At 36.4% G+C, this 121,896-nt stretch overlaps 3 protein-coding genes across 6 annotated transcripts; all 3 read right to left on the reverse strand.

Annotated features, from left to right (window-relative positions):
- Positions 1 to 3,371: 3,371 nt before the first annotated feature.
- On the reverse strand, positions 3,372 to 16,481 carry LOC128506875 (ribose-phosphate pyrophosphokinase 2). Its single transcript, XM_053477483.1, has 7 exons — positions 16,163 to 16,481; positions 11,667 to 11,850; positions 10,953 to 11,051; positions 10,444 to 10,568; positions 7,972 to 8,145; positions 5,623 to 5,782; positions 3,372 to 3,651 (listed from the first exon to the last, which is right to left on the reverse strand). The coding sequence occupies exons 1-7, from the start codon at positions 16,282 to 16,284 to the stop codon at positions 3,559 to 3,561; spliced, it is 957 nt and encodes a 318-aa protein (XP_053333458.1). The 5' UTR covers positions 16,285 to 16,481; the 3' UTR covers positions 3,372 to 3,558.
- Positions 16,482 to 28,486: 12,005 nt separating this feature from the next.
- Positions 28,487 to 96,139, reverse strand: LOC128506913 (FERM and PDZ domain-containing protein 4-like). 4 transcript variants are annotated; one of them, XM_053477532.1, is made up of 17 exons: positions 96,060 to 96,139; positions 59,289 to 59,408; positions 49,872 to 50,032; positions 48,480 to 48,582; positions 47,382 to 47,427; positions 45,048 to 45,152; positions 43,494 to 43,601; positions 43,186 to 43,317; positions 39,368 to 39,487; positions 38,377 to 38,513; positions 34,847 to 34,973; positions 34,359 to 34,448; positions 34,041 to 34,223; positions 33,769 to 33,907; positions 32,520 to 33,524; positions 31,103 to 32,146; positions 28,487 to 30,493 (listed from the first exon to the last, which is right to left on the reverse strand). In XM_053477532.1, the coding sequence occupies exons 1-17, from the start codon at positions 96,137 to 96,139 to the stop codon at positions 29,187 to 29,189; spliced, it is 5,007 nt and encodes a 1,668-aa protein (XP_053333507.1). In that variant the 3' UTR covers positions 28,487 to 29,186. The 4 variants fall into 4 exon arrangements, with proteins under 4 accessions (XP_053333507.1, XP_053333506.1, XP_053333505.1 ...); XM_053477534.1 differs by lacking the exon at positions 96,060 to 96,139 and adding an exon at positions 72,590 to 72,896 and having other exon boundaries at positions 30,378 to 30,498; XM_053477531.1 differs by having other exon boundaries at positions 28,487 to 32,146; positions 96,060 to 96,104.
- Positions 96,140 to 98,662: 2,523 nt separating this feature from the next.
- Positions 98,663 to 120,707, reverse strand: LOC128506626 (male-specific lethal 3 homolog). The gene is made up of 13 exons (XM_053477162.1): positions 120,470 to 120,707; positions 118,348 to 118,430; positions 117,503 to 117,598; positions 116,607 to 116,704; positions 116,378 to 116,472; positions 115,489 to 115,617; positions 115,150 to 115,310; positions 113,634 to 113,792; positions 113,187 to 113,503; positions 112,799 to 112,908; positions 110,408 to 110,507; positions 109,157 to 109,241; positions 98,663 to 99,962 (listed from the first exon to the last, which is right to left on the reverse strand). The coding sequence occupies exons 1-13, from the start codon at positions 120,566 to 120,568 to the stop codon at positions 99,863 to 99,865; spliced, it is 1,632 nt and encodes a 543-aa protein (XP_053333137.1). The 5' UTR covers positions 120,569 to 120,707; the 3' UTR covers positions 98,663 to 99,862.
- Positions 120,708 to 121,896: the final 1,189 nt, after the last annotated feature.

Genomic DNA, 121,896 nt, shown 5'->3' on the forward strand with positions numbered 1-121,896 from the left:
GTTATACTGAGCTTCCCACCTCTGTGGAAGGTAACTGGTAAACCCCAGTTACCTCCCACAGTGAAAAGACATAGCAGATTAAGCCAAATGGCTTTCTAAAATTGCCCCGAAGTGTGTGTAATTTGTATGTGTGTGCCCTGTGATAGATTGGCACCCTGTCCAGGGTATACCCCGCACAATGCACAAAATGTAACACAATGCACACAATGTTTTTTTAAAAACACTGTCTTTCAATTGAAGTATGGAAAACATATTTTCCTGGGCATCATTTTCATACTTTGTGAAATTAAAGAAAAAGAACCAATTCAGATACAGATATTGTTGTGCCAATTATGTATGTCTGTTTTACCATGGATATCCATACAGTATATCATGGACTTCAGCATATCATGTTTCCCCATCATATGTGGGTGCTAAGGTAGATAGATAGATAGATAGATAGATAGATAGATAGATAGATAGATAGATAGATAGATAGATAGATAGATAGATGGATGGATAGATGGATAGATGTGAATAAGATGAATAACTATGAGTGTGGTGTCCTATAATTCCTGTACCTGTGTGTTTGATATATAACCAGATGGTTTAATAAAACTGAATGTTTGAGTGGGTTAAAAAAAAGAGCATCGTGGGTATTACTAGTATGCACTCTACCCTTGAGTTACATGCTATAATAAATTACAAAGTATAACCTTAAATATATTTAAAACGTCTGAATTATCTTCAAATATACCAAAAAATATATAGGGTATCTGTTTAATTCACAAAGTTCGTAAAATCACTTAAAAACGAGAGAAAACTGTTAAAATCCTCGTTCGCCTTCTCAGCGTTAGGTAGCGAGTGACGTCATGATTTGAATCTAAACATAGGGAAACTGAATTTCCCGAAACACCTGTTGAAAATTTCACACTACTGAAATTAAATATTGAATATTTATTGAAACAAAAACTAACACTATTATAAAAAATACTATTAAAATGTGTATAAATTGAAAATTAATTATTTATTATTAATAATAATAATAATAATAAGAAGAAGAATCGATTAAAGACGTACAGAGAATTTTTTTTTACCAATTTTTTTTACCGATTACCTGCCTATATAATACTAAGGATTTCCTAATTAAATAAAAAAAAATTGTGTCCTATTATTATGATATCGTCCTCGATAACAATCATACTAAATATATAAATTCTTTTTCGTTTTTTTTTTTCACGCTCCAGCGAGATGCAATGACTGATGGGAAAATTTTGATTCCCTTTTCCGGTGAAGTGATTAACATGATTGTCTAGCGCCCTCATGTGGTCATCATCTTTAATTAAATAGAGATGGAGTTAAGTTACTGCTTGGTCCTATTTTAAATGATCTAAACATGAGTAAAAGAGCAGTTTTGTTTAACCATATTTCATGAGTAACATATATTTTGAAGCACAGAATAAAAAACTTTATTGAGATTTTAAAAAGTACACTGATGAAAATTAGAGAACACTTTCAGGGCCCTTATTCACAAAGCTTCTTAAGCCTCAAAGTTGCTCCTAGTGATGAAATTCTAAGAAAATTCTTAGAATTATGACATTTTCTTAAAATTTCCCCATAAATTTAGGACTAAATCTTAGTAAAGATAAAAATGTTTAATTTCCTAAATTCCAAAAAAAAAATCTCTGTGCTACAGTTATTGATGTTCTAATTCTGATCATGTTTTCTACGAAAAAGTTTTTTTTTAAGTGCCTTGGTTATTTTGTAAAGCATTGTTCTATTGGCCACAGTATAGTCACAACAAAAAAAATCCTTAAAATGTTAAGCAATGAAAATTACATTATTCCTGAAAAAAAATTCATTTATGGTTTGCTAATTTTGATCTCAAGTGTATACAGATCATCAGGCACAGTGCAAAGTACTCTTGTAATCATCATTTTCTTTGTGTATATTGATGGCTCGCAAAACAACTAGATGCATACAACCTCCTGTACTCTGGTATTGAACAATATTACTAATGTGAAAGCAGACCACTGTGGAGAGGACACGGGGTGTAATAGTATTCAATTGAATTGAATTGAATTGAATTAATAGTATGCAGGCAGAGTATGAAGCAATTGTGCCTAATGTGAATGCATCGTCATATAGGGGTCACTTTTACACTACAGGCCAAGATCCAAGTACAAATAACTTTAAAGTCTGTGACATTTGTGCAACATGAGCATGCAGTATCATGCCAGGGCATGGATCAATGCAGCATGCATGAAGTTTCTTCTTCTCTTTGTGTTAGTGATAATTTCCGGCACCAAATAAGTGCTTGCTTGATTTAGATTTTCTTCGCTTCGCTGCAATCATTTTCAGTACTGTAATTTTACAGAAAGGTAATGATTATTCAACTTTACTGTGATTTAATGTTATTTAAGCCAGTTGTACACGTGTGTGATCATTGCTTGCAGCTTTGAACCAATGAAAAAAAAAAAAAAAGAAAAAAGACAAAAGTCTGATTTTAAAATTTTTGCTCGTGTTTTTAATGCTGGATATCTCCAGTGCTGGACAATGTGCCATAGTGAAATGATGTGCTTTAAAATGGATGAACAATACAACACAAGCCACAGTGTGAACACAGGTTACAGGGAAATTACAAATGCTATACTAAAAGGCATGCGATCCAGCACTCGAGAACCATACAAAGCTCAACTTTCACAAGTCATTGTGGTCTCAAACAGTCTGTCAGCCGTTTTTAATGAAAGTAGGCAGCTCTTAAAAAGGAGCACTTGCTCTAAAGTGTATTAACTAACCTAATAACCGCTCAGAGATTAGTCCGGTTCACGACATTCATTGTTTAAACAGAGGCTGTACATTAAAATCTAATAATGTTTGTTTGCAATAAACTGTGCTGCATTATAATGGACACAAAGGTGGACTCGAGCCACAAAGCGGTTGATTTCTCTTACATGGCTGTTTAAAGGGTCATCGGGTTTTGAATCATATAATCGGCTTAAATGTTAAATCTGGTCTAAGAATAAAGCATGTCATAAAATCATAAAATGACAGAGCGTAAGAGAGAGAGAGAGAGATAGAGAAAGAATGACTTCTAGTTTGCTAGTTTCTGTTTAACCTTTTATTCCTGCTTCAAAAATTCTTGGGAACCCAGATATGGAACTTTATAAATTTTGTAATGCAAACATTTAAATGTCTGCTTGTAGGGAAAACTATATATATATATATATATATATATATATATATATATATATATATACACACACACACATGCATATCTTGCAAAAAAAAAAAAAAAAAAAAAAAAAAAGATCAGTAAAATGCATTTTCCTTTTTTAAAAAAAGAAGTCCACATACTGGATGATCTAATGGAATGAAATCAGCATGAAATATTTGGTTAACACAAAAGATCCCAAAAAAAAAAAAGAGCCATGGTAAACTGCCACAAAGTTCGTTTTGTGAATGGAATGTTTGCTCCTGGATGTGACCGACTCTCAGGACTCCCGAGTGGTGATGATGGGTACTGGCCGAATGGATATCATTGACGTAGGAGGATGAAGGTCTAACCGCTCTTCTCTTTTACAACGGAACGTGACTGAAAAGGTACGAGACGGATTCGCCGTTGTGGGTTCTCCGGATAGCCTCGGCTAAAATCATGGAGATGTCGATGACCTAGAAAAGATTCACGCAAAAAATAAATAAATATCAACCACATGCAGCCATTGAGCACCAGATACAGCCACTGAACAAACAAACAAAAAAAGTTTAAGAGCAATCCACAAATTAAAAGTGATCTGGAAGCAAATGCCACTCAAGCGTATGAAAAAGTAACTGGAATACCACTATCTGCACTGCAAGCATGAATATAAACAGTCACTAAATATAAATGTGATTTACTTCCTATATATATATATATATATATATATATATATATATATATATATATATATATATATATATATATATATATATATACACACATATACACACACATACAGTGGAACCTCGGATTACGAGTAACGCGGTTTACGAGTGTTTCGCAAGACGAGCAACAATTTTTTTTATAATTTTTGACTTGAAAAACGAGCATTGTCTTAGTTTACGAGCACCGAGTATCATGTTTCACGCATGCGCTTCTTGTTTTAACACTGAGCGTTAGGTCATCACAAGTGAGCCAACGGTTTTTCTCTCTCTCGCAGCGGAATTGTAGGTAATCGTCTCTCATGCTGGGTGAATACACACACACATACACACGTGTGTGTGTGTGTGTGTGTGATGTGCGTGCGTGCGCGCACACACACACACATTAACGGAGAGACCGTTTTTAAAACCGTTTAAAAATTTGCAAGGAACAGGATCACTACTGTAAAGTAAAAGAACCACAACAACAACAAAAATTAAACAGCTCCTTACCTTTGAAAACAGTTGCGACAGAGAAGAGTTTGTGTGTTTGTTTGGCAACCTGAGAGAAGGGGAGCTGTAAAGCCGAGACCTATCGTCTCCCCTGCTGGGTCTTAGTGCTTGCAGTGTTTTTGAGTGTGTGTGTGTATGTGTGTGTGTGTTTGTGTCTGTGTAAGGCAGAGAGTTTGTGTGTTTGTTTGGCAACCTGAGAGAAGGGGGCCGTAAACGTGAGCGAGCCCCCTTCAGCCCCCCTCCTCTCAGGTTGCCAAATAAACGCAGAAACTCCTCTCTGTTGCGATTGTTTTCGAAGGTGAGGAGCTGTTTAATTTGTTTTTTTGTTGTTGTTTTACTTACAGCAGTGATCCTGTTAGTATGCGCTCATGTGAGTGTGACTAGGAATGTTCCGTGCTAATTTTTAAACGGTTTTAAAAAACGGTCTATCTGTTAGTGTGTGTGTGTGTGTGTGTGTGTGTGTGTGTGTGTGTGTGTGTGTGTGTATCTGTCCGGATTTATTTAAAAAAAAAAAATTAAGGTAAAGTACAGGTTAATTTGTTTTATTTTTACTTTATATTTTGTATTAATTATATTTATGTATTTATTTTTTGGGGCTGTAGAACGAATAATTTAAGTTTCCATTATTTCCTATGGGAAAATTTATTAATTCCGAAACGAATTAAGCTCGTAATCCTAGGTTCCACTGTATCTTTTTTTTTTTCTTTCGGGATCAATGAAGTATGAATCAAAAAAATTTTAACGTTAAACGCTCAATTCATGTTCATTGTGGTGATGGTGAATTTTTTCCTTCTACATCCCAATATTTTGTGGCTAGAAAGTGAAAATATAAAAGAAATATCACAACTGACATATCTAGATATCTGTTTTTCTGATCTAAAACATTTTTTTAAACATTATTTAAATGTATTTGTTCATATTCATAATGCATTTATTTCTACTATATTTTATTTTCACTCACATTTCTGTGTATTTATTTGCTCTTTGTGTGGTAGAAGCAAACTATTTTTTAAGCTCATTCAGGAATAATAATTACTGTATGGTGGATGACAATGTACTGCTCAGGAAATATAAGATTTGTTTACAATTATTTAAGTTAAAGGTTAAATGTCGTTAAACATTTCAGTTGTGCATCTATTAATATAAATAAAGCTAATACCGTAGTACTTTTTATTTGATTTTTAAAATTGTGATAAGCAATGATCTAATATTTGAGGAAAATAATGATACCTGAATTTTGGGACATTGCTTCATCTTCTCCTCTTGTGGAATGGTGTTGGTGACAACAACAGCCTCGAAGGGAGCGTTGTTGATCCGTGAAATCGCAGGACCCGAGAAGATGCCATGGGTAAGAATTGCGTAGACCTTTATAGCGCCGGCAGAGATCAGCCTGACAACACGATAAATAAGACAAAGAGGGCAGATGTTAGAGATAAAGCATCAGAATAGGTGGAAAAGATTGAGGGGGGTGAGATAACATCCATTACCCTGAACAAAATGAGTGTGTTGTAAGCAGATCCAACAAAACGCAGACACTAGAGATGTTTTTTCTTGAATAGTGTTTACGGTCTGATTTTGTCTCAAGCAGCTTCATTGCTTGCAGGTTGTGAAATATTAAAAACTACATTAAAGTATCTAATAAGCTTTGAGATTTGTACAATGTAATTGTGTAAATGTGATCTCATGCAATACATAATCTTGTTTTCCCGCCAGTGTTCTGCTCCACACTCCAGTCCAGTAGGTGGCGGTTTTGCACCAACCATCTGTAAACCGACGAAGCACTCCTTTTGCAAAACATGAGTATTAGCAGTTTGTACTGAATAAAAGCTGGGATATATTAAAGGTCTTTGTCAATCGTAAACCATTATAAACTTAAAAAAAAATAAAAAATCATTTAAAAACTGCTAATTAATTTCGAATAAAAAAAAACTATGCCAGAGATTTAACTGCTAAAAAGGTTTTACATAGACGCTATGGGTGTTTTCTTTAATGAATGGTTATCAGGAAAATATCTCCTGGGCATCTAATCTTATTAGGTCTTTTTTTTTATTCATTTCTTTCTTTTTTTTTTTTTTAAATAAAACTGGGCGAAAAAAAATTAATATCGAAGGTTGTTGTCAAAAGATTTTTTTTTGACACAGATGCATTTAGAGTCTTTTTTTTTTTATTATTCAATCCTTTTTTGGAAACAGAATAAATTGTATATTGGTTAGGCTACGCCCAAACCCAGAGCTGTGGAATAAAATCGATTTTGGAACATAATCTTTTAGTGGAATAGATTTGATTTATGGAATTGTTGGGTCAGTTTTTAATTCTATATCGACTCACACTTTTAAAAGTAATCAAAAAAATAATAATTCTTTGCATTGTCTAAAAATTACTCGCAAAATACACTTGTTTTGCAAGATTACTCTATCGTCTTACATTTAGGCATTTGGCAGACGCTCTTATCCAGAGCGACTTACATTTTTATCTCATTACACATCTGAGCAGTTGAGGGTTAAGAGCCTTGCTCAAGGGCCCAACAGTGGCAACTTGGTGGCTGTGGGGTTTGAACCTTCCGAACCGTAGTCCAATGCCTTAACCACTGAGCTACCCCTGGCACGCTTCATCGCACGCACGCACGCCAATCCACCAAACACAGGGAGAACATGCAAACTCCACGCGCACAAAGTCCTGAGGAGGGAATCGAACCCTCGACCGTGGAGGTGCAAGGCCACAGTGCTAACCACTACGCCATCAACAACATAGGCTGAAAATCATTTTTAATGTTTATTAAATATTTTTAGGAGTTTTTTTAACACTTCAAAATCTGATCTGTAAGAAATTAAGCTTTTTATTAGGCACTTAACATCAGTGCTGAAAATCCCAAATATTTACATAAATCCAGTCTAAATATGATTTCCAGCAACCATACTTAACCTTGACAGCTGAATTTAAATTTATATTTCAATTATGTAAAAAAATATATATATTATGACAAGAAAATGCCAAATCCAATCAATTGACTGAAGGAAACCTCATTTAATTCTCAGCAGTTGAAGAAAAGCCATGCTTATTGTTAACCACAACACAAAACACAATTTAAACATTTTCTCCTTAATTCAGTTGTATCCAATTCCCACCTGTTGGGTTAAGACACTCCCACACCAATGACAACTAAAACGTACTTCCTTTGGCGAACGTGAAGCCATAAACTGCATCTTTTGGGACTGCTGCTCAGGGACCGTCAGGAAGCAGCGTAACACACTCGGAGGACAGGAGCGACTGATCCCTTCCGCTTGGCTTATGTTTCTATGATCGAGGCGGTAGTGTGAGAATGCCATCCCTCCCCCAGAGAGAGCACGGCACATCTTCTCGCTCTAGGCTACGGATGGCTGTAGCATCAAACAGGACCCGAACTTGTGATCTCCGCCATTTGGGAGCCCCTTTAATAACTTTACCTTTAAAGCCAGACAGCCCACGACCAACAAGCAACCAACTCCAAGCTACATAAAGGAATTGTTGCTTTTTTAGAAAGGATTTTTTGTCCGTGTTATAATGCATTCAGATTGTGTATTGGATTGTATTTCGACCTACTTATCAGCAGCGTGGCAGATGGTTCCACACGTGTCAGCCATATCGTCCACCAGGATGGCCACTCGGTCCTTCACGTCCCCTACCAGCACCATCCGGTCCACCTCGTTAGCTTTTTTGCGCTCTTTATGAATGAGAGCAAACTCTACGTTCAGCCGGTCGGCGATGGAGGTCACCCTGAGGACACATTTGCAGGCTTTAAACTCACACATGATCGCGTTAAATGAGCAAAGATTACTCTCTGAATCTGATACACATGACATGGTGTCATGGTAACCACATCCTGCCTTCTGAAGAACCCACGGTTTCAGATGACGGAAATACTTGAATACAGCACAGGTTTAGGATTAAGCCCCGATCTTTGGTTGTAAACTTAGCTGATAATGATTTACATATTTTCTTTAAAAGAAAGCGTTTGAATCCTTTAGTCTATTCAGCTCCGTCACCTCCTCATGGTTAATTTTTATGCTAATACCATAAACAACTCTAGTGCGCCTCTTATATATCATAGCTTGTTAATTAGCTAAGCCAAGTCTCTGCCTTAAATTCTCATAAGATATCACTAGGGCTGCAACTAACGGCTATTTTGATAGTCGATTAATCTAATGATTATTGAAACGAATAATCAGATAACAAATGGCACAATTACTTCAGCTATCCGATATTAAATTTAGCTAGGTTGTTTTGGGCGTTACTAATAATCAAGATAATAAATATGAATACATCATTGAAAATTATTCTCATAATGAACTGAGGAAACAATCTAAAACCAAGGACGGCAGTAATAAAATTTAGCTATTAATTAAAGCTTGAAGTTGACAGATGGTGATTACGGGAGTGGATGAAATGTGAAGAAAACCAAGATCAATTCTGTTGTGTAGGTGAGTGGTCAAGTGTGAAGGGCTCATGAGTGAGGTAAGTGGGAAAAGGACACACACCACCTGAGGAGAATAAGGCTAATTAGTTTGAGTGTGTGTGTTGCTATGAGCCGGAAAAAAGCCTGAGAGAGAAACAAAACCGGTCTGCAGAGGCCAAAAGCCAGCAACAAGGCAGGCATGTGTGTTGCTGTGAGCGACAGGTGGAGAGTTCAACAGGATGAGAGAAAATGCGGAGCTCAAACCCCAGCAATAAGGCGTGTCCTTGTGTGAACAACCAGTCACAAAATCTCTACATTCTCCTCAGGTGTGAATTTGCCGGACTCTCACAGCCTTCAAAAAGTGAAATTGAATTGAGATTTTAGCTCGCGAAGGTGTTTGCCGTCACGCTATGTTATGTACGTCATCTCCTGTTAACCTGACACCTACAGTCAGAGTGTCTGCAGTTTGTGCAAGAATTAACCGTGATGACGTCATCAAGTAATTAACAATTAAATCCATTGCTGACTAATTTGATTATCGATTTTGGTTGTCAAAAGTTTAATTAATACTTTAAACTTTAAAAAACTTTAAACATCAATAAAAAAATAATTAAAGAAAAAAAAAAGGGCGCTAAAAATAATTAAGTGCGCTATTCAAGCCATAACTGCTTAAATAGTATCAATTTATAAACAAAATAAAAAGTTATAACAGCTTTCGTTCCCTTCTTTAACGCTTGTTAACTGTGTACTGTCTTGTATATGAAGATATATTAAGGGTAAGTGATACCATAAGTACTTAATGCTTGGATAACGATCATGTTTCTTGTATAAATGATTCATACGAAGGGCGTTGATAATGAATGCTTTAAGCACAGTACAGTGATGAGAATCTATGCCCCAGTCAAATATTTCAGCTGTGCAAACAATTTAAAACAGGCCATACGTCTGTGAATGACGAACCCAGGTAAGGTGGCTGGGAGTCGACTGCACTCATTCTTGTGGACATAAACAATCATATTCACAAACACAACTTAAATAGTCATTGACACATCCTCTGTACAATGCTCACCTCACTCTAAGACATTTCCGCATGTTTGGACCGATAAATGAGTTCTTGGGAGGCCAGGGTTTTTTAATTGAAGCACGCAGTCTTACTGTACTGGAAAATCTTTCTAACTTGATGGTACCCAAGCACTAGCGAAACGCAGGGATAAGTACACTAATGTAGCAGGGGGGATTATAGAGAGAAATAAAGGGTTTTACTCTTGTGTTCGGTTATTCTATAGAATCAAAAGTTTTTTTCAACCAAAGAACGTTTTAAGACTTAAATTACCTTTATTTTTAAAACTAAATTAAACAAACAGCTTGCCATTATCCAAAATATTTTTGAGGCATAATTAAAAGAAAAATTATAATTAATAGTTGAAACACAAAGTTAGCAAAGTTCAAAGCACTAACAGTCACAGTACACTGATTTATTATCCACTCTACTGACCGACAACGTTTAAACTGAACACCAAAGAAACCCTTAGTTAAAGCTGAACCAGTAAACTTCCCCAGGTTACCCTTGAATGCTTGACCCCTGACCCCATCCACGATCAAAACGGCAAAAAGTTTACCTCTTAGCGCCACCGGCGTCAGGCGACACGATAATGCAGTTTTTCCACTCCGGAATGTTTTCTCTGATCCACTGGAGGACCGCGGGTTCTGCGTATAGGTTGTCAACAGCAATGTCAAAAAACCCCTGGAGGGCAAAAGACAGCAAAAGGCAACAATCAGACGACTGAAAATGAACCTGATTCTTAAAATCACTTCGAAAGGTCAGGTCATGTTTCCCGGACGTTATGAGAGAGAGAGACCCCAAGCATTTGTGTGAGATTTAAATGTAAAAAAATATGACATGACATTCTTTAACATGATGGATTTTAGCATGCATAACTACTTCTACACGCCCATTACCATTTTTTTTTCATGTTTTGTATAGGTTTCTTTAGTGTTACATGTTGCATGCAAGTTATAGCGCTTATCCTTGTTGTATTTATTAGCAACTGATAAAGCTCAGTTGTATTAAGCAACATGTTTGAGTGATTTTATAGTTGCTGGTTTGCACTGGCTGTCAAATCATTACCTGAATCTGGGAAGCATGAAGGTCCATAGTGATGATATGATCTGCTCCGGCTACCGACAGCATGTTAGCAACCAGTTTAGCAGAAATCGGTGCACGGCTCTGAAAGGAATTTTTTTCTTTTAGTTCAAACATATTGCTTTTATTCTTAGCTTCACACCATTAAAGCAACTATTATAAACCGAACAATGCACAGCTTAAGCATGAGTTTCAAAATCAATTGAGATAAAAGAATCTTTGGACTTTAGTGACATTTTGCAACATTAAAAGGGATTGGGTGATTAGTTTTTTTTTTTTTAAGCCTGTGACAAGGTTTACTTACTTGGTCGATGTTAAGAGGTCAAGCTCAGGCAAGTCCTGTTTTAAATCTTTAAACCTTGACCTCAGCTTTGGCTGTTAAACTTTTTTTTTTTTAAGTGTAACTGGGAATGCATTCAAGCAAACAAACTGCTATAATGCGAGTATATCTCTCATGGGTAACAAGAGTTAAGAGTCTATTCCCTTAACATCTTTAAAATAATCATTTGGCATCAGATACATTGAAATGTTCTCTAATCTACTGATAAAAAAGGATCGGTCCTTAATTTAAGGCCAAACACGCAGTCTAAAAAGTCTCGTGCTTAGCAAACCTGAGATCAATAAAATCTATTCTGACATATACATATGACAAAATGCAGGTGAAATTAAATTTCAGCATAGTTTTGAAAGGTTTCTGACTTTGTCCTTTTTGTCCTGCCGGGCGTAGGGAAAGCATGGGATGACAGCGGTGACACGTGACGACGAAGCGATCTTGCATGCATTGATCATAATGAGCAGCTCCATGAGATTGTCGTTGATTTCTCCACAGCCGCTCTGTATGATGTAGACATCCTCGCCTCGCACGCTCTCTCCTATTTCCACGCTGCAGCAGACAAAAAAAAAAAACCTGATCACCACTGACATCATTCACTCATTCTTTATATCTTTTATCCTGTACAAGGTCACCAAAGGCTTGGAGCCTATCCCACATTTTAAACCTGTTTTTAAGGCATTCCTGTTTCATATTTAAATAGTGTTTGGCTAAAATAAACAAAACATGACTGGTTAATGTTGTTAGCAAAACAGAACACGTAAGCAATCACGCACCAAAGATCCCACTTAAGTTATTGCCCCATCACCTACACCTACCCATAGAATACATATTCATATGTATATGAGATTCCATATATACATGTAACGTAACGTAACTGTGATATTACTTCAGGCCAATCTTTTGGGGTCACCACCCAATACGATAATCACAACACCTACGCGCTGATTTAATTAAAATTGTGATTCTATATTACATCTTTACAAAAAAAAAGTTTATTAAGTAATTAAATGTAGTCCAATTCTTGTAACATAGATTTTCTCACTTAAAAACCAAGTGCAGCATTTAAACAATACAAACTAACTTACAATCCAAATGTTTAACAACTAACTGAGCGGCACATATCTCTGTTATCTGCCAAAATTATTTCTAAACAATTAGAAAACAAAATAATTCACTCCTACAACACAGGATAAAAATGTGTAAATAGTTTGAAGTGTGCCACCTGTAGGATTATATTATTTAAGCTCAAATAGACATTGAGTGCGCGGCTCAATTAGTCTAATTTGTTGAGTGCAAGAGTGTGTAATGAGTGGATTTGAGTTTGGAGAAGCCAGAATGGAGAATTTTACTGCGGGTGATTTTTGATAATGTAACGCCATAAAACGAGTTACTGTTGCGCCACTCTAACAGTTCTGCACTCGGTACAGAATCGTTTAGATCTGAGGCTGATTGGCCGGCCTCCGGTTACAGCAGATCAAACTAAAAACCAGCTAATTCTGGTCACTGGCCGATCGACCAGTTCATCTCTATTATGAATGTAAAAAATTATTATTATTTTTAAAATCTATTTTGGAGTCAGTGTGGCGACATGAATTGCTGCACAAAAGAATTGCAATTAACTGAATCAACTTTTCCCTCCCATCTCTACTTAGGCAAGTTCCAGTTAATTAAATAAGCTTACTGGGAGAAGGTGTTAATTGTCCCCAAATTGTTCTTTTATTTTGAAGCTTAATTGTTGTTAAAACATTTAAAACACAACTGATCCTATCTTTATTTAAACATTTTGGGGTTGGATTTGCATCACAGCTAGGACTCGCTGCAAATTTCTCTTCAGTCATGGGAGTGTTCTGCATTTTTTTTTCTTTCTTTTATTATTATTACTTCCTTGGGAATGCTCTAGGATCTTGATCTAGAAGGGTGCAGTTCATTTCAGTACACGTTCTCAGCCTGGAAGGACCTTGAAAAATAACCTGCTATCTACACACAAAAGATAGCATTAGTACACATCTGTTTGCTTGCACTGTGAAAATCTGAGATCAAGTCAGCACTTGTGTGAAAAATTCCTTTCAGGAGATTGGCCTCCTGCTGTTTGTCCGTCTCTGACCGTGTCATTTGAGGGAACAAGAAAAAGGGACCATGACGAATCCATTGGGGACAAAACGAAGGCCCTACATGTGAGACAGGGGTGAAAACCCCTATACAATCATAAACAATGCTAAAAGTTCTGACCTGTGGCAAGCGCTAGCAAAGCTAGTAAAGCTAGTTTCCAGGAGTTAGCTTAATGCTAACTTAAGTCTAGTAGCAGGATATCAAGAAATAACGTTTAACTTTGCATTAAAAATCCTAAATTATGATGTTATGTTTACAACAACTATTGTGTAAAAAAGAAGTACACAAGATTAACCACCTGAAGCTTTAGCTAACTAAGGTGTTGCTTAGCTCTCTCTGTATCTGAGGGAAAAACTAGCGATCATAACAGGTCCTCAATTTAATCACTCACCTAGCCTCTTGCTACTCAAGTTTAGTTTTTTTTGTCTAGTAGCAGTAAATCAAGGCTGTAAATCTAAATTTTTTTTAAATAAAAATATAAATTTTTACAAACAAATTTCTTCAGTATATAATGTTTTTATATTATCATGTTGTTAATGTTTCTGCATCACACCGCACAGGGTCCTTAGTGTTTCTGAGGTAAACTGTTTTTAAAATATGGGTAAATTAACTTCAAACAATAATCCTTCACTGGCCAAAAAATAAATAAATAAAATTAAAAATTAAAACGTCAACCTAAAATCTAACATGGCCACATTCATGTTGGACCCACTGACCAGAAGTCCCAAAAATGCTAGTTTACTCAACCACCACATAAATGTATTTGAAGATAACAGCTCTTGCGTCACACTTGGGGCGATAGGTGAATTCACAAAATGTAGTTTAAGCTTTGTAGACAGATCTTGTAGATTTTCAGCACTGTTAGGCTAACCTGTGATAACAAGGATGACCTGTGCAACAATCTCTGTGCAAGCATTTGAGGCTAACTGTCACATTTTATTATCCAGTTATTTAAAGCACAACTGTTTTAACACTGGCAGTGATGAAATGGAGAAACGTGCAGCTACTTGGCCCTTAGGAAAATCTTCAGACTTTCTGTCCTGTACTTTGAGACCTTAAATCTTAAAAACAAGTCCATTTTAACATATCACCAATCCCATGGTGTTCCCAGATGAAAAATATGGCTTTATCAGATCAGGCACACATCACTAAAACAGCCTGAACTTGTAAAACCTCTTCAATTACATCAATTAAAATATTTGTCTTTGTCTAATTCATATTACTTATAACTTGACAACAAATGTTTGTAATATTACAAAATCTACCAATAATAGCAGTGATATAAAAGTTCCAACTTGTGCTGTATCTTGGCTGGTCAGACTAAGCTGGATTTTTGTGTTGTTTTACCAGGAATGTCGACCTTGACATCCTGTCCTGTCTTGTTAGACACTGTTTAAGAGGCTTTCGACATCCATTTTCAATACTGCTTTAAAATACACTATATGGACAAAGGTATTTGGCGACTCTGTTAATTATTGAAATCAGGTGTTTCAATCAGGACCCTTATCCCCAGTAAAGGGTACTGTTAATGCTTCAGCATACCAAGACATCTTGGACTTTATGCTTGGATTCTATACTTCCAACTTTGTGGTAACAGTTTGGGGAAGGCCCTTTTCTATTCCAACATGACTGTGCCTCAGTGGACAAAGCAAGGATTCTAAAGACATCGTTTGATGAGTTCGGTGTGGAAAAACTTGACTGGCCTGCACAGAGCTCTGACCTCAACCCCATCGTGCAACGAAGATTGGGAGCCGGGCCTTCTAATGTACCATCAGGGCTTTGACCCTATAAATGCACTACAGAATAATTAGGCATGAATTCCCACAGAAACACTCCAAAATCTTGTGGACAGGCTTCCCAAAAAAATGGAAGCTCTTAAAGTGGCAAAGGGGGGACCAACTCCATATTGAAGAATATGTATTTGGATACAATTTCAGTGCAGGTTGGCCAAATACCTTACTCCATATAGTGTATTTGAGTATTAATAAACACTTGATACTTATTGAGTTATATTTGATGTACAGTATGTATGTCAAGATGTACATCATATTAGATCTGACAACAATTCATGGTTGTGCTTCATGGTAGAACTAACCCTGATACCAACCATGCAACGGTGCAACCTTTAACATCCATCAAATCTTTCTAATGGAGTTTATGCAATCACATTGTACCCTTCCTTATTGTTGCTGTTATTTAATTTTGTTGCTGTTAGTTTTTCGAGGGGCCGCAGGCTTTACGCTAGATGCCCTTCCTGCGCAATCTTTCCCTCCCCATTTTGGGACTGGGGCTAGGTTTTGGTAATTGAACCTGTGCCTTCTGCATTCCAGGGGAGAAGACTACCAACAAACCATCAACACAAACTGTAACTCCAGCAACCCTGTCACGTGGCAATAAGTAATGGTAATAGAAACTGAAAGGTAAACTGAATTACAGATGTGGAGCCATGATCCTATTGCGCAACATCAGGATTAACAGTTACATTAACAATTAAGCTTGGTGCATGCACATTGCATTACTTTTCAACAGGAAGTTGGTGTTTCCCCAATCAACCTTAAAACATCTGAACTCCGTGGCTGATTTGATGGGTGTGAAAGTGTGTTAATATTTTTTTTATATAGAAAGAACATTCTAAGAAAGGTGACAACAGTACAGTTAGGAGAGATCAGCACGTGAGCCGGTGAACTCCATTATGTCTGCAGTTTAAAGTGCACGTGCTACCTATTACCCTTGCGACTGATTAAAAACTCACCAGGTTTCCTGATTGCTGAATTTCTTGGTGATCACTTTGCCCAGCTCCAGCCCGAGACGGTCGGCCACTTTTTGGGACAGGTCGTGGTGGGAGCTCCCGCTGAACAGCACGATGTTAGGCATGGTGGAAATGCGCGCGCTTATTTTAGGAATATGCACAAATAAAAACCAGGAAAGTTTCCTGAAAAAAAATAAAATAAAAAGGAGATAAAGAAAGTAATCTCCAATGCACGGAGCTGGGCTGGTTAAAGTGAACAAAAACAGCAGCGCTGCATGCTAGATAAGCGCGGTGAGCCCGGGAGCGCGCAATCAGGAAGTGACGCAAGAGAGCGGAAGAAACAAGCGGAAGTGCATCATTTATCCTGACAACATGGTGTTTAGCTCATTTTTGTGGTATAATAAATGTAATCTTTATATTTGCTAAGTTTTTTTTATTCATGAATGTAAATTTAATGACAGCACACGCCTCCTTCTTTTATCCAAAAACTAAATGATTTAAAAATTAAAGAGTTTTAAAAAAACTCTAAGGCTATTAGGATTTTACTTTTACTTAAAAGATTTACTTTAGAGTCATATGGCATAATTTACTTAGTTCTTACTTCAGGTGCTCCTTTACAGTGGATTTACATAGTCCTTTACCTTTATTTACATATTATTTAACAGTCAGTTTGTTTACGTTTGATTAACCAAGGATAAGCAATTTTCCTCTGGGATTAATAAAGTTCTTTAAATCTTGAATATATCTTCTATTTAACTTTAAATAGTTCACTCACTCTCTCACTCATCGTCATTACCGCTTAATCCTGTATTTAGGGTCACGGGGGGGCCTGGAGCCTATCCCAGGAGACTTAGGGCATGAGGCAGGGTACACCCTCGACAGGGCGCCAATCCATCGCAGGGCACACACACATACACACACTCACACACACACACTACGGGCAATTTGAGAACACCAATTAACCTAACCTACATGTCTTTGGACTGTGGGAGAAAGCCACCAAGCACGGGGAGAACATACAAACTCCACACACAGAGAGATGGTAATCGAGTTTGGACGAGAATCAAACCTGGACCCTGGAGGTGCAAGGCGACAGTGATAACCACTACACCACCCAATAGTGCACCACCCCATTTTGCTCTTACATGGGCATGTGGTTAGTCCTGTGGGTCTACGCAAAGGAGGAGATGTACAGGAAAAAGCCTCAAGCACTGGAGGAATTGGAGGCACGGATTTAGGAGGTTCTCAGCAATATCTCAAACAACTTTCTTTAGAAGACTGTTCATGCCATCCCCTGGCCGTTTGCGGAAACTGACTGACCCCACCTGTGCCTATGTTGAAATTTAAAGATGTGCTTTAATATTCCTCTGTAACAAAGTACATGAAGTGCATGACAGCACCTGAGTTTCATCCTGTTAAAAGAACTTTCTGCTAGATGACTATAGAGGATCAGTAAAATTTCTTTTCATAATCAGTAAATGTCCAACTTGAAGTTTTCTCAGTACTAAATGAGTTAAATTTATATAATTTTAATAAGATGGCACCATGTTTTCATGATCCTAAATGTAAATAGATGGTGAACCTAACTAGCTTGTGAGTTGGGGTAAATGTTAAATAAATTGTCTAGCAAGAAATAGGTAAATCTATGTAAATGTCTTGGGTGCGGTTGAAGATGAGTGGACCTGGGAGCAATGTTTTTTCTGCTTTGGAAAAAATATGTGCAGCATAAAGACATTAAAGCCTGAGTTCTAGTATTTATAAGGTGGTATGCTCTTTTAATGCAGTCACTCACTGCGGAGAGAGATTGTGAGAAGAGTGAAAAACATCAATAATTTTTTTAAGGTTTTAAAAGCGAATATAAACTAGTACCAAATTAATGAATTGTAAATGTCTATAATTTTTAAAATATATAAATACTGTATATAAAACACCAAATTTATCCAAAAAACTATTTTCAATGTAATGTACTTGATTATGCGTTATTGCCGGTTTTGCCCATATTGTTGCTTAGTAAGCCTTGGAGTTTTGTTTTTAATGACCTAATTACAGAATTACAGCATCAACAGCAGCATTTTCTTTTTTTTTTTTTTTTTTTTATAAGTGTGAGGTAATTTTACTTTACAGAGGTACTGAATGTCAGTAAATGATGTTCTGTAAATATGTTTTGTCCTTGTAAATCTGACAATATACTTCTGTTCTGATGGACATGGTGGTGACAAGGACATGGTGGTGAAAAGGACAAGGTGGTGCATGCTTTTGTTTGAAAACTACACAGCATGTATGTATACTATAGGACTACTGTAGTGCTATAGTGCCACTGTATAACACCGTATGGACTGTATTTCAATCTAGTATTTTTACATTTTTGTATTTCACCTCAATTTCATAACCACATACTAAAACGTATTGTTATTCATTTTGGAGGCTGGCTTACTGTCACATACTGTAGGACACAGTATGTTGTCCAACAAGTGCCCAATAAAACATTTTAGCCCTCTTCAAATAGAACCACTTCCAATTGCTTCACCCAGGTTTGTACGAGAGTCATTTCTAATAATGTGTTAAATTTGCTCATTGTTCATTTCTCATGTTTTTAACTCTGTGTATATGGTAGACAGAAAGAGAAAAAAAGAGAGAGTGAGAGAGAGAGAGAAAGAGAGAGAGAGAGAGAGAGACCTAAGTAGCTCTCTGGTTAATTCATATGTACACAACTTACTGTACTGTACAACTGTTCACTGTTGTGAAATGCTTATACGACTGCCAGTGACCTTAAAAAATAAAAGCTTATACATAAGAAATAAATATGAATAAAAGAAATATGTTAGAAAATAAAATTAACTAGTAAAATATACTGTACAAAGTAAAATATACTGTTGTGGACTGTTATTTGTTGTGGACACAGTGAAGAAATTCTTCATAACAGAATAGAATAGAGTGTTCTTTTTTACTGTAATTGTAATTTTTCCCCCATATTTCAAATTTGTTTTTATGATTATATTTTATTTTTTTACAGACTAAATTGGAAAATCTACAAGCTATTTATTCAGAAGGAATTTTATGTTTGTTATGGCTTATTGTAAGGCCAGACTTTTAACTAGGCCTTTTTTCTGAAACTGTTATAAAGAGCCATTAATTTACTCCTTCATCTTCTGGGGGCGGGGAGCCTATCCTAGGAGACTTAGGGCACAAGGCAGGTACACTCTGGACAAAGACACAGACACACACACACACACACACACACACACACTACGGGAAATTTGGCACCACCAATTAGCCTAATCTGCAGTTCTTTGGACTGTGGGAGGAAACCCACCAAGCACAGGGAGAACATGGAAACATCATGCACAGATGCAAGGCGCGAATCAAACCCAGACCCTGGGGAGCAAGGCGACAGTGCTAACCACTAAGCCAACATGTCACCACAGAGCTCTTCATTTTTTATTTATTTACAGTTTGTACATTATACAAAGTGAATAAATATGCTGTTTTATATATTTTTTATTATTATAATGCTAAATATTTGCAATGAATTAATTAATTTACTGCATACCTACAATTAAAAATAAACTTACATTTACTTTCTATATAAAAAAAAAGAAGAAGAAAAAAACAGTGCTTGGTCGAAGCTATACAGTATGTGTAGCCCCACCCTGACATGCATGTCAAGGTGGGGCAGAGATACACATGTAGCCCTGCCCTGACATGATTGAAGCGTAGCCTCACCAGCTTATGGGCTGGAGGCCCATGAAATAGCATGATGAGGATAGCAGATTGTATGTTGTGATTATTATCAATGTTGTGGAGTGGGGCTTTTTAAATGGTTTAGGTGCACAAACTTCAATAATTATATTAGAGACAGCTGGGACAATTTGTCTTCATTTAACAAAGTATAACATTATCACTATGGCGTGACTGAGGAAAATTGTCATATTTACATTAAAGAGTCGGTTCACTTGTATTCCCCCCTCTATTTTGGGCAATGATGTTATTTCACACTTACACAATTGGATTTTTTAATGAGCTGATCCTAAACTCTCTGTTTTTGCAACTTGGGTGATAGAATCCATGATTGCTGTGGGTTAAAGATAAGAATGTTTGCATATTGCTGGACATTGAACCAGTGCATCTCACAGGAAACCCCCTCCTATAACTAAATGGTATTCCGTTTCACGGGAAGCTATTAAGGGGATTCGGGCCTATAATTTGGTAAATCGAGGCATTTTGATCAAAGCATGCAATTTCTCCTCTTCCTCTCATAGAGGTAGAGCAGGAAGTGTCCCAAAGACATGTCTCCCAATACACATATTGATTGCATGACCCTAGCACCATTTTTGATGGTATTCCTAGGTCACATTCAGTGCTTCCAGTCACTGATGTGGCTAATGGTAACCTGATGGTACTTTACATCGGGGACATAAAGTCCAGTTGTGATCAACTTGAGCTGCCACTTACCCTGTATGTGCACAAGCATGAGGGGTTTATGACTGCTTGTTTGAGGCAGGCTTATGGTCGCTGACTGCGTTAAGTTCAATATTATACGGTTAAGCTGGATGTGAATGGTGGCAGTTTTGGTCCATGTCTTCTGTTCATGCTACATTTTTTAATTGCCTGGCTTTCAGTAGTGTTAAGGCAACATCATACTGTTCATTGTCCTCATGCTGTTCTCTCTGTCCTTAATGCTCTCACTGCACCAAGCATTACCCTTAAAAAGGCAAAGATCACCAACGCTTCACCACCTTTAAAGATTTTTTAAAAAAATCTCTTGAAAATCCAGATATGATTTTGTTCACAGATGGTTCAGCCCAGTCTGAATGGATGCACGCATGCTGGATGGGCTGTGTGCCCGTCACCTGCTGCTATAGCTTAGGGTCATCTTCCTGATCATCCCTCCGCTCAAGTTACTGAGGTTGTAGCCTTGACTAATGCATGTGTTCTAGCTACAGGATGCCCAGATACAATTTACATAGACGGCCATTACTGTTATGGGACAATACATGAATACAAAAATATAAGTTCTTGTCAACATATTTGGGCCAAAAGCTCCCTTAGACTGATTGATGACCTCTGATGAGTTTGCTGACTTTCGCCCATTCCGAAGGCAGCCTAATGCTCTAGGGCCACATCTGGAATAGTATGAGCAACTCTGGTGTCACTTTGTGTGTGCCTTTTCTTTGACATGGGGAGTTTGGCTAGATGCACTATAAACTGCATTACCAGAAGGCTTAATAATCTTTTCCAGGTTTTTAGTGATATCTGACTTGACCAGTTAAATTCTTAATAGCTGCACAATTGGCTTTAACTTTTCCTTTAACCTTTTTTTTGTGAAAACTCACTAATAAGGTCATTGATTTTATGTGCTTGTTTTGCACTAGCAAACTTAGCTCTTGGCTCTGATTGTGTGCACAACCATTTCTGTATCTCTGTCTCTTTGGCTGCTGCCTTTGTAATCTGCTCTAGAATGACATCATCAGGCACAGTCAATTCAGAAACATATAGCTTAATGTCTCTTGTAATGTCCCTATGTTTATTAGACTCTGGAAGGAGAATGTGAAGAAAAAACACCTTGCCAGGATATATATATATATATATATATATATATATATATATATATATATATATATATATATATATATATATATATATATATATGTGTGTGTGTGTGTGTGTGTAATCAGCTTTGTTCAGTAACAATGAGATATTGTTGTGATGGTAAATATAGCTCAATCTTATCTCAGCACTGCACGTATAAAAGGAGAATGATATTGAGGTGTGTCGAGTAGCCAGCTAGGAGCAGGTTCCCGATGTGCCCAGTACTGTAGTAGATTTGTGATTATCATGTATTAGCTTGTTTGATAATATCCTTTTCCCTATAGTGATGACAGATACCTCAGACGGGAGTCATGAGGACTGTGTGGTCAAGGTGGGAAAGAGAGGCCAGGTGATCGACCAAGGTGAGATTTGTGAGATGAAATGCAGGGTGAGACTGTGACCGGAAGGCCTTGAGGGATGACCACCCTTTTTATGTTTATGAAATACTGTAAAGTGCTTAAAAGAATGTCTGAGGTGTGGTCCTCACCTTAATAGGGAGGACATGCTGTTGTACTGGGACAGTGATGGGTGATGATAAAAAGGGGATAAAACAGGGTTTAAACTTGAAACAATAATTCTCTTTTTCCCCAATATGAGATTAGTGCTGTCTTATCCCCACTGGACAATGGCTTACAGTGGATTAGATGACCACTTTTTTCCAAGTGTTCCTTAGAGTATCTGTTCACAACTGGATGATACCTATTGTTGTCGGTCTGGAAGAGGACATCTGGATATCGTGCTCTTGCTCACCTTGTATCAGGTGACGTGGGGTGTATCTCTGGAAACGTCTGCCTCTGTGTTGAGCACCATGCAAGACTGATAACTGGGGCCTGCCTAGAATTGCCCTGGTAAATGCTAGGTCAGTAGCAAATAAGACTTGTGTCGTTAATGATTTCTTCACATCCCAGGAATTGGACTTTTTATGTACGACAAAGACTTGGTTTTAACACAGTATTGTGCATATTTTATTTCTCCAAGAATTTCTGGACATAGAGGAGGAGTAACCGTTGTGTTGCAGACAAGTTTCAACTGCAACCAGATGGTATTGGATTTCTACTCCAGTTTTGATTGGAATATATTTGAGTTGAAACATTCTTATTCTGTATTATACTATACACCATAATATACAGACTGCCTAAATATAATAAAGACTTTATTAGTAACTTTGCAGCTTTTCTGTCAGGAATTATGCCGAAATATAATAAGGTTTTGATTGTTGGTGATTTTAATATTGACATCTGTTATCGTTACAAAGCTTTAGTTACTAACTTTTAAATATTATTGATTATTTAATCCTAGTACAGTTTGTGACAGGTCCTACACAAGCGCAGTGACACACATTAGCTCATCTTTTTATTATGTGGGCTGTCAGTCATTAATATGTACGTGATGCCCTTTTTTTCTGGCTAACCAGTGTGTACCTGCACAGTGATGTCATTCTTTTATTTCATCTACTGCTATATATGTCTGTGCTGCTTTTAATAATACTCCTGAGCTATTTTTTTATGCTTCTTATTGTTTTAATTTTAAGGAGTTAACAACTTGATTTAATGGTGTTTGCCTTAGTATTTGGGATTTTGGATAGCATTGCACCTTTCAGAACTTGAAAACCTTAAAGTTCTTGAAAGAACTTTTATAACGCCCGAAACCTAAACCTGCACTGGATAAATGACACCACTCGTGCTGCCAGACATGAGTGAAGGCGAGCTGAGTGCAGGTGGAAGTAAGACAAATTACATGTGTCGTTTGAAATTGTAAAGAACAGCCTGAGTGTCTATCAAATTGGTGTAAAAGCTGAGAGGACTGAATATCTCTCAGGAATTATTTTAAACAACTGTACCAGATCTCATGTTCTTATATCACCCCCTTCTCGTGATCCATCCATCAGCGCTACATGCCCTGCTGCTTTTAACCAAGTTGAGCCTGTTTCACTTTCCTTTTTATCGGAGACTATTGGGCATATAAAATGTTTATTCTGTCCTACCGATGTTGTTCCACTGTCTGACCACTGGTGTTGTGCCAGCGACTGCACTGGTGCAACCATTAATCAAAAACCTAACTTAGATCCCTCTATGCTCTCTCATTCTTTAGACCAATTCCTTTCAATTGCCATTTCTTTCTCAAGTACTTGAGAAAATTGTCTCTGTACAGCTTCATTCTTACTTAGATGCACATGGCATTCTTGAGGTGTTTCAGTTTGGTTTTAAGTCTCTCCACAGCACTGAATCCACCATCATAAAAGTTTTTAAAAATCGTTTAATAACGACTAACTTACAGCTGCATTCGGCTCTTTGAGTGATTCCACATTCATCATAAGCAGCACAGTTAGGGAATTACTGGTTTAAATCATACCTGAAGGACAGAAGTTTTTTTCTGTTAGTCTTGGTGACTTTGGATCTTTCTCAGACCTCACATGTGGGATCCCTCAAGGGTCTATTCAAAGACCTTTGTTATTTCTACTTTACTTACTGCCATTGCGAATCCATTATTATGAAGTACTGACTGTATTTTCACTGTCATGCAGATAATATGTAAATTTATCTTCAATACAAATAATTTAACACCACTGTTGAAGTGTCTGGAGAATGTCAAAGTGTGAGAATTATACTGTATGAGAATGAAACTGAAGTGCTATTTTTAGGAAAGCTGGTCCGGTATTTAGCTTTTACTAACAGTACCCAAAACAAGTTTTTTCCCCCATGCCTTTTCAGTAGAAGCCCCTAGCCTTTGCCCCTCTACATCACAGGCCTCTACTCTTCCTACTTTTAAATCTCACCTCAAGATGTTTTTATACTCTTTTCCATTCAATAACTTGTGATGGCATACTTTTCCCTGGTTTTTAATTTATTTAATTTATTATTTTTATTGTTTTGTTTGCATATTTTATGCTTTGATTTCTTATTGTGGTTTAAAGTTTAGCTAATTTAATTTTCTTATTATTGTCTGTTTTTATAATCTCTTTCTATGTCTGCGGCAGGAACAACTGAGCTCAACGCTCTTGAAGTTGGAAGGGTTGATAGATGGTAACCACAAGTGTACTACGGGGGACATTGGATGTCCGCTCTTTCCTAGCTAGCAGCTTGACGCCCCTCAGTGCCCTTCACCATCTATCAATGTCGTGCTAGGACAAGATCCAGGGGTCCTTGCTGTCATCACAGTAACATCTCACAAAGCTAATGATGATTACACACACAATTGTGATCAGGACATTGTCACAATCACTGGGGTTACATCGAACATGTACTGTATGTACAGTATGTACTGTATGCTGCAGCAAAATCTTAAAGTTATTTAGAAGCTTTTAGAAACTCTTCTAAACTTGACCTTTTTCGGTAGTTCATCTTATGCTATAACTATCAGTTCATGTCCTGTATTAAAATATTGAGAAGTAAGGACATATCGGTTGCATCCTAAGATCAAGGCCAGAGTGTTCTTTAACATGTATAAACAATAGATACTGTAGATGAACATCTGGGACACCTGCACTCAGATTTACTTCTCTTATGACATTGTGTTGTCTGGCAAGTTTGTCATGTGCTAATGCTGTTAGGGAAAACATGCTTGTTTACATTAACTTAGAACACATTGTTCCCAGGCCGTGAGGTTTTGCATTCCTCATCCAGTGAGTGTTTTTGCTCTCATCACGTTGTCAGGACACGGTATTTCATTTTGGGACACTCATGCTTTACTGCAAATTAACGCATCAATCATTTGACATACTGTAAATACTAGCCATGATGTCACTCAAACAGTCACCACTCTGTGTTGTTCCCCATGGATGGAAGACTGTAATCAGACTTACAGTATGTTTTCTCTCATAATATAACTGATGTCCTTACTTCAGAAAATCATGTTAGGGACGCTCACTTCATGGGTGAAATCTTATATGCATTGTGCACTGAGCTCAACAAATTCTATTTAGAAAATGTTCAAAGTAAGTCCAAACTAAGTCCACAGCTCATTCTATACCTCTCATGCACCAAGGTCCGTGGATTAACTGGATTTCAATTAATAAATTCAGTTCCATGTCTACCTGCTAGTTCTTTAATCTATCTCCTCCTTGCCATGAGACCTTAATACTACCCTCCTAAGTGTGATTTACAAGTAAACTTGTTTCTTCTCTACTCCACATCATTCTGATATACTAGCTTTCCACAGATCGCTCAAATATAAATCAAAATGTTCCTAGTTCTTCGGACCAGTGAACTGTGAGAAAGCTGAATGCATTTGGTACAAGACGTACACACTGCAATATAGAGAAGAGTCCAAATAGTACCCCTGTTATCAGTCCTTTGTTGACTCAATCAAACAATCCAAATTACCGCCATGTGACAGATCAACTGTTGTTCAACATTGCTTTTTATTCTGAAAGTAATGCTTCATTTACATTTAGCAGTAATGAAAAAATTGCCCTCTGGTTAAACAATTTCATACACACTCTTACTGCACGAATAACCCTTTTAAAGGTATATCATTTAAGTTTTTGTGTTGGATATCTCACACTTACAGTAGATTTTCTAAGCTGTAGATTTCTGGAGTAGTCCTAGTTTGACTACAGAGGTTCTCAGATGGATGGATGGATGGAATCAGTCAGATGCTATATTTCAATGTCCTTTATTTTTTCCGTTTATTTGCCGTTTAAAATCAATTAAATATTTTATTCAAAGTTCAGTCATTTTTCTTCAGATTGCCCGTATACAGAATGCTGTAATCTCATACAAATTTTCCTTATATGCCATTAGTGAACCAACATTCACTATAACCTTAAGATTTGCCTATAGTTTCATATTTGTTAGCTAGCTTATAGTCAAGCTTGCTAATATTAGTTAACATTTATTTTACATTTAAGAATTTTATTGAAAATATTTTTGATAGTTGATTATCGATACTACATATGCATATGTCACATTCCATAAAGTTTGCTCATAAAAAAACAAAAAGGAAAACAGTCTTTCAGTGGAAATTTAGTAACTAAGTTTATCTTAGTTTTACAATAATGGCATGGTGACAAGTCACAGTGATGCAGCAGGTAGTGATGATGCTTCAGAGCTCGTTCAGTGTCCGCAATCTTAAGGTTGAGTCTGTGTGGTGTTTTACACTTTCGCGCTGCGTCCCAACGTTCTTCACCATGTATTCCACTTTCTTCACACGTCTCCAAAACATGCCATTAGATGGATTGCCTACTTCACACTAGTCCCTACAGTATGTGTGAATGAGCTTGTGTGTGTGTGGGTGTTTGTATGTGTGAGGTGCTGCTATTACTGGGATATTCCAAGGTTCTTGTTTTACATACAGTGTTCCCATGATAGGCTCTAAATCTACTGGGAAAAAAGTATTTAATGAAAACGAATAAACTGTAAAAATGTTGTGTTATTATGTAAACAGTTAAAAATCACATAGAACATGGTATGGAACATATTCAAAATCTATTAGTTCTAGTAATTTAGCAAACACAAAATCTTTCTTTAATAATGATAAAAGGGCATCTAGCATCATACCTGGCTAAAATATAGAATAAAATTAAATTACTGCTGGACAAGCTAAATAAGTTTTAACAGTCAATATCTCTGCATCATCACAGTGAGCTTAGGAGATAAACGTGAATAAGAGAATTTTTGCAAACTAGCTAACACTAAAAATGGATTATTCAACAAGATCCAATAAGACTTTTTGTTATGCACACAGTCATACATTTAGGCTGCTATTAGTGTCTCTGGTACAGATTTTGCCATTTTAAAATCACCAGTTAATAAAAAAAAAATAATAATTATAATATAAGTTTGAAAATATCATGCCATAAATGATTTATGATTTAATTGGGTATTGAATGTAGTAATAATAATAATAATAATAATAATAATAATAATAATGATACTTGGTTTATTACATGATATTTTCATACATGCTACTGCAGTACACTTTTAGAACTTAGAAGTTTACAATTAAAAATAAATCTTACCTTTTTGACATCACATTTGCTATGTAATGTGATTATGAAATTATGATATAATCGCTAAGGCTAATTAATCGATGTGTGGGCTGATCTGTCACTGAGAGCTGGCGATGAGATCTGTTTGTCTTGTACATTACTGTGCAAAAAGTCTATAGCCACTCCTTATTTCTTTGTATATTGTTTTCAAAGAACCAGAACTGCTTGTGTTTTTAATGTAGTCTTGAGGAATAGTGCTCCAGCCATCCTTTTTTGGCTCTTATTTTTAACTACACTTTGGCTCTCATTTTTAGTCCAGTCATTTTTGTACCAGACCATTTTGAGATGGGTGTTTTTTTTTTTTTTTTTTGTTAAGGCACACAGTGACTTATGAACCATTTTAGCATAAAGCCATCTAACTTAAGGCATGAACCAGTGAGAAACAGGTGCAGATGATGACAGATGATCAGGCAGGAGCAGATGAGAGGGGAAACGAGGTTGCTGCTGAGGTTGTTCCATAAACAACCATTTTTTAAAATTTATTGTTTCTTTAGGCAGCCTGTTAAAGTAAAACAGTTGTTCCAATTTAAACGTTAGTTAACGTAACTTAATTTAATATGAAGAAATAAGGGGCGGCTCATGACATTTGGACAGTACTGTTCATTGAATGAAGTATCAAGTGAAAGTTTCATCTGCCCAATACTAAATGATTTTTTACAATCTGTGCTCTGCTATGTGGTAAATCTCATATGCAGGTAAAGATTCTTAAATGAAATTCTGAATATTATGACCTACAGTAGTAAATTTACTGCACTGGGAATGAATGAATAAATGAGCAGATCAAATGGCCATTTAATGCGTTAATAAAACATACTGTATAACCCTTCATCCCTTTAAACACTTTATTGTATTCTGGAGATTAAAAATTAAGGATGGCCATAATTATGTATATAATAGTTTAATTATATTGTGTTGACTAATTACTGTGAAATATTTTAACATATAATCTTAAGAAGCATCATGTCAGAAATTACAAGGTAAACAATTAAAAGTCTTGTTAGGAATTATACTGTAGTTTTTAAAAACAGGAAAACATTATATAAGGAAACATTTGCTGACGTTTTCAATAAGATGTTGATGACATTATTTATTTTCGTCAAATATGAAATAAAATTAAATAAAATTAATTTAAAAAAGCAATTTAGTTATTTGAAATATGAAGCCAGTTTAAATACTAAGTATTACAACTCTTTAGCAAAATCATCTACTTTGATACCCTAGGTTTAACTGCAACATTACAGCATTGTATGATATTTAGGATACAGGAATAGTCATTTTAAAGCTTCTTAAAAAGTTCTATAATTTGTTTGTACATACATTCTAACATAAAAAATAAATATGCACACCACAGGAGTATTCATTAGAATAGATTACTTTGGGGTATTTATTCAACCCAGATGTCCATTTATGGCTTTGCAAATAAAAGGTTGATTCAGTGACCGAAGATCCCTACTTGTTGAGCAGTGTTTTCAGAGAGCGGGTGAGAGTGTTAATGATAGCGGACATGGTGCTAGAATGGCGATCAAGTGTTTTAACACTCTGGTCCCCTGGAGCACTTCCTGAGGCTCTCTCAGCTGCCCGGAGCAAGCACATGTAGTTCATGACCACCTCGTCTACCTTAGCCACAACCTCACGCTGCTGCTGGCTGGCTGAAGCACCTAAGCCACGAACCAAGCACATACAGATCTCAGATAAGCAACAAAGCACCTGAAAACTAGAACTAATTGCCAGCAACATCTCTTCTGGGCTTCCATGTGCTAGGGCCATCCTGCGGCATGCCTGCCCAAGTGCTTTAGATTCAATTGCTAGAAGGTGCTTGTACTGTGCCAGCTCCTCTGTCTGCATGGGTGGGGTTCCTCTATCACCTCTGCCCACACTAGAACGCACCACAGCAATCAGCTCACTCGCATCTCTTTGAACATCAGTATAAACAGCGGGGTAAACATACGTGTGGTCTTTTAGGGCATTAATGCGAACGAGTCTGTCCCCAAAGGTCATGTTGTTTAAAACTTCTGCATACAGCTGCTCTCCTGTCGGGTCTAGAACAGTGTCGAGATTGAATTGGGAAGGTCCCGCTTCATCCAAGCCACAAAGCTGCCTCCTTAAACCATCCCCTATATCACCTTCATCCTCCACTGACTGATTTTTCTTTTTGAAGAAACAGTAACTAAATGGACCATTGCATGTCCAGGGATTTACATCCAGCTTCTGCATAGACCTTATCTGCTTTTGTCCTGAAAAACCTGCACTATCTGTTCTGTTGTCTCTACTACTTACAGACCATCCCATGGTCTGGGATGCCATTGAACCGTGGGAGTAGCTTTTTGACAGCTTCTTTGTAGGCCTTCTTTGTAGTTGTGGCTCAGTTGCTTGCAAATGATCTTGCTGAATTCGGCCCTGTAATGGTGCTCTTGAATTCTCAATCAGTGCATCAGTACTTCCAGGACCAGCAGTTATGATACTGGCACTTCTTATCTCTCTCCCATGATTCAGACTATTGGTGTCACACTGATTTAATCCTTGAGAAGTTCCATGGTTTGGTCTAAAAGTGAGGACCGAATCTTTGGTTGGCCCACTGTAACTGGTGCTCTTTGAAAGACTTAAAAGAAGTGGAGGAGGTAATGGTGGTGGTGGTGGAAGTGATATTGGTGGTGGTGGAGGTGGTAGGGAGATGGCACAGGTTTTGATGTGCCTTGGTAAATGAGCAGGTGAGTTTCCTTCTCGTCTCAACAGCATTCCGCGGTCTTCTGTGCAAGCTACACTAGAGAGACAAAAAGAATCATTAAGCGTCTGTTGGACAGCAAGTGTCATCTTGTAGTCAGACATGAGTAAGTCCTCTGTACTTGTATGAAGTATCCCTTCACTGTGGTTCTTATTTAAAGATGGGAATTGATCAAGGTTAAAACTTTGTTCTAACTCATGGGTAAGGCCAAAAAATGACATTTGTTTAGAATGATTACACCTCACTTCATGGTTGCTGATAGGTCTCTGAGCATGCAAATCAGGACTCCTCTTCAATTTATTTGGCAAAGTGGTTGAGTGATATATTTTGGGGATTCTTTGGGAAGCTGCACTGGGCTTTGAGCTGAGGAGGGAGGGAGAAGGTAGCATGCAGGGACACTTGACAATATTGTTCACTTTAGCCATGTCTAAAAAGGGTGTAGAGTTTGTGATATGCTTTCTGCTGTCCTTATTGCACCCCACTATTCCTGCCCTAAACAGTTTGTCTCTCTGGTGCATCTGACTGACTGTAAGATAGTTTATCAACTGCTTATAAGCATCACTCCCCTCCTTTATGTTAATACTTCTTACACTGCCATGTTTTGCATGCAGATCACTTAGAAGGTTGCTCCTTCGAGCTGTACCTGTGGTTTCTTTGATTTTGGATGGTCGGGCGCTGAGGGATGGATTGGATCCTGGAGGATGTACATTTGGCAGCATCTTTCTCAGGAGAGCAGCATCTGCATGAGGGTGAAGGTCCCTTGATGTGAGCAGGAGAGAGGATGAGGATCCAGAGAAAGAGCTCTTGCAGTCAGTGGCACAAAGAGGGGAGTCCACTGGGGTTGCAGAAGCACTACTCCCTGTACTGCCACCTACATCCAGAGACGAGGATTGAGAACCCTGATGGGAACTCCGAGCTTCATTTTGCAAAGAAGAAATCCGCTTGGCTAGGTGGTACTCACACAGTCGTGCCACTCCCTGTCGTAATGGTGGAAGGATCTTTTGATCATCTTTATAGATTTCAGTCTGTTCAGTATCCTGAATCTTCTTTGCTGGGAGACTACTACTACTGCCAGTTAGATCCTCCCTTGAACCAAAAGATCGTGCAACCTGACCCCCTGTAGGCTCATTTTCTACCGGGGACGGTGTCCCTTGAAATCGTTCACAGAATTCTTTTACAACCAGTTGTCTTCTTCTATTGCTTTCTCTACCACTGAAGGTGTTATACTTGCCTGGTACATCTTTATTTTTTTTGGTTCGTCTTCCCTCAGTTGCTATTGCTTTCAGTCGTTTTCCTGTATTTAAAAGGGTGCTTGAGTGAGATTTAACCAGATATTTACCTAAGGATTTATCTGCCTTTGCCTCAGGTTCTGTCTCTGGATTATTGGAAGAAGGTAGATTATGCTTTAAAGGCACTGCTATAGATTGAACTGCCAGGTCTCTGCGTCTTGAGGGACTGCGTGGTGGCTTGGGTATAGTTGCTCTGGTGCTAGGGGAAACAGGGAATTCTGTCTTTTCCTCCTGAAGGGGCTGGTAGCCTTCTGTAGTCGCCACCAGAAGACGCATAGCATTCTCAGATAGCCTATGGGCTGCAGTTTGTTCTGAGCTCTCGGTCATCTCTGAGGAGTTGGTCTCATTTCCTGAATCTGATGAGGACTCGGGACTGAAAGCTCGAGATATGCCAGGACCTGCAGATAAAATGTATGGGCAAGTAAATTTTTGTTGCATTGTTTAGTCTAGTGTTGTCCATATTTAATATGTATTGGGTTAATAATTTTAATAAAGTACTTATACCTTGTTTTAATTTACTGTAACATTTTACACAGTTTTTACCTTGGACTATTACATTAATTCCACATATTTTTGTATAAACTTAAGAAAACAGCAGCACATTTCACAAAATCAACTATCAGTCAGTAAACACCCCCGTCCCATACATTTGTGTTAAGCTAAACAAGGCATGTGTTAACTAAAGTTTATCAATTACAGGAATTCCACAGATATTTTGCTGGCTACCAAAGACAGAGTAAGGTTTTATGAATACAGTAATAATTTAAAGACCTGCAGTTCTGTTAGAACGAGCCTGGGTGGTATCCTCAGATACAGCAAGTGCTTCTAGTGCTTGCAGTGTATCCACAACAGCATAATCCAAGATTCTGGCACTATTGCCCTCAGCATGTGTAGGGACAGCATCAATCAGTGACACAGGAATGCTGTCATCACAGCAACTTTGTTGCCGACCTTTCATCTCTGCACCCTCCTCATCTGAACTGTCCCTGAATCCAGGGGGAGGTGCAGCAATGGCCATGTTGAGGGAAAGAAGAATCGCATCATTTTCATCCTCATCATCATCTCCCTCTGGAGGTGGAAGAGCAGTTAAATCTATAATATCATCACTGGAACCAGAAAGGGTGAGAAATGTTATTTTGCTTGTTGGCAGCCCAACTTCACCCTCTCCATGTATGCCAGGTGTGTCCTCTTCACAGCTAGCTTCATCATCATCCTCCACATCATCAGGCGTGTCAGCATAGCATAAATCACGTAAGAGAGGCTCTTCAATACCTTCAGCACTGTCAAAGATTTTACCCTCACCAATGTTCCTGTAGACTACATAAGGTCTAATTTGAAATGGTGCTCCATCTGGAGTGCTAAAGCCCACTTCACTGCTGGAAATGAAAGCAGGGCTTTCGAGCAACTCGGGACTCTCATCCATGAGGGGCTGATAACCAAGGTTTCGAGGGTTTACAGCATGCAGAAGTGGATCTCTAAATATAAAGGACACCTTAGCACTCCTGGGAGAGTCCTGCGGTTGCTGCCTTGAAGATAGAAGTGGTGGACGTTGAGGACTTTTGTTTCTTACTTGTGACCTCTCTCCACTGTGGCCTGGATATGGTGGTGGCAGGGGCTCTGGAATGTAAGAAGAGCTTATGCTGTCCTCTCGTTCTTGTTCCTGTGGGTAATCTGCTTCTGGTCGATAAGGTATGGCTGAAGGGATGGTCTCTTGATTACTAAACTCTTCACCCAAAGAGGTGCTGTATGGCCACTCAAGTTCTCTAGGATCCTGGCCTGAAATGTATGGAACCATCTTGTCAGTCTCGTATACTGTACAAAGTATGTTGCCAATCTAAAATTTCTGAATATCTAAGTTAACCACAAATTTTTTTAAAACCACAATAATTATTTAAGAAAATAACTAGAAACAAATAAATCTTTCTATTCATGATAAGCACTTTTTATTATTGTATGATTGAATGAAAGCAGTGGAGTCTTTCCACTCTGAGCTTGAAATAAATTAATCTATAGACATTACCACTGTCTATATCTCCGCTGCTGTTACTGTGGGCCATGTTGAAAATGGATCGACGTGAGTCCACCAAAAGACGATAGTATCCAGCTGTTAGGCAAGCAAGGTTCATTGCGTCACTAGACTCCATTATTAACGTGATAGGCTGTTTCAGAAAGAAATTTAGAATGGCATTAAAACCTTTTTTTTCAAATGATCTTGATCATACTGTTCATCAAAAATAAAGTAACATAGAAATAGTGCTTAGAAGATCATATTGTAAAATTTTAATAGCATACCTTGACGTCCAAAACATGAAGTTCTACCCGCACATTGACTTCATCTTCTGTGAGTATCTCAATGCGATTAACATGGCTGAAGTCTGCCAGCAGGGCAACGAGATTTGTCTTGGCGTTGATAACATGACTGATACCATACCTTGGTCCTACAAGTAATGTAACACCTGTTTCCTTTTCTCCTTGCTATGCATGAAAAGGAAGCAAAGAAAGAAAGAAAGAAAGAAACATGCATAACACTGGTCTATGTACAACAGTAAAGTAAGAATGTGTGACAATGTTAAAATATGTTAAGCAGAATAGTAATAAAAAAAAACTTACTAGTAGAAGAGATTTAAATACTCGTCCTCCATATAATCTCAAATCACTTAGATACTTCAAATAGTGAACCTTTGCTTGCAATATGGTTAACTGCAAAAAAAAAAAATTAAGAATACTGCCCTATTCAAGACATCAATGGCTATCATAGTGTTCTTATAGAGAAGATAAAATGAACACTAAATTAGACACCATCTTATAGCATTTTTAACAATTTCTTTGTCAGTCACTGGGCTTGTAACAAATATTTTTACTTTTTGCAATAATGTTTAATAGCATTTTATACATTTGTGTTGCCGTGCTTTCGAACCACTAGATGCCTCTCTTCCGACATATTACCAAAGCTCCCAGAGCATACTGAAGATATCGAAGGCCACTCAAAGAATTCTTGACTTATTGATCTGATGCCAGTTCCTGAAGAGTCTTTTATTTACTGTTGATTGTAGCACCTGGTCCCTGATCATAATAAATGGTTACTTAAAGATACCCACCTTCTTCCCGGGAGCTACTAGATTCTGATTGGTTTTCAAAATATGAGTCAGAGCTTTTTTGATGTTCTTCTCCTTCATGCTGGAGAACACTGAGGGAGGTAGGAAATGTGCCAAACCCCACTGCTTCCTGTGGGACAGCATATGTGCACTGTGAGATAGATGGTAGATTACATATGGCAAAGCTTTTTTGTTGCTTGTTCATGTCCAAATCAGAGTAGTTGAGTGTGATATACTGTATATCCATACATAACAAAATGTTCATGTCTTTGTTATCTGGTAATAAGCTTTTGTTATAATTCGTTCATTTTAAAGTGTAGTTAGTAACATCACAACCATATTTGAAACAAACTTTATGTCAATGTCTATTTTGCACTATAATTTGTTATTATACTCCCAAAATAGGAATGTGTTGAAATACTGATGAAGTATTATTATTGTTTATTATTTCATATTTAAAAAACAATAATGTAGGCAATAATCTATCCTTATCAGATCAGCAATTAGAAAGTTTTACTCCTCTTCCAAAGACTAATTTCACTTCTTTCTTCTGCAAAATCATTATCTTGGGTACTTGATCCTGCACCTACACATTTTTTCAAACACTAGAAATATTTTAACCCTTATACGTAATATATGTAATTCTTTGAACCTAGCAGTTATTTAATCCCGGATTAAGCAACCTGACCTTAAGCTCTGTCAACTTTCCAGTTATAGCCTAATATCAAATCTCTCCTTTATCTCAAAGAATCTACATACAGTAGGTATAACATTTATGAAGTGTATTAGCCAGGAGTTAGGCCTTATCATAGCACGGAGACAGCATTGGTTAAAGCAATAAATGTCCTACTGCCAGCTCCAAATCAGGTTATGTCCCCTCTCTTGTTTTGCTCGACCTTGGTGCAGCTTTTTACACTACTGATCATTATGATTATGATACTGCCTATTTATCTAGATATATTAGAAAATGTTATAGAAACAGCCCTCTCCTGGTTTAGGTCTTATTTGACTGATCAGTATTAGCTGTAGATGTAAATGGTAAATTTTTTCCACAAACGAGAAAACATTTTGGTGTTCCAAAAGGTTCTATTTTAAGCCCATTTCTATTTTGTTTATAAAATGCTTCCTCTGGGTAATATCATTCGTAAACATGGTATTACATTCCATTGTTATGCTGATAGAGCCTAGTTTCTGATCAGATAGTGACTCTGGATGGCCTTTCTGTTTTATCATGTGCCACAGTAGACCTTGGTGTGATTATTGATCCCAGTCTTTTATATAGGCTAAGGTTCATGTAGATATTTTTTTTAATAGCATAGCGTTCTTCCAGCAATATAAACAGTATACCAGAAATATAAGATAAAAAATCCATCGTCACTACATAATGCAGCAAAATAAATCATGCTCATTTTACTACTACTGTAGATTGGATTATTGTAATGGCTTAATTTCTGGAACTTCCACTAGGTGTATTAACAAACTCAAGTTAGTCCAGAATGCAGCAGCAGTCTTTAATATATGACCACATCACCGCTGTCCTGGCTCCTAGTGAAATTCTGCATTATTTGGAATGGGATGTTAAAACAGCAAACACTGTATACCTGTCAGGGTTACTTTTAGTGTATTTATAATTATTTATATTCTGTATTTGTAGTATCTATGTTTAGTGAGTGAGATATATGAAATATATTCTACCTACACACACACACACACACACACACATACTCACACACAATATTAACAATTAATTTTAGCCCAAACTTTTACATACTCCATTACATTTAGCCTTACATTTATACATTTAGCTAAATTGCAGCTATTAATATATATACTGTAAGTATACGATGATAAGTACATCTAGAGCTATTCAGACAGCAAAATATTAGTAATATGTAAGATGCCATTTGGATGTTTATACCACTGTTTGCTATTTTCTCATTCGTGTATTATTTTATTAATCCTTTCATTTTTAAATGATCAATAACGACCAATTTCTTAATTGTATCTTTAGGGACTATTCAGGAATTTATAGTAAATCATTTGTTTCAATTTCATTAATTTAGTCTACAAAACTTGATTAATTTTATATGAAGAAATAAGGATTGGCTTAAGAAGTTTGCACAGTACTATCTTATTATAGTAAACAGGCAAAGAAAAACAGCTCTTTAGTTCTTAAGTCTGTACTTTCTGTCACTAAAGTGTTGTTGTGCTTAAAGAATAGAATAGAATATTCACTTATTTGTCACATGTACTTTACAGCACTGTGAAATGTCTTCTTCGCATATCCCAATTAGGAAACTGGGGTCAGAGCGCAGGGTCAGCCAGCTTACAGCGCCCCTGGAGCAGATAGGATTAAGGGGCCTTGCTCAAGGGCTCAACAGTGGCAACTTGGCGATTCTGGGGCTCGAACCCCCGACCTTCCAATCAATAACCCAGTAACCCACAGCCTTAACCGACTGAGCCACCACTGCCCCTATAAGTGGTCTGGATATTATATTGAAATGAGTGGTCTGGATATTATTGATTAACCAAATTTTGGACAAAACTCTAATTAACTAATTAAGTTCTAAGTTCTAACTAATTAACATCTAATTAATGTTGATAATAAATGATCATTTCTGAATACGACAGAGAAAGTGTTACCATATAGTCAACGGGGTTTAAAATTAATCCAGCTTGCCCAGTCACCATCCCAAACACACAAATATACTGGTGGAGGTTTAGTTCAATTTGTTTAAACTGGCTCCCTTTTATATAACACGGCTTCTATGGTGGGGTGTTTACATACAGTATATTAATCAACTGTACCTGACCACACAATCAAATTTTAGCCTGACATTATGAATAGTTTTAATTATGTTAAGACTAATATAACAATTTTATGATTTTACCACGTTTAAGATCTTTTCTTGCATATTATTAGTGCATGAATTGACATTGTAAATCAGGCACCACACCTTAAATGTGACAATTTGGCTTCTTTTTAGATTCTGTTTTCTTATTGCATTATTGTCTTTCTTATAGTGCAAGACTTCTAAATGGAAAGGCAATCTGCATGACACCAGTAGGAATATTTCATCTGCCCTGACTGGTTTGGTGCTGACAGTCCATTTTATTAGTTTTCTTTCCATTTCTGGACAGCACCACAAAGACCAGAGTTTCTGAGCGGACTTTTATTGATAACTCTGGGAAAGTAAGAAGACCTTATTTATAGAAAGTATTTGTTCACGCCACCTTTAGAAGGCGAGCTGACATTTAAAACTTAACGAAGTATAGTTTTCATGCTAATACTGGTCTGTAGCTCCAAAATCTTTGATTTATGAAAGTTACTCTGATGGAATGTGACAGAGTGCAAATTACAATCTATAAATCACTAGGTCTCTCAGTTACACGGCTTCTGTTGTAAACAGTCCTCCTTTTAATTAAGTCTGAGAATGGAGTGGTAAAGGTAAAGTAATAACAGGATCAAGCTTCAATTAGGCAGTTCACTTCGAGTTCTGAAGTGGGAGGCGGTCAAGTGAAGGATTACTTACTGAATGTATTTCATTGAGAATTTCTGTGTCGGCCGCGTGGTAAGGCTGAGAATGTACATCTGCAGAGCAGCGAGACGAAGAGCTGCGTCATACTTCAGTTCAGGGCCAAAGCGCTCTCGAACTACATCATTACAACACTAAGGAAGAGAGAGGATGATAAAAACATGTTACAACCCAATATCTAATTTTACAAGGACCGTTGAACTAGATCAAGCTAGATTAACATGGTAAGCCGTAACAAAAAGGTAAAGTAATTGCGAAGCCATGCTGGTGTGAGATTTGCCTTTGAATTACCTTCTTTTGTGCCATAGATTTAATTAGGTGATTATTAAAACCCATTTTCTACATGAAATACACGCCTTTTGATTTAAAAAGTGTTAAAAATTTAAAATGTGTATCATATTTTATTGACAGATGCTAAAATATGAAAACTAGAAAATTACGTATTGAATTAAAATATTTCAAGCACATATTTTTTATGCACAAAGTATACCCAAATATCTTGTAATTTTGGGCTGATTTATTTAAACTGTTTTAAAAAAGTAAATAATACTTTTAAATAAAAAAAACCCTAACTAAAATAAATTTAATTATTAAATAATTAATAATAATTAAATAATGTAATTATTATTATTAATAATACTTATTAAATTATTACTACCAATTATTATTACTTAAATTATTGAATTATTATTATAAAAAAAAAAATTAGCTGGTTACAACAGCTTTTTTAGACACATAGCATTGTTTGAGCCACAAGTTTAATGCCTAAAACATTGTCATAACTTAGACATTCAAATACAATAAGCTCATATGTTTTCTTAATTGCTAGTTTTTCATATTTTTTTTTAATATATTTATTTGGTTTTATATTCCTATACTGCTGTACTATTTTCACCTAAGATATTGTCATGTATCCCAAGGTGCTTCATCCCACTGTATACATAATGTAAGCTGATGAAGTCTCATCCCTGTAAAAAGCATCTCTCACCTGGACATAGAGGTATTCAAAAGCCACAGCATCCCTTCTGAGAAGATCGACTGGATCCTTTGGAACGAAGCTGATTCTAAAAAAGCATTTCATTATGTGTGACCCTGGCCTCTGAGTGACCTACAGAGTTTAAGTAAAAATATGGTCAGCAAAAAGACAAATACATACTGGACACATGGCAGGAAAATGAACTCAATAAAATAACTCAAGCACTTTCTTATTTTTAGTTCTCGTCTATACATACAGAGGATTTTATGAATCTTAGGTTAATCATCCATCACAAATGCATTTGCTCGAATTCACTGCAAAACATGATGAATATGTTCTAACAGCTCTGACACAAATGCAAAAAGTAATAAAACTGCTACGGAATACTTTCTTTAGGGTTTCTTGCAGGCATATTAGAGTGAAGTTTGTATGATTTTTCATCAAATCATTTCAGTTTTGTCACAAAAACCTGCAAGTTTTTATATTCAAAGTTTTTTTGTGTATAAACATGATAAGAATCATCTGTTCATAGTGGGTCTTTGTATTAGCCAAGTACAACCTCAGACGAAGAACATGTTTTTTTTTTATACCACGCTATTATTTGTTTAACAAAAATGAAGCCAATTTTACTTGATTAAACTTAACTGATCATTTTTTGTACAGTATGACTTTATCAGTCTCTCACACCGTTGTGGAGGAATTTTTGCCCATTCTTCTTTACAATGTGCTTCAGTTCACTGAGGTTTTTGGGAATTCACATACAGTATGCATAGCTCCCCTAAGGTCCCGCCACAGAATTTCCATTGGGTTGAGGTTTGGATTTGGATTAGACCATTCCACAACCTTGATTCTTTTATTTTTCAGCCATTCTAATATTGATTTACTGGTGTGCTTTGGGTCCTCGTCCTGTTGCATGACACTATTTCGAACCAAGCTTTAGCTGTGATTTAGATGGCCTCACATTTCCCTTTAAAATACTCAAGGAATATACAGAGAAGTTCATGGTCAATTTATTGACTGCAATGTGCCCAGGTCCTGTGGCTGCAAAATAAGCCTAATCATTACCCCTCCACCGCTGTGCTTGACAGTGGGTATGCAGTGTTTGGGCTGGAATGCTGTTTGCTTGTCCCCAAACATGGTGCTGGGCAAAACAACTCCACTTTGGTCTCATACAGTATGTCTGTCTGTATGTAATCTGCATTTCTTTGGACTGTGTGAGGAAACTGGAGTACCCAGAGAAAACCCATGCATGGAGAGAACATGCAAACTCCATGCACACAGAGGCGGGAATCGAACCTGGACCCTGGAGGTGCAAGGTGACAGTATAAATCACTAAGCCACCGTGCGGCCTACTGCTTTAACTCTTTACCTCATGTTTGTTTGTTTATTTTCTTATTCATTATTTTAAAATTACATGAACTGTCCTTGATACAGTTACCTAAGGGTTAGTTTTTACAATAGAAACAATCACATATTGGAATGAGGAATAAATACAGTATAAACCTAAAATTTACCTTAATTCAGATTTTAGCAGTGTTGGATTATAAACATTTTTATAAATACATGTAACAGTAAATGCTTATGAGTTTATGAAGTTGTGGTATAATCAATTATTCTTTATGGAATGCATTTATAGGGAATATCGAATACAAGGTTAACAGAACGAGCTTCCTCTCTTGGCCTCTAACACTTTTCATTTCTGCTTACACGGTGACTCATATCAGACATTTCCAGTGCTTTGTGCATATAAAACAACCCACTCGAGAAGCCTTCAGACCCTCATTAACACACAGAAGGTCTCTCCTATGTATGTGGTTTGGCTCTGCTTGATAAATATCACGATGATGGGTGTTTCATCCTGTGAATACCAATCCATGTAACTGGTTCCTGCAAATACCAACTGATAACAGTCAAACCCTGTGGTTTTTACAGAAACTAATCACTTATATTGTTTATATTAAATACTTGATTAAGCCATTTGATTATCTTGAAATCATATTAGTGGCCTTGGTCTTTTATGGTCCTTTAAATTACTTTAAAGGTGGAAAACAACAAAAAAAAAATCCTACATAAATTATTCTATTACAATATATTTGTTGTAATATTAGAGAACATTTATGTAGAAGCACTTTTATAATAACAGTACAGTGTACAATAACGTTCAGACACTTATCATAGATGCAGGACAAAGTTTTTATATTGAAACATATAGATATTTAGTATAATCAAAAGCAAGAATGGTACTGTAATCTTTTTTTACTGATATTTGTTCCACTCCAGAATTATTTATGTGCTCTACAAACAGTTTTGTAAAGGTAATGTGTGTTCACTATAATATGATATGAAAGTTGCTGAAATTGTTCACATTTTGTGTCTTCTGTTTGTATACATTATGACTTGTAAATCAGTTTGCTCGATTTAAAAATATGATTTTTAAATTGGCTAGGGCCTAAACTAAACAATTAGATGTTTCCTCTTTTGTGACCTCATATAAGAAGATGCTCCTACAATGGCCTGTTGTTCAGATCCCTGTTCTGTGGCAGGGAAGGGGTTTAACAGTAGCTCATTTACATAAACGTTGAATGGCACAGTTGGTCAAGGAGTGAAATAAAGTGAGTTAGAAACAAATTGGACAATTAACAGACACACTTTGTTAAAGCTCTGTGTCAAAGAAATCACAAAATAAAGGACCTTTAGTAGCCTATTAACATGTGTCATATTGGGGCTTCCACATTTTGGCTAGGGCTTAAACTTACTGTACCAATTAATTTCCTCTTTTGTGACCTCATATAAGAAGATAACTTTATGCAGACAAATTTTATATAATTTGTGAACTGGCTGTTGTGACCCACAATTTCTCAAAAGAAACATTACAATGATATAGAAACCAAGTACAAGTAAAAGTACAAGTATAAGGAAGTCCAATGGCACCTGTATCATTATATATTATGTATTTTTGACAGCAGCATGAAACTTATTTGCTAAAATATAATACATGTACCACACTATGGTACAGTATATGCTTTTACCATGATAGGTACTTTGTTACAAAAGTATATGCAGACAATTCTACTATATGCTGTAGTATGTTACTATGGAACTATTACCAGGAGACTGTCAAACTATGTTAATAGTGCATATATTTACAGTATGTACCATAATGGTAATATGCATATTGTATGGTACCATTGCTGGCACATAACATTGATTAAATACAATACCGTATGTTGAAACTCTTGATGTTACATACAATAATATAGTCCTGCCTGTACCATATCATACCAGTAGTATGTATTAGTGCATCTAATATGGCACAGTATGGTATCTAAATTAGCATATTAGCTTTGGTCACCACTGGATGCCATTTTATTCACCAAAGGATTGTGGTACATACCATAGTATTACCGTGTCAAAGTATCTAGCATGGTATTCAATAAAGTACTGTATAGTGGTACATACTGTACCATAGTACTACCACAGTGCAACTGAAGTTCCATAGTACCTACCCTGGCATTCTCCAAAGTCCTATGATGACTACAAAGGTACCATAGTAATACTAAGGTATATTATGATGTTTACTATAGTTACAGTGGTACATACTATATATTATGTATATAGTAATAATAATAATGTCACATTCCAAAGGAGCTTGAAATATTAGATGGACTGGACAAATGTAATTCATTTTCCAAAAGTCGAAGGGATATAAAAATACCTTATAATTGCAAGGTCTAAAAATACGACTGCTGTAGTCTGTAATAAAAAAGAAAAGCCAAGTGGCAGTTTGAGATTCATTGCTAAGTAGTAAAAGCAAAATAATATTGAAGTACCAGAGTTAACATCTCCTGTTCGTGTAGGAGCAGCAGTCTGCTGCCAAAGTCCTCTGTCCTCTGTTCCAGCATGAGCGAGAAATGCTCGATGCACTTGATAGACAGCTTCTCTTGCAGCGTCATGATGACATCCTATATCGCATAATGACAAACATGCATTGAGTTATCAAATACCAACATACAGGCTCAGGAAATGAGACTGTGACTGTGAATTTTAATAAAAGAAGCAGATTTTAGTGCATTTCAGGGAATATTAAATGCAAGAGCTATGACTTTAGGTTGCTTCAGAAGACAAAAAAGAAATTTACCTTGATCGATGTATTGTTGTCGAAGCGAAAGGACTTGGTCTGTCCATTCTCCAAATACACCTTCAGGACATTTGGCATGAAGAGCAGAGAGTTGTCCTTCACAGTGTCCTGCGTGGAACCAGAGCTCTGTTATATTGGACTACAAGAGGTTCGACACAGACATATCATGCTTTCCTGATCCTGAACATGGTAGCACTATGCTTGGCAATATAGTCAGTATGCTATTAGTTGATTGTCAAATAATTGGCAAATAGTTTGTATATTGGATTTTATGTATTTTAAATATGTATTACTAACAGGTTTATACAGCAGTACTATAAAAGTGCTATACTGTATAACTGCACTATATTGTCAAAAGTATGTGAACACCTGACTATCACACCCATACATACTTTATGGACATCGCATTTCAAAGCCAATACAGAGTTGGTCCACTCCAGTTGTTGTGCAGACTTGTGTTCATTTAGCTACAAGAGCATTAGTGAGGTCATGCACTACAGTCAGCATGCATGAAAGTGGTGGTCCAGTTTATCCCAAAAATGTTTAATGGAGTTGTTCAGGATAAGAACTGTAGTTTATATTCACAGCAAACACAATAACAGTGAAAATACCACTGAGGCAGTTAGCTCATTGTGTTATGGCTCCAGTTCCAAATTGGAGGTTGGTAGTTCAAGCTCCAGCTCCACCAAGTGTCCCCTGTTGGCCTCTTGACCTACTGTAATCTTGTCTGCTCTAGGGATCGCTGTATACTGGCTGACCCTGCGCTCTGGCACTAGCTTCTTAACAAAGTTGGGATATGTGAAGAATGAAGAATTTCTTGGTGCAGTAATTTATATATACTACAAATAAAGACTTAATTTACCTTTATTTAAAAATTACTTTAAACATTGCATGGTTGTTGGGGAAAGATGGGACTGGTTTGGGATAAATTTTCCTAATTGCTGATCCCCTGGGATTTCATGTAAATGGTTTATAGAACAGTGGAGAACGGGAAGACTAAAACAATAGTTACAGAAGCTCTAATGGCCACTCTTTATAACCACGGTCACCAGGAAATCGTCTCAGGGCTCACAACATGTAAAACCATCAGACAGAGAGAGATTGTGGTTGAGGTTACAACAGATGAAGACCACATCATAATGCAACACCAGAGGTTGCAGTGGGCACTGGCCCATCAAAACCAGACAGTTAAATATTTGAAGAACATGGTCCTCTCAACCCAGTGTGGCTATTCGTCTCTGACCTCTTATAGAACTGTTGCTTCCTGGAATTTATTTTCCACCATTTTCTAATATAATTGCATGACAATTTGATTGATTGATATGTTGGAAACTTGGGCAAAGGACGTTTTGATACAGGACCAAATAACTGCATTGTGGGAAAGAACTCATGATATTAATGACATCCTGTCTTTAACAAAAATAATCTGTTTTTGGCACTATTTATATAAAGAAAAAAAGAAGAAGTCTATAAAATAATTTTGCTTTATGCAATATTGAACCTTGATCTGTTAATAAATTGATACTTAGGCTACATCAGTACTACAGAACTTACCGGAACCTGCCCATTAACGATGACTTCCTCAGCAAAGCGCACTTTCACCGGGTTTGATTTCAGCTTGGCTTTTTTGGCTGCGCTGATAAAAGCTGATTTGGGAGACTGAGAGTAGAATATAGAGATAAAAAACACTGAATTATTGAATCCGATTGTTCAGAAGTTTAACAGCAGCTGCAACAGCAGTTTTGTTGAAAGGCCGGACCAAAGGTTTATATTAACACTTTATGTTACGCTACGTTTATATATATATAAAAAAAAAACATGATGTTGAAACAAGACTTAATTTTTTATTTAAGATTTTATTATTTTTTTTTTTATGGAAGAAATCTCCAGTGTTAACTTTTTGTCAGTATGTTTTCCATCATGGCAAAAAATTCAGGACTTTGCAGTTTCTTTACATTTTAGCATGCTGAGTAAAATGAAAGGGGAACCACAATAGGCACTAACTTAACTTATGCAATGTTAACTATAAACTGATTTCAGTATTTAATTCGTAAAAATATTTTTTATGAGGTTATAAAAAGATTTTTTTGACACAATAAAAAAAAAAATACAAGAGTGATCCAAGGCCAAAACTTGCATAGGTGCTCGTATTTTAATGGTTTTGCCCTGATAACAAAGGCTTTATATATATTTTCTTCTTTCTTTGTTACAAAAAGGTTGTTATTGCTATTGCAAAATGTGGTGCAATAGGAGAATACAACGCTTAATGCTGTTAGAGAAGAAAATAATCTCAGGATGATAAAAGCTTCACTAATTCTTAAGAGTTAATTCAAAACTCACTTGATTTAACTAACATGCTGGCCCAGACACTGAGAAATCTAGGTGCTATCTTATACATTCCTGTTCCTTCTCTACAGAAACTATCATTGGTAAATCCATTACAAGCCTATACAGTAGCTGAGTGGTAGAGATGTACTTAACAGTGGCTCTGTGGGGTTTAAAAGGCCTTCTAGTCAGTATCACAGAAGCGCTGAGCTAAACACTGACAATGCTGACGTTATGTTGTTTTCCTTCGATCTTTTATGATAACTGGAGAGCTGCCCCAATGTCAGTTTGCTGACATGGTTACAACAATTAATTGCCGTTGTTTTGCTGTGGGTCAAAGAAGCCAAGCTGTCACTCATTCCTAAAATATGCATAATTAAGAGTGAAGCAATGCTAAATGATGCTCATAAGGCTCCCAAATAAAATACCAAGCCATACAGTTGTAGTTGTATATTTGTAAATGAGAGGGAACTCTAAATGGATCAGAAAGCCTATATTTCTTCACTGCTTTGTACTTTATTCAAGCATATACTGTACCAAGCCAAGAGCTTGAAATGCTGATGTTATTTGTGCAATATCTAAATAGCAATTAAATTAGAGGAAGACATGTAGAGACTAGCAAGTAGCTGTGTTTCTTTTTTTTTTTTTTTTATTATGTTTATCATATACAGTGGGTATGCACGCCCCCTTTAAAATAATCACATTTTGTTGCTTTGCAGCCTAAAATGAAAACAGACACAGCATTGTTTACTCAGTGCAACTTTTCAGATCTAAGGAAAATCAGCTGCCCTCTGCTGGAAAGTTGTCAATAGGAAGAAGATTTACCTTCCAACATGACGATGACCCAAAGCACACAGCAAAACTGACCACACATTGGTTGAAGGAGAAAAGGGCGAATGTCCTTGCATAGCCTAGTCCGAGCCCAGACTTAAACCTCATTGGAAATTTGTAGAATGACTTGAAGACTGCAGTCCACAAATGGTCACCATGAAATGAAACTTAACTTGAGAAGTTCTGAAATAAGTCTAGATTTGCAAAGCTTTGTGTGCCATTGAAAAGGTGATTGGTTTCACCTGATTGCGTTTACAAGTCATTTTTCCATTTTTTTCTGACATGTTGGTTAATCTAAAACTGTCTGTCTTTATTTCAGACTGCAAAGCAACAAATGTCATAATTTTAAGGAGGGGTGATTTTTTTACTCTGTACCCACTGTATATAGAAATTAACTGTCTAAAATGAAAAAGGGTAAAAAATTGTTTATACACATTATTTATGAACAATGTTCATGTGAAGAGAGTCAAATTTAAGGTGCTCTACTGTTTACGTGTCATTCCAGGCAATCTTTTCACCCTTAATATTTAGTGACCACATTCCACACTAGAGATAATTGGTCTAATCTTTATGACACTTATAAACATACAGTAAATATTGTGATTAAAATTAAAAAAGAAAATAGATGATCTGGTTGGGAACAGTTAGAGAAAGTGCCCTCAGTACTAATTAAATGATTTATGTATAACCAGTTAGATGAAAGAGTTTTCTGCTTCGCATCAGTTAACTCACTGGGTATGGCTGAACAACAGTCAGAAAGATTGATTCCTTACAGCTCCTGTGAAGGGAAACAGATAGAAACACATTTAAGTTTTTTTTTACTTTTTTCATTTTGTGAAAAATTTTAAATACTAATGACAGATTATTATACAGTAGGAACCACTAGCCCAACTTCTTAGACTACTTCCACTAATAAACACACAAGAGAGATGCTTGAAAGCATTTCTTTATATTAAAAAAATCTGTTATTTTAAAAATTGCTCTCCAAACTCTCATTTAAGAGCGGTGCAGTCTTTCATTTTCCTTTGAGATAGATGTTAATTTGCATAAATGTCACTAACCTTTTTGTTTTTTCCGTCTGCACCATTTTACCTTCTTCTGTCTGGAATCATTTTTGTTTTATGCCCCGTAATTATGAGATGAAACCACACGCACACAATTTGAGGAAAATCTTGATGCCTTTGAATTTATTACTTTCTGCTGCCTGGAGGGATCATGCTGTTTTGTTTTTGTTTTTTTGTTTACCAGGCTTTAGTGTATTCTTGTGAAGAATGAATGGACAGATGGACGGGCAGATGGATGGATGAAGTTTACTTCATTTAAGCATTTCACTGCATATCATACTGTGTATGTGACAAATAAAATGTAAGTTTGATTGAATTTGAATTTGGATGGATTGAATAGATGGATGAATGGCTGGCTGGCTGGAATGATTACTGGATGGATGAAATAAATGATGCCTGAATGGATGGCTCCATGGATGGATGGATGGATGGATGAATAAATTACTGGTTGGATGAAACGAATAATGCCTGCATGGATGGATGGATTGATGAAATGAATGATACTTGCATGGGTGGCTTCATGCCTGGATGAATGGATGGATAGATGGATGGATGGATAAATTACTGGATGGATGAAATAAATAATGCCTACATGGATTGCTGCATGCATGTAAGAATGGAAAAATGGAAGAATGGATGAATGAATGGATGGATGGATGGATGGATGGATGGATGGATGGATGGTTGGTTAAATAACTGTACAGATACTGTATGATTGGCTAATGGATGACTGCATACACGGATGGAAAAAGAAAACTGAAAATACCTGACAAGGTCAATGACTCTTTCTCTCGGTACTGCTGCAACTTCTTCCTCATTGATCATTATTATCTCATCTCCTGGAATCAGTTTTCCTTCAGATGGGCCTCCTGTTGGTTAGAAAACACACACACGCACACACACATTGTCTCAATTTGCTTTTGTGATAAAACACATTCTAAAATTCATTTAACATCCATATACTGTAGAACTTTATGAGCATATACATAGTTTGATTCATGGGACACCACTTGAGACTCTTTGTAAAAGAAAAATGAGTGCTTTAGCCTGATATTTGTATTGGTACTTTTAACTTTCTGCTCTCAGAAACAAAGTATTTTGGGAACTGCTCTAGTTTATTTCTCTCAGCTGGCGTTACACGTGAAGGAGCTTTTGTTCATGATGACCACAGTGATTTCATATGCTCCATTTATTTCCCTTGGGAAGTACTCACTTAAGTGTGTTTATAAGTAAAAGTGCTGCACGAGGCAGTGTTGTGGAGAGAAGTGTCTTCTCAAGTCATTCAGAAATGGTTTGCTATGTGTTCACTGAACAGGTCAGCACAAAGCTGTTTATCACTTTGCATAATTTGTATTAATTTCAAAATGTAATAAAAAATGATGTTCCCTTTTTGCCAGTATTATGCTACGCTACGCTACACTACACTACACTACTCCTACACATATATTATAGGTGGTCAACAATTAAACAATTTGGATTGATGCATTAATGTACTGTATAATACAAATAGAATACAATACAATACAATACAAAATACAATAATGTTAAAGGCAACAAATGATGAATTAATTACATTTTAATACTATTGTATATAACAATACTATACTTATATTAACTATTGATTATGATATATCTTATATTAATATTGATATATGACATATTAATATATCGTATATATCAATTACATTTAATTTTTAATTCATATTGTTAAAGTGATGTTTTCATAGAAACTTGGAAACCTAGAAATAATTATTTTCTACATGTTCTTCGTCCTGATCATCATCATCATCATCATCATCATCACCACCTTAATTACTGTGAATTAATACAAGATCTCTGCAAATACTAAGAAAAGAACATATAATCAAATATTTTATTGTTGCCTTAAGAATCAAAATCATATTGTATTGCGTGAAAGTCTAAGGCTTAACATATTACACCATGTATGTACAGTAAAATGTTCATATTATAACATACCCCTATGAATACACTTTGAATTTAAAGAGAAAGTTGGACCTTGTGTATATCATTTTTGCTAAACCACTGAAGGCTAGGATGGATCATATAATTAAATATATGGTTAATAATCAAATCCATGTTTTTTTGGCTTTCGGATTTACCACTTATTTGTATGCGACAAAAGTGCGGACTTGTTTACCTGGTGTGACAGAACGCACCACAACAGGCTTTTCACTACCAGCCACAAAGCCGAAGCCCAGCACAGGATCTCTCCACATCTCGACTCTGCGAGGAGCAGGAGGAAGGACCTGAACACCTTCTACACGCATCTCTTCCAGAGAAATGCTCTGAGATGCTTGGCTATGGAAAGAGAGACATTGGGTAGTATTAAATAAGTGTGAAAAACATTAATAAAGCATTCAACAAACTCAAGCCCATTGAGAACCAAATAAATATTATAGAAATTAGAATGATAAAAAAGGCGTTACACATATCATGTCACATACTGTATTGTAGACTGGACCGTCAACTGTAGAAGTACTGTATATGGATACCAGTTATATTTATAAAAATTTGAATAAAAAGTTTATATCTTGAGTTCTTTAAAGCTGCCGTGTTCATTTTTAAGAGTGTGTTATATGGAAAATCGAATTAAGTGGCATTAAATATTGGCACCCATCCAGAAAACATGCAATATTTAGCAATATGTAGATCTTAGACTTATACAGTATTAGATTTTGTTTTTTCGCCCTGAGTACTGAATTGTTTCCCCCCTTAAAAACACTTGTTTCACAATGATTAGGACCGCACAATTAATATTTCATGAAGCGTGTTCTGCAGAGAACAACAACACTGAGGTCCACCTATACTAAGCTTTCTGCAGGCACACAAAATCCTTGTGTATTTTATCAAAACTGATGTGAAGACCTACAGTAAGTGCATAGTTTTTTATACATCGTTTGCATATCTATTAAAAACAAAAGCCATTGGAACACCTCATTCTAAATAAATGAATTAATGAATAAGCAATGAAATCAATCATGTTTCTAAAAGGAAATTATATAGTGTATAAAATGAATGAACAGACCTCTGTTTAATATCTATTTTATATTTTATAAATGTCTGTTTGCTAAAAAGGAACCTATATATATACATACATACTTATACTGTATATATAGTATATAAACTGTTAATTATTATAGATTATGTTTTTGTGTTTGTATTTATTATGCACAGTATAAACAATGGCAGAGGACAGCGACATTGCCTTTTTGTCCAGCTGAAATGAACTGGATCGGAAATTCGGGAATAAAACGGTGCCAGATTGCTCTGCTGTAGAAGCATATGAGCTCAGGCTGCTAGGGAAAGAGTCATTTCCAGAAGCGTGTGAGCCACCTGCTGCAGGGAATATTCTCTCAATTCCTCTCCGAGCCAAACGAAAGCTAATACTACTCTAGTTATTAGCTTATTCTCTTGTGTAGCGACAGAAAAGCCTTCCACAAATAAGATATTAGTTCTTTGCTTATCTCTTTTCTCACCTATCTATTTCCCACTTGTTCATACAAAACACATTGCTGCAAATGAGGAAAACTCCAAAGGCTACAGGTTAAAAAAAAGGAGTTTTTAGGAGATGTTGTTCTACAGTAGTTCCAGACGGCTTTTCTGTATCTACTGTATACGACCAAAATATGTTGGAATATCCATTATATGTTTAGTGTTGAAAAACTTTGAATGAAATATGAGAATAATGTTGATTATTCTCTTGAAGGTCAAATTCATCTCGTAAATATATTTTGTATTATGTTTGGAAAGAAACTCAGAGATTTAAAGTGACTGAGCCTTAAACTTCAGGGTGTATTTTCATTCATGGATGGGATGTATTAGGCAGTCAGTGAACATTTTGTCCCTAAAGTTAAAAAAAAAAAAAAAAGGGCAAACACAAGGGTTTGAGCAACTCCAATATGTGATGGCTTGACTACTGGGTCAAAGCAACCCCAAAACTGCAGCTCTTGTGAGATGTTCCCAGTCTGCAGTGGTCAGGACTTACCAAAGATTGGTCCAAGGAAGTAAAACCAGTGACAAGGTCATGGACCATTTAATACTAATCCTGCCATAGAACAGTGTCAGAACATACTGATGCACGATGTTATGGCTGATCGCATGAGACAATACAGAGATAAGCAGATGTTGTGATGATGACCGTGCCCTGACATATTAATGTATGTGGTTAAGTGGTGTGGATACTGTTTATTTTTGTTATTTAGAGTGAACTTTAAACCAGCACTCAGAAAAAAAAACAAAATATTAGTCAATTAATTGCTGTAGTTAGTCGTCCTATAACCAGCTGGCCCATGGGTTCAAACTTTTTAACCTTTTGATTATTTGATATTATTATTATCACGTTTAATCACTAGTCAGTCACTGCGCTGCGATTATAAATCTTGTCGTTTGTCAACAGGTTTGTGGCATCGTCAACTGTACACTGATCAGCCATAACATTAACACATTAACACTGATTATCAACTATACTGGACATCAGTAAAAAAAAAAAAACAGCTAGCTTTTCCAGTCTGATCCCACAAAAAAAGCCAATGCAGCACAAAAAAAAAGCCAAATCACTAAACTAGAAGGAGCAAAAGCGTCCAAGCATGGCAACTGGGCCTCCAAACCACCCATATTCCAATCGAATAAATCATCCATGAGACACACTTGACAAACAAGTCTGATTCACGCAGGCTCTAACCTACAAACCATAACACCCAGAGACTCTGCTGACAACATCCTGGTGCCAGATACCAGAGCACATGTTCAGAGGCCCTGCGGAGCCACACCCCGAGGGAACCCAAATCCTACATCATTATAATGTTAATTGTTTTAATGTTATGGCTGATCTGGGTATGTGCTGAAATAATCAATAGTTTAAAACACTACATATATAATAATAATAATAATAATAATAATAATAATAATAATAAGTAATATATAATAATAATATATATAATTTATTTAAAGAATTGTCCATCCATCTTCAACCTCGACTAAAGATGATTGTTTTTTTATTAAAGAAAGCGACACGTTAGATAACAAAACACAACAACATAATGAAGGCTGCAGGGTTTTTTTCATAGACCAGTGCGACAATTAGAGTTTCCAGTAAAACTGTTGACGGATTTTCTAAAATGCTCTGCAAAATTTACAAGGTAATTTGCTTATAAAACTGCACAAAGTGTACTTTGTGTAATTTTTTTTTTTTAAGTCAAGTGGTGTCACACCAACTATTGATTTTTGTGGTTTATTATGGCTCTTTATAGCATTTTATATGTGCAAGCATTTAAAACATCTTTGCTTTACATAATTACTTCAACACTATATATATATATATAGGATATATCAGGATAGCTTTGTTTTAAAATGTTGCCACATATATTAAGGACTGCTCCTCATGCAATTACATAAGCCAGTATGAAACAACATTTACACATTTAGCCCTAGCTGAGCCATTCTCTCTTGATGCACTTCTTTCCAATGAATTCACTACAACAATGCTGAAATAAGCTATTGTCCTGTTTCTTGTTTAAAAACTTAAAAAGTATTACACATGTACTTGTTGTACCGAACTGGCCACTGAATTCACTTGCTGCTACAAGAGAAATTATCCTCAGCTGATGAACCGGAAATCCAAAGCGGACATGCTGAGTGGAAATCATCAAAGTGAATCTGTTTGATCAAATATTAAATACATTGCTTGTTGGTGGTTGTTATTACATTGAAAGCAAAATAATAAAAAAAAAAGATTTGCTAAAAGAATTCAACAGAAATTTGATGCATGAATATGAGATGGCATCTTAATGTGAGTCAGGAATTATAGCACGAACAACATTTTATATGGAACACTTTATTGCAAATGACAGGACAGGAAAAAAAAATGCAATCCTCGACTTTTGATTGTTCAGAACAACAGAACACAGGTCTGAGAATAGAAAGCTCCCTTTATTTCTCTATACAATCCCCTGATACACTAAAACACTTATCGCAGAGTTTTACAAGTACTTGGAAACCATCAAGGTAGAAATCATAATCAGGCTGCCTGCTTTATGTCTAAAATGATGATCTTTAATGATCAGGCATTCTATTCACAGATACAGTATGACTGCAGTAGGCTCCAAGCTGCCTCAGCCGGGATCATTATTCAAAGACTAATGGTTTCCACCATTGGTGAAAGTTTGCACCATTCAAAACACCCTTCGTAATTTTATCCCTTAAAGCCAAGAACCTAATTTGAAGACAGTGGTCTAAAATCAAGTACAGTAAGACACTCAAGCAACCTCAAAGGGATGAATTGGTTACAGGTTATTATAATAACCTCAACATTTGGAAATACAGTACAAGTTAAACACCTGTGTAAATTGTCTCTGAACATGAAATACTTTTCCTGACTTACTGCAATATGAACTGTTGGATACAGCACTATTAGGGATTTTTGTTCAAACAGTGCAAGGAATTGATAAACTAGGCTTTAAATAAAACTAAACTTTTTGTACAAACGATAACATTTAATGAAAAAGGATTTGAGGCAGAAGCTTAGTATAAATACTGGAGGATTGTGTGCATTATGGTGTTCAGATGAATAAATAAGGGAGGGGAGTATAGATTGTGGGATTACTGTAAGTAGCTTTCAGTATGGAGCTAAATTACACTCCAGAGTGTGTGTAGGAATCTGCATAATCCAGCAACATTTGTCCATGATATCATTCTAGACAGCTTGCTAAAATATAATGCGTAATTAATAATAATAATAATAATAATAGTAATAAAAAATCTGTTATTGTACCTCAAAAACCAATGACCATGGCATCCTAATGCACATGCAGACATTTCACATAAACCAATCAAAACTGGCAATATCCCATCTGGCCCACCACTGACCCATTATCAAATGTATGTGTGAGTTGTTTGACAAATAATAGAGTAGATATAAAAAATCTTTCAAGTGTTAAAATTACAGGTTTTTGTGATAAATGAAACCAAAATAAATGATGTCAGAGCCTTTATTGAGATTTAGCAGCCAACAAAAAAAAACGAAGTGGAAAACATAAAAGAATAGTTTAAAGAAGGTAGAAATGGAAAAAAAAAATTAATAACACTTTGAAGGCTGTAATCAACAAAGTGGCCATGTGGACAGGGACATTACCAAGAACTGGACGTCCATCCAAAATAGATGAATGTTGAAGCAGGAAGCATTTTCTGAAAGCTTTACAGCATCATTAAAGGAGCTGCAGGAATATATAGTGAGTGCTGGACGATCCCTAAATGTGACAGTGTGACATCCATGTTCAGGATGAGTGTAACGTCTGAACGCAAGTGCTGATAATAGTGCTGTCAATATTAACGCATGTGATTAATCTAGGAATTTAAATGCAAATTAATCATATGAACAAGTTTGTCCTAATGGCTTTCCATACTGTAATCACAGCACGGTTGACTGAGGTTGATTGCACTTAATGGAGACCAGTAGACATCAGTATGTAACTATAACTACAATATCTCAGTGTTACAGCACATCTAATCGATGACAAATGGCAACTGCACTCATTCACTCTGGGCGTGTTACAAACAGAAATAATACATTTTGCCGAAGCATGTGCTGGCCAATTGCACTAGCCAAGTTGAAAAGGAGATAATGTACATGGTCACCAGGGCTCACAATGTGATTGTCGCTGAAAGGAGATTACTATTCCAGAGATTTTAATTTACCATTTGTTAAATGTAAATGTTTGAGATATTATGAAAATGCAAAATCTGTTTCAAATACATTTATTCCAACCGAGCACATTTATAATACGAGTAAATCTGAGTATCTTAAAATTGTGATTAATCATGGTTAATCACAGACAATGACTGCGAAATCATAACTTTTGTAGGAAAGATACATTAGTGCTTTCTTGCAGACTGGAGTGTATTCGACTTGAGCCTACAACAAGGACAGATTGCAGTAATGGCTATTAGGTAACAAATCAATATTTGTGTGTAAGCAGAGGACAAAGAGAGGGAGAGTGAAAGACAAGGCAAGAGAGAAATAGAAAAGAGTGTGTTTGTTTCAGTGTGCAAGGAAATATTTTTAGAGTCACTGCCATGTCTCAGTGAGCATAAAGAGCAGACACAACTCCACTGAGACAAACCTCCGACTCTGCGTCTTCGAATGCTTCATTTCCTTTTTTTTCATCAATCAAAATTCCCTTTTGACATTTCCCCTTGTTTAACTTAGGTTTAAATCTCAGAACCCATTTATCTGAGTGATTTTTAATAAATTGTTTTATTTAATTTTAGTCTTCTAACATTGTAATCACTGTGTGGAGTCATACAGTACATATGCCATATGTTTATATGATGTAGGACGTCACACACAGGACTGCCAAGTGTGTGTTAGTATCATCCCAATGGTGATTTAATAAACCAGACTAGCTTGCAAGAAACCCTGATTACTATTCTATTATACAAATAAAATTTTTACCCAGAATTTTTTTTTTACAGTGTCTGGTGTGTTTCCTCAGAGTACTCCGGTTTTCTTCCACAGTCAGATGCAGATTAGGTTAATTGGCATTTCCAAATTGCCTGTAGTGTGTAAATATGTATGTGAATGTTGTCATACCACGGTTGTACAAAATGGATATCAAAACAATGGTCGCCATTGGCCTCCACGGTCCCTAGTTGAACTACAGAGATTTCTAAATGGATGAATAGATGTTTATTGTTGTAAATAAATGAATAGTTGGGAACATGCAGCTTTCATTGCGTGCCAATATGGATTCTGCTCTTTAACCCTTGTATTCCCAAATGCAATGCTGTAATGGTAGATCTTAATTTCTAAATGTCTTGTTAAACAGGTGTGACCTGAGTCTAGGATTAAAATTATCTGACTGATTCATTTCCTGTTCATTCAAAGTAGTTTGAATTAAAAAAATTATTCCATACAGAGTATTTCATATAAGGGATAGCACAAATGTTCTTCTAATGCACAGTATTGAAGTTTTGACATAATAGTGCATGATTAAGGGTTTTATGATATCATTAATACTACTTTTAATACATTTTAAGTCAAAATGTTTTGGAGAATTATACAGTAATTCACAGCCTAATGATGTTTGTCTTGTAATTTAATTTAGCTGTTTTTATTTATTTATTTATTTATTTATATGAGCGCCTGATAAACATTGAAGTTTTTTAGTGTCTTCACTAAACAATACCCAATGTTCATCATGTTAGGATTATATCAGAATATACACACAATGTAGCTGGGAAAGAAAAAGTATATATAATTTTACAGATCACGTGTTTTTGATAGTGGGCTCTGTGACATTTTAAATCACTTTATTTCCACTGCACAAGTATATTGTACTGTATATTGTTATTAATGAAGTATTATTTTGACATACTTTTCTTACGTGTTACCAAAACTAGAACTTGTACCTTAACATAATCACATTTCCAAGATTATATATATATATATATATATATATATATATATATATATATATATATATATATATATATATATATATATAGACAATCAAAGTACTAATGATAAATCTTATCTGCTTATTGTTTTTAAATTTTATTGGTTTAGGTTATCATTTAATAATTTTAGTTTAAAGCATCCAGGGCCCTATGAATCATTCAAGCATAAAGTATCTAACTTAAGGCATGAACCAATGAGAAACAGGTGCAGATGATGACAGATGATCAGGTCAGTGGTTAGTATACTGGTGATGCTGAATGCTGAGCGGTTGGAACATATTTAAATTGTCCCCTCAGGCACTTTCCAGTCTGTTACAGTAAAACATTTGTTCCCATTCCTTTAATTTAATCTACACAATTTATGTTTAAATAAAAATATAATGGGTGGCTCAAGACTTTTGCACAGTACTGTATTTTAGAAGTTAGAATGTTTTCTTTGCTTATTCCAGTACGAATAGCATCATTTCCATTGTCTAATGTGATTGAAAAGGCAGAAAGTCTATATATAAGTTCTAGTTAATAGTAAATATTACTGAGATTAAAGTCATGGCAGAACAGTGTAATTTAAAGCAGAAAATACATTCTTACAATATTAGATATTTTTATAGCCTATATAGTATTAGACTTTTTATACTCGAGTACATTTAGAAGCAGCAATCCTTTATATTAATTTAAGAACATTTCATTTATTTTGATGCTAGCACTTTTAATTAGGATTTCTACACGTTATCTAATACATTCTCTTACATATAATTTGTTCACTCCTGCATCCGAGTATAATATCTTCAGACTGTGATATCTTACAACCAACTTTGATTGCAATGTGATCTGCACTTCCTATGAATGTATTTCAAAAACACATTTATTTTATGTCCACCAAGTTATGAACCATGAAATCTAGCTACTACATATAGGTCAGCTCCATTTTTCAAGATGAAACCGAGATGCCAACAAACAAATGAGTGAAATGTTCCATAAAATGCAATGTACTCGCCATCTGTTACTGTGGCTGCGAATACACATAGTTAAAATGCTGATTGCATCAACAATCTCGAAAATAGACGAAAAAAAAAATAATAATAATCCACTAAAGACAGATTTGCAAAAGGAGTGTGCTCTCTTTTAAAACCATGAGCTTTACTTTTAAATGTTGTCGCTTTAAACATGTTGAATTATTAATAAACTAGTATTAGATAGTAACTAGATAGTAATAGGATGACTATTTGACACCAAATATTAGAATATTATAATTTCCCACAAAGCTCATAACAAAGCATTTGTGTGCCAGATGTTCGGGGATACTTTTCTTTAATGTCTGTTTCAGTGCTCCTAAATAATTAATTCCACCTAATTAAATAAGTAATTTCATAAACATAATGCTAATTTCATAATGCTAATTAATTTACACATTTTTATGCAGTGTTCATCAGGTCCTCAGTAAATCCTGTTGATTACTTGATTACATCAGTTTTTAAGTAAATAACTGCAAGCACTTTATTCCAGCATTTCCACTAGAATACTTTTAAAATTTATATTATATAATTTCTATATGGTAAACATTGTTTTTAATTATACCAAAATATTATCATAATATTTAATGGAGAGTGAAAAATACAAATATTTGTAAAAAATAATATAAAATAATACAAATACAAAATACATTTGTAAAAAATATTTGTATATAAAATATATAATATATATAATATAATAAATAATATATAAATGTATTGACAAAATAGAAAATATTTTCTATTAGAGTATATAAGAAAATAGGTTTAAATAAAGTAGCTAAAATCTTCTTTTATTTATTGATAGTCCAATAATTAAAGTTTGTATCTAATTAAAAACACAATTTAACAGAGATGTATGACAAATGTGAAGTATGTATGTAATAATAATAATTAAAAAAAAATATATAATAATAATAATAATGTCATCAATATAGTTTTTGCAAATTTTCTTACAATAAATAGATTTTTAAAAGATTGTGATTGCATAAGTATTTATGATTTATGATGATTTTATAGACCAGTGATTTTTCTCAGTCCTTTCCACTTCTGTTTATAATGTAATCATGGAGTCTGAAGTCTTGAAAGCTTACTTGATGAAGCACTCCCTGGTGTCACGTGCAGAGGTTGCGTCCCATTCATATGATGTAGCACCCTGCAGTCCGGTCCAGCTGCCCGAGGGTGGAGGCCAGCCGGTGGATTTATTCTTATGGCTGAAGCAGAGCAGAAAATTAAGTGCTTTATTTATATGACTAAAGTACAAAGAGGTAAAGTTAAAATTTCATAATGTAATTTCTCCTTTAAAGTTTCGTATTTCACATGATGAACATGTGAAAACGATATCCTGTCCTACTTATCTGCCAATTAAACATCTGGCACTCTGATCCATTTCAACAAATTGCAAGAAACAGGAAATTGACAAACCTGTGAAGGTGCTGAATGTAATTGAGACATTGCGGCACTGATAGGCAGCCTTACCATAATGCCTACTGAGGCATGAAATTGGTTCTTTATCAATTATTGAGAAAAACTCAATTCTTACAAGCAATTATGGGTGTGTATTTATTTTTGCTCGATTCCTGAAATGTATTCTTACTGCTACAACCTTGAATGGGTTAATGAAAACCAGAAGCCAGGAATAAAAATTAACCAAATGCTAAAACAATAATTAACCCACAAATGCTGGTACACAGGTAGAACACTAGTTTATTTCTACCTTTCCCTACATAAATGTGTGCTTTTTTAAAGCACACCCATGATTGGCTAGTGCTACTATGATTGATTAGTGAGAGTGTACAGTACATGCCATCCAGCCCACCAATTATGCTCCCTTAGCTCCTAGCCATATATATGTTAGTCCATACATCGATCAGCCTTAACAGTAACACCACACACTAACACATTAACAACGATTATATCAAGTCTATTATATTTTTATTGATTACATGAATTATATACAGTACAGGTAAACTGGCGACAGGATCATGGGCACCCAAGTCTCATCATGCCTACTGGGACCAAAAGACGGCTCATCCGGTCCGATCTCATAGAAAACCCAATGCAGCGCAAATCGCTGAATGTCCAGGAGGCAAAGAGTGCAAGGCCACCAACCCAGCCAGCAAACTGTCCAGAATTCCCAGATTTCTAAGATACACCAGACAAACAAATCCAATCCACAGAGGTCCCACCCCACAACCCTCAGCACCCAAGGGATCCACTGAAAACATACTGGTGCCACAATGCAAGGACACCCCCAGAAGACTTTATGTTCTAAAGGTTCTAAAGGTTCCAAAGGAGATCTGGCGTAGTGGCGCAAGGTTAAGCTACACAATACTGGGGTTAATGTTTAACAGTGTAATGTTATGGCTGATCGATGTATATTTGTTTTTTAAGGCAAGGTACAGAAGATGAACCACGCACAACCGAGTTCTCTGCAAATTATTTCACACAATTCTTTTGATAAGAACATATTAATATATAATATAATATAATATAATTATACTGTATATATTATGATTATTATATTAATATTAATATAAACGCCAGTCAGGTTCATGACACTGAGCAGATTATACAAAAATGGCTCATCATCAAACGACTACCAACATTGCCTACAGTACATTGTGGATTGAGATCTCCATTGGTTAAGGCGAACGCCGGTGACAGATTCGCCACACTGCGAACTCTGACTTCATCTCCTTCTAATCCTTCTCATCAGGGAGAAAACAAATCCACACAATTTGCTTCAATAAGAGGATTTAGAGAACGGGGTGTGTGTGAAGCAAAGGAAGATCAAAATGGAGGGAAAATTTCAGCATTGTGCAGGAGAGCTGATGTTGCACAGCAGTGGGGGGCTGGGACAGGACGAGTTCAAACTCAAAACTGTGTCTGTGCTTTGGCGAATCCAGAGAAGGAAGCTGGGATTTTATTTATTTATTTATTTATTTATTTGCTGGTTTGCAACAGAGGAAGAAATGAGAAAAAAAAAGAACATGACATGTTGCCCTGAACAACAGTCTATGTAGATTTAGATCTTTGGTGAACAAGACAGAGACGTCGAATTTAATAAGAGGACATGAGACGGCATGAGGGAAAACCTTCAGGAGAGGAGAGAATTCAAATGGTTTGATTTAATACTGTAGTTATAGTAAACTGTAAAGAGTTATGTATTATGTTGTATTATGCATAATGTTGTTCTTTTATTATTTTGATTATTTCAAACGAGCACCTTGGCTGCATTTTATGAATGAAATCAAATCTGTTGCTCAGGAAGTCTAACACAACACCTATGCTTATTTTTTGTAGAATTTTATTATTCGCTGAAAATCCTTCACATTTTTTTATCGCACCAGTGCCATAACAGATTTCTTTGGATGCACCTTACATATCTTGTCCTTGTATGAGTACAATCACTTTCCTTTCAAACAAAAATAAGGTTTCACGAAAGACAAAGATTTAAATCTTCTTTCTTTTTTTCTTTCCTTTTTTTTTTGTTGCTATATTTTGTCTCAATTACAAGCAGCCAGGGATATTACTGTTCTTATTTCTTCCCCCTCATATAGAGGAAACAAAATGAAGGAAATGACATTAGTTCAAATGAGCCTCGCTGCATAGTAATGGCTGAAATATTAAATATGCACCACGTGCCACACAAAGCACGCACACACACACACACACACACACACACCATCGAGCAGGTAAACGATGTCTAAATTGATTAGAAGAGAAATCACTGCTCCTAATAAAAGGAAGAGATGAAAGGTATCATGAACTTTCTGTCACCGTGTCAGTTCTTAGCAGAAAGAAAAATCCGAAGAATACAATAAACAAGAGTTGCTCAAGTCAAACTGGGACTTTTGATTGCACACCATTACAGAACACAGTTATGAGGGTAAAAACTCCCTTTATTTCTCTATATAATCCCCTGCTACACTAACGCACTTATCCCAGCGTTTCACTAGAGTCCTTGGATACAATCAAGATAGGACGTTTTCTCAGTACACAGAGCCGTGATTAGACTGCCTGCTTCATGTCTAAAATGCTGGCCTCCCAGGAACTCCTTAAATGGCCCAACCATGTGTGAATGGCTTGGAGCGAGGACAGAAGGTTTTCTTATTCACTGGAGTGCCTTACAAGCTTTTCCCTTTCATACGGGTTTCTATCTTTCTTTTTTTTATTATTTTTATTTTTTTTTTACCTCTGCAACATAACAAGTCAAAGGTCATGGAAAAACTGCATAAAAGATAAACACCACTTTAATATAAAACAAGCAACCTTACCCTTTAGGAACCTTCAGCTATGGCTCCTACGGACCAAAAACATCAAGCATTCCCATAGCTGTTTGACATAACGCCTTCTGAATATTAAAATATTCACCTTCCAAATGCTGCCAGAAAACACGACAGCACCGGGCACTGTGTGCCTTACAAGACTTTCTGTTTCAGACACAATCCCATTACATGCCATGAAATGGACCCTTTTGTTGTTTATTCTTTCCTTTTGAACGGATCACCTATCTTGATAATGTATCTAAAAAAAAAGTCGGAAAATGAAATGTTTTGGTTTTTTTTCCAGTCAACGGCTTTGAGAATATACAGAAATACTTGCAAGGTGATGACTTTTGGTTATATATGACTATATTAACATTATTTTAAGATCTTTTTTTTTGTTCTTTGTGTATGTAAATGCTGTGGAAGTCATCCTTCACTTTAATAGGAACACCTGAGCACCTGTTTATCCATGCAGTTATCTAATCAGCCAAACATCTGGCAGCAGCACAATGCATGCAATCACACAGACGCCGGTCAAGAGCTTCACATCAAACATCAGAATGAAAGAAACGTGATCTTTGTAACCATGGAATAGATGTTGGTTCCAGACAGGCACTTTAGAAACTGAAGATTTACAGGAATTCTCATGTACAGCAGTCTCTAGAGTAGAAACAGAACCTGCAGGGGAAAAAAATTCCATCCAGTGTCAGTTCGGCAAGCAGAAATGCCTTGTTGCTGAGGATCTTAGTACCCCAAATAATTACCGTTCGCAGCAATGGTTAACAGAAAAGCATGTTAGACTGTTTAAGAACTTAAAGTCAAAGGTGGAAAACCTGGAAACCACTGCACTTTTAATTGATTGATTGGCGTAGAGAACAAATGCGCTAAATTCACAAAAACGATAGAGACGGACAAAACAAATGCCACTCATGCAGACCCAACTGAAAGCGAAACGCCATCAAATTCAAGCAAATGCAAGCAAACCCCTGGTCATATTTAAGCCACCACTTTAATTACAAGCACAATAAAGGCAACAACTTTATTATGCAAAAGTGTTCCTGCAATTAAAAATAACTAGTTTAAGATTTATATCTGATTGTCTTTTTTGAACTAAACTAGAATCCTCTATCCCACCCCTGCTATTAAAAAAAGTAACTCAGTAACTTTTACTTTGATTAAATTTTTTAATTTTTTACTTAAGTATATTTTTATACTGGTAACTTTACTTCAACTTCAGTACAATTTCACTGAAGTAACAGTACTTTTACTTAAGTAAAAAAGTTTATTACTCTTCCCACCTCTTCTTAAAGTGGATGGAGCGAAAGATGATGTTGGATTCTTCTCCTGAACACAGAAGAACATGAATCAAAAGCTAAAGACTCACTAAAACTGGAAAAATCATTAATCTGTTCTTTCTTGTTTTTAAGCAAACAGTTTTTCTTGCGCTTCCGATGCATGATGTTACTCAAGCATAATCAGTAATGCATTGTACTGGAAATACATTTTAAATGGTAGGTTTTAAAAATTAAATCCTTAATTTACTAGTACATGATACAAAATATAAACCGGTTAAATAGCCATGACTCAAAGTCCGTTTTACTAAAAACATCATTAGATTGAAAAAAGTACCCCTTTATACCATTAGGAAACTGAAGAAAAATTTCAGTTTATTTAAAAATATTTAATATGCAATGTTTAATTACTGCAAGGGCACTGTGTGTGTTAGTGTGTAAGTCAGTTTCATCATAGCTAAAGTCACCCTCAACCTGTCAGCCATTTTGAATCAAGGCATCTGCTTTATTTCTACTGTTCCTTACCCCGTCTATTCCATCACGGTTTGACCTCCGGTTTGAACGTAAAAAGTTAATAGTTGCTAGAGAGAGAATGGATTTCAAGTAATACTTGTTTTCTTGCACATCAAGTCATGTAATGCTTTCAAAAAAACTGTCCTTGCTTGCGCTATAAGCTCTGGCGAAATTTTCCACCAGCAACAAATTGTATTCACATTTGGCAGGTGGCCAGGTGTTAATTTCAATTCCTGCATATTGAAAAATATCGCAGACATTTTTGGTAATATAATGGTATCGCAAAATCGTATAACGATCGTAACAAAGAAACAAATGCCATGACAGATCTTCATAATCCTTAATCAGACATTTCGCATGCCCAGAATGGCATCAACTGCAACAACTACACAGCCCCAGTAAACAGTGTGTGCACGGGTTTCCAAAAAAAAAAAAAAAAAATGCAGTGACAGAGTAAGAAAGTAAGATGGATAAATCCTTATCTCCTCTTTCTTCTGAAAATCGCCACCTGAGGCCTTCATCCCAACCCATTTGGCGAGAGTCCCACTATAGCTCGAATATACATCCGTCCCATTTTGAATAATCATCTCTAATGATATTTCCCCTCTAGTCCTATATGGCAAAGCAGAAGGCAATGACAGTCTGCGCACTTCAGCTCCAGAGGAAAAATGAGACGCATCTCAATGCATTTGCCAAAAAGCATTGAGGAAAAAAAAAAAAAAAGTTTTCAATAATCTTTGAAAAAGCTCTCTTAGGAACACGCAGGCCTCTGTGGGTGGCATTTGCTCAGTTCACCTGCCAAACGAAGCGACCTTTCCAAACCGTTGTTCCTTTTTAACTTTGCATTTAGCTCAAGCCGTGGTGCATTATTCATTCGCAAAGAGGGTCACAGCGTTTCGAAAGGATGCTAACAGCCAAGCGATCTTTCCATAATGCTGCCATTCCATTATAGATGAGTTTTATGTTTTTTTGCCATAAGAACAGTTTCTTCAATCTGCTTTAAATAATTTAAATGGATCTAAAGTGGTGAAGAGTACAGTATGGATAAAAACCTCACTGTGTGATGAGAAGCTTTATATCCGCAGAGAATGTTCCTATATCTATATATTGTTACTTTCAGAATTTGGTAAGTTGCAAACTATAGGCATTTTCGCTACATGAAGTTTTATATTTTTCAATTTATTTCAGACCCAAGACTGCCTTGAAACTGACAAGAGAAGATAGAATAAAACCTCCTCTATGTTTTATTTTTTCTTCAGGAGTCTAAACAAGGAAATCATCTCTTCTTGAAACAACATCAGTTGTGATCCACTGAGAAATGTTTTTGCATTCCTGATATACACAAGTGCCACAAAGTCAAAAGCTATACATTTATTCATGCTCTCTTATTTTCTATTTAAAAAATAAAAAGCTGTGGTGTCTGGCACCAGGATATTAGTGATGGATCCTCTGGGTGGGTTTCAGGGATGGGCTTTGATTGATCATACTCGTTTGTCTGGGGCATCCAATGATTGGTGCTCGATTGGATTGGAATCTGAGGAGTTTGGAGGCCAAGTCAACAGTCTTGGGCTCTTTGTCTGTTAGTGTTACACTGGCTGTTCTGGTGTCTTCCTACAGTATAGTGATCAGCATTGACTTTTTTTTAGTGATTTGTGCTGCAGTGGATTTTCTTTGGGATCAGTTGGGATAGGCTGGCTTTGGGTGAGCCTTGGGCGCCCATGATCCTGTTCGTCAGTTTACTGGTATATAACTGATAATGCATGTTCATGTGTTAATGGTATGTGTCGTTAAAGTTGGAGGCACAGTGGATTAGTGGTTAGCACTGTCGGCTTGAACCTCCAAGTCCTGCTTCAGCTGGTTCGAATCCAGTTAGCATTTTCTCCTCATGCTTTGGTGGGTTTTCTTAGGGTATTTTGGTTTCCTCCCACAACCCTAAGACATGCAGATTAGGCTTATTGATCCTTCCAAGTGTGGAAGCGCATGTGGAAGCGCATGACCTGGAGGTCCGACAATAGTCATAAAAACCATGGTACAGTAGTTAATACAATGGTCAGCATTGGCCTTCACAATCCCAAGTTGGACTGCAGAGGTTCTTAGATGGATAGATGTTGATGTTATGGCTGATTGGTTTATCTATCTACCTTTACAGTATATATTCTACAGTATGACTCGTGCACAACTTCTCAAATAGCTTTTTTGTTGCTTCCTCCTGAATCCCAGATCTGACCATTTCTATCATGATTCTTAAAACCCCCTAATAATGCACATCCTATTTCAACTACATAATTATCTGAATCATTCTGAATATTTATATAAAGTTACATCCCTACACCTAGGGACCGTGTCTGTGGAGTTTGCATGTTCTCCCCATGAGCTTGGTGGGTTTCCTCTGGGTACTTGGGTTTCCCCCACAGTAAAAAAACATGCAGGTTGGGCTGATTGGTGTTCTGAGATTGCCTATAATGTGCGAATAAATTTTTGTGCCTTTGTGTGTGCGCTGAGATAGATTGGCACCCTATCCAGGATGTACTGTACCTGGCCACAAAGCCAAGTGCCCGAAGTCTCCTGGGATAGGCTCCAGGCTACCTGTGATCCTGTACAAGATAAGCGGTTTAGAAAATAAATAAATGAATGAGTTACATCCCTACTGGATTTTCTTCGCCCGGTTTTTCCAAAATTTTGTCAAACGTGCACGAAAGTGGTAAATAAATCATCTTGCACTAAGAGTTCTGACTCAAACCTGCATCCTGTTTTACACATGCATCAAAGACCAGGTTTTATACTGCATACTTAACATGATGAATGCATTTACAGTACGGATTTTACTGTTTGTACAATCCTCAGCACACCTTATTTAACTAAACAGTTACATAAGAGCCTTTTATGAATTTAAGTGGGTATGGTAGAGCAGAGGAGAACAGGAAAGAAAGGTGCAGGGCTGTGGGTCTTCCAGAACCAGAGCTGAAAATCATTGATATAGAACTTAGAAATAAGGGACCTGGAGGAAATTCACGGTTGAGGAAGAAGTGTTGGCATGAAAACAACTAAAACTGCACCAATAGTTATAAAACAAGAAAACAGAAAAAACACCTTAAATAAAGGAAATGCACGTTATTTACATGTATAATGCATGTTTTTTTCCTGTATATATAAATCATATCACCTCAATATTGTAAAATCCAAAAATGTAGAAACTCATTGTATTTTTTAAATGATGGTCTATACATATGAGAGCATTACACGATGCTAAGCCACACAACAGCCATTTAACCAAAAAACAAACAAACAAAAACAAACAGATTGACTTTCTAAATGTCCTGACCTTCATATACAGTACATTGCAGCACATTTCACCAGCCAATCACATCTAAACATTACCATCTTGTTAATGCCCCTGTAGTCTATTAGCAATAATTAGCTTCAGCATAACGTTGCAAAACTAACATGAACATCTTAAATGGCAAAATTCTTGTCTTGTGACAGAGGTTGTAAAGTGACACTGCAGAGCTTTTGAAGACGGTTTGCTTGTGTTTGTGCGAGTGTGTGAGCATCAGGGGTTAAAAGAACTTAGAAGATGACACTGCAGAGTGCACTGTGCATGCAAGTAATGGGGGTTCATAGAAGCTGGCGTGGAGCCCACGACCCAGTGCGGCAGAACAGAGTGTCCCAGCAAACAGAAAGAGAGAGAGAGAGAGAGAGAGAGAGAGAGAAATCCCATATACAACACAGGTCTCGGGCTGGAAAAAAAAATTCTATTGATAAGCCAGCAATTGGAACCCAAGCTCCAAAAAATTATTATATTTTATTTTTTTAAGAGAAAGCTACCAGGCTTTTGTTTTTAATATTCAGCGATACTAATCTATTTACATTATAAACAGACAGCTTCTGGGTAAGAAATTCAATTGAATTCATTTGGCCATGTAACGGCCGTTTTCCATGACAAAACAGATTTAACTGACAGATTTGTAAGCAGGAAATTTAACATCCTGGTTTTGTAAACATATTATAGACAAAAAAACTTTCAGTGTAAATACAAGGATTATATTTAAGCTATATAAACTCGACCAAGGAGTAACTGTCCAAGAGAAATCGGGAAGAGGAAAACTATGCACTCAGATACCACAACTACAGTACAACACACCACCCCATCCAAACATCCATCCATCCATCCATCCATCCATCTATTCATCTATTCATCTATTCATCTAATCATTATTTATCAATCCATCAATCTATTCACCCATCCATGCATCCATCTATCAATAAATACATACATAAATTACATTTATCCATCTATTTTATAAGCTATTCCTCCATCCATCCATCCATACATCTAACCACGCATCTATCCATTTCTTCATCTAACCATTGATCATCAGTCCATCAATCTATTCACCCATGCATACAGTACATTTATACATTTAATTATCCATTTCTACATCTTCCATCTATTTATCTATCCATTCATTTATTTATCTTCAGTAACTCATTATTTATAAAAAATTCCACCGAAACTGACCTTGAGATTGATTCAACGAATTCTCGAGCTGATTCTCATAAACATTACCCTGTTACACCATGACACCTCAACCAAGGTTTATTTCTAAATCTAAATGATATTTTAACCCATACTGTATTTGTACATGATAATTTTGTAGGATACAGATACCTTATACTTAAAATAAATAATCCAATATAATCCGAAGTATAACCGGCACCACGAAAGCAGGGTTTGGTTTCAAAGAAATTCACAAGACACTGTGCTTAAAAAACTATAAGAGAATAAATAAAGGTTAATAAGGTAAAAAAAAAAAAAAAGGTTAATATGGGGGAATGGTGACATAATTTGATATGAATTTACATGAACTCACAAAATATGATGATTCTTTAAGATGTTGTGCTTCTTGTCCAAAACTACCAATGTGTGGTTAAAGTCTTGATGTTTTTTTTATGATTCCCCAGATTAAGAACACTATACTGATATTGTCAAAGAAGCTGTTAATGTGAGTTGACAGCTGGTTTGACAAAAGGCCAACCACAGAAAGGTTCCCTTTGAAATATCTGATTCCCACCAGGCAAATATTATTTACTAAGAGAGGTATAATGTTAAATAACTCACTTAAACATCAGTTATCCTTCATAATATCTTGTACTGGAAACAGAATGAGAAAACGCAGTTACAGGCATGCTGTGAGAATAGAGCTTCCAAATTTAGAACACATCACAGATGCAAACTGGAAAAGGAAAGCATAAGAGTAAAAAAAATACACTCTATTTAAAGTCATAACATAATGATGTGTCACTGCTGTCATTTCATTTCCTCCAGTCACAACATGGCAAAGTCTGTTCGAAAAGCCCTGAGTGAAGTGCAACTGTGTGTAAAGAGGAGTGAGGAGATCACACATCTATACCTGAGCAGCGCTTATTATTCATAAATATATTGCAAAGAGCTATTAAAGAGCATAGAAAGAAAGAAATGTGGTATATAATAAACATTATTATTAAAAATGAAAACATTCAAATGAAATGAAGATTGTAAAAAATAAAAAAAAGTTAAAAAAGAAAGAAAGGAGTACAGAAAGGGGGAAATAAGTAAAAATATAAAAAAAGAATCAATATCATCAAAAAGTAAAAAGTTAAGAAAGAAAGAAAGAAAGAAAGAAAGAAAGAAAGAAAGAAAGAATTTAGAAAAGTAGGGAAGTAATGAAGAATAGAAAAAAAGTAAGAAAAAGGACGAAAGAAGGAAAGAAAGAAGAGTAAATAGAACAAGAAAAAAAGAAATAGGAAGTAGAAAACAAAAAAATAAAGAAAGAATGAAAGAAATACAGAAAAAGAGAAATACGTTTTAATATGAAAAAGAAGCAATAATCACCAAAAAGTAAAAAGTTAATAAAGAAAGAAAGAATTTAAAAAGTAGGGAGGTAATAAAGAATAAAACAAAAAGAAAGAAAGAAAGAAAGAAAGAAAGAAAGAAAGAAAGACTATTGCCAGTCAAATAAAAGAAAGATAAAAAAGACAGAAGGAAAAGAAAGGAAAAAAGTAAGTTAAAAAGAAAAAAGAAAGAAAGAAAGAAAGAAAGAAAGAAAAGAAAGAAAGAAATACAGAAAGGGGGAAATAAGTATTAATATGAAAAAGAAGCATTATCACCAAAAAGTAAAAAGTTAATAAAGAAAGAAAGAATTTACAAAAGTAGGGAAGTAATAAAGAATAGAAAAGAAAGAAAGAAAGAAATATAGAAAGTAAAAAGAAAGAATGAAAGAAAGAAAAAAAGAAAAAAGAAAAAAAGAGAAATTTTAGAAAAAAGTAAAAATAGTGAAAAATTTGTGTAAATATGAAAAAGAAGCCAGAAACAAGTAAAAATTAAAGGATAAATAGAATAGAATGAAGGAAAGACAGAAGGAAAGAAAGATGACAACAGAAATGGTGTATAGAACAATAATGAAAAAATTAAAGAATTAAAGAAAGAAAGTAAGAAAGAAAGAAAGCACTAAAAAAACCTTTATCAAATAAAGAAGTAAAAAAGCAGGTACCTGATCAGTAAAGCTGCACGGAGTCGGTGTGAGGGACAGGTTGTGTTTATAGGCTTTTTCCATGAATAAAAATCCCTGAAGGACGCTGATGTGTGAAGGGAAAGAGCGAGCTCTCTGAGAGCCTATTATGTTTCTCCAGTCAAATAAAAGGGCAGAATTTCAATGAGAAAAGTAGATTATTTTCCAATACAAAGCGTGTCAGCTCACACTAATGAGCAAACAGTAAATATCAAAGTGAACCAAAAACGAACAAAAACAATACTATAACCTAACGGTACTAATTACACTCGGTTTAACTGAGAGGTTAGAAAGACTTGTAATGTAAGAGTCTAGTCATACACTCAGCCGTCTTTGATTTAACTGTCCAGGAGAGATTTTATTCAGCAAAGGTTGAAACTCATCAGCTGTCTCAGAGCCCTCGATCTCCAACAGACACAGAGAGGTGACTCCAATGTGAGCAAATTGATCTGTTTATGTGATCAGACTAGAAGGGGAAAGGACCTAAATATAATCAGGTAGACTGAGAAAAGAATTGTTTGTTGCTTATTAAATAATGTTTATGAGTCTGAAATGAATGAAACACAATACACAATCGACTGGACAACTCTTCCCTTAGTATTGCAAGGGATTTGCAACATTTATAAAGCTGTGTGTTTGAGTGCAATTAAAAGTTATGGGACTATTAAACTGTACAGACTGAAATTATTATCTGTTATAATGGAAGTATTTTCCATTTGAGTATTGTGGTCTTCATCAGTCATGATCATCAATCTGTCAAAAAGAAAAAGGACTACTTCACACTACGACTTCTAGATATGTTCGAGTCAAACCCGGACTTTTGATTGTGCAGAACACAGTTATGAGAGTAAAAACACCCTTTATTTCTCTATACAGTATAATCACCTGCTACACTAATACACTTATCCCAGTGTTTCACTAGTGCATAGATACCATCAAGGTAGAAAGTTTGCTCATCGTGAGTCATGATCGGTCTGGCTGCTTCACATCTGAAACCCTGGCCTCCCAAGAACTCCTTTAACACGTGGACTGTAGAAGGGACGTAGCAATAATTCCTATGCGGGTTTTCATCTGCAAACTGGTGATAAGTTAAATTTAAGATAAGGCGTTCTACTTGCTGGAGGTTCATGGTTACGAATGCACATAAAAGTCCCAGTTTGACTTGAACGTCCATCGTCCTTGCTGAGCAATCAAGCTCATCTTGACTTCCTTATGCATTACTGTAGATTCATGTCTTATTTTTATCCCTTAGCAGCCAACCCACTAACCAGCAAGTGAATCATCCATGGTGATCAAAAACTCCCATAAATCCCATCAGAGATTACCAAGCCTCAGATCAAATCAAGAAAGCTGTGTAACTTAAAGTAATGTGAGAGCAGTTTAATTGTGTAGCACTGTTGTCTGCAGCAAATTGTTCAGATCTGAATATTTCCATCAGTGTTTCTGACAATGCATCTTAATGCAAAAAAAATAATAATAATAATTCTAAAGTCAAACCATACTGGTTTACTCTATAAAACATAAATATATATGTAAATATCTATAAATGCAATATATTACAAAAAATATAGCTCTGTCCAAAGCTGTCTCCTTTCCAAACTTTCTTTTATTCGCATTACAAATAAAGGAATCCATGCTTATGCAACTTAATCCTTCTAGAAATCTCAAATGCTCCAACAAAACCTACAACCATGTGCTTAGTCAGCTAACATCTCACCTTACTTTCCCAACCTAGTAGTGAAAACACTAATACACTGATGGTTACACTCACCCTGACAGTTTAGCCATCTTTGAAAATCCGAACACGTCCATACAGCCGACTGGACAATCCTGTCCGTGGTTCGGGTACTACAAATCCAAGCTCTGATTCCTTATTGCTTTCTTGACTGCAAATCCCCAAATGGCTCAACTCTCCATCACACCTGACGCTCTGATTCCGAATCGGGCGTAAAACAGACTCCTAGAAGCCTCTGTCCAGAGCTGGACTTGACCACCAAAGGGATCAGATCCAGCACTCATGGATTGGAGCAGGAATGGACGATCCAATCCGACATTGCATCCATAGGAGTTTTATGCCGTGCAAGTCTAGCCCGTCCTTTCCTGGTTCAGGTGAAATAACCACTCTCTCTATCGCTCTCCATGGCGCTCTCCTGCAAGCTGTGGGTAGAAGTGCCTGAGCAAAGCAGCAGTGACAGCAGCTTTGAATGAAAAGCACCAGAGAGAGAGAGAGAGAGAGAGAGAGAGAGTGAGTCGGAGTAGGTAGGGGGAGGGGTCTAGGAGAGGAATGAAAAGAGAAAGAGGAGGATTGATGATGATAAACACTACCCTTGGCACATGAGCTGATGAAAACGCACACTCCTTCTTTCCAGTGAGTCCTTCACCCCAGACTCCAGTGGGATGTAGGAAAAGAGAGGGAGGGTGAGGTGGAGTGTGGTAAAAAGAAAAAAGAGAGAGAGAGAGAGAGAGAGAGAGAGAGAAACAGATTGCTGACTCTGCAGTAGAGTGTCAGACTGCTGATGGCAGGAGAGCAAGACCCTGTATTCTACAGAAGGTACACACACACAAAGACGCACATACACATTTGAATTCTTGTGGTGTGCATGTCAAGGTAGAGGTTATCGTAGTGTTAAAAGGAAGATTTGACATCTACATAAGCCTCTCTTGACAGCTGAGATCATTCCGCATAAACGTTTATAAAGACCCATTCCTGCTGTCATGAAGACAGCTGTCTTCAATTCTGATGATGAAATAGCACTCGGGTGAGGTCACGCATAAGGGCGATGATGTCACATGGCAATCATCCATGATTATATTTGGGATCAGGGAAATTATACGTTCCCATCAATTTAATAGAAAAAGGATTGGTGGAAATAATCATTTTAATGCAAAGGTTAACATGGACATACTGTATGTCTGTTCTTGTTGTCAAATTGTTTTCCGCTGTTAAAAACCTTCACAAGGTAACACTGTTTATATCAACGTCGCCACTGATTCTCTTGAGATAAGAAGATGTCTCTTCTCTAATGTCACTTTATACTAGAAATAACTGCAGCTACAAAGTCAATTGACATTACAAAAGGGAAAAAAACAGAAACATGTCAAAGCACAGCCCCTACTGTATGTCATCAGGAATATGACGTGACAAATCGTGTTTTATCAACTTGACATATAAAGCAATACAAAAAAAGCAGTATATGTCTTCATGTCTGCTGACACTTATTTAATCAAACTTTTATAAAACTTTATAAAGGTTTCTGTCTGTTGTGATGGAAGGAGTTGCTTAGTGCGACCATAAGAATGCAGGATTTGGTGATTAGGGATGAGAGAGCCGAGCTTTGTAGGGAGCCCCTGTCTTCCACAACTGGAGACGTCTGACTGGGCGGTTGCAGTATGATTGGGTTGTGACTGGTAAATAGGTGTGATTTGTTATATGGTTGGTGTATAATTGGGGTATGATTGAGCTCAGATTGGAGTTATAATTGGAGTATGATTAAGGTATAGTTATTTTGTATTATTGATTTATCATTGGGTTATAAATGGGGAAATAATTGAGGTATGATTTGAGTGTAACAGGTATGATTAAGGTATAAATGGGGTATCATTAAGTAATTATTGGAGGCATAATTGAGTTATAATTATCAATGGGAAATAATTGAGGAATGGCTGAGATGTAAGTAAGTTATGATTGAGGCATAACTGGATATAACTGAATGATTTTTGTGGTGTAATTGAGTAATGATTGGGGTATAATTGGTGTATAATTGCATTATGTTAAGGGTGTGATTGGAGTAATAATTAAGGTATGATTGGGGAAAATGGAGGTATGATTGAACTTTGTCAGGGATGTAATTCAAGGTATAATTGGAGTATGATTGGGGTAAAATTTGGTTATAACTGGGATATAATTGGAGTATAATTGGGGTGTAATTGGGTTATAACTGGGGTATAATTGGAGTATGATTGGGGTAAAATTTGGTTATAACTGGGGTATAATTGGAGTATGATTGGGGTGTAATTGGATTATAACTGGGGTATAATTTAAGTACGATTGGGGTGTAATTGGGTTATAACTGGGATATAATTGGAGTACGATTGGGGTGTAATTGGGTTATAACTGGGATATAATTGGAGTACGATTGGGGTGTAATTGGGTTATAACCGGGGTATAATTGGAGTACGATTGGGGAGTAATTGGGTTATAACCGGGGTATAATTGGAGTACGATTGGGGTGTAATTGGGTTATAACCGGGGTATAATTGGAGTACGATTGGGGTGTAATTGGGTTATAACCGGGATATAATTTGAGTACGATTGGGGTGTAATTGGGTTATAACCGGGGTATAATTGGAGTACGATTGGGGTGTAATTGGGTTATAACCGGGATATAATTGGAGTACGATTGGGGTGTAATTGGGTTATAACCGGGGTATAATTGGAGTACGATTGGGGTGTAATTGGGTTATAACCGGGGTATAATTGGAGTACGATTGGGGTGTAATTGGGTTATAACCGGGATATAATTTGAGTACGATTGGGGTGTAATTGGGTTATAACCGGGATATAATTGGAGTACGATTGGGGTGTAATTGGGTTATAACCGGGGTATAATTGGAGTACGACTGGGGTGTAATTGGGTTATAACCAGGGTATAATTGGAGTACAATTGGGGTGTAATTGGATTATAACCGGGGTATAATTGGAGTACGATTGGGGTGTAATTGGGTTATAACTGGGGTATAATTGGAGTATGATTGAGTCCAGATTGGGTTGTAATTGATTTTATAATTGGAGAAGATGGAGAAGATTGACTAAACTATAATTATGTTATTATTGGGGTGTTATTTGGTTATAACTGGGGTATAATTGGGTTATGAATGAGGCCAGACTGGGATATAATTGGAATATAACTTAGTATATATATATATATATATATATATATATATATATATATATATATATATATATATATATGATTAGATATAACTGGGGTACAATTGGGGTGGATTGGGTATAATTGGGTTGTAATTGATGTTATTATTGAAATATGTCTAACTAGTGTATTATTACTGGGGTATACTTAAATTATGATTGGAGGAATAATTGAGATATTATTGATGAGTGTTTGAGTTAGATTTTGACTGTGATTGGGGGTTTAGTTAGAGAATGACTAGGGTGTAATTATGCTATGATGACTGGGATAGAATTGGTCTGTGACTGGGGTTTAATGGGCATGGCCAGATGTTTAATGGGGATGTTTAAATTATGACTTGGGGAATGATTTGTTTGTGGTTGGCGTGTGATTAGGGCATGACTGGGGCGTGGTTGAGGTGTAATATGATTTTGATTTTTTATTTTATTTTATTGGGAATATAATTGGGGTGTGACTGGAGCATGATAGGATTATAACAGGGGTATGCTTGGTAGTTAAATGTGTATTAAAACTTCATCATCAAGGGGACCCAAGTAGGTTGTCACTTATAATTCTCAATTATTCAAAAACAGCCATGGTTGTCCTGTATAGTGTTTTTACAGTTGGTGTCATATAAATATCAGGTAAGCTTCTGTGATCATTAAGTAATCATAATTCTGTTTTTTTGCTGTGTGTCAATACACAACTACCATCTATGGGGAGACATTTGGTCTCTTAATGATCTTTAGATGATTGGGAACATAATAGGTATTTGGATAATTATTCGGCCTAGAACAAGATTAATTGGTCCTAAGGAGGTCTAAGACCCAATTGAGGGATTGCGGCTAAGTATTACAAGATCAGATTGTCAATAAAACTCAATTCTTTCTTAGAATAAAAACCCGGTTCCTGGCCAAGGAGCACCACATTGCTATAAACATACATAATAATCAATAAAGTGAATACAAAAATTTAAAAATGACACTATGTTGGATTAATTAGGCTATTATTATGTCCACGAAGATGCAGTCTATGAAATAGTTAATATATTGGAAATTCAATACATTGCATTTTCTTTTGTGTATTAGATACTGCATGTCTTAAAGTCCCCCTTTAGTTGTTTGTCACTAATTAATTAAATGTATTAATTCTTGAATCTTCCTCGCCCCTTTATTCCACTAACAACTGAATCTACTAATGTAATGTATGTATTGTATAAACACAAGCGGATACCCCATCAGTGAAAGTAACTGGTCTAACCTAAACCCACTCCTATGAACAAAACAAGGCACATTAAGACATGTTTTTGTTGATTTAAAAGAACTCTCACAAAGCCTTAACCTTGAGATGGATTAGAACACTCAATGCACACTTGTCTGACATCAGTGTCCAACTTCCCTAATGCTCTTGTGGCTGAATTAGCAAATCCAGAGCCATGTTGAAAGAATTCTTTGAAATAAAAAAGAAAGTGAATCAATCTCTATAAAAATGGGAGCCGCTTTGAAAAGCACATCTGTTTAGCATCTGCATACAATTAGTCCACCTGGTCGATACATTTAGTGCATTACGCTAATATATAGGATCAAGAACCATGATAAAACGATGTGATAATGTGAGCTATACTGTGGTATTGTGCAGTATTTCAAAGAAACTGAATTGTATGCAGGCAGGAAGTGATATTGGGGCAGTAATATATTCCTTTTCTCACAAAAACAACAAAGACATGCCTGACTACATAGCTGTGCAGGATGGAAGCACCTTCCTAAGGAGATAAAATTATGTGCGGAATAAAAAAAAAAAGAAAGAAAAAAAGTCATACTCTAGGTCTCCATTTGGCACGTCGGCTCTATACGGTTGAAAGGAGACCATGCTTACTATTCTTATTGCGACTGATAATTTTCAGTGTGCCCATGAATCAAAGAGAAGGTAAAAGCAGGGAGGAGGCAGAAAAATGCAAGCCATTCTCAGGTAAAACGGAAACCTTTTATATGAGAAAGGCACCAAGCTTTCATCTAGGGATGACACTTTCTTTTGCACCATAGATTGTTGTTTTCCTGGCGGTTCAGGGCCACTGGCTGTCTGAGTGTGCACCTGCTGCTGGTAGTACTGTGTAGAGAGTCTTGGGAGAAGAAAAAGAAAAAATGATCTATTTACAAGAACATAACTCCTGAGTTACATTTTAAACATTAGCTTTGTCTGAAGAATCCCAAATCAAGCAATTTCCATTTTCAAGCATCTAATGAAGATCAGCTTAACATCAAGACAAACTTTTTTTCTTCCCTTAAAAACGATTGTAATGGTAATAATATTACATAGTTTACAGTATGTATTCTCGCTCATACTATCAGTTCAGCTCTTTATGGTATATCAAATCATGATGAAGAGAAGAATAAGTTTTGCAGTACGTTTAAGGTCAGTGAAAGCAGTATGTTTAAGGTCACTGTAGATTGCGTGGGAGACGAGCACATTAGCATGTAGTTTGGTATTCTCCTCTGCGCAGTGATGCACTGAGCAGTTTCAAGGTTGAACGGGTAGACTTACACAGGAGGCCTAATCGCACACCATAAAATAAATCCTATCAACAACTCCCAAATCGGTAATGCGGTTTTTATTTGAATTCTTGGCGCTCACTAGGTGATATCTTTGCTCTGGTGTCTGTGCTGTAATTAGGCATTCTTTGGTAATTATACTAATATGGTTGTTATTGACTGACCCTAAAAAAGTTTTTTTTTAATTCTTCAGGTATGTTTGTAGTTACAGGCGGCATCTGGGTCTGTGTGCATTCCAAAGACATGCAGATTAGGCTAATTGGCGTTCCCAAATTGGACATATTATGTGAATGTATGTGTCCTGTGATGGATTGGCACCCCATCAAGGGTGTACACCCCCCCCCCCCCCCCCTTGTGCCCCAAGTATCCTGGGAAAAGCTCTAAGTCCGGCTTTATTGGGCATTCTTTTAGGGGTTTATAGTTATTGTTGGGATTGTCAATGGAAAGAATTCTTATACCGCTTTATCCTGTATTCAAGGTCGCGTGGGGCCTGGAACCTATACCAGGAGACTTGGGGTATTAGGCAGGGTACACAGGGTATAGTTAAATTTATTTTACTAAAATAAATTACATTTGTAGTGTACCTACGTGTAAACAGACTAATTTTTCCAATTATTTACCTTTATTTTGTGGCATTGGTGTATCAGTGGTGGGTTTCACGCCTGCCATGCATTTCTGTTCAACTTATATATTCTATTTGAATATACATTCTGCCCTTGATTGAATCATTTTAGGTGTGTTGATATCATAATATAATCTCTGTTCATTTAATTCCATACTAATGATTTACCATAAATGAATTTGTTGCAGAATAAATACTCCAAATTTCTACCTAAAACAACACATGGACTACAGTAACGATCTATCTAATCTAATCTAACGTAAAACTGATTAAACCATACGATAGTGTAATGCTATTTATGGACGATGCCAGGACACATAATATACCTCACCTCCTTCCCTTAGCTGTCTGTGTCTCAATCCAACAAATAATACACCTTCCTTTACATATCCCTCTTGGCACTGCAACAACTAAATCATACATTTGCATTTCGCACATCACAAATCCGAGCTGCAATTTTCTCTCGCAGAATGCCTAATCCCCTAGATGACACAGGCCTTACTCCACCGAGAATCAACTAACTCAGGTTAATACAACACAAGTGCTGGGGGACATATTTTTGACAAGACAGCTCAAACTTAATTATACGGTACTATTATTGTCTTTACTTTGACTGTGTGCACATTTGTCAGATGTTAAAAAAAAAAAAACACTAAAATGCAACTGAATATAAATAATACATTATATTATATACTGTAATACCTTGTCTAATGACAACAAAAAAATCTGGTAATACTTTCTATCAATCCAGTATTCCTAACTTACAGAATAGGCTGTAATGCTCAGCACAGCATTCTATAAAAAGCACCATAAGCAATTTCTATTTAACTGTATATTTCCTTAGCTTTACTTAAATCCTGTAAACAGTTTGTATAATGCTTTATAACTTTTCCTATATTGAAATTAAATTGCATTTACATTAAAGCTTGTAATGAACTGGCTTAAAAGTGATTATCAAACCAGGGCTTTTGATTGTGCAGAATAAAAGAACACGGTTATGGAAGTAAAAACTACCTTTATTTTTTCTATATAATCTCCTGCTGCACTAACGCACTTACAGTATCTCAGCGTTTCACTAATGCTTGGATACCATTAAGATGTACTGAGCCATGATCAGACTGCCTGCATCAAGTCAGATACACTGGCCTCCCAGGAACTTCTTTAATTTGACAAATGTGGAAATCACTTGTGGAGGTCAGAATTGTACGGGGGAAGTGCTCGACAGTAACTCCCAGTTGAGTTCCTACTGTATAATGTGCAAGTGGTGTGATTGGAAGTATGAGGTCATGTATTGTCCTGCAAAAACTCCTTATCAATTAATTGTGCTTAAAGTCTTCGGTAAAATGTTTTGAGTTACTGACCGGAAGAATGGTGGTTCGAGTCCCAGCTCCACTAGGTTGCCACTGTTGGGCCCTTGAGCAAGGCCCTTAACCCAATCTGCTCCAGGGGCGCTGTATCATGGCTGACCCTGTGCTCTGACCCCAGTTACACTGGGATATGCGAAGAAAGAATTTCACTGTGCAGTAATTTATATGTGACAAATAAAGGCTATCTTAAATAGGTTTTATACCTTCATTCTCAGGTATTTTCATCATAAGCTCCAGTTTAACTTGAACGCATGTTAAACATATCTTATATTTCTAACAAGATCTAAGTATTTAACATATAAAATGGGGTTTATTAAAACCATTCCATACAGTTGGAAATGTACCATAAAAATATGGTACACTTCCATCTGTTCTTTTAAACAAACAAAATAAATAACTATTGTCAGAAGCATTGAATAATGCATATCTGTTGTTGTTGGTCTTTCGACTGCTCCCGGCAAGGGGTCGCAACAGAGGAATATCCGGTCCGCACAACAACTTGGCACAGGTTTTACGCTGGATGCCCTTTCTGACGCAACCCTCCCATTTACCCGGGCTTGGGACCGGCACTGCATGCAGTGGCTGGGGGGTTTGGGTACTGGCTGGGAATCGAACCAATTATATATATATAATTCTCATTCTGCATGTGATATAAACGTTTAATAATATCTTGTAAACTCAGCCTTGGCTGTTATAATAGCACTCTGTTCTTTTTCTTTTCTACATGTCTTTTTGTATCCTCTGAATAGCTTTCAGACTTTATTAGATTAGATTATAGGTCTGGACACAATATTGTCCTGTTGATTTTGGCTTATTCACTGTGATTTTGACTGTAGTCATGTTGCAAGACACATTCATATTTCATTTCATATCTGAATAGCAACTGTTCATAAGAGATTATTGCATATAATCTGAATATAATTTGAATTTCTTCATAATACATTGTATATGAATATATACAGTATATATACATATACACACATACTGTATATATATACACACACACACACACACGCGCATATATATATATATATATATATATATATATATATATATATATATATATATATATATACATATACATATACACTACAGTTCAAAAGTTTGGGATCACTTTCTAACTCCATGATTTCTTTCTACATTGTAAAGGAATGCTGAAGGCGTCTAAAAAATGCATAAATCTCCTTTGAACTGTTGATATTGAGATGTGTCTGCTACTTATGCTCTGTAAGGACTTAATAAAGCCTCTAGTCTGATGTGCTGTTAATTGGTCATTTTTTTCAGGCTGATGACTCTAAATGAACTTCTCGTCTTCTGACCCCAACTTTTAAACTGTGTATATATGTGTGTGTGTGTACATATATATATATATATATATATATATATATATATATATATATATATATATATATATATATATATATATATATATACACACACACACACACACACACACACACCACAGCTTTATTTTCTACATTGTACAACAATACTGGGAATTTCAAAACTATGAAATAACATAACACATATAGAATTTGGTAATTATGTAACAGCAAGAACAACAGCAATATTGTATATAATAATTTCTGATTTTATATCTTATAAATTTGCTAAACAACACATACAGTTTCCATAACCGAAAAAGATTTTAAAATTTCAGGGAAAAAAATTGTGAGAAAGGTTTTACTTTTCTCTGATGCACTGATAACAGATTTTTGGAGAGATTTTTGATTTTTGTGAGATTATACTGAGATTGTGAGAACAAAATTGTGAGAAGGGTTTTACATCTCTCTGATGCACAGATAACAGATGGGATGTATAGAGGTTACGAGAACTGGTCATACATCACTTTATTCCAGGGTACCAGGGGACAGCGCAGCATACACAGAAACTATGGAAAAATCCATTATTGGATTGTGTGTGTGTGTGTGTGTGTGTGTGTGTGTGTGTGTGTGTGTGTGTGTATCCTGCTCTACTTTCAGTAATCTTAAGCTTCTGCTCCCAGGCTCTGGAGTCTACCCTCCCCTCCATCCCTGCTGTCCACACGTGAATACCAAGCACACTCATCAATAAGAAGGACAGAATGTGGTAGGTTCAGATACCGAAGAGCAATGCAGCATAACGATTTATCACTGTTTCCCCTTAATGCCTGCTGCAGCACCGCGCTATTGAAGTGCCACATTATATTAGCCCCTTGAGTTCTCAGGTTCACGCTTGTATAAGAAAATCTGTAAAATAGATAATTACACTGTGAGTACGCATACACAATGCGGCACATAATAGCATGTCCGTACATTTTGATACACAGCGTATTGGATGTAAATTAAACTTATAAGGCACCAGTAATGAAATCGAAGAACATTTTCATACAAAGTTCCAGCATTATGGTTGATGTGTCACGTAACAGGTCCATTATAAAAGGGTGTCATACAGGTCACAATAAATCACACATTGCTGGCTTCAGAAGTTTAAAAAGTTATAGAAAAAAAGCGAATGGCATTCTGTCTGAATTGTTAGACAATTTATTTTTTTATCATGAGCTAGGACTTGAAATAGTACGGTTAACACCATAACACAAACAGTACACCTGGTCTCAGAAGATATTTCAGCAGATAACTATATTTCACAAAACAAGCTTTGTGTAAATGACTCCAATTCTCTAGTGGAAAGTAATCCCCAGGACTCTTTCTCCAGTAGATAAGAACACAAGAACATAATATCCACATTATACAGAAACTATATCAACAAGAATAATCGAGAATCCAAACAAGAATAATTCAACCACATGAACACTGCCTACTCTGCTCTATCCATCTATCTGTCTATCTGTCTATCTATCTATCTATCTATCTATCTATCTATCTATCCATCCATCTATATATCTATCTATCTATCTATCTATCTATCTATCTATCTATCTATCTATCTATCTATCAACTCTGGGATAAACAAAATGTCTATGAAGTTATTCAATGTTATGTGGTTAGGATTGTACTGGATTTTGTCTCATGATGATAATCTAACCTTGCTACACTTTTCACTGGCACTTGTCCAATTATATAAAAATAATTATTAACTAATAAACAAATAAATAAATAATTTAATACATAAATACATTAAAAACTGAACACTTTACAAGGTCTTAAAATTACAGTACATATTTTTTGTACTTGCCTGAAATTTAATCTATTAGTAATAATAGAAAATATATAGAAAACAAATGATAATATAGTCATAACAGTAATAATGTAAAACATATAGAAGCATAGTTATATAGTAATAATAAATAGTAATATAGTAATAATGTAAAATATAAAATATTATAGTAATAATAAATAGCAATATAGTATTAATAGACAATGTATAGAAAAATAGTAATATAGTAAAAATAAAAAACTTTCGGCAGTAATACGTCATGATGTCATTAGTTTAGTCTAGATACGTACGTTTAGGTCAGATGGCAGCTATAGAGGTGGAAGCAACACAGTTTTTTGACCAAGTTATATCGAGTCTATTGTACTTTTTTATTTTTGTTTTGCATTTTTTCAGTAAACTCTTTTGAAGGAAGATTCAGTCTAATTCGCGTTTTTTCAAATACTGGTTGTTGAACTAACTGCAATAGTGGTACGGAAGGTACGCCACTACAATAGTAATAATGGAAAAATAAATAATAATATAGTAATAGTAGAAAATATATTGAAGATAAATAGTAATATATTGATAATAGAAAATATATACAGATAGTAATATTGTAATGTGTGCTGTAATAATATATTAGTTTTATTGTTTGTTTTTTAAAGTACCAAATGCTTCATACTATCATGCTTTTGCAACAGCACATATCCTTTACTGCTATGATTCAAACATGATTCAAACAATTTCTAGCCGTCTTTTTCACTGTCACAGTTAGCCACTTCTTTTTACTTACACTTATCAGCCACAACACTAACACCGCCACCAGGTAAATTGAATAACATTGATTATCACTTATATACCAGTAAACTGGTGAGAGGCCCATGGGCAGTCAAGACTTATCTACGTCTGTTGGGATGAAAAGCTAACCCATCAAGTCTGATCCTGCAGGAAAAACTTACCCAGAAATGAACAAAAACAGCCTGTGCACAATGTGTATATGGGCTTTAACATTCAAATAATGTGAACAATCAAAATGTCGAACCAAGCATCCATGGAATGCGCAAGATAAACAAGGGGCATTGCCCCACAACACACAGTGCTCAAAGGATTTGCTGCTAACATCCTGGTGCCAGACACCACAACACACCACAACACACCCATGTCATGTGGAGTCACGGCCCAAGGTGCCCAGTGTGCTCTGGACACAAATATATATACACTATATTGGCAAAAGTATTCGCAGTCCAGTCAAGTTCACACTGAACTCATCCATTCGTGTCTTTATGGACCATGCTTTGTGTACTGGTGCGCAGTCATGTTGGAACTGGTGTAGGGCTGTTTTTCAGGAGTTGGTCTCGGCCCCTTAGTTCCAGTGAAAGGAACTTTTAATGCTTTAGCATACCAAGACATTTTGGACAATTTCAGGCTCCCAACTTTATGGGAACAGTTTGGAGATGACCCCTTCTTGTTCCAACATAACTGTACACCAGTGCACAAAGAACAAAAAGAGTTGCTGTGAAAAAACTGACGTCACAAATGCACTTCTGGAAGAACACACATGCACACTACCAAACCTTGTGGAAAGATTTACCAGAAGAGTTAAAGCTGTTATAGTGGCAAAGGGTGGGCCAGCATCATATTAAACCCTATGGATTAAGAATTGGAAGTTCATATGCATGTAAAAGCGGTTGAGCAAATAATTTTGCCACATACTGTACACACACACACACACACACACACACACTCTCTCTCTCTCTCTCTCTCTTACACACACACATTAAAGTAAATAGTTAAAAGTAGGCTTGCTTGCCACTAAAAGATTCAGTAATCTCAACTGAAAATGGAAACATAAAAACCTAGAATGGAGTCCTGAAGCACATCAAGTCTACAAGACCCTAAAACAGAAGTTCATGACCGCCCCAGCCTGTGCCACCCAGATCCTTAACTACAACTTTTTGTGGAATTGGATGCCTTTTGAAAGTAGAGCAGTCCTCTCCCAGAGACAAGGTAATCTACTTAAGGTTGTCTCTTGTGCTTTCTATTGCAGGATAATTAAAAACGTAGACTTTAGTGGAGCTTTAGGAAGCTCATTGCGGTCAAAATGACCGGTGCTCGGCGCTTCTAGTGTTAAAGGATCAGCAACACTGTTTTTATTTTAAACTTGGGTTTCTTGACAAAAAAAAAAAAGTTTATCCTTAATCTTTGAAAATCAACAAACCAGCCAGCCATATTATCTATTTCCTGTGCAATGGACAACTATGAAGAATATTCACAAAGCTCAACAAGATGACCCTTTACGACCAGAGTGTCCAACAACAAAGTTATCTGTATCCCAATATACACAGTGGGATGTTATTAAATGTTTGTATAGCTGTGGACACCCAGGCATTACAAGGATGCAAGTGTTCGTTTGGAAGTGTTTTTTTAGTGGAAAACCGTCAGATGAGACATTGAGCTAATTTGTAAATGCCTGATTAATGTGTGCACAGGCTCACAATGACCTTGGTCACATATGGTATAACTTTGGATCGAACCATCGGTCTTCCCTGTTCACAAGGTGGGTTCATAGTATTTACCAATTATTCATAAAAGTTCTAAGACTGATTGTGCTTTAGAGGTCTTTGTTTATTTGGATGGTTTGCTTTTTTTTTTTTGCTACTGTAAGTCCTGTGTTTATTAATATGAACAACTACAGTATATAAATTAATATGAAAAAGTACTGTATATACAGTATATTACAGTAACTACTATTAATTTCACTACTTATAGGATGTAAAAGCACTGTGTTTTAATAAATGTAGTACAAAAGACATGCATTTCAGCATCAATCAATCAATTAATCTATTGTATCATCTTACAGGAAAATATCTGTAGCCCAGAACAGAAATCAGCATATTATGTAAAAAAACACTTTTTTTTTTAGTAGGATGTTTAAAAGGATGTTAAGTAAAACTAAATAAATTCTACCTGAGACTATATTTTAAGCAAAATGTCATCATTATTTACTTTGCTTCATAATTACTGCTTTATATAGCATTTTTTTTTCGAATTTAGAAACTTTTTTCTGAAGACATCCTTGCTCTACAGAAGTTATTTGCATGTGCCCAAGAACTGTACATCATACATGCACTAACTTAACACAACACATAACTAATAACCACCTTTAGATTATATACTGTATATACAAAGTAATCCACTGCAGCTTGTTCCTGACCCCAATATTGCTCTTTAGTTTTATGTAATTCATACAATTTTTCCCATGGTCAAGGGATGGTACATAACTAAATCCCCCAATGCAATCACAGGAGCTTTGAAACCACTAAATAATACATTTGTCCTTTATACTTTAGTTCCTAAAACGTGAATCACTTACAATTAATTTTACCTGATCAAACCGTTAGCGTGACATGGCTCACTTTTTAAATAATTGAGTGTTACCTTACAATTCATCAATACTCTAAGTACTATGTATAGCTTACTTAAAACTACTTAAATATTCGATAGTAAAAAGTTTTTAAAAAATTCTAACTCGTGAAAAGAGCTTATCACAAGGTAATCATGCTCAAGTTTTTCTTTAGACAATGAAACAAATTAGATAAAACTAGGCTGTTACCAACAAACTAAACTTAACTTGCCATGTAATTGGTAGTGAATTTATAAAAGTTGAATTGCCAGCCAATTTAAAGAGATAATTTGAGTAAAGGGTCTACAAAACTTACCTAGCTTATCTATCAAATTCACATACAAAGTTACATACAAACGTTTTATATAATTTACTTTATTTTAAGGTTATTTCTATGTGAACAGCAAATAAGACACCAGATTTTGCATGAACTGGGAACTCCAGCAAAAAGTAACATTTTATTAAGAAATTAATTAGAAAAAAAAATCTATTAAGAATTGTATAAAGTAATTTTTAGGTCAAAGCAAACATGTAACAAATAAAAACATTTCTCTTGGAAATTTGTTTGAGTGGGAGTACTATTACCCAATTTAAATAATGCTAGACCAAAGTACAAATCATAAAAAAGCACAAAGTACAATGCTCTTACAACAGGTCAATCAGGGTTCCAATATAATATCTGGTTTTGGAAATTAAGTTGGAACGCTATCAATAAATATACAACTCTGTGAAATGTATACGCTTGATAAGTGTGCCTAAATACAGCTATCCAAATTATGTACTAAACTAAACTAAACGGAGAGGAAAGTATATTGGTCAAGATTTAGCTCATTTAGTTTGTTATGTTTGAATTTGGGGAATTTTCTGGGTATGCCTAGATATAAGGTAGAATTGTAATAGGTTAAGGTTTTTAACAGGTCGGAATACAGTACAGTGGTTTTTAACAGGTCGGAATACAGGTTAAGGTTTTAACAGGTCGGAATACAGTACAGTGTTTCGGAATACAGTACAGTGTACAGTCCTGAGATTTTCTGACTTTTCTGCCACAACATCTGCAAATAAAAAATAGAGCCGGTGTTGTCTGTGGTGTCAATGCTCAATATACTTACTGAATGACAGTGAAGACCCCCAGATCCTCCCTGCTGAGATCCATGTCTGATGCTTAGAAAAGGGCTTGCCTTCCTTTCCTTTTTCCCTTTTCTTTTCCTAAGTCCAGTTTCTCCTGAGCGCTTGGTGCACCACTGCAGTTGATGGATTTAGCGGGAGCATCTAAGCCGGGTGGGATAAACGGCACGCACATACATTAATTCTGTGCGAGTCAGAGCAAGTGGCCTCAGGGGCACACATCCCTTCCATGTCCTATTACTGACACAATATTATCCCACTCGGAGTAAGGGAGGGAGAGGATCAATGCTTCAACAGCTGGGGCCTCACAGACAACAAATCTGCCACTGTGCCATGTTTATGAGAGAGACAACAAGAGACTGCACAACCTGAATAGTTCTAAAACCTGTCTTTATTCATTGTGTATAACTCCTACATTTTTCACTAAGTACACAACATGATTTACCCAAAGTAGGATAAATTAATAGAATGACCTGGCCAAGAGTCCTGACTGAAATCTAATGGAATCTAGTGGTTATGTGCCATGCTTCTGTTTGACTATCATACCTTTTTATTCATTCGTCTTCTGTTAGGACTGTATTCAATTAGGTAGATCCACAGTCCATCCGTTCATGATCTATCCCAGGGAAAATATGGCACAAGGCAGGATACACCCTTAAAGAGTTGCCAACCATCACAGTATACAAGCACACACACTTGGAAACACCATGTGTATTTGGATTGTGGAAGGAAACTGGGAACACAATGCAAACTCCATACACACAGACCAGAAGTAAGATTCAAACCCCCAACCTGGGAGGTTCCCCACTGTTTGTGTTGGCAGCAAAAAGTACAATCAAGCATTTACAATACGGCATTAAGTTTTTTACATTGCTGTGGAAGAATTTCGGCCCATTCTTCTCTTCTCTTCTTCAGAATTGTTTAAATTTAGCCACACTGGAGGATTTTCAAGCTTGAGGGTTTTGAACAGCATGTTTAAGAATCTCAAACAGAAATCTGGACTTTGACTAGACCCCTGCAAAACCAAAGCCATTCAGATGGTGTCAATGGCTGGTGTTTTGCTGCATAACCCAAGTGTCCTTGAGCTTGAGGACATTCTCCTTCAGGGTTTTCTAATAAAACGCAGCAGTCATGGTTCCATCAATTATAGCAAGTTGTCCTGGTCCTGAAGCTGCAAAACAGCCCCAGACCATCACACTACCACCACCATGTTTGTTTGACTGTTTGTATGATGTTCTTTGTTAGAATGCCATGCTATCGATACAGAACTACCAACATCTTCAACTTTTGTCTGATTGGTCCACAGAAGATTTGCCCAGAATTCTTGGGCATAATCAAGATATTTTTTGACAAATGTGAGATGACCTTGTGTTCTTTTTAGTCAAGAGTGGCTTTCCCCTTGGAACTCTTCCATGGATGCCAGTTTTGCCCAGTAGCTATCTTATTGTTAAATCATGAACACTGACCTTGACTGAGGCAATTACGGCCAGCAGATCTTTAGATGTTGTTCTGGGTTCTTTTAGGAGCTCCTGGACAGGTTTTTGTTGTGCTCTTGGAGTAATTTTGGTAGACTGGTCACTCCTGGGAAGGTTTAATACTGTTCCAAGTTTTCTCTGTTTGTGGCTCTTACGGCTCTTACCGTGGTCGCTGGAGTCCCAAAGCCTTAGAAATAGCTAGGTAACCCTTTCCAGGCTTATAAATGACAATTGCTTTGTTTCTCATCTGTTCTTGAATTTCTTTAGATCGCATTGCTTTTTTAGATCTTTTAGCGTGCTTTACTTTGTCAGACAGGTTCTATTTACAGTAAGTGATTTCTTGATTCAACAGAACTGCAAGTAATTAGGCCTGCCAGAACTGATTGCAAGTGAAATTTAACTCAGCTTTCCAAAAATCCTAGTTCACTACAAGGGTGGCAATTACTTTTTCCACACAGGGCCAGGTAGGTTTGGACAGCTTTTTACCTTTGATGATATAATTTGATTATGATTTTTATCATTTAAAAAGCAGAAGCATCCAAAGCCATGACATGATTTTCTGGGGTTGTGATATAGTGAATTATAAGCGATTTTTTTTGCAAAAAAATACTTGTGTCGTGCCTAAAGTAGAAGGCTTAGTTTGTTAAAATCAAATCTGTTGAGTTATTAGAAAAATAAATTTTAATGACTTCAACTCAAGGGTACATAAACTTCTAACTTCAACTGCATATTTATACTTTAAAGAATGTCTAGAAGACAATTTAATTTCCATTGTCCTATTATTTATTTTATGGCAGCAATATAAACTTATCTCCCCACCAGCCTTTCTCGCTCTCTCAAAGTTAATAAAACAAAATATTTTGTCATGCTATAGAAAAAATCTGTCCCAGTAAAACTAGAGTAATTAATGTCTGTGTACATACTCAAACACTGCAGCTTTACTCTTAGACAAAGTGACTCCTGAAGGGCTAGAAATAAACTACAGAAATATTTTTCTCTCTAAAAATGCATGTGGCTTTGAAGAGTTAAATATCTACTTTGGCTAATTTTAGACCAGCCTTTGATTACTTGACAATTTTCAACCTTATATTTATTGCTACGCTTCATAAAAAAAAATAATAAAACGTTGAAATTGCATACACAGGGCTTTCATTTATTAATCTTTTAGTAAAGTTGTGTGTGTTTTCGTAATGTAAACCAGATTGAACTAAACATTTCTTCTGGAACAATTATTTACCAATTTAACCAATTACAAGCCATAAGAAGTTGATTTTGGGACAACATGTAATCAATGGCGCATTGCAGTTTAAGACATGTCAAACTGGTCACTTATTGGTCAGATTGTGTTCAGGTTAATTCTTTATACACTGTATGTTGGCTTGTTTTCTTCCATGCAAATTGAATATTTTTTTAATTATTAAATATGAAATGACTGTGTTTTACAGAAGGGTTATACAATTTCAAAACTATTGTATGTGTAAATGAAATACACTAGCTATCTAAACCTGACGATTTCTTGTGCAATTAATTCTAATCAAATATGAAAATTGGATATGGATAAATTCATTTCCTATCCATGTTGATAAATAAGTCCCTGTAATTGCAAATTTCTTACCTTTCCTCTAACAGAAACAAGTAATAATTTTTTTTAAAGTACAGAAACCCCAAAGGGACATGTGTACAAAAAACATTTTTTTTTCTAATAATTAACTTTCTGGTATGCATGAGTTTTTATTTATTTATTCTATTTTATTTTACTCAGGCACCATACAAAAGCAACTGTGAAAAAGTATTTATAGTTCTAAATTATAACTGAAAACTAATTATTATTTTTGGAGGGAAGACAAGTTTTTTTTATTTTTTATTTTTTTTTATTTTATTGCATTCATTGTAAAATTCCTTTGTCATCCATTATGAAAAAAATAACTTACAGTGCAGAAGATACACTGCTTTTATATGTTTAAGCTCAGATATTCTCATAGTGTAATATTAATGGTCAAATAATTCCAGAATCGGCTCTGTATTAGACAAATCTGTAAAAAATAAAATAAAAACATACGCAAGAATAAAACAGCAGCAATTAGACTTAGATTGATTAGGCTTAATTTAGTCTAAAAAAAAACAATTTGTATTTATTCAACTGACCATCTCCTTGGAGAAAAAAGGGATTAAGCTGTTTATCCACTTAACATCAGATGTAACTGATAGCATGGAATTGATTTTTCTCTTATTTAAAAGGAAGAGTATTCCTCAGTCCTTCAGTTGATTAGTGCTCCCTGCTGAGTGCACTGATCAGTGCTTTATTAGAATTTTATCGTCCTTGAAGGAGATATCACATAATTTTTTATTTTCCAAATAAAATGGAAAAGTTCATCAACCAAATGCTTTATTTATAAACCAGAAGAGGTGATTGTGTGAAAAAAAATACATTTTAAAATAATTTGATTACATGCAGACAAGTTAAAAAAATTGCATAAAATCACGTACATACAAAACAAAGAGGAAATTGTAAAAAAAAAAAAGTGCATCATATGAAAAACTGCAATGTAATGTAAAGAAAAACATGTGAGAATGAAAAAAACTAAAGGACTATATGTGAAAAATGCACTTATTATTATTTATTTCTATTATTATTAATAATAATATTATTATTATTATTATTATTATTATTATTATTATTATTAATGTACACAGTCTTAAACTCTAAATGTACATTTGAATCACACCATGTCAGTCATGTCACGTCATGTGAAGATCACACAGCTTGGGGACAGTGCCCTCTTACATCTGATCAGATTCTCTTTCACTTTTTATCCTCGTCAGACCTCTTGACATGTCACGTGTGTGAACTGCTTCTGCTCTGGGAGATGCGCTGTTCTTTGAGCCTCTCTAAACCCCTGTGATCTTCTAATCCTTGCAAATTTCTCATTGTGCTGATTTGCAGTCTGACTAGTCCTAGCTCCTTTTTACATGAGAATAAAGAAGGGGAGAAGTGCACGAAGAAGGAAGAATAAAAGGGAGGTGAAAATTTGGGTTTCTGTAAATGTGAATTTGAACATATAGAGGGGAATAGAGGACGGCCTAATTAACACTGCACTAAACAAGTAAAGCAATTCTCAGATATTACGCATATTATCATGAATTAATTTTAACCTCTTCAGACCCAAATATCCTTTGACATTTTCTTACAATTCTATTGTCTATACACTAATCAGCTATAACATTCATGATGTGTGTGCGCATGTACAAAGAAAGAAATAAAGGGGAAAAAATCCACAGTTTTTTGTCTTTTTTTAAACAAGCAAAGTAGATTTTCCTCTATTTTGACCTCACATAAGAAGATCCCCTCCCCCATCTTGTTTCTCAACTCTCCTCTTCTCTGGGGCCGCATGCCCATAAGGGGTTCATTTACATAAACGCTGAAATGGCACACTTGAAAAAGTAGTGAAATAAAGGTGGTATGAGGTATGAAAAATGTTATTATATCACACTTGGGGAGAGCTACTGTTACAGAAACAGTAAAATATGCAAAGTTAAAAATGAGAGTGAAGGTGGTTGGGGGAATATACCAGTACAGTACTGATGTTACAGCACATTTTGGGGCGAAGCACAGCTGTGAAATACAGATACAGTAGGCTCAGATAGATGCGATGCGTGTGATAAGTGAGTTAGATAAGTGTGGGTTTTTGAGAGCAAGAAAGAGAGAGAGAGAGAGCACAGAAAAGAGAGATAAAGAGAGAATAAACCAAGTAAACATATGGACTGGAAGACTGTAAGGTTCTTCGGAGGTTTGCAGCTTTTAAGGCTAGGGCAAATGTATTGATTTGCTCTCGCTTTCATTTTCTCAACTTACATTAAAGTGACAGTGCAGCAAAAAAAAAAAATAAAAAATAAAAAAAAAAAAAAAAAAATATATATATATATATATATATATATTTTTTTTTACTCACTTTCAGTCTAGTGTTTCGGCTAAGACATCTTCAATTATTGGATTTTCTCTTTTTTTTCCCTATTGGACGTGTGAGAACTGCACGCTAAAGGGAAATAGCGAATGCTGATGTTGCATGATGTGGCCCAGCCATATTTTGTATATAAGACAGCATTTTGTCATCACTAACTTATTAACCCTTATTAATAAATATAGTTTAATTCACCAATTTTATTTATGTGAGTGTGGAATCTCCATGCAACTAGTTCCCATCAATCATTGGTCATATCAGATAGGCGTTACCTCACCAGGCTTGCTCTTGTCTCTATCTTAAAGTAAATAATAAAAAAAAAAACAAAAGAGAGATTTTTCAGACTCCCGTACTGAAGATGCTCCCTTGTTAAAAAACTGTTTTCTGATGCTTAAATGCTCACATCAACAATTATGATTTTTCATTATGTTTTATTAAGTTTATTGTTATGTCAACAGACGTATGCATGCATAAAGTCATGGCAGGACCAATGATGTTTCCTTTGCATGTCAAAATCAGCATGATATGGCCGCGATGATATCGTGTGAACAGCTAAATTATTCACTAGTGCACTCTTTTCATTTTCTATACATCATCCAAACAATAAAGGGCTAAAGGGTTTTTTACTTCATGCACACCAATATTTGTGGTTCAGGCTCAAATGTCCAAGCCATCAAGCATTTCTTAAAATTTCCTCTACCTAAGCTGGTGACTCAAGATCAATACACATGGAATGTATTTATAAGCCTGAGCCATAACCGCAGGAAGTAGGGGTGATGGGGTGCACCACGCTGCTGGTGGGAGGAAGGCTTTCTCAAATGCTGCGCCATGTGACAACATGGTTACACACAACAAATTTTGCACTTATGCATGTTCATGGTGAGATTCTAGACAAGTTGGACATTCATGGCTTGATAAGGACGGAATGTCCTCATCAAGCCATGATGAGCAAAATTCCAGAGTGGAAATGTATTCAGTAGCCTATGATGAGACAAATGCTAGGATTTCTTATTAAGTCACATTTTGAAATTGCTCTCCTTAACAGTGTGATTGTCATTGTTGTATTACATCACTATGAACAGCGCTGTCTACCTCAAATACCCCAAACCTGTTTCATACCCACTGTACACCCAGGTCTGAGGATGCTACCGCGGCTATGGTATAAGCAAAACATTCCCATGTCAGTAATTTTGTAGCGCATTAATTGTACTAAAGATATGCCCAACACTGCCCCCTAGTGTACATGTTCACGTTATTTGCGCGTATATTGGCATAAATCCAAGCGAAATCTGCATTTAATGCACAAGCACAACCAGACAATAGGGGTAGCTCAGTAGTTACGGCATTGGGCTAGAGTCCAGAAGGTCCCAGGTTCAAATCCCGACCCCCCGCAAGTGTTGGGCCCTTGAGCAAGGCCCTTCACCCTCAACTGCTCAAATGTATAATGAGAAACATATAAGTCACTCTGGATAAGAGCGTCTGCCTAGTGCTGAAATGCTATAAACCAATCCAGAGCTAAACAATGTCTGGAAGCAGACGTTAAAGAATCTAGAGCAAAAATAAAGAATCCATCTTTGGTCATCAAATATGCCTTGGGTTTATAACTACAGTATATTTGATGTATAATAGATAAAGTTGTTTACAATCTGATATATCTACATATACATCTATATATACATCTGATAACAACAAAAATTACGCATTTTATTTCAAATTGTGTGGCCTGATGCGTCAGACCCAAACGACTGTACTGTTTATTCACGTGAACATTGGCATCCAGAATAAACAAAAATATGTTTATTATTAATATTGTTTGTTCATTGTTGCATTTAAAGTGGGCCCAAAATCAACCCCAAATTCTTTCAACATTATAGTAGAACCCCTTCGTTTGTTAGATGATAACCAATGCTTGCACATTTGTAACATAATAAGTGTGGATCGGAAACTACACCATGCATACGTGCAACATTTGCTGGAAAAGAAAACTGCGAATTTCATTCTTCCTCAAGCTGTACGTCTTGTGTCACAGTAAAACAAAAAGTCCTGAGGCAAAGATAAAGCAGCTCAAAGGATGCGTCTACCTGGAATAAGACTATTCTGAGGTGCTAGAAAAGTGATTTAGTTGGAACGTTCTTGCTTCCAGCTATTACAGACACTTATACAGAAAATAAATCTGCCAGTTCCTCATATAGATTCAGATGCATTTCTTTATTTAATAATAATATAGATTTTGCATTGTATGACTCCTGAAGCACACAATAAGAAAGGTTACGCACACATGCGTTCGGTCCAGTCAGTTATTAGTATTCAAAAAGAAACACCTGGCATTCCAAATATATCGCAAGATGATACCTAAACGCTTGATCATGTTACAGGTCCAAATGCAAAGCCAAACATATAGCAAAAGCTATGGGAAGGAATGGATCTTGCTTTGAAAGTGAATTATTTTCCATTTTAAAGCAATGATTTGGTCTAAAAGCAAAAAAAGAAGTTTTTAAGCATGCATTGATTACAACAGTCCCACAGAGCGAAACTCCATGAAAACACAAAGCCAACACCAAGGAATGAAATTCATTTGTCATTAATTTAGCCGGACAGCTGGAGAGAAACAGTTCAGTGGGAACTGTAATATTGCTGGATATTATATACAGATTTTATAGTCCACAAAAAAAAGAAACCAAAATGTAAACACTTACATCGGCATCTGTACAGAATCCTCTAGCCATCCTACATCTGCTGCGGTTAGAGATGTTCCAGGAGTGGCCCTTGACTCCATGTTTGATGCCCACAAATCCAAGCTTTCAGCTCATGCATGGAAGAAGACAACACCACGAGAAAGGAACAAAGAGAATGATAGTGGACGGACCTACACATGAGCTCCGGGTGCATTTGCAGACCTTCGAATTTTAAAATCAAATCAAGAGGAATTGATATCGAGAGGACTGGGCGGGGGAAATCGGTTTAGCGTAGCCCCAGACGTGCGGCCGGTCTGAAATTTCTCCGCTATCCGATACCTTGGGGCTGAGAAGAGCAGCTCCAATTTCCTTTGTAAGTGCTCCGTTTTGCCCCTGTGATGGCACTCCGATTGGATTAGCACTTAGCACTCTGTCCATTTGGCTTGTTATAATGGAGAGAGAGGTTCGGTACGAACTGAAAGCAGGCATTACGGGACTGGGGGCCATCTTGGTGCAGAGTGATGGGAAACGGTAATTCGGAATTAATTTCAGCTTACATCATCGATCAGAGACATGTCGGACATATCACATCGTCAGGCGTTGTGTCATTGTTTAACAAGAACAATACATGCAACTATGCTTAAATTAGCGAGGACTCAAGAGAGCGGAGTTTATGTGAACAGAGAGGATGAGATAAGCTCTGGGATTACACTTTGATGGAAATGAAAACAACAGCATGATGTAATAAAAATAATAATCATAAGGTAAAGATGAAGAAAGCATAGTTACGTTAGCCATAGCTGTTGTCATCTAAACTGCTTTATCCTGCATACAGGATTGCGGGGACCTGAAGCCTGTCATAGGATACTTAGGGCACGAGGCAGGGTACGCCCTGGACTGGGTGCCACTTAGTTGTAGGGCACACACACATTCGTTCACACTCTACGGGCAATTTTGGAATGCCAATTAATATGCATGTCTTCGGACTGTTGAAGGAAACCCACCAACATGCACAAACCCAGATCCTGGAGGCGCAAGTTGACAGAGCTAACCGCTACGCCAACGTGCCTTACATTAGCCAATATTTAGCAAAACTACAACAGCACATACTGAATTGTACTGCTCCCACACTGATGCACCTATAACTGCAGCACCTTCATTTTCTTTAATTGGACATTTCTGCATGACAGTCCCTAGTAAGTCAAAACTGAAAAATTCCCAGGATGCTAAATTATAATGGTATGTTGTTGGGTAGGAAGAAATGACCCAAGACATCCAGATGTGGGTTAAGTTTAACTCATCGAATCTCAAACCAGTACATCTTAATAACAGTTAGGAATTGAAGTTCAGTGCTGAATGCTGTACTTATTTTAGAATTGAGAAAATACTAATTCAAAAGGTCACTTAAAATTTACATTGAAATGGGAGCTTCCTAACGTGAAACATTTATTGCTAATAGAAATTAAGGAAAGAAACTGGGCACAACATGCCTGGTATTGCACATGACCCCCAACCTTCATGGTGCAGGGTTCAGGTTCAATGTCTTCAAGATTGCTCCGTTATCTTTTCATACTAAACCAGACTGGGTTACATGGATGACACTATCCAAGGTAGGTCCCACAAAACCTAATTCAGCCGCAGTACATTTACCCTTCATAGGGGTCATTAGGATCACTCTTTGACCTCACTCCTCAGATTCTCTTGAGTGCATTAAACTCCCACCAGAGAGCACAACCCTTCTGCCCCACAACAAACGCCAATACTCAGGAGACGACTTTAACCTCTTCTTGAATTGCCTTTTCTACATACAATACCAGAAAAAAAATAAAAATAATAATATATAATACTGTATAATACTAACCTTTTTAGAAGGGTCAATTCTTTGGGACTGCAACAAGCAAAGAAAACAACTAAGGAGAATGCTGAAATTACTGGAATTGGGTAAAGAAAAGTCCAATACATCATTATAACTTGGAGGGATTGTGCTGAACCGTGAACTTGAGAAAGAAATAATGAATGGACAACACTTAAATGCTTGGGAAAGTTGCATAAAAAAAAAAATAAAAAAATAAAAAAGTTGCATAATAAAAAGCAGTGTAACCACTTTTGAGACTAAACCCCCCCAAAATAAGAGGCTTCAGCAGTTTGCTAGGGATCATAAAGATTGGACTTTGAAGCAGTGGAAAGAAGAAAGAAGTGAAGCAATGCATCCATCATGCATAGTGCCCACTGTGCAAGCCTCTGAAGGCAGTGTTATGATCTGGAGTTGCTTCAGTTATGCAACATTATATGGCAAAAAATTAAGTCAGCTGATGACCTGAATGTACTGAATGACGGGGTTATCCCATCTATGGAGTTATTTTTTTTTTCCTTTTGATGGTTCGGGCATATTCCAGAATTTAAATTGTGAAAGAGTGGTTCTGGGAGCATGAGGAATCATTTTTACATACAAATTGCCCACCACATTGAGAATCATAATTTAAGCTATAGCTAGTTTAACACATTTTTAAAAGAAGTGAGTGACACCTTTTTGGGGGCCAGGAACTGTTCAACATTCTATTGCAAAATAGCATATTTTAATGTACAGTTCGTTAAAAAAAAAAAAAAACAAGCAGAACAATATTTATTTTGCAGTGGTTTATTATACAAAAAGGCAGGAAATTCACAACAGAGAGCAAAAAAATGTACACTGGACAAATTGTAAAATATACATCATTTCAAAAAAAAAAAAATCATGTTCACTTCAAGTTATGGATTTATATTAACAAACAGGAGCTTAACTGGCATGTGGATTTGCCCTTTGAGAATGACAACACACGAGACTATATGTCGTACTGTATTTATAAAGGCTCTACACACAACACGGGAAAAGATGGCTGATCTAAGATCATTTTCATTTTTTATTTATGGTCCATCAAGGGAAAGGAACTGATGCTAGATCAGGGCTGTTACTCTGTGAAACTTCATAAATATAAGACAATAGACCTTAGAAAGAATACAACAGATTTTGTGCTCATGTGTTTCACGGATAGAGTTTATGTGCCTGGTTCAGTCTTTTTGCAAGGTAAGATCTTATTCCTTCAAAGTATAGCACAGAATGACTGAAAGTCAGCCACTGAGGCACCAAAGCTTTCTCTCTGGTTCATAACTGTAGAACATCGCATTTTAATAAGATGTGCCTTTAAAGTACTTATCTGGACTGATATATTCAATGGTTTGAACGTATTATGCAAAACAGTCCAATTTTTATTAAATATAGCATTCAAAAACAGGATAATCCACTGTTCAAATTGTTTTTTTTTTTTTTAAATGGTAACTTTTTTGGAAATTCTATGCTAAGAACTGGTTTAGCATAGAGACGGGGGAGGAAAGAAAAAAAAAAGAAAGAAAACACTTGCCTTTGTGTTGTGTTATTTATTAACAATCCCAGCTTGTGGGAAAAAAACAATGTAGCAAACTGACCAATTCCATGGATCAAATCAAGTTATTTTGTTGCTTTAGTTGCAAAGAGGGAAGGAAAAGCAAGAAACCTGGCTCAACAGCAAGGAGGTCTGGGGAAGATAAAGTCAAAAAGCATTTTGCTTAAAGAAAAAGGACAACGTGTAGCGACTTCCAACTATCCACAGAAGCAAGCTGAAACGCGGGATGAAAACAGCCTTTCTGGAGTCTCCGTGCCCCAAAGAATGACAATAAAGGTAATGTTAAAGAAATGCACACCGAGGTCTCTGAGAGAGATGAAATTGGACAAAGCAAGCTCCGGACTTGAGTCAAAAAGTGAAAGGATTGGGGATGTCAGGAAGGACAAGAGAGGAAATAATTCAGTCTCAGCAGACGGGCCTCGGCTGTTTCATACAGTAATGCGCTTCAGTGGCAGACACGTACGCAGCCTCGGGAAAGAAGTCTTCATGAAACTCGGCCAAAAACCTACCAAAGGTAAAGAAAAGGAACATCAATCAGTTACTAAACAAATTCAAAAAACGGCAGTAATAACAATGCTTGGCAAAATGAAGGCAAGGACAATCAGATAATAAAGGTCTTTCAACTGATGACAAAAAAAAATCGTCTATTGTCTACTTAATATTTGTTTTTGTGTGTGTACATACATAAATCTACTATATATATATATATATATAAATCTACTATATATATATATATATATATATATATATATATATATATATATATATATATATATATACACACACATACACACTAAATAATTTGTGCCACAATTATTGGCACCCCTGTATACACAAGCAGTTTTCACACATCATCCAATTCCAAGGTCTTTCTTGATTTTTATTTATTTCTATATTGTGTGTAAAAAACAACAACTAAAAAATAAAATATCCAAAATATGCATTGAGATGTATTAATATATTAAAACGTGTCTGTTATTTATGCTCTGTAAAACCTTCATAGCAGCTTTAATCTGAGGTGCTGATAATTAGTGATTTTTTGGTTTTGGGGTCATTGTCCCTGTGTAGAGTAAATTTCAGATGCCTCCCTGATGGTACTGCATGATAGATCAGCATCTGTCTGTACTTTTAAGCATTGTCAACACCATTAACCCTGACCAAATATCCAACTTTTTTTGTAGAACTGCAGGGTCAAACTTGTAAGAACCACTACCATGCTTCACGGTTGCCTGCAGACACTCATTATTGTACCGCTCTCAAGCCCTTCGGCAAACAACCTGCCTCTTGCTGTAGCCAAATATTTCAATTTTTAACTCATCGGGCCAGAGCACCAGCTGCCAATTTTCTTCACCCCAGTTTCTATTTTTTCGTGCATAGTTAGAGTTGCTTAGCCTTCTTGTAGTCGAAGGTCTTTAGCTTTTGGGCCTCATTTCTTCCATGAAGATCACTTCAGGACAGATTTCTCCGGACAGGAGATGTGAATACCTGGTTCTTCCTTGCTGATGGATTTACAGCTCCTCAGATTATAGCCTACATAAATGCTTCCTGGAGTTAAGAAGCAGCAGACATATTTCATAATCCACTGTTCAGAGGATACTGTGGCAGTTCAACCATGAAGGCCTGACCAACACAAAAAAATCATAACTTTGGTAGAACAACAAACAGAAGAGACTTGGGTGACATTTTTCTTGTGACACTGTTGGTGACTTAGTAAAAATTGAGGGCACACTACACCAGCATGACTACCAGAGCATTTTGCAGTGCAATCCCATCCCATCTGGTTTGATCAACATTTGTTTTCCAGAAGGACAAAGACCCCAAACACACCTCTAGGTTATGTAAGAGCTATTTGCCCCCCAAAAAGGAGAGTGTTGGAGTGCTACATCAGATGACATGGTCTACACAATTACTTGATCTAAATCCAGACATGGTTTGGGATGAGATGGACCAGAAAGTGAAGTATAAACAGCCAACAAGTACACAACAACCTTTCTGAACTTCTTTAAGATTGGTGGAAAACCATTCTAGGTGAGGAATGTCAAGAATGTGCAGACCTGTCATTAAAGCAAAAGGTGGCTACTTTGAGGAATCGAAAAATATATGTTTTGGGTAATTTAACACATTTTTTGTTTACTACATAATACCATATTTGTTCTGTCATTATTTCAATGTTGAAAACAATTAAAAACAACCTGGCACTGTATATGCATACACACATTCTACAAATTTCCTGTTACATTAATCACAATTACAAATCAGATAGATAGATAGATAGATAGATAGATAGATAGATATATAGATAGATAGATAGATAGATGTGTGTGTATTATGAGGTTTTATGCAGTCAAATGATCATGTGGTAGTTTAAGTTCACCATGAAGTTTTAGTTTACTCTGCAGCCATTTTGACCAAATGTCTCATCACCATGCCAATGAGGATCACTCCAGCAGACCCTTTCAGTTACCACCTGATAAATTAAGACATCGTCTGAGTCTTTCAACTCACTAAACATATTAAATGATTCGAGGAAATAATTAGATTTGATTGATTTATATGGACACTTTAATAGGATATTAGAGCATTGGCCATTTTGTACTATTGCCAAACTGCCGTGTGGCTGTAACACCTCTGCACTGTTGACTCAACCTAAAATCTACCAGCAGAACAGTGGAGACGCAATACATGATCTTGTGTAGAAGCGTTCTTTAATCAATTCTGCATTTGCATTCTTTTACCCGTGACTGCTAGCAATGTGTGTAGTTACAAGTGTAACTTCTTCATTACCAGGCGTTTAGATTTTAACTAATTAAAATGGACTAATCAACAAGGTTTGTTTTGCACAATATTTCTCATGTTTCTCACAAAACTATAACCCCACATATCTTAACTTTTACGTCACAAGAATGCAACCTTCAGTACAGGCAATGCACAAAATTGGACAGTGTTTTTTCCCCCTGGCCTTATTCTTTAAATAAAGACAGTGGAGAAGTTTTTCAACAGCCTTTTTTTGTTATTCTGATTTGGTTCACTTTATTAATGAGTCACACATAACGAAGTTGTTGGAATTGTGGGTCTTGTCCATATTCCGGGAAAATTCCAGATGTACGGCATTCTTTAAAATGTTTGCTCTGGTTAATTTATACTTTTATAAGACACCATACAGGTAGTCCCCTTCCGGGAGCATGTTCGTAAGTCGGATTTGTTCCGGTGCACTGAACGGTCTATCTATAAATTTTAGATGCGAACCACGATCCGGTTATATCTGCAGAAATCCGTACCTAGAATGTTCCTAATTCGGGTACTACCTGTATACATAAAATACCATGTGCTTATGAAAAAATGTAAATTGTTAAAAGCGCTATACAAATAAAATTGAATTGAATTAAGTAACTTAGGAGTATAAGCATTAAATACATTCTTACAAGTCTGTCCTATCATGCTTAAGTCATTAACTGGTGACTTAATCCCAAATTGTTCTCGGCTGTTAGACAGCCATCTTTATGGTTTCAGTGTGGTACACAGTCTACAGGAATCTGATGGTGATCTTCACGCTGCCCACATACCACTATTTTGGGATATCCAACCATTGTCCATATCCAACCATTTTTTGTGTTTGTATCCATTTAGTATACTGCGTCTCACCAGACATCGGCTGTAGTAATAATATTGCTCTGTGCTCCTAATATTTATATGGATGACAACTAACGTGGCTGCACTACCCACTCCTACTTTAGAAGTGTTTGGTCACCAACACCAGCTGTTCTAACAGGATCCTCACTTTGAAAAGATTAGAAGAAAAACGCAGCAGCTCAAATTATGATAATGATCAGTTTTCTGACAGACACTGCAGTGCGTCTCTTTGTGCTCGGCACCGGCCTTCTTCTCAATACGACAGCAGAGACACTTCGAAGCTTAATTAGCAGACTGAACATGAGAAGAAGAAACCGCCAGGAAATCCTGAAAAACCTGTCAAAACTACAGACAGCCCCGGGAACATAAATTTCTCAGTTAAACAACCTTATTCAACAAAGTCTGTGGGAGGGGGAAGAGCACTCTGGAGTGTCCTTGGGATTATTGGCTTAGTCAGATCTATCTGAAGAAAAAGCCAACGGAATAAGAATTTTAGGGTAATATTTTAATATAGTCTCATTTTTCTAGTAAAACAAAGATAAAATGTTCAGACAATTTTGAACTAATTTGAAAAAGTAACACCACTTGAATTCATTCTGCCAAAACAATAGCCATGGCAATGATTATTAATTTCAGCGCATTTTTAAATATTTGCTGGTACACCTCCTTAATGCAATAACTGAGAAGGCAGACAAATCGACCTCATTAATATAAATGTTCCTCCATTTCGAGGTCTTTACAGTCTCGGGTTTGCGCATGTAGACAACATTTTAATTTAAGCCTCGGATTCTCATTAGTGTTTACAAATAGAGGTGGCCTTTTTGCTTTTTGGGGGTCATTAGGTCTTCTATTTCACCTCATGAGTGTGCAGCTCTCAGATGTAAAAGATTACTAATATTAGATGGGGATGGGGCGAGGCTTCCCGCTTATCAGTTTTAATATTGAAACAATTGCCAGTCACTCCAGATTCATATTCTGATTAATTCTTCTGCTGTTATTATGGAGGGTTTGCTGTTTTTGTTGTCATAATGCTGAAACAGGTGTGCTCTGACTTCCAGATAGACAAGTATCTCATTTGACATTTTTATTCCACCTTTGCGTTCCTTTCAGTACAGACCTTGTATATTTGTTCTCATTCTCCCTAATCCTGAGCAGTGTAAATGTAAAATCTAGCTAAGTTCTTTCACACGAACCCACTCATTCATGTTTTTATGGACCTTGCTTTGTGCACTGGTGCGCAGTCATGGTGGAACTGGTGTGGGGATGTTTTTCAGGAGCTGGGTTTGGCCCCTTACTTTCAGTGTAAGAAACTCTTAATGCTTCTAGCATACCAAGTCATTTCGGACAATTTCATGCTCTCAACTTTGTGGGAACAATTTGGGGATGTCCCCTTCCTGTTTCAACATGACTGCCCTCCAGTGCACAAAGCAAAGTCCATAAAGTAAGAGCGAGTTTGGTGTGGAAGAACATGACTGGCCTGCACCTCTTGAGTCCTGATCTCAACCTGAAGAACATCTTTGGAATGAATTGGAGCGGAGATTGTGAGCCAGGCCTTCTCATCCAACATCAGTGTCTGACCTCACAAATGTGCTTCTGGAAGAACGGTCAAAGATTCCCATTAACACACTCCTCCTAAAGCTTGTGGAAAGCCTTTCCAGAAGAGGTGAAGCTGTCATAGCTGCAAAGGGGACGGGGTCAACATCATATTAAACCCTATGGATTAAGAATTGGATGTTACTCCAGTTCATATGTGCAAGGCGAGCGAATACTTTTGGCAATATAATATATATGACTAGCATTACTAAGGGAAAAGAAGTGCATCTAAATGCTGAACGTAACTCGTAGCACTGGCACCTTTTTAGCTTTGTATGGTGGAATGACATTGAAATCAGTCACTTTTTTAAAACACAGTACAACACTACTGTTCCTTTCTTTCTTTTCACAGCATACAATCAACATATTAATGTTCGAACCTATTACAGTATGATCAGTTAGACGCTACATCTTTTCAGCAAACATGGATTAAATGCATTTATGGAAATTCAACAGTCCTAACTCAAATTCAAAACAACATGCATCATCTCTTTCTCTTTTACACACACACAAACACACAATCAGCCTCACACATAACAGATGGGATTAACTTTAATCAGTCTTGCTGAGATCTGTTTAACTGCATCATCTCATCATGCGCAGCGTCCCACTGTCACGGCACAGTTTTAAAACAATGACCTGATTCGTGGTTTTTTATTAAAACACAGACATTTAAGGACTGCAGGAGGGGGAAGATATAAAAATGCAGAAAAAAAAACATTCAAGGAAAATTAAAAGACACAATTTCAATACTTCTATCCTTAGTGGGTGGGGAGAAAAAAAAACACACAAGTACATTTTATCAGAATACAGAAATCAGCATTAGAGATTAAAGCGGGGGGGGGGACAAGCTTTCCTCTACACTGTGCTCCACAGCGCCGAGTGCTGGCGGAAGGAGGAGCTGCGGCGCTTTTAATTAGAGCTGAGAATAATAAATCCTGTGGATTTGAGGCCGGCTCAAGATCGCTGCACCGGATTTACAGATTAGTTCAGAGGCTTGTGTAATGCCCGCTGATATCCTTATAACTTTTAATGTGAATTCTAACACACTTAGACACACATACACACACACTCCTCCAGACAGGAAATGAGCACTGGCTCCGGATAAACGCCTCGCAATGTACCACCCGATCATTTCACCTTAACAAGAAAATAGCAGCAGCTCTCCTTCGCTGCTTCCGAATCGATAAAGTGGACGAGACGCAAATCGGACTTACACAACAGCAAAGCCGGTCGGAGATACCGTGACATGCTGCCCTACCGGTTTTATTAGAAATAAAGGATTGTCTTATTGTGCATACATAAGTATGCATGAGGAAGATTATTTGCCATTATTTGACTCTCTTATTTATGGCTTGTTACACTTAAAAAAAAATAAAATAAATAAAATAAAAACTACCCTTGAACATTAGCATGCACGCCCTTACGAAGATTCGCCTCAAGTATTTGAAATCTTGCATACGAAGCATTTTTCGGAATAGCCGAATGCTGGCTAAGTTGCTTGTACATCCAGGAGCTGTTCAAAACTCGTTTTGTCAGTGAAAATCCAAGCAAAGTGAGTTAATTTTTTGGATATTTGGTGAAGACATAGCACCATAGGTCTCAAGAAACTCAAGAAAGTTAGCAAGGACGACAGCAAGAAGAAAAGGGAGCCAAAAATTAAGGTTTTGTCCATTATATCACATTTTACTTCATTTACACATCTTTTCTATATACACGGTGATACACATTTTATTTATCTATCTATCTATCCATCTATCTATCTAACTATCTATAAATAAAATATATATATATATATATATATATAAGTGTTTATATGCAAAAATATGATTATAGTGCTGGATATTAGTAATACGTACTGCTAATATTTTTGGATATATTTTTGGATGCCTGGAACCAATTATCTGCATTTATATTATTGTTTATAGGATAATTTGTATCGCAATACAAATTTTTGCCCCAAGTACTCATCTCCATGAATTGAATCGGTATGTTGAGGTTTCCGTAATTACAGTTAAAAAAAAAATGTAACCTTGATAACTTTGCATTTAAATATATCTTTCCCTCTACCACCTTACAATACTAAAATTATATAAAATTGTATTTATCGAGGCGGATTTTAAAAAGTCTAACTTAAAAATTTTATTAAACTGAAAAAAAAAGGTGCCTTGCTGCCATTAATAATTAATAATTAACTGATTTAACCTTAAGTCCTACTCCTGCTTTTTATCCACTTGAATAAAATGAAACAAGTCAGTTGCTGTGATCACTTAAACTATAGCAGCGATCTAGACAAACACATAACTATCCCTGCACTTAGAAGTTTAGGAAACTTCCTGCAGAAATATTATCGAATATTTCATGCAACATACATACTACATGTAAAGTAGCTGTTACCATAGAAATAACAACCTATTAAAACAGGGAGCCTAATTACTATCAGTGCTGCTGCTGTAGAAATTTAAATCAGGACCTTCTGACTCCTCAGAATCCAGAATTGTTCAAAAGGATTCAATAGATGTGCATATGGTTGATAAACCAATTAATCCTATCATTAATACTCAAAAATAGTGCTAGTGTTAAACAAATACAGTATGCGGCAAAATATACAGTATTGAAACTCACGTATCTCAAACATGCGTTGACGGAGCACATCTTCAGCCACACGTGTTCCCAATAGTGGAAAAAAAAAAGCAGTGTTGTGCAGTTGTTGGACATAGGTCTCTCGACAGAGGAAACAGTATTTATAGTTTAGTGTTATTTCCGCTTATGAATGGGGTCTGACTTTGAAAAAAGTGGCAGAACAATTCCGAGAGAGACTTAACACAACGGCACAGTCATGCTGTCTATTGTTACAAAATTCCGCCATTCTGGTTGTGTACTGTGTCAACTTTATGCAAGGAAATTGCTTCCCTTTGCAGGAGTCTGTAGCATCCTTTATTCTGGGATATGTCTGAGGATCTGCGTTAGCGATATGAACACTGTCTACAGCGAGGCGGTGCACACACTCACTTTAAACACATGCATTACACATACCGTGGTAAATCAACACCCCAATAGTGTGTGTTAGTTTCTTTCAGGAGAAATGAACTCTCAGATGACAAGGTAATATTGTTCGTTCTTTCATTTCAGTACTGTATATTTTACAGTCTGCATACTGTACTTATTGTACCACACGTACTTCGAGATCTCTGCCTTTTCAAATGTTAACACGCGGATATTTTCCAAGACATATTTATAGGAAGTTATTATTTTAGTAATAATTATAAGTACATAAACAAAATTGTTGAAATTTATTTAGAAAATTATTTGTAATTTAAGCATAATGCCATGTTTTGCCTTGCATGTAGCGGCTTTCCGCTCTCTGATCACTGTAAACCACAAAAAAGCTTCAAGTTACCAGGTTTTAGAGAGTCTCAGCAGATCGATAGTCGCTCTGAAAGTGCAGAATTGTCAAATCAACACTTGGGTCCTGGTACTGTATAAGCTTGCAGTGCTTCCATGATATTCAGTAGCTCTAAATAAAGTGCCCCTATTATGCCAAATTTAAATTTGTAGTCATTTTTAGACATTCAGATGCTTCTTTGGTTCACGTCACTGCAGCTTTAATTCAGGTCTCTACAGAAGTTCATATTTTTTAGCTAAAGCAATTCTCCAGATACGAAATCTGGATTATCACCAGCTGTTGTAGACGGAACATGGGCTACTTTTGAAAACGTTATATCCCAGAAACTCATAACCAAGCATGACAGCACAAGCATTATTATGAATGTATATCAGAAGAGGTGCCAATATTATGACAATATTTAAAAGATAAGATCAAGAAGTACAGTTCATTACCAGTGTTACTTTTCAAAGTAACTAATTACATTACAAAATTACTGTCTTTATAAAGTAATCAGTTACATTACAGCATTACTTTCTCATAAAATTAACTAATTAGAGTACTTTTTCATTGCAGAAAATGAAAACTCCTTTGTGATTCCTCATGCATGTTGTTTAAGTCAAGACCTTCATAGTTATTCTACCATCATTACTCGGTGAAGTTTGGCCCATAATCTGTCAACTACTAATACCCCTATCTTATCTACGTGGTTTTGTGCGGTGGCCGTAAGTACGGTTCATCATGATTCACCGCAAGTTTTGGCGCTGTGATTAGGTTTCCATCTTTCCACGCATCAGTCCTCACATAGTCAAACCGCATAGGTGAGATAGGGGTATAACAGCAGGAATAACAGAGGGGGCGAGGTTATTGGGGGCGGGGCTTGTACATACAGACTAAGGGATTGGGAAAGACTGCTGTCTGGCTCACAGGTTACATAAATTATCTGAATAACAGATTATGTTTTTGAAAAAGTAACTAAATAACTGAGTACTTAAATGGCAGACCTAATGCGTTAGATTACTCGTTACATCAAAAAAATTATCCAAGTGTTCATCACATGACCACTGGTGCACAAATGGAGCGAGTCGTACCTGAGAAAAAGCTCCAAGTGCTTCACTAAGGCCCTTAGGTTCTTCTCAGGCATGTGCATCTTCCCAAGGATCTCAGGAAGCTTCACTGCAGAGCAAATGTCAAAAAAAATAAAATAAGGCAACAAAATCATTTTTCACACCTTTAAAAAAAAATATCACAGTATACAAACTTCCTCACTTGAACGAAGATGATGGTCATGTTCTGGTCTAGACTATGAAACTCGAGTATGGTTCACGAGTGTATAGAAACACCGGATAAGCTAGAACTTTAGAACTTCTAATGCACGCTATATATCCCTAGTGTTTCACTTATGAAGGCTTCGACTCTTATCTTACTGACACCTCAGACACAAGGTGAAGTACATTAAGCAGAGTGCACGGAAGAGTCAATGTTGGAGATGATGGATGAGCTGATGTTAATTTTATATACATAAAGGGATATTTTCTATAGTGCCGATAACGATAACGATGGTAACTACATCCTATCTGCTGCTCCTTTGGGAATAAAAAAGGGCTTCATTATTACGTTTAGATAAGAGGGATTGTCATGTCGGGATTTGTAGGCGAGGATAAAAAAAAAAATATATATATATATATATATATATATATATATATATATATATATAGGTCTTTATTTACAATGGCGTTCGAGTCAAACAGGGACCTGTGATGAAATGACTCGTAAATGAAGACGTAAAAACGATTTGACGTTTATAAAAAAAAAGACTTCAAGTACAGTTTGCAGTAAAACATGATGAGATGGTGAACATTTAGAGATCCAAATCCTTGAAAATCGTCCAATAAATTCTCGCCAACTTGTAGAAGAGATGCAGCCGTCTGTGGGAACTGTGCACACCTTCTTTCCCGAACACCACTTGCACATTACAGAAACTCTGCTTGGAGTTACAGCCGCATCTGTGTACAGTGCTGATCTCGCACCTAGCCGTTTCCACATGTTTAGGTCAATTAAAAGAGTTCTTGGGAGGCCAGCGTTACGGATGTGAAGGAGAAAACCTTTTACCTTGATGTGATCAAGCACTAGTGAAATTCTTATAAGCGCATTAAATAGATAAATAAAGGTATTTTATTATTTTTTTTACTCTCATCGGTATGTTCTGTTATTCTGCACAATCAAAAGTCCCAGTTTGACTCGAACGGCGTCTAATTATCACACGGAGCAAAAAAAATAAAACTAAATCAAAGGCTGAGCCAACTAAATGCATTGTTTGTCCTCTGACTTGGAATACGCACCGAACAGGCGGAGGAGATGCTGTGAGCCGTACAGGTAGGACGGAGGTGGAGGCTGATCGCTCAGGGGGTAGTTATCAGGCGTCAGACGCCAACTCAGCACCTGCAGCGAGAACAAGGTAGACTCTCAGTCTCTCTGATTAATTCATATAGACATCTTATAGGTTTACCTCAAGGTAAAACCTTATATACTAAAATTCACCTTTTTTAGACAGGAACAGAAGACTCTTTTTCGTCCTGTTTCCATGTTTTTAAACAAGTCAATTGGATTTCCCCCCTTTTGTGACATCATATAAGAAGACCCCCCCCCCCTCCCCTGGCTTGTCACTCAGCTCTGATGTTAACTGTGGCCCATGACTCAGCATTTACTGACACAATGACATGGTGCATTAACAGATACAAGCTCTGTGTTAACTTGGTAAAGAAATATAAAAATATGGGACATGATGCTCATCATAGCAAACTGCAATGTTAAAGGAGTAATAGTTGTTATGTTGAAGTCTGCTGTGAGGAGGCTGTTATTCACGGCGGGTTTGACAGGAGTCTGATTTTTAGCGTGCACCAGTCATAATGATCAGTCTGCATCCTGGAGCGAACTGTTAAAACCGTTCAGATTATTAATCTGCTCAATATTTTCTGTGTAAATGTTTTAAACAGATTATCCGCTTCTCCCGAGTTGTATAACTCCGATTTTCCATTGGACTGTCCTCAACGGGTTAACGAGATTTAAATCCATGTGTGTATCAACTTTTTTTTTCCTCTCCAAAGATCCACACAATCTTTTAGTCTGATTTGCACATACAGCGGTGGCCAAAAGTATTGAGACAAAAGTAAAAGTCAGTGTTTTAATGACATGCTAAAACATTTTTTTAAATACTGCCAATCAGGAACATAAGAACAATTTATCATCTGCAATTAAATTGCTATACAACAATTATCATTTAGTATGAAGTATTATATCTTTTTTTAAAACCTGCCAGATTAAGCTGGTCACAGAGTCAAAAAGACGTCAGCGGTGCTCTGGTGTCACTCGCTCGATCCAGACGTGCTCGGTTGCTTCCTGAAGAAGACGGTTTCTTGACGACTAGTGCCTACAGTACTTTACCATTGTACAACAGTCCTCTATTGGGTTTATGTAAAGATATAACCCGGGTCATGGCTCCAGAACCTGAACATCACTGTCACAGTCCTTTCAGTTCATTTTTGGAAAAACCAACCAGGATTCATCTTTAGTCACCTAGAAGATTTGACTTTCAAATGCGTAAGTTTATTCTGTTTTCAAGGAAATGATGAGTAGTGCCATCTAGTGGACGGTTGATGCCAGTTTTTGAAGATTATTTAATATTAAGAGAAATCATAATCTAGCGTTAAACCCTAATTCCAGCAGATTCCATTCTTTTAAAAATAATCGAAATAAGACTTTGGAATACAGTGTTTTCTAGAAATGTATTTTGAAATTAACTGAGAAAAAAAAACTGAGAATAATAAACAGTGATGTATTCCATGACATCCATGGGGGTTTCATCACCATTAATGGTTTTGGAATAAACAAACCGCTTATGAACTGTGGATAGAACGAGCAGTGTTTGAAGTTAATTTATGTTTTGGAAAATACCGGATCCAAGAGCGATTCTAGGGACTCAACCCCTCACCTAAAAAGGGACGGGGCCTTTATTTTTTTCCCCCTCTTTAATTGCCATAATATTTCCTTTTGCAAATAATAAAGGAGTTGGACTGTACTAGTGTGTACTGGAAGGGCTCACTTTCACACACAGTGCAGTTTATACCCTACATCACTTCTATATACTGTAGATAGACCACAAAGCCCATTCTTGGGTGGCTTAAAAACTGTTTTATTACTGTTTTATCAACGGTTTCTCCTTGCTAATAGTCTTAGACTTGATTAGCTATAGAAAAAAAAAATGGCAGGATATGAGGTTAGGGTATTTAACATGACAAAGTAAATGAAATGAAATAAGCATTAAGTACTAGTGTTATGGAAAAAGTAAAGAATGAAGCGGCATTCAAAAACTGGACTCCAGAAAGCAAATAAATAAATAAATATGATAAATTAAATAAAACACCACAAGGATACAAAAAACAAACGGAAAAAAACAAACTAAACCTTAACAATAAAAAATAAAAACACAAAAACAAAATTTAAATAAAAACCACTACAAAAAAAAGAACCGCAAAAAGTAAAACAAATAAAACAAAAACTAAACTAACACCAGAGTTCTCACAAATAATATAAAAACAAACAAATATTGTGAAATGCACACAAAAAAGTAAATGAAAACATGACCCCTTCCAAAATAAATAAAAAAATAAATAACCATGTCTTATAAGAGACACACCTACGCTCGAGCTCAGCAGTCGAATTTTAAACCTCACCTCGTTCAGTTCATTGTTCCTGCGACTCTCGAGCCCTGAAAACACACCACTGCCGTCTTTACTCGGCGTGAGGGGTAAGGGAGAGGACGAGCCACTGTGGACTGGTGTTCCTTTAAAAAAAAAAAAAAAAAGGACAGGGGGATAGATCACACATCAAGCCAGGTATAAAATGTCTTCACTTTCACTGAGCAGCTTCTCGACACAAGTTGAAGAAATAGATGCACAGCACCCTCTAGTGGATATATTTTAAAGCAGTTATGGAGATATTAAATAATGTAAAGGCTGATGTTCGACAGAAATCTTATACTTGCTTGTAATATTTCGCTTTCTTAGCCACCCTGCACTTTTCTAATAAAGGGTTGAGACACAGAGATGAAGGTTCACTCACTCTTCTCCAGGTTGAGGAAGAACTTGGGCAGTGGAGTCGGTACTTCAGCGTGTCTGCGTTTGGGTTGAGGTGATGTGTTACTGCTGCCGCCTCCTCCTCCTCCTCCCTCTGTACTCTTCTCTCCTCCGGAGGTGTTGCGTGTGGAGCGTCTCAATGAGTGCGTGTTGTCGGTATCGGGGTTAGTGCAGCGGCGGCGTTTTGGTGTCGTCGCCGCGATGACGGGCGAGACGGAGGGTTCGTTGTGAGCCGAGTGGCCGTCTGTAGACTGAGGTGTGGATGGGTTCAGGCCTGGACTTGGGGAGCGCTCGCCGAGAGACCTGAACACACATGATCGTAGTGTTTCAAGTGTTTGAAGTATTATAAGTATATTAAATAAGATGGCACTTTATAAAGCGCCATTTTGACTCAAATATAACATGTTTGATGACCTTCGTCCTCTCTGCTCACCTCGTAGAGCATCCTGCACTTTCTCCGATTGGCTGGAAGAACTTGGACGAGCTGACCTTCTTGAATTGGGCCTGCTCGTTGGGATACAGGAGGATCATGGGTAAGGTGAAGTCGAAGGTGATTCTCAAGCCGTCCACCATTTCCTTACAGAGCTCCTCGCTGTGCGGAAAAGAAAGTTAGAAACTTGGTTAGATTATGTTGAACCTCTTAAAATCCTTAAAAGTGGCTTAAGTCTTAACATGATTACAGTAGCAGCTTTGTGTGAAACATTAACAAATCAGACAAATATTATTACATGCTCTGTAATGACTGCACGCGGCACAGACAAAACAAGGAGGTGTTGTGTTTTTCCATTTTGCGGTTGTGCTTTTTGACACGCTGTCATGTTTTTACTTATTCTGTGGAGTTTTCCTTTGATTGGTCATCATGCTTATTTCTTTCTTTTGATGTTTTATTTTTTATTTTTTTGTGCAATTTTTCCTTTAACACGTTGCCATGTTTTAAGCTTTAATGTTTTTTGTTTTTTTTCGGTTTTCTTATTGTGCTCTGATTCATGGTTTTATTTCTGCTTTATTTTTAACCTTCCTGTGTTTTTAATGTTATATTTGTTTTGTTTTTGATGCAGAGTGTTTCGGGGATAACTATTGTGTTTTTTCAGTCTTCTGTTTTTAACTTTACTATCATTTTTAAGGTTACATAAATACAAGCCACCACAAAAAAACAAAATATAAAGAAAAAAAAAAGGAAAAAAAACAAAAAAAAACAAATACCAAAATACTCACAAAAAGTATAAAAAAAAAAAAACAAACAAATAAAAACATAAGCCGTCAAAAACTAATTATAATAAAGAAAATAAACACTAACCCTGGGGCCACACTGCCTCAAAACAAACTTTCAAGCAAAAGTCTCTCCACTTTTACTGTGGTGTTTTCCTCCAAACTATTGTTTTTTTAGTGTTATATTTGTTTTGTTATTGATTCAGCATGTTTCAGGGATAACTATTGTTTTTTTTAGTGTTATGTTTTTAACTTTACCGTCATTTTTAAGGTTACATTTGTCACTTTACTGTTGTGTTTTTGATTCGTTGTCTTGCTTTAAGCTTTATTTGTGTTTACGTTTGCATTGTGTTGTTTGTATTACTGCGATATTTTTCTTTCTTTCTGATGTTTGTGTTTTTAGTTTTGCCATGATGTTTTCTGCTTTGATGTCTGTTTTTAACATGTTTCACTGTGTTATATTTTGAATTTTACTGTTGTTCTTAGTGTCGTGTTTCTTCCACATTAAAACTCTTTAAATGTTGTTTTTTTAATGCATCATGTTAACCTGTTAACCCCCGTTGTGTTTTTGGTTGTGTAACTTAATCCCTAACATACAATCCACATAACTTGCACTTTATGGCATCTATAACCTAATTATCAGTAAAACTCGACAAACATCACATTTTTGCCCTGCTCAGAAATCCAGATGGGTTGAAAGTCTGTGGGATAACTTAAACCAGTATGGAGCTTCGACTTACTTTTTCTCAGGTGGTACGTAGTGCGGACTCATGTTGGACTGTGTGGAGCTCTGAGGATGGCGGAAGCGCTCATTGGCAGAAAAAGCAGCGTTTATAGTGAAGTGTTTAACGTACGACTCGAGGATGTTCACTATGTTCATCTGGCACGGCAGCTTCACCAGCTACAGACAAAGATGAGAAGATTTGTGTTAACGTGACTCACAAACACGTTAACGTAAACTATGTTTATTTGTTCTGTCTAAAATAAACCCTTCGGTTATTTCTACCAAGCAAACCTCATATGCGTTACATTCATATTCCTAAGATCTAACGTGGTATCTAACGTCTGCCGAGAATGACCTTTTTCCTCTTGTTGATGTAGTAACAGTCGTCCTCCAGCTTCTTCTTCAGGACGTCAGGGATGTCGATGTTGATTGCGATGCTCTTCTCCTCACTCTCCCTTTTTGCATGGGCTTCCTGCTCTTCTTTCTGTGAGGGGAAAAAAAAAAACACGATGTCATCTTAAACAACACTTTGTCTCCTTAGTAATTGCTTCTCTTTTGGTTAGTTCATCAAAATGAACAGTTCACTGAGATAGAAGAAATTTAAATTAAAATGGTAGCAGTGTCGTTTATAGCAAAATGTGTTTAAAAATACTCTTTAAACACGCCTTATTTAAAAAAAAACAATTGTTTGCATTATTTGCTAAAGATTTCATATAGCACTGTTTATGTTTAAAAAAAAAATAAAAAAGGTATTTGCATTTGTGTGTATTCCTTATGTGTTCAGAAAATTATGGTCAGTTTGCCATGGTCTATAAGCTTGTACAAGTCTTTTCATTTAAAATTAAATTCTTGAGTTCAAAACCAAGGTACTGTCACCTTGCACCTCCAGGGTCTGGGTTCGTTTCACGCCTCAGGGTCTGTGTGCATGGAGTTTGCATGTTCTCTCCGTGCTTGATGGGTTTCCTCCGGGTGCTCCGGTTTCCTCCCACAGTCCAAAGACATAAAGATCAGGCTAATTGGTGTTCCCAAATTGCCTGTAGTATGTGAATGTGAGAGTTTATGCGTGCGTGTATGTGTACATGTGAGTGTATATATATGTATGTGTGTGTGTATACGCATGTGTGTGTATAAGTATGTGTGTGTATAAGTATGTGTGTATACGTATGTGTGTGTTTAGTGTGTACTACCCCGTCTCTTAAGCCCTGAGATACAGAAGCTCCAAATCTTTTTTACCAAATACGTACCATTTCATCTAAATCCTCAGACGACTCGCTCTCACTTTTTATAGTCTCTGGGTCGGAATTGTCCTCGTCGCCGTCTTCAGATGATGAAATCAACGCTGTTCAGGAAAACCATATGTCAAAAGTTCAGGATGAGGAATTTTTTTTTGGTGTGTGTGTGTGTGCGAATGCCGAGTTGTTCAGCCCTTTCTGATCATTATTAAAATCACTTAAAACAGGGTGTAAAACTCACGCTCATCGCTCTCTTCGTTTTCGTCTTCAGGTAAACTTTTTAACACAGAGTTAACACCAGGCAAACGACACCGTCGCTTCCTCCATCCTTTTCTCCTCCTGTAGAGAACAAATATGATATTAAATTGATATAAAAACAATATGAAATTAACTTATTTTTGTACTGTTTTCAGTGCAAACTTTTGAAAAAAAAATGTGTGTTTTTTTTTTGTTTGTTTTGGGGATTGTTTTCATTTACAGTAAAACAGATTTTATCCATTGAAATTTGCAAGGTATGGGTTCAATTCCAACCCAACGGGTTTCATTCAGGCCGTTTATCCCTAGTGAAGGTCAATCTTAATGCTTCAGCATACCAAGACATCTTGGGCAATGCTATGCTTCCAACTTTGTGTTAACAGTTTGGAGAAGACTTCCAATGCACAAAGCAACAACTATAAAGACATGGTTTGATGAGTTCGGTGTGGAAGAACTTGACCGGCCCTAACACAGAGCCCTGTGACCTCAACCCCATCGAGCACCTTTGGTATGAACTGAAAAAGAGATTGAGAGGCGGGCCTTCTCGTCCAACATCAGCACCTGACCTCATAAATGCACTACAGAATGAATAGGCACGAATTCCAACAGAAACACTCCAAAATCTTGTGGACAGCCTTTCAAGCAGAGTGGAAGCTGTTAGAGTTGCAAAAGGGAGATTTACTCCATATTTAAGAATATGTATTTGGATACAATGGTGTTGCAGATTTTGACAAATACTTTTGTCTATATAGTGTCTTTTATGTTCAGTTCTAACCAATTTCCGTAGACACACATTACATCATATATCACAGGAAGAGCATGCACAGTCACTTGGGGAAGAATAATAACAACAACAACCACTGACTTAAAAACCAAACATACATGCGAGCCAAAGCTTTCCGAGCCAGTTTACGCTGCAACTTGCGGTTGTCCTCGGAATCTCGGAGCACATGATCTTCTGCAGCCCAGCGATCCCAGCTGTGGAATAAACACAACAGTGAGTTTGTAGATTCTGTGCCGGGGCCCTCTCATCTATCTGAAACTAGTCTGCTTAGTTTCTCTTATTATTACATATTTTGACTCAGGTTCACTGTCACTTGAACTGTTACAGGTTTACTCATCATCTATACCGCTTTATTCTGTACAAGGTCATGGGGGGGGGGGGGGGCTTAGGGCATGAGGCGGGGTACGATCTGGACAGGGTGCCAATCCATCACAACACACACTCCTTCATACACTACGGGCAATTTGGGAACGCCGATTAACCCACCAAGCATGGGGACACCACGAAGACATAATGCACTTACACACACACACACACACAGACAGGCGGGAATCGAACCCAGACCCTGGAGGTGCGAGGCGACAGTGCTAACCACTACACCACCGTGCACTATTTTTAAAAATAAAAACCTTCTTATATATCCTGCACTATTAACTTCTGGTCAGTTTTCATATTTATCCTGAGATGTGAGATAAACAGTGTGCAATTACATCCACAACATGTTTATGTCTTTATGTTATTGTCTTTATTCCTGCTAAATATCTGGAATTTCCTTACGGATCAATAAAGTATCTATTAATTTCAATCCAAAGGCTTTACTTTGTCAATCTGAGTGAGTTCATGTCCATAGCTGGGCCTCGATCAGCCCCACTGCTCCTCTGATGGCTAACATGCTAACATGCTAACTCAATCAGCTCTCTGCACTGCTGGTCTCTTTCTTTACCTTCGATTCCAGCCGTTGAAGTGAATCAGATATTTCGGGATCCTCTTTCCCTTCTCATCTTTTCCCACTACAATATCCACGACCTGCAAAGAAAAAAATAACAAACAATCGGGTTTATTTTGTGTTACGAATTGCAATATTTCCCCAAATCCTCTCTCTCCCTATATATAAAACAGCTCCAGCAGCGGCGCTTTAGAAGTGACGTCATCAGTATCCCCCAGCCAAACCCGGCTCCCGGTGCTTCCTTCAACCGCGCCAAGGATTTACCGTTTCCTACTGTAGTTACGACACGCACTTGAGGTTGGTTACGAAATGTTTTGGCGAGTTTTATTTTTACTACACGTTTTTTACTATGGCTGGTTACATTTCTAAGATGTGTATGATGCTGCTAAAGGATACAAGTGCGTCAATCTCTTTATTAAGGGACAGAAAGAAAAAGAGACATAGATAATCATTAAACCTTACAATACGCAAAAACGTTCGCTATCCATCCACCACTCGTAATACGTTCACGGAAGGATGATGGTGATAAAGTGATTTATTTTTAACTGGGATAAAAAAAAACCCTGTTGTGTCTACGTTGTAACTTTTTTGCTTAGGAACGAGCGCTTTACATTTAGGCATTTGGCAGACGCTCTTACCCAGAGCGGGACAAACAATCTCGGGAGCACTTGAATGCAGCATGATTTGGAAGTGCTGCTGGGAGTACAACTTGTTTATCGTCAAATACTTAACACACTAATTTGGATTATTTTGTTGTCGTATACTAAACACATCTAGCGTGACCCATAATGCACTGCACGCTCAAATAACATGTACAGCATGCCCAGGTTAAAGTGTGTTGGGAATAAATGCACAGATATTTCGGGATCTGCTTTCCCTTCTCATCTTTACCCACTACAATGTCCACCACCTGCAGAACAATCGGGTTTTTATGTTTTAAGGATTGCAATATAATTAATTCATGCCCCACCCCAATCCCTCCTCCTCTCTCGACAGCTTCAGCAGCGGCGCTTTAGAAGTGACGTCATCAGAACACCCCTCCCAAGCCCAACGGGCTCCCGGAGCTTCCTTCAAGCGCTCCACGGATTTACCATTTCCCCAAAAAATGTTTTGACAACTGTATGACTATATTTTTAACATATCCTGTGAAGTGTAAAATATACATAACGCTGCTAAAGGATACAGACGTACAAATGTCTTTTTAAGAGACACAGGGACATCTTTAAAATAACAAAATCCAAACAATATTGTTATTAATCTCCCACTAAAAATTCTTTCACTGAAGGATAATGGTGATGAGTGATAAACACGAGAATTAAAAAAAAATCTCCTGTTGTACAATTGTGCGATTAAACCTCATGACAAAGTGCAACCTGTAAACCTGAAGAGCAATATTTGGGGAATCATGTTTTTAAACATCACGGTGTATTAAATAATTGTTATAGTGTTACAGTCGGTTTAAGTTAAATCGTTCCTCTACTTATTATTCTATTATTACGTTGTAACTTTTGCTTAGGAACAAGCGCTATTACACACAATCGCGGGAGCGCTTGAATGCAGCATGATTTGGAAGTGTTGCTTGGAGTGCAACTTGTTTATCCCAAACCCCTTCACACAGTCAGTCGGTACTGCACGATTTTGGTCGTTTTGTAGTACACCTAGCGTGCCCATAATGCACTGCGATAGTTTAACGCTTCTGATAATATGTACAGAATACACAGGTTAAAGTTTGGAGAGAATATAGGAAGTAGAGAACAAATGAGGAACTGCATACAGGCTGGCTGAGCTTCCCAGCCACATTACATTTATAATAAATCATGCAATCGAAGAAATAAATTAATTTGTACTTGCAATCATGATTAAAGTGTGTAACTTCCTGTTGTAGCATCTGAACTTTCCTAACTCACTACATCCTGCAAGCAGCAGTTACGCGCGCGCTCAAAGTGCATCCAAGCCCTCCATCATAAAACACATTAAAGCGCTGAAATATCACACACTTGCTGTGCAGGAAGCAAGCCTCTCTCTCTCTCTCTCTCTCACACACACATACACACACAAGCCCTGGTGTTTACTACAATAACACTGCACCGTTTCACGTTCGTTTCCGCCATAAAGTTACCTTTGCATCATACAGCACTTTGGCCTTGGACGGGTCCGGTTCAAAGCAGAGAACTTTTTCTCCTTTATGGAATTTAAATTTCATTCCCCGAGAGTTCATTTGTTCGTCATGGCGATCAGGAGAGGAGGAATCCAGACCCCCCGCTCCTTAACCCATTCTCTGCCGCTCTGTTATAATCCAAAGGAGAAAAAAAAATCTACGGAGACAGGACAGGCTGTGCGGCGCGGTGCTACCTAACCGAAACGCCATAGACAGATGAGGATTGTCCGTCCGGGGATCCGTAGAAAAGACGTGACGTCATATATTCAGGAAGTTGCCAGAACAAGTAAACAAGATGAATGATAAAAGTTGGTTATATCTTTGAGAAGTATTTAGATTTCTTTTGTAAAGTATATAAAAAAAATTCACATTGCTTAAAAAACGTACACTAAGCACTTATTTATGTAGATGAGTGAAAAGAAAAGTTTTCACCCTACGTTTAATTAATTTATAGCATAGCAATAAATAAATGAACAAATTAATAGTGTTTTTAAGATACATTTAACATAGTGTTAATTATTGCTTTCTAAATGTATCTGTGTGTGTGTGTGTGTGTGTGTGTGTATATATATATATATATATATATATATATATATATATATATATATATATATATATACACTGAAGGAATGCTAATTTCTTTTTTGTCTATAACTTTATAGTATAAACTTTAAAGTATTTTATGACAAATTTGCTATTTTGCTAATTTTATTAGCAAATTTGTAATTTAAAATTTGCTACTTAATCTCATCAGTTGTAATATTTTTCTAAGCTATATATATATATATATATATATATATATATATATACAGTATGTGTGTATGTATGTATACACACAGACACACATATATGTGTGTATATACCTGTATGTGTATGTGTATATATATATATATATATATATATATATATATATATATATATATATATATATATAGCTTAGAAAAATATTGATAACAACTGATAAGATTAAGTAGCAAATTTTAAATTATTTGAGTGTGTGAGTGAAATACACACACATACACAAACATATATTTCTCCCCGTGCTTGGTGGGTTTCCTCCGGGTACGCTGATTTCATCCCACAGTCCAAAGACATTCAGAATTGGTGTTCCCAAATTGCCCATAGTAGTGTGTGAATGTATGTGTTATATATTCTTATTACAACTTTTATTATTATTATTATTATTATTATTATTATTATTATTATCCCACTGTTTTTATTAGGGTCATCTTGTAATAATTTTAACTGTTTGCTTGTTTAAGGCCTGTCCACGCTACTCTTTGTTGTAAGAGTGCAGATAAAGGATGTAAAATAAGAGCACCTGTTAAGTATGCAGTGCGGACATGCTCCTTTTCCTCCACAAGAGGTCGCAGTGTGCCTTCGTTCTT

The sequence above is a fragment of the Clarias gariepinus genome, chromosome 18, assembly GCF_024256425.1.
Source record: "Clarias gariepinus isolate MV-2021 ecotype Netherlands chromosome 18, CGAR_prim_01v2, whole genome shotgun sequence".
Lineage (NCBI taxonomy): Eukaryota > Metazoa > Chordata > Actinopteri > Siluriformes > Clariidae > Clarias > Clarias gariepinus.

Coding starts and splice junctions, on each gene's coding strand:
- LOC128506875 (XM_053477483.1), bottom strand. CDS start 16,284: ATGCCTAACATCGTGCTGTTCAGCGGGAGCTCCCACCACGACCTGTCC. Junction 11,851..16,162: donor TTCAGCAATCAGGAAACCTG/GTGAGTTTTTAA, acceptor TGTCTGCTGCAG/CGTGGAAATAGGAGAGAGCG. Junction 10,569..10,952: donor TTCATGCTTCCCAGATTCAG/GTAATGATTTGA, acceptor TTTGCCCTCCAG/GGGTTTTTTGACATTGCTGT.
- LOC128506913 (XM_053477530.1), bottom strand. CDS start 72,630: ATGGACGTGTTCGGATTTTCAAAGATGGCTAAACTGTCAGG. Junction 43,318..43,493: donor ACAACAATACATCGATCAAG/GTAAATTTCTTT, acceptor TATGCGATATAG/GATGTCATCATGACGCTGCA. Junction 34,974..38,376: donor TTCTCAATGAAATACATTCA/GTAAGTAATCCT, acceptor GCTGTCCCACAG/GAAGCAGTGGGGTTTGGCAC.
- LOC128506626 (XM_053477162.1), bottom strand. CDS start 120,568: ATGAACTCTCGGGGAATGAAATTTAAATTCCATAAAGGAGAAAAAGTT. Junction 116,473..116,606: donor AAACGAAGAGAGCGATGAGC/GTGAGTTTTACA, acceptor TTTCCTGAACAG/CGTTGATTTCATCATCTGAA. Junction 99,963..109,156: donor CACTTGGAGCTTTTTCTCAG/GTACGACTCGCT, acceptor TACCTTTGGTAG/GTTTTTGGCCGAGTTTCATG.